Source organism: Pistacia vera, unplaced genomic scaffold (genome assembly GCF_008641045.1).
Source record: "Pistacia vera cultivar Batoury unplaced genomic scaffold, PisVer_v2 Contig136, whole genome shotgun sequence".
In the NCBI taxonomy this organism is placed as follows: Eukaryota; Viridiplantae; Streptophyta; class Magnoliopsida; order Sapindales; family Anacardiaceae; genus Pistacia; species Pistacia vera.
Window position 1 is genome coordinate 214,286 of NW_022195423.1, and position 142,075 is coordinate 356,360.

Consider the following 142,075-nt stretch of genomic DNA (forward strand, 5'->3'; position numbering starts at 1 on the left):
ATTTTTTCACATGTAAAATATCTTATAATTCTAGCTTACAAAATAATAATAAGGTTTTGTTTACATGCACATAAAATATATCAGAACGTCCTACAAATATCATCTGGGGAAGGCAACATCTTGCATCTTTAACCTAAAATTAAAGTACATTACTTTGAGAAGCTTCTTGTCACCATTACCAAGTCCTTTAACTCTTTTGGACAAAGCCAAAAGGAAGAGGCCAGAAATTATTTTTGTATTTAATTAAATATAAGTACAGGTTTCAGCTTCTGTGGGTACATAATTGTTAATTCAAAAGCAGAAAAAGAGAGTGTTTAGAAACTTAATGGAAAAGAAAGCGATGGAAAGTTTTGTACTACAACCCAGCCATCTTATATATTTATTAAGGTTTTGTTTTCTTTAGGAGGCGGCCACATTATAAGAGTCAATTTCTATCAGTTTTCGTTAACGACTAAGAGTCTAGATTAATAGACTAACTCTCTCAAAATTTACTTCTTGTGTTTTGGGTAAAAACCACATTGGATAGTTCAAATGGTAAAACGAACGTTAAGATGAATAGTTAAGATGTATAATTAAGACATATAATCTTAAGTTTGAATCCTCCTAACTCTCAAGATTTAAATAGGGAATTATAACAATGAGTTGTTGCACTAGTCTCCCCAGAGGTTTTCTAGAAACAAATCGTGCTAACTTACCCAAAAAAAAAAAAAAAAAAATCCACTCAGTTAAATCTAGACTGTTAAAATTTTGATTTTGATTTAATAATTGTATGACAGGAGTTTTACACCCACTGCCGTGGCCTCCTAGGTAACTCATGAGCAATTATATTACCTTTGTGTCCAATAAAGAATCGAATCTGGGACTATAGGTTGAACCATTTACAACCCCCTTGGTTACCGCTGGCTACCTTTTACAGGTAAAGCAAGATCCATGTTTAAAATTAAATAAATAAACCGACCATCCACGAAAGATACAAGCTGAAAAGTAGATAGGTCTCCATGTTTTTTTTTTTTTAATAATTGTATAAATTTATGCTTTTGAAAGTGCTGTGTCTCCATCTCATGCAAATCCAAAACCTTCCTAAATCCCCACCATGATTAAAAATTTGATGAGAAAAAGTGAAAGAAAAAGTAGGTCAAAAATCAACAAGAACACGTGCAGTGACAAAAATGGACAGTACATAAAATCTAATAAATTAAAGTGCTTGAACAAGAAAGTATCGAAGGTACAAGCTTATTTATCAGTACCGTATTTGTTTTCTATATTAGATCCATATGTACTAATATTTATCAAAACAACAAAAAAGAGTCCATCAAGAGAACCATTCCTTAATATAGCACATAGGCTTTCAGAATTCAATGGTAAGTTTAAGTGCAGGTGTTTTCAAGTTTTTTACACAGAGACTAAATGTCAGCGGACTAGTTGTTACTGGTTGCTAATCTTTGGTCCGCATGTAAAAAACTTTTAACACGTCTGCACCAGAGAGTTTTCGTCTATATGTATTGTGGAAATATATACATGGACGTTTAGAAATGTGGAGTGCTTAATAATAGTGTCTAACCTTGTTTGTCTATCTAATATGTTTGTTCCAGTCTTATTTCTAGTGTTAGATGATTTCAGTTTAAGCTTTCAGGTGAAATGGTTACTTTACAGTTTTCTATGGTGAACTGAACTTTGCAAAACAAGGGATAACAATCAACGAATAATAGGTGCATGGATGAAATAGATTAGCAACAACAAAAATTGTCATACATGAAAGTGTAAGGCAAATTAAACTATATATATATATATATAAAGGAATTCTGGTTCATATCCTACATGCTCAAAGCAATCCAATGGCCTAGAAAGAGCGAAAAATGGCACTGTTTCATGTTCATATATATGACGTGAAAACAAAAAAGAAAAAGGAACAAGAACACCTAGATGTACATGAAAGACTAAATGGGTAGTGAAATTTCATATATTAAAGGTGTTTGAAACTTGCATTAGTGAAATTTCATATATTAAAGGTGTTTGAAACTTGCATTAGGAAGTTGAAACAAGTAGACGCAACAAAAGCAGGGATGCCAGCAAGTTTAACAAACAATACCGGGATGAAATGAGTTCAGATGGGGCAGTTGACGGTTTTGAGGGTGATGCTCTTCCTGCCAGAGCTGGAGCAGCTGCAGCCCCACCGGGTGTTGTTTGCTGTTCATTTGTAGGCAAAGGATTAGAGGGTGCACCATTTGGTGTCAGGGGCAAGTTCTTACTATCGCTGAGATCTTGACCTGAACATGAACAGTATAAGATTGAGAACTAAAATTGTTGATCACCAAAGACAAGCTAAAAATTTTACAAGCCACTCACAATCAGAATGCGACCAACCAAACTTCAAATTTTCCCGATCAAACACTACTCGGTAACCTGTCATGAAGTTCTCTGCAGAAATTTGTTTCCAGGATGAGTTACATGGAGAGTACAAGAGTAGAAATGAACAGCAGGATTGATACTTACGTCCAATTGTCCCAATATCTCCATCCGTTGGCTGAATGGCTAAACAAAATCCAATAGGTCCCTGCAATAAAAGATTCCACCATGTTTAGTTTTCATATAAACCAGTAATAAGGTTAACTCTGGGCACGATGAAAATGGCAAATTAAACTAATTTCAAAACCAGTACTTCAAAAATTCTATAAATGTTAGAAGACTACCCACCTGAATGCCATAGATCATGAAAACAGGATTATGGACCACAAAGCTGTTGTTCTGTGGAAATCTGAGTTTAACCAAAGGAACCTTGGGTGGCTCCTGCAAACTGTTTCACAGAAGGAAAATGAAAGTGCGTATTAGCACAAAACCGAGAGAAGCAGTTAAAATTTGTAAGTTCATGCCAACTACCTGGACTTGTAGCAATATTTCCAAGGATAACCTTCAAAGCTAGAGATTGTAGCATTTATTTGTCTGTCAAACTATCAAAAATGACATTTACATTAGACAGATAAACAATAAAACCATTATTATGTATGAAGTTAAATCTCAATGGGGGTACCTCCTGGGCAACTCTTTCAAAAACTTCATTAGGAAGAAATGTAAATGATGACCCACTATCAAGAAGAGCTGTGAAGCTTGTCTGCTTGAGACAAGAACTTTCAATACAGCAGTCCTCAACTCCAACGGTGTAGGTAATGCTGAATCAGATTTTAACATCTATAAGGTACAAAACTCTTGAAGAAGGGAACATTAACTGAGACAGAAACAGTAATTTTATCAAACTGCATAGATGATACATACTATTTTCCATTTGTGGACAGGAATGCGGTAGATTGTTGGGTTGCTGGTCCTTGATCCCCAAAAAAGATTCTTCCAGAATCATCCTCATCAAAGCACATTGAAAAGGAGTTTCGAATCAATCCTGCTTTTGCAAGCAGACTCGGAACTGAAACTTCCCCAAGCCCCAACCCCATCAGACCATCAGGGGCAACCCCATCCAAGTAACCGCCACTCTGCTTCATACCACAACTGTACTTAGAGAACAGGCAACAACGAAATTTTAGTCAGAAAAAACTATAGATACTTGTTCATGCAACAAATAAATATATTTAGTATTCCAGGGAATGATCAGTAATGCACACCCTATTATGACAGAAGCCTGCACAGATTTGTTTACTAAATTGTCACCGCCAGATGCAAGATGTAACAAGTCCTCAACAAGCAATCCAGAACTTGAGGTATTTTCTGTGTAGTAGTTGATAGTGTAAGGGCATGGCTGCTCAGGATTTTTGCAGTTTGGTCCCAGGTCACATAACTGGTGGCTGCAGGATAGGTTCTTGCTTGTGCTTGAACCAGAAAGACTGTACTCACTTAGATCTCTATCCTGCATAATAGATGCCCCCAAACAGGAAGGAGCACCTACCAATCAATCATCTAAAAATAAGTGCTAAAAATGTTAATTAAAAGCATCTGACATTCTCCATTCATACAATAAGGTCATTAGATGCATCTGAAAGGCTCATTTGTTCCTCCATCCCCACCCTCCAGTGTGGTGAGTGGGACTCTGTTAAAAAAGGTGATTTTGACTAGCTAATTTTTATCATGAAACAAATTATGAAATTGTTAATATATCAGCATCAAGCACTTATTCAAAACTGAGAAAAAAACCGCAAGCATATAAGTTACAACGCCTTTTGTGTCACTTCTTAAGGACTGAAATTCAATGCTATTGAAACTTAAATCGCAACAAGGCACAACAAAAAAATTGAAGCTCAAGTGGCACAACTTAGAAGCCTAGGTCACCCAAGGAATAGTCGTTTCTGTGTTCACTCAAGAAGCTTATAATTGCTGCATTTAAGCTTGACTTATGTTAAGAATGATCACCAAATGAAGGCCATTTCACATTTTCAATGGAAAACTAATATAATGTTCCTAATCTACCACTCTTAAGAGCAAGTTAGTAGATGTCCCCAATAATTATTACATTTCACATCATCAGTTGTAGTTGACGACTAGATCTTTATACTTCTATGCTCCAATTTAGTTGAACTGGCTCAATGTAAAGAGTACCATGAATAGACAATACAGGAAAAAAAAAGGACTTCTTTTTACCCATAAGTTCTTAACATCACCCCATAAAAATTAAGCTTGGTTTTACAGGTATCCTTGTTTTCTGACCAATCAACTCCCCTCATCATGTTTTTTATAATCCAAAGGAATTTGCTCTCACAGAAAGCTTAAACCACAGTAATTAATCAATTTCATATTGTCTTCCACATGGCTCATTCATTATCATTTCAATAATTGAGTTCCATTTCATAAACTCAGTCGCAAACTACAAACGGACACACACAAACTCTTTTCCTTCTTATAAAAACTTTACTTAAACCCATTTTTTATCCCATAAAGAAAAGGAATATATGACTTTTACATTATAAAATTCCAATTTCCCATTTGATTTCAAAAGGGGGGGCCAAATGTTCCCAAAAGGAGAACCATTAACAACTGATAGGCAGAAAAGCAAATATCTTTCAAACAAAACAATTATTAAAGAAGCAAAAACATTGTTTGAAAACACAAGCAAAGAAAGGTGGCTGAGGTTGGCCTACCAGACTATTATAGTAACTTGCAGACAGAGGAGCGCATTGTACGCAATCACAGGGAACCCAAAGTAGATCACTCCCCGCATCCAATGCAACTAGAAACGAAACATTCGGTGTCCCTATATCAATCCAAGCATAATGTAACCTACAACAGTTCACCCATCATCAATCAACAGTATACACAGTCCCACTACAAATGCATCCGGTAAGGGCAACATATCAATAACATTACCAAAACCAAAACGAGCTATAAACATTAATTAATCATCACATTTACGTCATGCAATGAATACCTGTGAAATGTTAATTGCTAAATGTTATGAGTATCTGGTAATGTTACAGGAACTGCTACAACCCCTGTAAATTAACAAAGGATATAGCTAAACTTGCTAGGGTAACGCTATACCAGCCATTGTATCATGGTACAAGGGTTGACTATGAACCCTTGGACCATGATCCAAAGGCAGGTATGGTAGTTAAGCCCCTAAAAAAGCCCTTTCATATCAGTGATAATGGCTCTCTTGCTGGCCCAGTAACCCAGTACCGTATCAGTAACCCATATTAGGAATAACATTACAGGATTGCAACTCCAAGAGACTCTCAATAACAATACTGGACCAGGATCATAGCATTACCGACAATAATGTTACCCACCGTGATCTTCGGATTGCCACCCTAAATTCTAAGGTGAAAATTCAAGACTCATAACAAAGTAACATTACCTCAGTCCCACAGTCTAACCCTACAAAAATATACATCACGGTAATCCGGTTGAATGCCAGTAACATTACCGGTAACATAGTTATTTTCAGAGACAAACTATTAAAAAATAATTAAAATTTATCTTACCGGCTCTAATAACAATACCAGGAGTTCGATAACGTTACTGATTCTCTTTATAAATTGATTAAAAAGATTCAGCACGTTACCGGTAATACAGTTAGTCTTCAGCACAGAATTAAAAAAAATATATACAAAAAAGAAAAAGTGCATTGCTAAGCACGATAAACGTTACTGGTTAAGAAAAAATGAACTTTGGTAACCTTACCGGCAACACATAGAGAATTTTCAAAACTTAGAAGGAAAAAGAAAAGAGCATACCAGCCGAAGTCATTTCCAAGCGACATCGTTTTGCTGCCTTGAGAAGGAAAAAGATGCTGAAACTTCGGAACGAGCTTCATCTTCTGCTTCTGGAAATCACTACTGAGGAGCAACTGGTAGTACTCAAAGCTCCTCTTCACCGGCCACGTCGTCACATTTCCATTTCTAGCCTTAACTTCCTCCGAGAATCTGTGAATCAGTCGAGTCGAATACGTCGTCGTTTTCGCGACTCCGCTACCGACCAAAGAAGCCACTATCACGTAGTATATCAGCAGAGATCCGCTCTTCATGGCTGAAAGGCAGCGAGGCGGTGTCGTTTTGGAGGTGCAAGTGATGGTGGAACTTGGAAGAAGAGAGAAGCGAGTGAAGGTGAAGAAGGTGCAGGTGGAGGTGGAGGTGCGAAATGAAAACTTTTAATTGTTTAGTATTTATCTGATTTGAGTTTAAGGGATAATATTTTTAAGGTCCCTCAACTTTACTTTAAATTTTAAAGTGCGTAAAAAAATAGAGGTGGTATTGTGGGAAAACATAAAGTATGATATGAAATATGAGTTATCAGTACCAATATAATTCGAATGTTTAGATTATATGTAAAATACATTTTATTTACACAATTAATTATGTATGTTACGTTGAATATCAATCACTTGAAATATATTAATTCAACAATTTAAAATTTATGTAAAAAGAGTTGGTCTGACAATAAAAGAGACTTACTCGTTTCTTTGGGTTTTTATGTTCAAATTTTAGGGTCACTTATCACAATAATATTATAGTTTATCTAATCATTTATCTTGTAGGGTATCTAATAGATCTCAAAATTAGTTGAGGTACGTATAAGCTAGTCCGAACACGTAGGTTACAAAAAAAAAAAAATTCCATCAACTTTGAATAGTGATACATAATTCACATATCTAAGCGTGACAAAATTTTATACCAAATTCGATTTAGAACTAATTTTAAACTCATAATAAGAGATGCTTCGTGTCTACTTAAAACAAACCCAAACCCTCGACAGCTAAGTAGTCTAATAAGGGTAAATTTACTTCTATACCCTTGAGATCCTCCCTTTTAGGCTACCTTTCGAGGGGCAATGTTATATTTCAACTAATAGTTAAAAATATTAGGAGCTTTTGTGATGGCTTTTAAATCTATAAGGACTGCTTTAGAGTCTTACAAACATTAGAGATTTAAGTGAAATTATCTGAAAATTTAATTATGAGGTTCGTTGAAACTTTGCCACGTAGTGGTCCCGGTTACTTTACGTATCAGAGAAAACAAAGTGCTTTGATTGGCGAAGGATGTCTTGTCTGAAAGTGGGCCCATGTCGAACTTTTGAAATTACAGTAAAGGGTCTGTAGTACTTACTAATGACCAACATATCATTTATATTGATGGAAAATATTTTTATTTGAAAGTGCTTATTATAAATTAAACTCATAAATGAATATTCCATTAAAAAAAATTAAATATATTTTGAATATTTGAGACTGTTTTTTGGGTGGTTTTTTTCTAAAAGAATGGAAATACTTTAAAAAATATTTTATATGTGTTTTCTGAAATATTTAAATGACGAATTTATGGAAACAACAAAAACATGTGGCCAAAGACAACATGTTTTTTCCCCTCTTATCAAAAGGAAGTAAACGATATATTAGTCACCAAAATATGATAACTAAGCCTTTACGAGAAAGGAAATTTTATTGAGTTCATGAAGTAAGAAATTTCAATCGATGATAAAAACCCTTTTATAATTGATAAAAACCCTTTTATTTGAAAAAAGAATATGCTATGTCTCTTAAATAGATAATCAAAATAAATAATTTGAGTGATACCCTTGTTAACAAATAAGGTGAACAAAATAAAATTGAGATTTGGAAAGTATAGGGTCCATTTGTTTTATTATTTTGGATATGATTTTGGGAATAAATTTAGAGGTGTTCAAAAGAACCGGTTGGAATCGAAACCGGTGGATACCTTGGGTTTCATTCCGGCTCCTACCCAGAACCAGTCGTCAATGGGTAGGTTCCGGTTTCAAATTTTTTGAACCGTTATTATGCGGTTTCGATTCCGGTTCCTATAGTTAGGAACCAGAACCAGAACCAGTAACCAGGAACCAGGAACCGAGACTAATATAAAATAAAATTAAAGATTAGGGGGGTTAATAAAAACTTTTGTAGAAAAAATAATGTGAATACATTATATTTATATTTCATAACATTTAAAGTACGTTGGTTTGACTTTTGAGAATCTATCTTCACAAAGTAATGGAGTTTGTAATTTTGAATTTTGAATTTTGAATTTATAATTTGTAATTTTATTTTTGTTAACAAGTGCCAAGTGGGGGGGTATTTGTAAGTTTTTAAGGTTTTTTTACTATTTTAAAAACTTTTGGGGGGCATGTAATTATACAAGGTACCCAGAACTGGAACCGAAACCGTTGTTACAGGTTCTGGTTCTGGGTACCTAGGAACCGGAACCGTCGGTTCCGGTTCTGGTTCTAAATTTCAAGGAACCGTCGGTTCCAATTCCTTAAAAAAGTGCAGGGTACCCAGAACTGAACACCCCTAGGAATAATATTGGGTAGTTGAATATGGAAGTATTACGAGGTAAAATTTAAAAATTTACAAAAAAAAACTCTCTAGGTTTGCTAATTTAACTAAACACCCCAATATATAAATTTTTTGTAAAATGACAAGAACACCCCCACCCACCCACAGTGCCAGATTCCGACCACTATCGTTGGAATCTGGCCGAAAAATGGCGTTACAACGCAGACTGATCGGATCTGGCGGGTAGGGCATCGATATGGCCTTTTCCAGCCAGATCCACCATGGATCTGATCGAAAAAGACCAGATCTACAACCAGATATGGCCGTTGACGGGCGAAAAAGTCCAGATCGGTGAATTACCGACCAGTTCTGGTCGTTTATAGGCTTTTGTGATGGATTCCAGCTACCCCCGATAGTGGTTGTCAGAATCTGACAAGTATGGGTGGGTGAGGGTATTTTTGTTAATTTTTAAACTTTTTTCTAAGGGTATTTATGAAATTAATAAATTTAAGGGGTCTAAAAGTAATTAAAAAATATAATATTTCTCAAATAACAAAACAAACAATATTTTTGGAATATGATTGGAAATATAGGTAAAAATAATGTGCCAAATGTAGCCAAATATTAGATTTATGAACAATGTATGACAGAAAGACAAACATTACATTATCAATAATAAATCGAAATAATAAAATAAGAATTGAAATTTAAACTTTTATAAATTCTATGACATGTATTTATTTTCATTTTTCTATACCCAAGATTATTTTCTTTATAACATATTATTAATAATTAATCAATTTTTGTAGGTAATAAAAGTTCAGATAAGGAAAAAATCCGATAAAACGACGGAGGGTAAATTGGGAATTGTGGGGTTTGGTCCAAAGAAAAAGTGAAAGATACCCATGTGATGTGGCCGAATGGTCAAACAAGAGCCGCCCGTTTAGTGGCCCGAGACGGCCTACTGGGCCAGCAATGGGCCCGCCCAAGTCAGGACAAACCAGATAATCTATAAAAGGGAATTGCAATAATGGACCAAAAGATATTGTGCTATATGGAAAAGGCCACACATAAAAGAGCTGAAAGTGCTTTTCTTAAAGTGTTTTTACTTGAAAATATCTTTACCAAATTTGGAAAATAGATAGAAATTCATTTAAATAGACCCTTTTTTTTTTTTTTTTTTTTTTTTTTGGTGACCAGGTGTCCGGGCCAAAATGTGTGTACCTTAACTAATTTTCGAGATATATTTAACACCTTAAAAGCTTAATAGACAGGTAAATCACAAATGTAATAAGTAGTTACCTAGTAAGACTCGAATACAAGACTTCTGAATAACCTAAAGTCTTACCATCCGACCACAAGCGGCAAGCCAAGTGGTTAAATTTATTAGAATTTTTTCGCTATAAGTCCTTGCTATTTTTGCAAACCAAGACTATTTAAAATTTAACCAAACCTCAGAGTAAAAAAAATAAATGAGAATTTTCATCTTTAAAAAGGGTTATTACCATAATTAAAATTGAATTTAAATATTATTGAATATCGATACTATATTTTAGTTTTATATACAAATGTTTTAATAGTTGTAAAATAATAAATGGTTTATTAAAATATTTTATTTGACAATTAGTATTTTAAGAAAACTATTTTAGATTTTTTAAAAAGTATCTTTTACCCCCAAAATCCTTAGTTTATTTTCACAAGATTTGGGTCATTATTTCTCGTTTTCAAGAGATTGTAAGGTTCGATGAGACTCCAATTCGAACTTTCACAATGCAAGATCAAGGATTTTTGGATTATCAATAAAAAAATGTTTCAAACATTTAAACAAAAACTACAAAATAAGTAATTAAAAAAAAAAAAAAACATTTTTTCACTACTTGAAAATACTTCCAAATGTACAATAAATATAAAATACTTAACACAAGAAACAAAATATTGCAACTTCTCAAATTAGTCAACAATCTTTTCAAACTTGCAATTTACTACCACAAAAACAAAACCAGAAGCGGTATCCTTATTTTTACTTTCACATTGACCAGCACACAAATTCAGTGCAAATATTACTAAGAAACCTCAAATATTCTTCTTGTTCATCAAATGTAAGAACATCAAGTTACAAAAAGAATACAATAGAAATGGCTATTTTCAAGACTAATAACAAAAATTAAAATCTCTGCAATGCTATATACACTAATAAATAAGTGAAATGTTGGATCAAACAAGCAACGAAAAAGTTTAAAAGAATTCTCTACTTGACCATATTTTTCACCTACAAGATTAAATTTGCAGCGACGATAATTACTTCTGTATTGGGTTATTACTTATTGGACCATTGGAATTCTATTTCCAGATTCCGGGATGGGCCGCTCTTGCTTTCCGGCAATAGTGTGTATTCGCCGGCAACGGCTCCGAGCATCACTACTCGGTCGATTTGGATGGTTACTTTACCAAAAGAACTCTGTTGTCAAAATCAAAAGTAAGGTTGAGTTTAGTAAAATATGAATAAGAATGTGGAGAACTGAATTTTTAGTTTTAGTCTTTCCGGTTCAATTACCTTTCCCATTTTACTCTTGTTCTTGCAAGAGATGTGAAGTTTCTGGCCTTTCGGAGGACTCTCAAAGGACCATGCAAAGCTCTCATCCCACTCAGGATTAGGACCAGTTGACACAATCTGGCAAGTTCATGAAACAGCAAGATCATAAAGATTAGGACCCGAAAATGAAAGAAGCAATAAGATGTAACGTGTGTTCAAATGATTTTTAACGTGACAACCACTTGACCGCCATAAAGTCTTGTTCATTTGGTTCAGTATGCAACTGGGGTGGTAGTCTGAAAGTGAAAGTGTATTTTTGGATATATTGAGCATTACAGAAAGGTAAATGGAAGCATATAATAACTTACCTTGGTTTGCCTAGGTGGAGTATTGCCAAGGGTAAGCTTGCAGAATACGCTGGGGTTTCCGACTGACTGCTTCATATTGTTGCCACGCTTGATTATAACAACTAATGTTCCTGGCAAACACTGAAGCAGAAATTCGGCCTTCTCCTGGAATCTAGGTGGACCAGACTGGATTAAGTATTGAAGCAAGGGGATTGCATCAGCAGCAGCAACTGATTGAGCTTTTGAAACTTCAGCGGGGCATGCTGACCAAGCTTGTCTGAGAAGAAAAAGTGCATCCAAGGCAGCTTCTTGAGTTGCCTCTGAACCAGTCTTGAGTGCGGTAACCAAATGGGTTATACTCAATGTCGCCGGTTCAGTGGCTCTCAGACGTGGAAAGTTGCTGAATAAAGAATTTAGAGCTTTTAGATACTCCTCATTCACAGTTCCGGTTGCCCATAATTCCTTTTCAATAGCAGCTGTATTGTACGATAAAAAAAAGTATAAAAAAATTTTCAAAAGAGGAACTTCTAAAACTTTATGACAGTGAAGACTACCACACATGCTGAAATGACAATGAACCAAAAGTAGGCTGGTAAAATAGAATTTGAGAAACCAAGTGTCGGGTATCTGTAGACTCTTGAGAGTTAAGAGATCGTACCGGTTATAGCTCTGACTGTTTCACTGGAAGCATATTCCTGAATGGTATGATTCGAAAAGAGAAGCTTTACGAACATTGCAGCCTGAACAGATGTATCTGGATCACTTGAACCGATCAAATCCAATACAACCTGAACACCTCCAGCCTCTGCCACTGCTCTCTTATTGGATCGGCTGTACATGACAAGGTTTTGCAAAGCACATATAGCCACCACTTTCATTTCTTCTGTAGGTTGCTCTTCAAGAACGTTGACTAGTGCACGGCAAGCTGAAACTGCATCAGCACTTCGAGCAAGGCTCTCGTTTTGAAATAGATCACCAAGAGCCAAGGTCGCCAATAACCTTGCTTGCTGAGCTTGAGTTTGTGGATCCAAGAGGTATTGGGATAGTGGTAAAATTGCAGATTTTGTAGCTTTTGATTCTCTGATCTTCACATTGTTAAGTAATACTTCCAGCAGCCTTGCAGATGTTTCCTCACACTGATGAGATCGGAGAAGTTCTAGCAAAGCTTCTATGGCACCACTTTCAGCCATTGCTTCGGCACTGGTTCCATCATCACTTTCCAACACTAGAAGAGCATTCAATGAACCGAAAACTGTGCCCTCTGAGCCAGAACGGAGCAGCCTTACCAACACCGCAATAGGCACTTCCAAGTAATATTCAGAACTAAATTGCAAAATACTGGATAAAACAGAAGCAGCAGATTCCCACAAGGCGTGAGGAAGTGATGGATCAGCTTGCAATATTATTTTGGACAGCTCATTGACACCACCCTCTTTTGCAATTTCATTCGGCCATGTTAGTGCAATACTTACAAGAGCCTTTACCGCTCTCTGCTGCAAAATGTGTATGCCAGAACCAAGAACCCGAATGAGAGGACCAATTACTTGCTGTGTTACTGGATCCTTCTGAAGATGTTCTTCCAACAGTAGATGTGACAGAAGCTCAGCAGCCAACTGCTGCACTGCTGGAGCTGGAGAATCAAGCAAGGGGATAAGAGGCTCAATAGCTTGGTGAGAGGTCAGTGAATAATCAGCCCGACACTGCGGATGTTCCAGAATATTAACAAGAACCTGCAATGCACTGTGCTGTCCATCAGGCCCAAATTCTGGTCTAGTAAGCAACAAGAAAAGAGGCTCAACCACTTTTGCAGCAGATGGTCCCTTAGCAATGCCTGCATTATTGGTTAATATTCGGAGCAATTCGGAAAATGCAGCACAGAGGAAATCTGGAGCTTCGTGAAGGATATCAAGTACACTTTCAATTACACCAGCTTTCACCATTTCCATTTTACAACCAGGTCTATCCTTCCCTAGCTTCACAAGAGCTCTAGAAATGGCCTCATGAAGCATGTAGTTTTTACCATAGAGAAGGCCAACAAGAGGAATAACAGCTCCATGTGCAGCAACTAATTCTGCGAGTTGCTCATCGTCCACAAGTTTATCTAGTGCACGGACAACTGAATGCTGAGCAGGACTGAACTCAGTTACAAGAAGAGAGACAAGAGGCTCAACACATCGTGCTGCAGCCAATGTTGACCTAATTCTTGTATTTCCAAAAAGAACACCACATAGCTCAGCAGCATCCCCCTTCAGCTCCATTGAACAATTAGATGAAAGGATCCGGCAAAGGACATCAACTGCGTTCATTTCAACATCTGCAACTGCAAGGGCCCTTGATGGGTTTTCACTCAGTAACCTGACCAATGCAGCAATAGCAGCATGCTGCTCTTTCTCCAAACCAGTATTAAGAATCTCAACCAAGGGTTGAACAGCTTGCCGTGCAGTTTCTGCATTCCTGATATGGTCAGCAGAAAATAGACTTTCCAATGCTTTGGCAGCACTATATCTTGCAGCTCTTCCACCCAAACGTAAAACAGCCACAAGTTGACTGACTGCACCAAATGCAGATTCATGTCTCCTAATTTCAGCACTGCTGAATAGGAGCCCTAACAGATCCGTAGCAGCTTCCTCGGTTGCATCTTGAGGGCCAAGTGAAAGATACTTTGTAAGTGCTTCCAGAGCCCCAGATTCTACCATTACAATCTTATTTGATGGACAGTCTTTAGCAAGTTGAGTAAGAAGGCCAAGTGCCAGCAAAGGTGCTCCAGGACGATCTGGAATTGGTTTGAGTAGATCAACAAGGGCAGGTATTGCTTTTCGAGAAGTAGCACCAACCCTAATATCTTCAACTCTAAACAGCCTCTCAAGAGCAACTTGATCTGGATATTGCACCAAAGCAAACTCCTCTGACAATTCCAGAAGGTCTTGTATATCAGCATCGGCACAGCCAAGTAAGGCAATAAGCCCACCTGCTGCCCCAGAATTTGCAACAGATAGAAGAGTTCCCCTGCTACCATTACAAACTAGGCTGCAAATTGCTTGTGCAGCAAAATATCTGTTTGCAAATTCCTCCGACTTCAACAAATTTGCAAGTGCTGGAATGGCTTTCATGGTTGCATTTGCTCGTATGATATCTCTATCTTGAAGCAAAATGGCGAGCAGTAAAGCACAAATCCAAATGCTGCTATCTTCTTTATAATCAATCTGCATACATTACCAAAATAAGAGCACACCCTGATTTTAGTCACAATAAGCAGGTACATAAATTTCACCATAGCATTAACATGATAATGCCAACAGTGCATTCATGCAAATCTTTTTCTTTCCAACTGAGCGTGCTTTAAATAATTAGTATGCAAGAAGAAAGTGGGGTACCTGACTATACTGTGAAAACAAATGTGAGACCCTGTCAGTAAGAACTTCCACTGCTCCGGCCTCCATTATCGTTGTTTTGCTTTTTTCGTCATGGCAAGCAATAACAGATAGCAGCCAAATTGCTAAGTTTGCACCATAAATAACTGCTGTGCCTGTCCCAGATTCCTCATTCCTGGCTTCCTCTGAAGTATTCCTGCAGATGCTGATGGCGTCTTCTTCATCAATACCCTCACCTCTTGAAGCCTCAACAATGCTGAGCATTGCAACGAGTGATTGAATAAGATGAAGACATGAGTTTGATTGATTAAGATCCTCCACCATTCTCTGGTGATTAACTTTTGCCGCACATATAAGAAGTGCAGCTCCCCCAATTTTGACCTTTGAGTTTGTGGAACTGATCACTCTTTTAGTAATTGACGAGATACACCCAGAGGCATCGATAACTTTTTCTCCTAAAACTACAGGTTGATCTCGGCAAAGTCGTGACAATATTTCAATGGCTTTATCCTGCAACAAGGGTCTTGCCTCAGCAATGGAAGAAACTATTGGAGTAATGCTTTTCGGAAACTCAGCTAAAACTGCCCAGGCAGGTTTCACATGCCCACTAGCACCTGCTGACCTTGACAGAATAGCAAGTGCATCAAGAGCCTCTGATGTGGTAACAGATCCACCATTGGCAGACTCAAGAAAAGAGACCAACGCAAGAACAGTTCCAGCACGATTTACACAATCAGTTATGGTGGAATCAATTTGGCGCGAATGTAGCAGACGGGAAATTGCAGCAGCTGCATGTGTTTTTCCAGAAACAGTGCCTTCACGCAAAACCCTGGTAGCCGGCAAAATGATTTCCTCAGCTACAGCTTTCTCTGAAACTTCATTATCTAAAATAAGATTTGCCAGAGCACATGTTGCCTGCTCTGCAACTTCCAGAACTGAAGAATTAGCAAGCACAACAAGGGGAGACAATGTATCTCGAGCAATACCAGCTACTTCCCGGTTCTCCTTGACTGAAAGAAAAATTGCAGAAAGGCAATGAGCAGCCTCTGCTAAGACACTTTCAGACTCAAAGCTTAGTAGCTTCATGACAGAATAAAGAGTTCTCACAGCAATGCTACTTTCACGCAAGTCCTTCCGAGTTTCAAAAATCCCAGCAAAAGCTGAAGCCGACTTAGCCTGAGTCTCTTCTTTAGTAGAGCTCAGTATTTTAATCATTGTGTCAACTGCATCATTTGAAGCACTGCCTTCACGCAATATATCATTGAAGGGAACCACAGACAACATACTTCTAAGAGCATCTAAAACATAAACTTTGGATTCCGGTTGATCACTTGTTAATAATGCAGTGAGCTGGCTGATAGTTGCTGTATCAGATTTATGGATTAGGTGGTTTAAAGTCTTTGCAGCGATTTCTTTCCCATTGGAACTCCCATTTTTCAGTAGCCATAACAATGCAGGAACAGCATCAGCACTTTCAACACAAGCACGTATATCTTCACTGTGATTGCATAGATTCCTAAGAATGGTTGCAGAGTCTTCCTTGGCTTTTGCAGAACCTGACTCCAGAATTTGAACAAGTGGAGGTATGCCACCAGCAGCAGTAATGGCCCATTTACTTTCATCATTCTCGTTAGATAAGAGGCAAAGCAGTGCAACTGAACATTCTTGCTGCTGTTCTGATGAAAGTCCAAGAAGGGATATCAACAGCTGAATCCCTTCACGGCCTTGGAGAGCACGCCATAGACTACCTTCATTATTGCAAAGTTTGAGAAGAGCTTTTACAAGCTCATCCTGAGCTTCATTGGTTGCCATTGTGATCAAACCAACAAGTAACCGTTTTGCTTCAGAATTTGTAAGTTTAACTGAGAGTAAGGCATTCCCATACAAACTGGCTAGAGCTTCTATGGTGCGCTCCTGTACAAGAAATGGTAATTTCGGCTTGAACTGGTTGACCAAAGTCTGCTCAACAATTGAAGGATCTGATGCTTTAGTCGATTCAGCCATGCTGTCATATATCATAAGAGCTGAAGCCAAAGCCCCTAATGTGTCCTCAACCTGAGCAGGTGAAGAGCATGATTCAAGGCTTTGGCCAAGACTTGAGATGACATTCGACAAGCCACCAGAAATGTTTGCCAGAGCACACATTGCATTCTCCTGCAAGGCTTGGGCATGTTCACCTTGCATGAATTCTTTAGAAGGAGCTATTGTGGCATTTATTAGAGCAGGAATACCATTTGAACCAGCTATTTCACGCCTCGCCTCTTTACACTTGGCAGAGAGAGACTTAAGAGCGCCTGCAGCTTCTGCTCTAACAGGGGGTTCATTACCAGGTCCTAACAGCTTGAGGAGCTGTTTTGTAGCCTCTGCAGCTAAGACCCTGGAGCAAACAGATTCATCCTCCATCATCATACATGCAAGAAGAAAGCAAACGTGAGCTTGAGTGCCTGGCTGTCCTGATGTGAGTAACTTAACAAGTATATCCACTCCGCCAGCTTGTATTGTTGCAGCCCAAAATCCCTCAGTGCTGCTAGAGAGATTCTTTAATGCTCCTGTTAGTAAGCTATCAACCACATTTCCAGTCTTGAGCCCCTTTTTAAGCTGCTCCCATAACACCGGCACTACTCCTTCAGTTGAAAAAATTTTGGATCCAACATGATCCTTTGCCCCACCCTGAGAAACAGCATAAATTGTCTTTGCTGCAGCAATTTGACCTTCTGCTGAGCTGGATTTGAGGAGACCAAGCAATGGAGGAATGCATCCCCCAAGTAAGACTTTTACCCTCAATTCATTCTCCTTACAGAGAGAGCCTAAGACATTAGCAGCCTGTATCTTCACTCCGAGTGATCCTGATCGAAGAAGGGATACAAGTACTGGAACTGCTTGAGAGTGAGATCCGACAGCACTAAAAGCATTCTCACGTGTATCAATGAGTTCTAGCAACTGCTTCAAGTTATATTCCTTCTCTTGTACAGCCGAAGAACTCTGCCGCAACTGCTCAATGCATTGTGCAACACTCGCTAATGTTCCATCCGGATCCTCCATGCTGCTACTGCGATCTCTGCAAAGGATTAAGAATGCAAGAGACTTCAGTTAAAATTACATCTGCAAACCACTGCAAGCTACCCTCATTATTGACCTCATTTTCGGAGAAGGAAATACAAATAAGAGTATTGGATCAAGCCATGATAAACCAGTGTCGATCCACTAAAGACAAGAAAGTAGATGACCACGAGTAATAAGGGGATGAAATAAGTTAAAGTGACAAAAAAAGCAATGGAAAGAGGCCAGCAAACATATTGGTTGACATTGACATATACAAGATATGATATATCATTTATAACTCAGCATAGCCATAATCAGGGTGATAACATTATAGAAGAATTGCTGCTCACTCCAATTAGCTCCTATCATGTATAGAGCTTCTAGAAACACCATCTCTGGGATAGATACACACATAAAATCTACCCACAGTGTGAAGATAATTTTCTCAAAACAAAGGCACCTAAGGGTTATTGTCAATCCTACTGCAAGCAAAAATGTTTTCCCAAAGTACATTTTCTTCTCTTTTTCTTTTTAGCAAGGAGAACTATATGTACCCACTACAGAAATTACAAACACTGCTTAGTGGTTACAGGTCATGAACATAATACTTATCCCACCAGGATAATTCTGCATGAAAAAAAATAAATAAATAAATAAAAAGAGAGAAAGAGAGAGAGAGAGAGAGAGAGAGAGAGACTGACCTCAGACTCATCTTTATAACTGAATGTGGAGTTGGGGGCTCTGAATCTTGAAGTCTGGCATCTACATTTTTATCCTGCAATTATGAGTGCAACAGAACACCAAAAAGAAAAAGGGAGTCACATAATTGATCATAGCTGAACACAAAATTCAAATTATGTAAAATATTAAGTTTCAAGCCAGCCCATTCCAATATTTTCTTCATCTGAATTAGGCATGAAGTAAAGGTAACATAGCATGATTTGACGGAGCAGGTTAACTAGCACAACACAGTGACGTAAAACAAAATATTTGAAATTTCAATTCCATTCTAATTTGGTCAAACATGATACATTCCCCACAATAAGGCTGACAAAACTTGAACTTTGAGACAAGAAAGAAAACAGGTAAGAGTTAATGCAAAAAAAAAAAAAACCCAAGTCGTCGAAAAGACTTCTGTGAAAGTTTATCCATTTGTTTATAGAAGATGCATCTGACGAAAGCTCAGAAAACAAAAGGGTATCAGATTAGTTTTTTTACTCCTAGTTTGATGTTTTTACTTTGTTAAACCCGACAACCATCAACAACTTCTATTTAAAATTGTCAGTCAGAAAAAATGTAAGTGAATTATATACCCAAATTAGAACGTTAGCCAAAATTGTAGTATACACAAACAACTGAATTAACCAGCAAAGAACAAGAATTCCAACTACCACCGATGCCAAAATGAGATCTATAACATGCCGCAGTTAGTTAGTTCCACATGAAGTTCACATGTGGCATGTGAATTCCAATATATCACCACTAAGCACTTACAACTGAGACAAACTGACAAACTATCAAGATTCTAATTGCAATAAGCATTAAGCAGAAGAGTACCGCATCATTGGCAGCATGGCCATTGCCATTGCTGCCAGTGAACCTCCAAGCTAGTGTGGTCGCCAGCTTTACTTTACTTCAAGATACCCAGATAGAAATTCAATCCAAAACAACACCCCTCTCCAGATCCAAGTTCAAGCACAAACGCGGGCGGTCAAAACATCAAAACCTCCTGTGAAACAACAGTACATAAGCCGAACTGAAGATCCCAACATCAAGCAAAAGTAGATCAAATGAATATAAACCCACTTCAAAACATGAAAAACCAAATTCGATTCATAGAAATAATTGCAAATTGATCATAACCAAAGCAGTAATCTCAATTAACTAAAACTCACTACAATGTAGATCAATCATCCGCTGCCTTAAGCACATCCATTAGCAACAAAATCTAACACTTATCAACTCAACAGAAACGTGACACAACTTTCTTATCAAATTCGTCTACTTTCCTCCATTTTTTCCACTACCCAAACAGAACCAAATGAAGAGCAAAGCAACTAAAAACGTCAGATTTGACTGAACTCCACACAATTAAGACACAAAACACTAGATCAAACCTGAATGAACAAAAATCTCTAATCTCAATGACCAAATCTCAGCACCATTATAAGAAATAAAGATCAAATATTGACCCCAGATTTCCCAAAACAAAGACAACCCATCAACGCAAATGAGCTAAACTTTGACGTAGTGACACAGATTCAGCATCCATTAAAACAAATAAAGATCAAAATTTGATATCAGATTTCCCAGAAACAAAAACAACCCATCATTCCAAATGAGCTAAATTGCAATACCCATCAACGCAAAGAGCAAAATTTTGACGTAGTGACGCTAAAAAGAATCAGAATTTGGCCTCAGATTTCCAAAAACAAGCACAACCCACCAATGCAATTGAGCTAACCTTTGATATAGTAAAGCCAGATTGAGCTCACCTTCAATGGAGAGAGAGAGAGAGAGAGATGGAGTGTAGAGTTAGTGCATCTATGAATTTCGTAAAGAAGAAGATAATAAAAGGCAAGTGAATGAATGAATGAATGAATCAATAAGTGAGTACTAGAGAGAGAAAAAGAGAGAGTTTTTTATATATTTTTAATGATTTTTTGTATCGTTAAAATGCTTTTTCCATAGATACTACGGAAGAAAGAGAGAGAGAAGCTTGAGGTCACAGCTTCACATACACTGACAGGACCACCGACAGTTCAGAGCTTCGACTTTGACACTCCTACGTTTCTTGGCTTGGCTTGAGCTTAGTTTTGGCTTCAATTTGGAAACTTTTTTAATATCCTAATATCATGTATTATTAGAATATTGATTGATAATATCATCGATATTATTATTAATGAATTAAAATTTTAGCTATATTATAGATCTCGAATCCCCCGATACTGTGTTTAGTTGGACTCGGGTTTGTCTTAATTCGTATGTCAGATTTTCTTACATTTTACCTATGGGATTTTTTCAACTAAAAAAACACATTTTTTAGCAAAAGATATTTACTTAGAATCTAGAAAATATATTTTTGTGAAATCGATACTTATATAAGGCGTTAAACAAACAAGATCTAATTATTTGAGTTTAAACGTTGCAACAAAATTATCTTTTTAGGTTATTATTGCCTTGTTGATGGAAGGGAGTTGAGAATTAATACTTTTTGTAAAATGTCTCAAGAAATATCACATCTCTATTTAACACAAAATTGGTGGATGAAATTGCCCCTAATGACAAATGTCTAACCATTAATTCAAAACTCATGCTTTCACTATAAAATCTCGAATGAAGACTGATAATCCGAGAATTATATTGTTTTTATTAGGCTTTTTGGTTGGATTTTAAATACTTTTTAATTCATTTTTGCCTGAATTGATTCTTAATTCTTTACATTTTGTGTTTCAGGCCAAAATAGATATTTTGAGTAAATAATGAGCGAATTGGAGTTTTTGGACCCAAAAGTAAGCAGATCTCGGAATTTGGAAAAGTTTTGAAGTAGATGGAAGCACTATGAAGCTTGTTCTCATAGGAAAGCATTGGAAATTGAAGATTCAAGCAAAGAAACAAGTTGAGGGCAATTCTATAAATTCAGAATTTTTCATAAAGGTTCGTCGCGACGAAGGAAGTTAACAACGGGATTCCAACTTACTTCGTCGCCGCGGTGAAGTCTGCGAATTTCAGATTTCTTCAAAATGCACAGTTTCATTTAAGGAAGATTTTAGGTTTTTAGGGTGACGTATAAAAGAAACACTTTGCCATTTTTGTATGGGGAGGCGTTTTTGCTTTGTTTTAGAGTTTTCTTTGAACATTACTTGGATTTATGTTGAGAAATAGAGAAGATTGGAGATTTTAACCTTGGAGATTCTTCAACTAGGGGAGATATCTTTTCTTTCTCTTTATTTCAATATGCTTACTGTTTTCTTTGCTGTTTATGTTAAATTAGTTATGAACTAACCCTTTTTGGGTTAGGGTTTTGATGAACTTTGGATTTTTATGAATTAATGAATTGATTACTGTTATTTCCATCCTCTATTGCATAGATTGTGTGGTTATTCTGTTTTTATGAAATTTATTTGATGAACGTGATGAGATTGAGAAATGAATCATGTTGAGCTTTTTGGGTAACCATCGTTATAGTATTAAATGTTAGAGATAGATTTAAGAACCAATGATATCAACCTAGGGTTCTATTAGCTTAATGAACTTGATTCTATTATTCTTTAATTTGTTGGGTGCGGAAGTGTAATAGAGAAAAGTAGGAATTCATAGCCTGAGAATGTATGTTTGACAATTTAGAGAATTCAATTTACAATCTGTGCATGTGAGTGTGAAATTAGCATAATCCATTGAATCCATCCATAGAGTCCGAATAAAGTCAAAACCCTAACCGTTTGTTAAATTGATATTATCCTTGCTTTTAATTCTTTCTTTCAATATTCAGTTTTTAATATTTAGAGGTTTTGTTTTTAGTTTAATTTTAATTCTTCCCATTAATCCAAACAATTGCAATTGCTCCAACTTGAGAAACACTTAGGAAAGTTAGTGCTTAACAAATCAATCCTTGTAGGAACGATACTCACTCATCACTTTATTATTTTGTGCAACTAGTACACTTACTATTTATGCATGTTATAGTAAATACGCATCAAATACCCGAATTTGTGATCTTGAGAAACACCTTTTTAATGGATTTCTTGATATATTATTTTTGGAATGAAAATTTTGTTATTTGAAATATAAAATTTTGAGTATTTTGCATATATGTTTAGGAAACATGTTAAATAAATTATTTTTGAAAAGATTTGTTGTTGTTATAATTGATTAAGCTTATATTTAAATGGATATGTTGAAAATGGGTGGTTTAGGTGTAATCTGAGTATGAGTTTCGATCAATCTCAAAGGATTCAAAAGGACATTTGGCTAGAGGTTGAAGACGAGTTTTGACCGAAACCCACATGTCGGACGCATTCAGCCAATTCTACTTTTTGATACTAGGGTGGCTGAAACCCTGTCATTCGATCGATTCAATCATTTGGACAAAACTTGTCTTGGCCAAATTCAATCGAATTTGGCCAAATCTAAGGTATTCGCCCAAAAATCGACTTCATCTTCTCTAGCAAAACCTACGTTTTTTGGTCGAGTCTAGTTAAAACCCCTTGATTGCTCAAGTGGCACAACTTAGAAGCCTAGGTCACCCAAGGAATAGTCGTTTTCGTGTTCACTCAAGAAGCTTATAATTTGTTGCATTTAAGCTTGACTTATGTTAAGAAGAGTCACCAATGAAGGCCATTTCACATTTTCAATGGAAAACTAATATAATGTTCCTACTACCACTCTTAAGACAAGTTGTAGATGTCCCCAATAATTATTACATTTCACATCATCATGTTGTAGTTACGACTAGATCTTTATACTTCTATGCTCCATTAGTTGAACGGCTCAATGTAAAGAGTACCATGAATAACATCCAGGAAAAAAAAAGGACTTCTTTTTACCCATAAGTTCTTAACATCACCCCTAAAAATTAAGCTGGTTTTACAGGTATCCTTGTTTCTGACCAATCACCTCCCCTATCATGTTTTTTATAATCCAAGGAATTTGCTCTCACAGAAAGCTTAAACCACAGTAATTATCAATTTCATATTGTCTTCCACATGGCTCATTCATTATCATTTCAATAATTGAGTTCCCTTTCATAAACTAGTCGCAACTACAAACGGACACACATAAACTCTTTCCTCTTATAAAAACTTTACTTAAACCCCATTTTTTATCCATAAAGAAAAGGAATATATGACTTTTACATTATAAAATTCCAATTTCCCATTGTGTTTCAAAAGGGGGGCCAAATGTTCCCAAAGGAGAACCATTAACAACTGATAGGCAGAAAAGCAATATCTTTCAAACAAAACATATTAAGAAGCCAAAACATGTTTTGAAACACAAGACAAGAAAGTGTGCTGAGGTGGCCTACCAGACTATATATAGTAACTTGCAGACAGAGGAGCGCATTGTACGCAATCACAGGGAACCCAAAGTAGATCACTCCCCGCATCCATGCACTAGAAACGAAACATCCGGTGTCCTATATCAATCAACGCATAATGTAACCTACAACAGTTCACCCATCATCAATCAACAGTATACACAGTCCCACTACAATGCATCCGGTAAGGCAACATATCAATAACATTACCAAAACCAAAACGAGCCATAACATTAATTAATCATCACATTTACTCATGCAATGAACCTGTGAAATGTTAATTGCTAAATGTTATGAGTATCGGGTAATGTTACAGGAACTGCTACACCCCTGTAAATTACCAAAGGATATAGCTAACTTGCTAGGTAACGCTATACCAGCCATTGTATCATGGTACAGGGTTGACTATGAACCCTTGGACCATGATCCAAAGGCAGGTATGGTAGTTACGCCCCTAAAAAAGCCCTTTCATATCAGTGTAATGGCTCTCTTTGCTGCCCAGTAACCCAGTACCGTATCAGTAACCTATTTAGGAATAACATTACAGATTGCAACTCCAAGAGACTCTCAATAACAATACTGGACCAGGATCATAGCATTACCGACAATAATTTTACCCACCGTGATCTTCGGATTGCCACCCTCATTCTAAGTGAAATTCAAGAGCCATAACAAGTAACATTACCCCATTCCCACAGTCTAACCCTACAAAATATACATCACGTAATCCGGTTGAATGCCAGTAACATTACCGGTAACATAGTTATTTTCAAGACAAACTATTAAAAAATAATTAAAATTATCTTACCGGCTCTAATAACAATACCAGGAGTTCGATAACGTTACTGATTCTCTTTATAATTGATTAAAAAGATTCCACGTTACCGGTAATACAGTTATCTTCAGCACAGAATTAAAAAATATATACAAAAAAGAAAAAGTGCATTGCTAAGCACGATAAACGTTACTGGTTAAAAAAATGAACTTTGGTAACCTACCGCCAACACATAGAGAATTTTCAAACTTAGAGGAAAAAGAAAAGAGCATACCAGCCGAAGTCATTTCCAACGACATCGTTTTGCTGCCTTGAGAAGGAAAAGATGCGAAACTTCGGAACAGCTTCATCTTCTGCTTCTGGAAATCACTACTGAGGAGCAACTGTATACTCAAAGCTCCTCTTCACCGGCCACGTCGTCACTTTCCATTTCTAGCCTTACTTCCTCCGAGAATCGTGAATCAGTCGATCGAATACGTCGTCGTTTTCGCGACTCCGCTACCGACCAAGAAGCCACTATCACGTAGTATATCAGCAGAGATCCGCCTTCATGACTGAAAGGCAGCGAGGTCGTTTTGGAGGTGCAAGTGATGGTGGAACTTGGAAGAAGAGAGAAGCGAGTGAGGTGAGAAGTGCAGGTGGAGGTGGAGGTGCGAAATGAAAACTTTTAATTGTTTAGTATTTATCTGATTTGAGTTTAAGGGATAAGATTTTTAAGGCCCCTCAACTTTACTTTAAATTCAATAAGGTGCGTAAAAAAGAAGAGGTGGTATTGTGGGAAAACTAAACTACAATATGAAATTTGAGTTATCCTTCTAATATTTGAGATTATTGGTAAAATACATTTTATTTACACAATTAATTATGTTGTTATATTGAATCAATCACTTGAAATATATTAATTCGCAGTTTAAATTCATGTAAAAATAGTTGTGTTGACAATCATATTTTCATCAACTTTAAAAAGTTGGTCTGATGGTCAAGGGGTTTGTTCGTTTCTTAAGTTTTTTGGTTCAAATCTTAGGGTTACTTATTACAATAATACTTTGTTTACCTAATTCTGTGCCTTTGTAGGTGTCTAATAGATTCGGAATTAGTTGATACGTGTAAACTGGTTCAGAACGTAGGTTATAAAAAAAAAAAAAATCCATCAACTTTGAATAGTGATACATATTCACATATCTAAGCGTGACAAATTTTATACCAAATTCGATTTAGAACTAATTTTAAACTTATAATAGGATTGCTTCGTGTCAACTTAAAACAAACCCAAACGTCGATAGCTAAATAGTCTAATAAGGGGAAATTTACATCTATACCCTTGAATCCTCCCCTTTAGGCTCCCTTTCGGGGGCAATGTCATATTTCAACTAATAGTTAAAAATTTAGGAGCTTTTGTGATGGCTTTTAAAACTATAAGGACTGCTTTAGAGTCTTACAAACATTAGAGATTTAAGTGAAATTATCTGAAAATTTAATTAGGAGGTTCGTTGAAACTTGCCACGTAGTGGTCCCGGTTACTTTACGTATCAGAGAAAACAAAGTGCTTCGATTGGCGAGGGATGTCTGTCTAAAGTGGGCCCATGTCGAACTTTTGAAATTACAGTAAAGGGTCTGTAGCACTTACTAATGACCAACATACCATTATATTGATAGAAAATTTTTTTATTTGAAGTGCTTATTAAAATTAAACTCATGATGAATATTCCATTAAAAAAATTAAAATATATTTTGAATATTTGACTGTTTTTTGGTGGTTTTTTTTCTAAAAGAATGGAATACTCTAAAAATATTTATAGGTGTTTTTTTGAAATATTTAAATGACCATTTATGGAAACAACAAAACATGTTACCAAAGATAACTTATCAAAGGGAAGTAAACGATTATTAGTCACTAATATGATCACTTAGTCTTAACAAAAATGAAATTTTACTGAGTAATGAAGTAAGAAATTTCGATCGATGATAAAACCCTCTATTTGAAAAAAATATGCTACGTCTCTTAAATAGATAATCAAATAAATAATTTGAATGATACGCTTGTTAACAAAGGTGAACAAAAAAAATGAGATTAGAAAAGTATAAATATTAGATTTATGAACGATGTACACAGATAGACAAACATATATATTACATTATCAATAATTTTATTAATGGTAAATCGAATAATAAAATAAGAATCAAATTTAGATTTTTATAAATTTTGTGACATGTATTTATTTATTTTTCTATCCTCAAGATTATTTTCTTTATAATATATTTTATATTAATCAATTTTCGTAGTAATAAAGTTCAGATAAAGAAAAAATCCGATAAAAAGATGGAGGGTAAATTGGAATTGTGGGTTTTGGTCCAAATAAAAGTGAAAGATACCCATGTGATGTGGCCGAATGTCAAACAAGAGCCGCCCATTTATGGCCCGAGACGGCCCACTGCGCCCGCCCAAGTCAAGACAACGAATAATCTAGAACAGGTGATTGCAATAATGGCACCAGAAGATATTGTGTTTATGGAAAAGGCCATAACATAATAGGGTTGAAGGCATGGTTGTCAAATCAAAACTTATTTTTTTAATCATATATCGCATATCAATCATATCGTATCATAAAATATATATTTTTAAAAAAAATTAATAAAATAATTAAAATTTTCTAAAAATTAATATCATCCCTAATTAATTAAAAATTTTATGGTGTTTATTAGCTTTAAATTATGGTATTACATAATTAAATTAAGAATTTTTATTTTCTCATAACCATTCATATTATTTTTAAGATCTATGTCAATATCTATATCTCCACTTATATTATTATATCATGTAAAATGGGTAATACTATTCCTCTTTATTTCTCCATACAAAATGGGTAAATTTGATAGGTTTTTAGTGAATCGGGTTGGGTGACCTGGTTTCGACCCGAAATTTTTTTCGGGCCTTCAACCCAAATTAATAAAGTCGTATCGATATTTTTAAGGATACGAACAAATACGTATCGTATCGTAAGATACATATCAACGTATTGAAGGTTTATGATACGCTCTCTTGATACGTTCCATTGGCATCCTGTATCGAATCGTATCGTAGATACATATCGGTATCGTAGGATTCTAACAACCATGACTAAAAGTGCTTTTCTTAAAGTGTTTTTACTTGAAAATATCTTTACCAAATTTGAAAATAGATAGAAATTCATTTAAATTTACCTTATTTTTTTTTTATTTTTGGGTGATCAGGTGTTCGGCCAAATTATACCTTAATTAATCTTTGAATATTTTAACACCTTACAAGCCTAATAGACAGGTAAATCACAAATATAATAAGTAGTATATTATTTAATCGTGCGACTCGAATACAAGATTTCTGGATAACCTGAGTCTACCATCCGACCACAAGTCAAGTGGTTAATTTATCAGAATTTATCGCTATAAGTCCTTGCTATTTTTGCAAACCAGACTATTTAAATTTACCAAACCTCACAGTAAAAAAAAAATGAGAATTTTCATCTTTAAAAGGTTTATTACCATAATAAAATTGATTTAAATATATCGAATATCGACAATATTTTAATTTATATACAATATGTTAATAGTTGTAAAATACTAAATGTTTATAAAAATATTTTATTGAAAATATTATCAAAAATTTTAGATTTTTTTTTTTTTTAAAGTATCTTTATACCAATCCTATTTTATTTCACAAGATTTGGGTATTATTTCTCGTTTTTAAGAGATCGGAAGGTTCGATGAGACTCCAATTCCGAACTGTTCACAATGCAAGATCAAGGATTTTTGGATTATCAATAAAAAAATGTTTCAAACATTAAAAACAAAAACTACAAAATAAGTAATTAAAAAAAAAAAAAAAAAAACATTTTTCACTACTTGAAATTACTTCCAATGTACAATAAATATTAAATACGTAACACAAGAAACAAATATTGGCAACTTCTCAATTAGTCAACAATCTTTTCAAACTTGCAATTACTACCCACAAAAAAAAAAAAAAAAAACTAGAACGATAGGATTTGGAGAATAATATTGATAGTTGAATAGGGAGTATTATGAGTAAAATTTAAAAATTACAAAAAAAAAAACCCATAGGTTTGCTAATTTACTAAACACTCCAATATATAAATTTTTATAAAATGACAAAAACACCCCCACCCACCTACGTGCCAGATTTCGGCCACCACCGCTGGAATCTGGCTGAAAAATGGCTACGATGCAGACATATCGAATTGTGGATAGAGCATCGATATGACATTTTCGCGCCAGATCCACCACGAATCTAACTGAAAAGCTAGATCTAAAGACCAAATCTAACCGTCAACGGCCGCAAAAGTCCAGATCTAGCCATCACGACAGCCAAAGATATGACCGTCAACAACGACCATTTCTTTCGCCGTTGTTGACTGTGGATCTGACCCAAAATACCAAATCGGTGAATTATCAACCAATTCCGTTCGTTTGTAAGCCGTTGTGACAGATTCCGCTACCACCGATGAGGATTGCTGGAATCTGACTGTATGGGTGGATGGAGCATTTTTTATAATTTTTAAACTTTTTTTTTGGGCATTTAATGAATTAATAAACTTAAAGGGTCTAAAAGTAATTAAAAAAATATCCTATATTTCTCAAATAATAAACCAACAAGTATTTGTGAATAAGATTGAAAATATGGATAAAAATATAGCCCAACGGGCCCTTATTTTTGCTTTCACATTGACCAGCACACACTTCAGTGCAAATATTACTAAGAAACCTCAATATTCTTGTTCATCAAATGTAAGAACATCAAGTTACAAAAGAATACAATAGAAATGGCTATTTTCAAGACTACTAACAAAAATTAAATCTCTGCAATGCTATATACACTAATAAATATTGAAATGTTGGATCAAACAAGCAACGAAAAAGTTTAAAAGAATTCTCTACTTGACCATATTTTTCACCTACAAATTAAATTTGCAGCGACGATAATTACTTCTGTATTGGTTATTACTTATTGGACCATTGGAATTCTATTTCCAGATTCCGGGATGGGCCGCTCTTTGCTTTCCGGCAATAGTGTGTTTTCGCCGGCAACGGCTCCGACATCACTACTCGGTCGATTTGGATGGTTACTTTACCAAAAGAACTCTGTTGTCAAATCAAAAGTAAGGTAGATTTATGTCAAATATGAATAGAATGTGGAGAACTGAATTTTCAGTTTTTTTTTTTTCCCGTTCAATTACCTTTCCATTTTACTCTTGTTCTTGCAGAGATGTGAAGTTTCTGGCCTTTCGGAGGACTCTCAAAGGACCATGCAAAGCTCTCATCCCACTCAGGATTAGGACCAGTTGACACAATCTGGCAAGTTCATGAAACAGCAGATCATAAAGATAGGACCCAAAATGAAGAGCAATAAGATGTAACGTGTGTTCAAATGATTTTTAACGTGACAACCACTTGACCGCCATAAAGTCTTGTTCATTTGGTTCAGTATGCAACTGGGGTGGTAGTCTGAAAGTGAAAGTGTATTTTTGGATATTTTGAGCATGTAATGGAAACTAATAATAACTTACCTTGGTTTGCCTAGGTGGGTATTGCCAAGTAAGCTTGCAGAATACGCTGGGGTTCCGACTGACGCTTCTATTGTTGCCACGCTTGATTATAACACTAATGTTCCTGCAAACACTGAAAGCAGAAATTCGGCCTTCTCCTGGAATCTAGGTGGACCAGACTGGATTAAGTATTGAAGCAGGGGATTGCATCAGCAGCAGCAACTGATTGAGCTTTTGAAACTTCAGCGGGGCATGCTGACCAAGCTTGTCTGAGAAGAAAAGTGCATCCAAGGCAGCTTCTTGAGTTGCCTCTGAACCAGTCTTGAGTGCGGTAACCAATGGGTATACTCAATGTCGCCGGTTCAGTGGCTCTCAGACGTGGAAAGTTGCTGAATAAAGAATTTAGAGCTTTTGATACTCCTCATTCACAGTTCCGGTTGCCCATAATTCCTTTTCAATAGCACTGTATTGTACGATAAAAATAAGTATAAAAAAATTTTCAAAAGAGGAACTTCTAAAACTTATGACAGTGAAGACATGACACATGCTGAAATGACAATGAACCAAAATGGCTGGTAAAATAAATTGAAAACCAGGGGTCGGTATCTGTAGACTCTTAGATTTAAAGATCGTACGGTTATAGCTCTGACTGTTTCACTGGAAGCATATTCCTGAATGGTATGATTCGAAAAGAGAAGCTTTACGAACATTGCAGCCTGAACAGATGTATCTGGATCACTTGAACCGATCAAATCCAATACAACCTGAACACCTCCAGCCTCTGCCACTGCTCTCTTATTGGATCGGCTGTACATGACAAGGTTTTGGCAAAGCACATATAGCCACCACTTTCATTTCTTCTGTAGGTTGCTCTTCAAGAACGTTACTAGTGCACGGCAAGCTGAACTGCATCAGCACTTCGAGCAAGGCTCTCGTTGAAATAGATCACCAAGCCAGGTCGCCAATAACCTTGCTTGCTGAGCTTGAGTTTGTGGATCCAAGAGGTATTGGTAGTGGTAAATTGCAGATTTTGTAGCTTTTGATTCTCTGATCTTCACATTGTTAAGTAATACTCCAGCAGCCTTGCAGATGTTTCCTCACACTGATGAGATCGGGAAGTTCTAGCAAAGCTTCTATGGCACCACTTTCAGCCATTGCTTCGCACTGGTTCCATCATCACTTTCCACACTAGAAGAGCATTCATGAACCGCACAACTGTGCCCTCTGACCAGAACGAGCAGCCTTACCAACACGCAATAGGCACTCCAAGTATATTCAGAACTAAATTGCAAATACTGGATAAAACAGAGCAGCAGATTCCCACAAGGCTTGAGGAAGTGATGGATCACTTGCAATATATTTTGGACAGCTCATTGACACCACCCCTTTTGCAATTTCATTCGGCCATGTTATGCAATACTTACAAGAGCCTTTACCGCTCTCTGCTGCAAAATGTGTATGCCAGACCCAAGAACCCGAATGAGAGGACCAATTACTTGCTGTGTTACTGGATCCTTCTGAGAGTTTTCTTCCAAGTAGATGTGACAGAAGCTCAGCAGCCAACTGCTGCACTGCTGGCTGGAGAATCAAGCAAGGGATAGACTCATACTTGGTGAGAGGTCAGTGAATAATCAGCCCGACCTGCGGATGTTCCAGAATATTAACAAAACCTGCAATGCACTATGCTGTCATCAGGCCCAAATTCGGTCTAGTAAGCAACAAGAAAAGAGGCTCAACCACTTTTGCAGCAGATGGTCCCTTAGCAATGCCTGCATTATTGGTTATTCGGAGCAATTCGGAAAATGCAGCGCAGAGGAAATCTGGAGCTTCGTGAAGGATATCAAGTACACTTTCATTACACCAGCTTTCACCATTTCCATTTACACACAGGTCTATCCTTCCCTAGCTTCACAAGAGCTCTAGAAATGGCCTCATGAGCATGTAGTTTTTACCATAGAAAGGCCAACAGAGGAATAACAGCTCCATGTGCAGCAACTAATTCTGCGATTTGCTCATCGTCCCACAAGTTTATCTAGTGCACGGACAACTGAATGCTGAGCAGACTGAACTCATTTACAAGAAGAGAGACAAGAGGCTCAACACATCGTGCTGCACCAATGTTGACCTAATTCTGTATTTCCAAAAAGAACACCACATAGCTCAGCAGCATCCCCCTTCACTCCATTGAACAATTAGATGAAAGGATCCGGCAAAGAACATCAACTGCATTCATTTCAACATCTGCAACTGCAAGGGCCCTTGATGGGTTTTCACTCAGTAACCTGACCAATGCAGCAATAGCAGCATGCTGCTCTTTCTCCAAACCAGTATTAAGAATCTCGACCAGGTTGAACAGCTTGCCGTGCAGTTTCTGCATTCCTGATATGGTCAGCAGAAAATAGACTTTCCAATGCTTTGGCAGCACTATATCTTGCAGCTCTTCCACCCAAACGTAAAACAGCCACAAGTTGACTGATGCACCAAATGCAGATTCATGTCTCCTAATTTCACACTGCTGAATAGGAGCCCTAACAGATCCGTAGCAGCTTCCTCGGTTGCATCTTGAGGGCCAAGTGAAAGATACTTTGTAAGTGCTTCCAGAGCCCCAGATTCTACCATTACAATCTATTTGATGGACAATCTTTAGCAAGTTGAGTAGAAGGCCAAGTGCCAGAAAAGTGCTCCAGGACGATCTGGAATTGGTTTGAGTAGATCAACAAGGCAGGTATTGCTTTCGAGAAGTAGCACCAACCCTAATATCTTCAACTCTAAACAGCCTCTCAAGAGCAACTTGATCTGGATTTGCACCAAAGCAAACTCCTCTGACAATTCCAGAAGGTCTTGTATATCAGCACATCGGCACAGCCAAGTAGGCAATAAGCCCACCTGCTGGCCCAGAATTTGCAACAGATAGAAGAGTTCCCCTGCTACCATTACAGACTAGGCTGCAAATTGCTTGTGCAGCAAATATTGTTTGCAAATTCCTCCGACTTCACAAATTTGCAAGTGCTGGAATAGCTTTCATGGTTGGCGTTTGCTCGTTGATATCTCTATCTTGAACAAAATGGCGAGCAGTAAAGCACAAATCCAAATGCTGCTATCTCTTTATAATCAATCTGCATACATCCACCAAAAAGAGGACACCCTGATTTTAGTCACAATAAGCGGTCACATAATTCTCACCATAGCATTAACATGATAATGCCAACAGTGCATTCATGCAAATCTTTTTTCTTCCAACTGAGCGTGCTTTAAATAATTAGTATGCAAGAAGAAATGGGGTACCTGACTATACTGTGAAAACAAATGTGAGACTCTGTCAGTAAGAACTTCCACTGCTACCGGCTCGCCTCCATTATCGTTTTTTTTGCTTTTTCGTCATGGCAAGCAATAACAGATAGCACCAAATTGCTAAGTTTGCACCATATAACTGCTGTGCCTGTCCCAGATTCCTCATTCCTGGCTTCCTCTGAAGTATTCCTGCAGATCTGATGGCGTCTTCTTCATCAATACCCTCACCTCTTGAACCTCAACAATGCTGAGCTTGCAACGATGATTGAATAAGATGAAGACATAATTTTGATTGATTAAGATCCTCCACCTTCTCTGGTATTAACTTTTGCCGCACATATAAGAAGTGCAGCTCCCCCATTTTGACCTTTGAGTTTGTGGAACTGATCACTCTTTTAGTAATTGACGAGATACACCCAGAGGCATCGATAACTTTTTCTCCTAAACTACAGGTTGATCTCGGCAAAGTCGTGACAATATTTCAATGCTTTATCCTGCAACAAGGGTGTTGCATCAGCAATGGAAGAAACTATTGGAGTAATGCTTTTCGGGAACTCAGCTAAAACTGCCCAGGCAGGTTTCACATCCCACTAGCACCTGCTGACCTGACAGAATAGCAAGTGCATCAAGAGCCTCTGATGTGGTAACAGATCCACCATTAGCAGATTCAAGAAAAGAGACCAACGCAAGAACAGTTCCAGCACGATTTACACAATCAGTTATGGTGGAATCAATTTGCGCGAATGTAGCAGACGGGAAATTGCAGCAGCTGCATGTGTTTTTCCAGAAACAGTGCCTTCACGAAACCCTGGTAGCAGGCAAAATGATTTCCTCAGCTACAGCTTTCTCCTGAAACTTCATTATCTAAATAAATTTGCCAGAGCACATGTTGCCTGCTCTGCAACTTCCAGACTGAAGAATTAGAAAGCACAACAAGGGGAGACAATGTATCTCGAGCAATACCAGCTACTTCCCGGTTCTCCTTGACTGAAAGAAAAATTGCAGAAAGGCAATGAGCAGCCTCTGCTAGACACTTTCAGACTCAAAGCTTAGTAGCTTCATGACAGAATAAGAGTTCTCACAGCAATGCTACTTTCACACGCATCCTTCCGAGTTTCAAAATCCAGCAAGAGCTGAAGCTGACTTAGCCTGAGTCTCTTCTTTAGTAGAGCTCAGTATTTAAATCATTTGTCAACTGCATCATTTGAAGCACTGCCTTCACGCAATATATCATTGAAGGGAACCACAGACAACATACTTCTAAAGCATCTAAAACATAACTTTGGATTCCGGTTGATCACTTGTTAATAATGCAGTGAGCTGGCTGATAGTTGCTGTATCAGATTTATGGATTAGGTGGTTTAAAGTCTTTGCAGCGATTTCTTTCCCATTGGAACTCCCATTTTTCAGTAGCCATAACAATGCAGGAACAGCATCAGCACTTTCAACACAAGCACGTATATCTTCACTGTGATTGCATAGATTCCTAAGAATGGTTGCAGAGTCTTCCTTGGCTTTTGCAGAACCTGACTCCAGAATTTGACAAGTGGAGGTATGCCACCAGCACAGTAATGGCCCATTTACTTTCTTCATCATTCTCGTTAGATAAGAGCAAAGCGTGCAACTGAACATTCTTGCTGCTGTTCTGATGAAGTCCGAGAAGGGATATCAACAGCTGAATCCCTTCACGGCCTTGGAGAGCACGCCATAGACTACCTTCATTATTGCAAAGTTTGAGAAGAGCTTTTTACAGCTCATCCTAGCTTCATTGGTTGCCATTGTGATCAAACCAACAAGTAACCGTTTTTGCTTCAGTTTGTAAGTTTAACTGAGAGTAAGGCATTCCCATACAAACTGGCTAGAGCTTCTATGTGCGCTCCTGTACAAGAAATGGTAATTTCGCTTGAACTGGTTGACCAAGTCTGCTCAACAATTGAAGGATCTGATGCTTTAGTCGATTCAGCCATGCTGTCATATATCATAAGAGCTGAAGCCAAAGCCCCTAATGTGTCCTCAACCTGGCAGGTGAAGAGCATGTTCAGGCTTTGGCCAAGACTTGAGATGACATTCGACAAGCCACCAGAAATGTTTGCCAGAGCACACATTGCATTCTCCTGCAAGGCTTGGGCATGTTCACCTTGCATGAATTCTTTAGAAGGAGCTATTGTAGCATTTATTAGAGCAGGAATACCATTTGAACCAGCTATTTCACGCCTCGCCTCTTTACACTTGGCAGAGAGAGACTTAAGAGCGCCTGCAGCTTCTGCTCTAACAGGGGGTTCATTACCAGGTCCTAACAGCTTGAGGAGCTGTTTTGTAGCCTCTGCAGCTAAGACCCTGGAGCAAACAGATTCATCCTCCATCATCATACATGCAAGAAGAAAGCAAACGTGAGCTTGAGTGCCTGGCTGTCCTGAGGTGAGTAACTTAACAAGTATATCCACTCCGCCGCTTGTATGTTGCAGCCCAAAATCCCTCATGCTGCTAGAGAGATTCTTTAATGCTCCTGTTAGTAAGCTATCAACCACATTTCCAGTCTTGAGCCCCTTTTTAAGCTGCTCCCATAACACCGGCACTACCTCCTTCAGTTGAAAAAATTTTGGATCCAATGATCCTTTGCCCCACCCTGAGAAACAGCATAAATTGTCTTTGCTGCAGCAATTTGACCTTCTGCTGAGCTGGATTTGAGAGACCAAGCAATGGAGGAATGCATCCCCCAAGTAAGACTTTTACCCTCAATTCATTCTCCTTACAGAGAGAGCCTAAGACATTGCAGCCTGTATCTTCACTCGAGTGATCCTGATCGAAGAAGGATACAATACTGGAACTGCTTGAGAGTGAGATCCGACAGCACTAAAAGCATTCTCACGTGTATCAATGAGTTCTAGCAACTGCTTCAAGTTATATTCCTTCTCTTGTACGCCGAAGAACTCTGCCGCAACTGCTCAATGCATTGTGCAACACTCGCTAATGTTCCATCCGGATCCTCCATGCTGCTACTGCGATCTCTGCAAGGATTAAGAATGCAAGAACTTCAGTTAAAATTACATCTGCAAACCACTGCAAGCTACCCTCATTATGACCTCATTTTCGGAGAAGGAAATACAAATAAGAGTATTGGATCAAGCCATGAAAACCAGTGTTGATCCCTAAAGACAAGAAAGTAGATGACCACGAGTAATAACGGATAAATAATTTTAAGTGACAAAAAAAGCAATGGAAAGAGGCCACAACATATTGGTGACATTGACATATACAGATATGATATATCATTTATAACTCAGCATAGCCATAATCAGGTGATAACATTATAGAAGAATTGCTGCTCACTCCAATTAGCTCCTATCATGTATAGAGCTTCTAGAAACACCATCTCTGGGATAGATACACATAAAATCTACCCACAGTGTGAAGATAATTTTCTCAAAACAAAGGCACCTAAGGGTTATTGTCAATCCTACCGCAAGCAAAATGTTTTCCCAAAGTACATTTTCTTCTCTTTTCTTTTTAGCAAGGAAACTATATGTACCCACTACAGAAATTACAAACACTGCTTAGTTGTTACAGGTCATGAACATAATACTTATCCCACCAGGATAATTCTGCATGATAAAAAAAAATAAAAAATGAAAAGAGAAGAGAAGAGAGAGACTGACCTCAGACTCATCTTTATAACTGAATGTGGAGTTGGGGCTCTGAATCTTAAGTCTGGCATCTACATTTTTATCCTGCAATTATGAGTGCAACAGAACACCAAAAAGAAAAGGGAGTCACATAATTGATCATAGCTGAACACAAATTCAAATTATGTAAAATATTAAGTTTCAAGCCACCCATTCCAATATTTTCTTCATCTGAATTAGGCATGAAGTAAAGTAACATAATGATTTGACGGAGCAGGTTAACTAGCACAACACAGTGACGTAAAACAAATATTTGAAATTTCAATTCCTTCTAATTTGGTCAAACATGATACATTCCCCACAATAAGGCTGACAAAACTTAACTTTGAGACAGAAAGAAAACAGGTAAGTTAATGCAAAAAAAAAAAACCCAAGTCGTCGAAAAGACTTCTGTGAAGTTTATCCATTTGTTTAGAAGATCATCTGACGAAAGCTCAGAAAACAAAAGGGTATCAGATTAGTTTTTTACTCCTAGTTTGATGTTTTTACTTTGTTAAACCCGACACCATCAACAACTTCTATTTAAAATTGTCAGTCAAAAAAATGTAAGTGAATTATATACCCAAATTAGAACGTTGCCAAAATTGTAGTATAAAACACACAACTGAATTAACCAGCAAGAACAAGAATTCCAACTACCACCGATGCAAAATGAGATCTATAACATGCCGCAGTTAGTTGTTCCACATGAAGTTCACATGTGGCATGTGAATTCCAATATATCACCACTAAGCCACTTACAACGAGACAAACTGACAAACTATCAAGATTCTAATTGCAATAAGCATTAAGCAAAGAGTACCGCATCATTGGCAGCATGGCCATTGCCATTGCTGCCAGTGAACCTCCAAGCTAGTGTGGTCGCCAGCTTTACTTTACTTCAGATACCCAGATAGAAATTCAATCCAAACAACACCCCTCCCCAGATCCAAGTTCAAGCACAAACGCGGGGCGGTCAAACATCACCCTCCTGTGAAACACAGTACATAAGCCGAACTGAAGATCCCAACATCAAGCAAAAGTAGATCAATGATATAAACCCACTTCAAACATGAAAAACCAAATTCGATTCATAGAATAATTGCAAATTGATCATAACCAAAGCAGTAATCTCAATTAACTAAAACTCACTACATGTAATCAATCATCCGCTGCCTTAAGCACATCCATTAGCAACAAAATCTAACACTTACAACTCAACAGAACGTGACACAACTTTCTTATCAATTCGTCTACTTTCCTCCATTTTTTCCACTACCAAACAGAACCAAATGAAGAGCAAAGCACTAAAAACGTCAGATTTGACTGAACTCCACACAATTAAGACACAAACACTAGATCAAACCTGAATGAACAAAAATCTCTAATCTCAATGACCAAATCTCAGCCCACATTATAGAAATAAAGATCAAATATTGACCCCAGATTTCCCAAAACAAAGACAACCCATCACGCAAATGAGCTAACTTTGACGTAGTGACACAGATTCGCATCCATTAAAACAATAAGATCAAAATTTGATATCAGATTTCCCAGAAACAAAAACACCCATCATTCCAAATGAGCTAAATTGCAATACCCATCACAGCAAAGCAAAATTTTGACGTAGTGACGCTAAAAGAATCAGAATTTGGCCTCAGATTTCCAAAAACAAGCACACCCACCAATGCAATTGAGCTAACCTTTGTATAGTAAGCCAGATTGAGCTCACCTTCAATGGAGAGAGAGAGAGAGAGATGGAGTGTAGAGTTAGTGCATCTATGAATTTCGTAAGAAGAAGATAATAAAGGCAAGTGAATGAATGAATGAATGAATCAATAAGTAGTACTAGAGAGAGAAAAGAGAGAGTTTTTTATATATTTTTAATGATTTTTTGTATCGTTAAAATGCTTTTTCCATAGATACTACGGAAGAAAGAGAGAGAGAAGCTTGAGGGGATTCTGGTTCATATCCTACATGCTCAAAGCAATCCAATGGCCTAGAAAGAGCGAAAAATGGCACTGTTTCATGTTTATATATATGACGTGAAAACAAAAAAGAAAAAGGAACAAAAACACGTGGATGTACATGAAAGACTAAATGGGTAGTGAAATTTCATATATTAAAGGTGTCTGAAACTTGCATTAGTGAAATTTCATATATTAAAGGTGTTTGAAACTTGCATTAGGAAGTTGAAACAAGTAGACGCAACAAAAGCAGGGATGCCAGCAAGTTTAACAAACAATACCGGGATGAAATGAGTTCAGGTGGGGCGGTTGACGGTTTTGAGGGTGATGCTCTTCCTGCCAGAGCTGGAGCAGCTGCAGCCCCACCGGGTGTTGTTTGCTGTTCATTTGTAGGCAAAGGATTAGAGGGTGCACCATTTGGTGTCAGGGGCAAGTTCTTACTATCGCTGAGATCTTGACCTGAACATGAACAGTATAAGATTGAGAACTAAAATTGTTGATCACCAAAGACAAGCTAAAAATTTTACAAGCCACTCACAATCAGAATGCGACCAACCAAACTTCAAATTTTCCCGATCAAACACTACTCGGTAACCTGTCATGAAGTTCTCTGCAGAAATTTGTTTCCAGGATGAGTTACATGGAGAGTACAAGAGTAGAAATGAACAGCAGGATTGATACTTACGTCCAATTGTCCCAATATCTCCATCCGTTGGCTGAATGGCTAAACAAAATCCAATAGGTCCCTGCAATAAAAGATTCCACCATGTTTAGTTTTCATATAAACCAGTAATAAGGTTAACTCTGGGCACGATGAAAATGGCAAATTAAACTAATTTCAAAACCAGTACTTCAAAAATTCTATAAATGTTAGAAGACTACCCACCTGAATGCCATAGATCATGAAAACAGGATTATGGACCACAAAGCTGTTGTTCTGTGGAAATCTGAGTTTAACCAAAGGAACCTTGGGTGGCTCCTGCAAACTGTTTCACAGAAGGAAAATGAAAGTGCGTATTAGCACAAAACCGAGAGAAGCAGTTAAAATTTGTAAGTTCATGCCAACTACCTGGACTTGTAGCAATATTTCCAAGGATAACCTTCAAAGCTAGAGATTGTAGCATTTATTTGTCTGTCAAACTATCAAAAATGACATTTACATTAGACAGATAAACAATAAAACCATTATTATGTATGAAGTTAAATCTCAATGGGGGTACCTCCTGGGCAACTCTTTCAAAAACTTCATTAGGAAGAAATGTAAATGATGACCCACTATCAAGAAGAGCTGTGAAGCTTGTCTGCTTGAGACAAGAACTTTCAATACAGCAGTCCTCAACTCCAACGGTGTAGGTAATGCTGAATCAGATTTTAACATCTATAAGGTACAAAACTCTTGAAGAAGGGAACATTAACTGAGACAGAAACAGTAATTTTATCAAACTGCATAGATGATACATACTATTTTCCATTTGTGGACAGGAATGCGGTAGATTGTTGGGTTGCTGGTCCTTGATCCCCAAAAAAGATTCTTCCAGAATCATCCTCATCAAAGCACATTGAAAAGGAGTTTCGAATCAATCCTGCTTTTGCAAGCAGACTCGGAACTGAAACTTCCCCAAGCCCCAACCCCATCAGACCATCAGGGGCAACCCCATCCAAGTAACCGCCACTCTGCTTCATACCACAACTGTACTTAGAGAACAGGCAACAACGAAATTTTAGTCAGAAAAAACTATAGATACTTGTTCATGCAACAAATAAATATATTTAGTATTCCAGGGAATGATCAGTAATGCACACCCTATTATGACAGAAGCCTGCACAGATTTGTTTACTAAATTGTCACCGCCAGATGCAAGATGTAACAAGTCCTCAACAAGCAATCCAGAACTTGAGGTATTTTCTGTGTAGTAGTTGATAGTGTAAGGGCATGGCTGCTCAGGATTTTTGCAGTTTGGTCCCAGGTCACATAACTGGTGGCTGCAGGATAGGTTCTTGCTTGTGCTTGAACCAGAAAGACTGTACTCACTTAGATCTCTATCCTGCATAATAGATGCCCCCAAACAGGAAGGAGCACCTACCAATCAATCATCTAAAAATAAGTGCTAAAAATGTTAATTAAAAGCATCTGACATTCTCCATTCATACAATAAGGTCATTAGATGCATCTGAAAGGCTCATTTGTTCCTCCATCCCCACCCTCCAGTGTGGTGAGTGGGACTCTGTTAAAAAAGGTGATTTTGACTAGCTAATTTTTATCATGAAACAAATTATGAAATTGTTAATATATCAGCATCAAGCACTTATTCAAAACTGAGAAAAAAACCGCAAGCATATAAGTTACAACGCCTTTTGTGTCACTTCTTAAGGACTGAAATTCAATGCTATTGAAACTTAAATCGCAACAAGGCACAACAAAAAAATTGAAGCTCAAGTGGCACAACTTAGAAGCCTAGGTCACCCAAGGAATAGTCGTTTCTGTGTTCACTCAAGAAGCTTATAATTGCTGCATTTAAGCTTGACTTATGTTAAGAATGATCACCAAATGAAGGCCATTTCACATTTTCAATGGAAAACTAATATAATGTTCCTAATCTACCACTCTTAAGAGCAAGTTAGTAGATGTCCCCAATAATTATTACATTTCACATCATCAGTTGTAGTTGACGACTAGATCTTTATACTTCTATGCTCCAATTTAGTTGAACTGGCTCAATGTAAAGAGTACCATGAATAGACAATACAGGAAAAAAAAAGGACTTCTTTTTACCCATAAGTTCTTAACATCACCCCATAAAAATTAAGCTTGGTTTTACAGGTATCCTTGTTTTCTGACCAATCAACTCCCCTCATCATGTTTTTTATAATCCAAAGGAATTTGCTCTCACAGAAAGCTTAAACCACAGTAATTAATCAATTTCATATTGTCTTCCACATGGCTCATTCATTATCATTTCAATAATTGAGTTCCATTTCATAAACTCAGTCGCAAACTACAAACGGACACACACAAACTCTTTTCCTTCTTATAAAAACTTTACTTAAACCCATTTTTTATCCCATAAAGAAAAGGAATATATGACTTTTACATTATAAAATTCCAATTTCCCATTTGATTTCAAAAGGGGGGGCCAAATGTTCCCAAAAGGAGAACCATTAACAACTGATAGGCAGAAAAGCAAATATCTTTCAAACAAAACAATTATTAAAGAAGCAAAAACATTGTTTGAAAACACAAGCAAAGAAAGGTGGCTGAGGTTGGCCTACCAGACTATTATAGTAACTTGCAGACAGAGGAGCGCATTGTACGCAATCACAGGGAACCCAAAGTAGATCACTCCCCGCATCCAATGCAACTAGAAACGAAACATTCGGTGTCCCTATATCAATCCAAGCATAATGTAACCTACAACAGTTCACCCATCATCAATCAACAGTATACACAGTCCCACTACAAATGCATCCGGTAAGGGCAACATATCAATAACATTACCAAAACCAAAACGAGCTATAAACATTAATTAATCATCACATTTACGTCATGCAATGAATACCTGTGAAATGTTAATTGCTAAATGTTATGAGTATCTGGTAATGTTACAGGAACTGCTACAACCCCTGTAAATTAACAAAGGATATAGCTAAACTTGCTAGGGTAACGCTATACCAGCCATTGTATCATGGTACAAGGGTTGACTATGAACCCTTGGACCATGATCCAAAGGCAGGTATGGTAGTTAAGCCCCTAAAAAAGCCCTTTCATATCAGTGATAATGGCTCTCTTGCTGGCCCAGTAACCCAGTACCGTATCAGTAACCCATATTAGGAATAACATTACAGGATTGCAACTCCAAGAGACTCTCAATAACAATACTGGACCAGGATCATAGCATTACCGACAATAATGTTACCCACCGTGATCTTCGGATTGCCACCCTAAATTCTAAGGTGAAAATTCAAGACTCATAACAAAGTAACATTACCTCAGTCCCACAGTCTAACCCTACAAAAATATACATCACGGTAATCCGGTTGAATGCCAGTAACATTACCGGTAACATAGTTATTTTCAGAGACAAACTATTAAAAAATAATTAAAATTTATCTTACCGGCTCTAATAACAATACCAGGAGTTCGATAACGTTACTGATTCTCTTTATAAATTGATTAAAAAGATTCAGCACGTTACCGGTAATACAGTTAGTCTTCAGCACAGAATTAAAAAAAATATATACAAAAAAGAAAAAGTGCATTGCTAAGCACGATAAACGTTACTGGTTAAGAAAAAATGAACTTTGGTAACCTTACCGGCAACACATAGAGAATTTTCAAAACTTAGAAGGAAAAAGAAAAGAGCATACCAGCCGAAGTCATTTCCAAGCGACATCGTTTTGCTGCCTTGAGAAGGAAAAAGATGCTGAAACTTCGGAACGAGCTTCATCTTCTGCTTCTGGAAATCACTACTGAGGAGCAACTGGTAGTACTCAAAGCTCCTCTTCACCGGCCACGTCGTCACATTTCCATTTCTAGCCTTAACTTCCTCCGAGAATCTGTGAATCAGTCGAGTCGAATACGTCGTCGTTTTCGCGACTCCGCTACCGACCAAAGAAGCCACTATCACGTAGTATATCAGCAGAGATCCGCTCTTCATGACTGAAAGGCAGCGAGGCGGTGTCGTTTTGGAGGTGCAAGTGATGGTGGAACTTGGAAGAAGAGAGAAGCGAGTGAAGGTGAAGAAGGTGCAGGTGGAGGTGGAGGTGCGAAATGAAAACTTTTAATTGTTTAGTATTTATCTGATTTGAGTTTAAGGGATAAGATTTTTAAGGTCCCTCAACTTTACTTTAAATTCAATAAAGTGCGTAAAAAAGAAGAGGTGGTATTGTGGGAAAACATAAACTACAATATGAAATTTGAGTTATCCTTCTAATATTTGAGATTATATGTAAAATACATTTTATTTACACAATTAATTATGTATGTTATATTGAATATCAATCACTTGAAATATATTAATTCAGCAGTTTAAAATTCATGTAAAAAATAGTTGTGTGTACAATCAATATTTTCATCAACTTTTAAAAAGTTGGTCTGATGGTCAAGGGGGTTTGTTCGTTTCTTTAAGTTTTTTGGTTCAAATCTTAGGGTTACTTATTACAATAATACTGTTGTTTACCTAATTCTGTGCCTTTGTAGGGTGTCTAATAGATTCCGGAATTAGTTGAAGTACGTGTAAACTGGTTCAGACACGTAGGTTATAAAAAAAAAAAAAAAAATCCATCAACTTTGAATAGTGATACATAATTCACATATCTAAGCGTGACAAAATTTTATACCAAATTCGATTTAGAACTAATTTTAAACTTATAATAGGAGATGCTTCGTGTCTACTTAAAACAAACCCAAAACGTCGATAGCTAAATAGTCTAATAAGGGTAAATTTACATCTATACCCTTGAGATCCTCCCCTTTAGGCTACCTTTCGAGGGGCAATGTCATATTTCAACTAATAGTTAAAAATATTAGGAGCTTTTGTGATGGCTTTTAAAACTATAAGGACTGCTTTAGAGTCTTACAAACATTAGAGATTTAAGTGAAATTATCTGAAAATTTAATTATGAGGTTCGTTGAAACTTTGCCACGTAGTGGTCCCGGTTACTTTACGTATCAGAGAAAACAAAGTGCTTCGATTGGCGAGGGATGTCTTGTCTGAAAGTGGGCCCATGTCGAACTTTTGAAATTACAGTAAAGGGTCTGTAGCACTTACTAATGACCAACATATCATTTATATTGATAGAAAATATTTTTATTTGAAAGTGCTTATTATAAATTAAACTCATGAATGAATATTCCATTAAAAAAAATTAAATATATTTTGAATATTTGAGACTGTTTTTTGGGTGGTTTTTTTCTAAAAGAATGGAAATACTCTAAAAAATATTTTATATGTGTTTTTTGAAATATTTAAATGACCAATTTATGGAAACAACAAAAACATGTTACCAAAGATAACTTATCAAAGGGAAGTAAACGATATATTAGTCACTAAAATATGATCACTTAGTCTTTACAAGAAATGAAATTTTACTGAGTTAATGAAGTAAGAAATTTCGATCGATGATAAAAACCCTTCTATTTGAAAAAAAATATGCTACGTCTCTTAAATAGATAATCAAAATAAATAATTTGAATGATACGCTTGTTAACAAATAAGGTGAACAAAATAAAATTGAGATTAGAAAAGTATAAATATTAGATTTATGAACGATGTACACAGATAGACAAACAAATATATATTACATTATCAATAATTTTATTAATGGTAAATCGGAATAATAAAATAAGAATCAAAATTTAGATTTTTATAAATTTTGTGACATGTATTTATTTTTATTTTTCTATACTCAAGATTATTTTCTTTATAATATATTATTAATAATTAATCAATTTTCGTAGGTAATAAAAGTTCAGATAAAGAAAAAATCCGATAAAAAGATGGAGGGTAAATTGGGAATTGTGGGTTTTGGTCCAAATAAAAAGTGAAAGATACCCATGTGATGTGGCCGAATGTCAAACAAGAGCCGCCCATTTAGTGGCCCGAGACGGCCCACTGCGCCCGCCCAAGTCAAGACAAACGAGATAATCTAGAACAGGTGATTGCAATAATGGACCAGAAGATATTGTGTTATATAGAAAAGGCCATAACATAATAGGGTTGAAAGCATGGTTGTCAAATCAAAAACTTAATTTTTTTAATCATATATCGCATATCATATCATATCGTATCATAAAATATATATTTTTAAAAAAAATTAATAAAATAATTAAAATTTTCTAAAAATTAATATCATCCCTAATATTAATTAAAAAATTTTATGGTGTTATTAGCTTTAAATTATGGTATTACATAATTAAAATTAAGAATTTATTATTTTCTCATAACCATTCATATTATTTTTAAGATCTATGTCAATATCTATATCTCCACTTATATTATTATTATCATGTAAAATGGGTAATACATATTCCTCTTTATATTCTCCATACAAAATGGGTAAATTTGGATAGGTTTTAGTGAATCGGGTTGGGTGACCTGGTTTCGACCCGAAATTTTTTTCGGGCCTTCTACCCAAATTAATAAAGTCGTATCGATATTTTTAAGGATACGAACAAATACGTATCGTATCGTAAGATACATATCAACGTATTGAAAGGTTTATGATACGCTCTCTGATACGTATCATTGGCATCCTGTATCGAATCGTATCGTATGATACATATCGGGTATCGTAGGATTCTAACAACCATGACTAAAAGTGCTTTTCTTAAAGTGTTTTTACTTGAAAATATCTTTACCAAATTTGGAAAATAGATAGAAATTCATTTAAATTTACCTTATTTTTTTTATTTTTTTTGGTGATCAGGTGTTCGGGCCAAAATATGTATACCTTAATTAATCTTTGAGATATATTTAACACCTTACAAGCCTAATAGACAGGTAAATCACAAATATAATAAGTAGTTATTCGTGAGACTCGAATACAAGATTTCTGGATAACCTGAAGTCTTACCATCCGACCACAAGTCAAGTGGTTAAATTTATCAGAATTTATTCGCTATAAGTCCTTGCTATTTTTGCAAACCAAGACTATTTAAAATTTAACCAAACCTCACAGTAAAAAAAAAAAATGAGAATTTTCATCTTTAAAAAGGGTTATTACCATAATTAAAATTGAATTTAAATATTATCGAATATCGATACAATATTTTAATTTTATATACAAATATTTTAATAGTTGTAAAATACTAAATGGTTTATTAAAATATTTTACTTGAAAATAAATATTTTAAGAAAACCATTTTAGATTTTTTTTTTTTTTTAAAGTATCTTTTATACCCAAAATCCTTAGTTTATTTTCACAAGATTTGGGTCATTATTTCTCGTTTTTAAGAGATCGGAAGGTTCGATGAGACTCCAATTCCGAACTGTTCACAATGCAAGATCAAGGATTTTTGGATTATCAATAAAAAAATGTTTCAAACATTTAAACAAAAACTACAAAATAAGTAATTAAAAAAAAAAAAAAACATTTTTTCACTACTTGAAATTACTTCCAAATGTACAATAAATATTAAATACGTAACACAAGAAACAAAATATTGCAACTTCTCAAATTAGTCAACAATCTTTTCAAACTTGCAATTTACTACCACAAAAACAAAACCAGAAGCGGTATCCTTATTTTTACTTTCACATTGACCAGCACACAAATTCAGTGCAAATATTACTAAGAAACCTCAAATATTCTTCTTGTTCATCAAATGTAAGAACATCAAGTTACAAAAAGAATACAATAGAAATGGCTATTTTCAAGACTAATAACAAAAATTAAAATCTCTGCAATGCTATATACACTAATAAATAAGTGAAATGTTGGCTCAAACAAGCAACGAAAAAGTTTAAAAGAATTCTGTACTTGACCATATTTTTCACCTACAAGATTAAATTTGCAGCAACGATAATTACTTCTGTATTGGGTTATTACTTATTGGACCATTGGAATTCTATTTCCAGATTCCGGGATGGGCCACTCTTGCTTTCTGGCAATAGTGTGTATTCGCCGGCAACAGCTCCGAGNAAAAAAAAAAAAAACATTTTTTCACTACTTGAAAATACTTCCAAATGTACAATAAATATAAAATACTTAACACAAGAAACAAAATATTGCAACTTCTCAAATTAGTCCACAATCTTTCCAAACTTGCAATTTACTACCACAAAAACAAAACCAGAAGCGGTATCCTTATTTTTACTTTCACATTGACCAGCACACAAATTCAGTGCAAATATTACTAAGAAACCTCAAATATTCTTCTTGTTCATCAAATGTAAGAACATCAAGTTACAAAAAGAATACAATAGAAATGGCTATTTTCAAGACTAATAACAAAAATTAAAATCTCTGCAATGCTATATACACTAATAAATAAGTGAAATGTTGGATCAAACAAGCAACGAAAAAGTTTAAAAGAATTCTCTACTTGACCATATTTTTCACCTACAAGATTAAATTTGCAGCGACGATAATTACTTCTGTATTGGGTTATTACTTATTGGACCATTGGAATTCTATTTCCAGATTCCGGGATGGGCCGCTCTTGCTTTCCGGCAATAGTGTGTATTCGCCGGCAACGGCTCCGAGCATCACTACTCGGTCGATTTGGATGGTTACTTTACCAAAAGAACTCTGTTGTCAAAATCAAAAGTAAGGTTGAGTTTAGTAAAATATGAATAAGAATGTGGAGAACTGAATTTTTAGTTTTAGTCTTTCCGGTTCAATTACCTTTCCCATTTTACTCTTGTTCTTGCAAGAGATGTGAAGTTTCTGGCCTTTCGGAGGACTCTCAAAGGACCATGCAAAGCTCTCATCCCACTCAGGATTAGGACCAGTTGACACAATCTGGCAAGTTCATGAAACAGCAAGATCATAAAGATTAGGACCCGAAAATGAAAGAAGCAATAAGATGTAACGTGTGTTCAAATGATTTTTAACGTGACAACCACTTGACCGCCATAAAGTCTTGTTCATTTGGTTCAGTATGCAACTGGGGTGGTAGTCTGAAAGTGAAAGTGTATTTTTGGATATATTGAGCATTACAGAAAGGTAAATGGAAGCATATAATAACTTACCTTGGTTTGCCTAGGTGGAGTATTGCCAAGGGTAAGCTTGCAGAATACGCTGGGGTTTCCGACTGACTGCTTCATATTGTTGCCACGCTTGATTATAACAACTAATGTTCCTGGCAAACACTGAAGCAGAAATTCGGCCTTCTCCTGGAATCTAGGTGGACCAGACTGGATTAAGTATTGAAGCAAGGGGATTGCATCAGCAGCAGCAACTGATTGAGCTTTTGAAACTTCAGCGGGGCATGCTGACCAAGCTTGTCTGAGAAGAAAAAGTGCATCCAAGGCAGCTTCTTGAGTTGCCTCTGAACCAGTCTTGAGTGCGGTAACCAAATGGGTTATACTCAATGTCGCCGGTTCAGTGGCTCTCAGACGTGGAAAGTTGCTGAATAAAGAATTTAGAGCTTTTAGATACTCCTCATTCACAGTTCCGGTTGCCCATAATTCCTTTTCAATAGCAGCTGTATTGTACGATAAAAAAAAGTATAAAAAAATTTTCAAAAGAGGAACTTCTAAAACTTTATGACAGTGAAGACTACCACACATGCTGAAATGACAATGAACCAAAAGTAGGCTGGTAAAATAGAATTTGAGAAACCAAGTGTCGGGTATCTGTAGACTCTTGAGAGTTAAGAGATCGTACCGGTTATAGCTCTGACTGTTTCACTGGAAGCATATTCCTGAATGGTATGATTCGAAAAGAGAAGCTTTACGAACATTGCAGCCTGAACAGATGTATCTGGATCACTTGAACCGATCAAATCCAATACAACCTGAACACCTCCAGCCTCTGCCACTGCTCTCTTATTGGATCGGCTGTACATGACAAGGTTTTGCAAAGCACATATAGCCACCACTTTCATTTCTTCTGTAGGTTGCTCTTCAAGAACGTTGACTAGTGCACGGCAAGCTGAAACTGCATCAGCACTTCGAGCAAGGCTCTCGTTTTGAAATAGATCACCAAGAGCCAAGGTCGCCAATAACCTTGCTTGCTGAGCTTGAGTTTGTGGATCCAAGAGGTATTGGGATAGTGGTAAAATTGCAGATTTTGTAGCTTTTGATTCTCTGATCTTCACATTGTTAAGTAATACTTCCAGCAGCCTTGCAGATGTTTCCTCACACTGATGAGATCGGAGAAGTTCTAGCAAAGCTTCTATGGCACCACTTTCAGCCATTGCTTCGGCACTGGTTCCATCATCACTTTCCAACACTAGAAGAGCATTCAATGAACCGAAAACTGTGCCCTCTGAGCCAGAACGGAGCAGCCTTACCAACACCGCAATAGGCACTTCCAAGTAATATTCAGAACTAAATTGCAAAATACTGGATAAAACAGAAGCAGCAGATTCCCACAAGGCGTGAGGAAGTGATGGATCAGCTTGCAATATTATTTTGGACAGCTCATTGACACCACCCTCTTTTGCAATTTCATTCGGCCATGTTAGTGCAATACTTACAAGAGCCTTTACCGCTCTCTGCTGCAAAATGTGTATGCCAGAACCAAGAACCCGAATGAGAGGACCAATTACTTGCTGTGTTACTGGATCCTTCTGAAGATGTTCTTCCAACAGTAGATGTGACAGAAGCTCAGCAGCCAACTGCTGCACTGCTGGAGCTGGAGAATCAAGCAAGGGGATAAGAGGCTCAATAGCTTGGTGAGAGGTCAGTGAATAATCAGCCCGACACTGCGGATGTTCCAGAATATTAACAAGAACCTGCAATGCACTGTGCTGTCCATCAGGCCCAAATTCTGGTCTAGTAAGCAACAAGAAAAGAGGCTCAACCACTTTTGCAGCAGATGGTCCCTTAGCAATGCCTGCATTATTGGTTAATATTCGGAGCAATTCGGAAAATGCAGCACAGAGGAAATCTGGAGCTTCGTGAAGGATATCAAGTACACTTTCAATTACACCAGCTTTCACCATTTCCATTTTACAACCAGGTCTATCCTTCCCTAGCTTCACAAGAGCTCTAGAAATGGCCTCATGAAGCATGTAGTTTTTACCATAGAGAAGGCCAACAAGAGGAATAACAGCTCCATGTGCAGCAACTAATTCTGCGAGTTGCTCATCGTCCACAAGTTTATCTAGTGCACGGACAACTGAATGCTGAGCAGGACTGAACTCAGTTACAAGAAGAGAGACAAGAGGCTCAACACATCGTGCTGCAGCCAATGTTGACCTAATTCTTGTATTTCCAAAAAGAACACCACATAGCTCAGCAGCATCCCCCTTCAGCTCCATTGAACAATTAGATGAAAGGATCCGGCAAAGGACATCAACTGCGTTCATTTCAACATCTGCAACTGCAAGGGCCCTTGATGGGTTTTCACTCAGTAACCTGACCAATGCAGCAATAGCAGCATGCTGCTCTTTCTCCAAACCAGTATTAAGAATCTCAACCAAGGGTTGAACAGCTTGCCGTGCAGTTTCTGCATTCCTGATATGGTCAGCAGAAAATAGACTTTCCAATGCTTTGGCAGCACTATATCTTGCAGCTCTTCCACCCAAACGTAAAACAGCCACAAGTTGACTGACTGCACCAAATGCAGATTCATGTCTCCTAATTTCAGCACTGCTGAATAGGAGCCCTAACAGATCCGTAGCAGCTTCCTCGGTTGCATCTTGAGGGCCAAGTGAAAGATACTTTGTAAGTGCTTCCAGAGCCCCAGATTCTACCATTACAATCTTATTTGATGGACAGTCTTTAGCAAGTTGAGTAAGAAGGCCAAGTGCCAGCAAAGGTGCTCCAGGACGATCTGGAATTGGTTTGAGTAGATCAACAAGGGCAGGTATTGCTTTTCGAGAAGTAGCACCAACCCTAATATCTTCAACTCTAAACAGCCTCTCAAGAGCAACTTGATCTGGATATTGCACCAAAGCAAACTCCTCTGACAATTCCAGAAGGTCTTGTATATCAGCATCGGCACAGCCAAGTAAGGCAATAAGCCCACCTGCTGCCCCAGAATTTGCAACAGATAGAAGAGTTCCCCTGCTACCATTACAAACTAGGCTGCAAATTGCTTGTGCAGCAAAATATCTGTTTGCAAATTCCTCCGACTTCAACAAATTTGCAAGTGCTGGAATGGCTTTCATGGTTGCATTTGCTCGTATGATATCTCTATCTTGAAGCAAAATGGCGAGCAGTAAAGCACAAATCCAAATGCTGCTATCTTCTTTATAATCAATCTGCATACATTACCAAAATAAGAGCACACCCTGATTTTAGTCACAATAAGCAGGTACATAAATTTCACCATAGCATTAACATGATAATGCCAACAGTGCATTCATGCAAATCTTTTTCTTTCCAACTGAGCGTGCTTTAAATAATTAGTATGCAAGAAGAAAGTGGGGTACCTGACTATACTGTGAAAACAAATGTGAGACCCTGTCAGTAAGAACTTCCACTGCTCCGGCCTCCATTATCGTTGTTTTGCTTTTTTCGTCATGGCAAGCAATAACAGATAGCAGCCAAATTGCTAAGTTTGCACCATAAATAACTGCTGTGCCTGTCCCAGATTCCTCATTCCTGGCTTCCTCTGAAGTATTCCTGCAGATGCTGATGGCGTCTTCTTCATCAATACCCTCACCTCTTGAAGCCTCAACAATGCTGAGCATTGCAACGAGTGATTGAATAAGATGAAGACATGAGTTTGATTGATTAAGATCCTCCACCATTCTCTGGTGATTAACTTTTGCCGCACATATAAGAAGTGCAGCTCCCCCAATTTTGACCTTTGAGTTTGTGGAACTGATCACTCTTTTAGTAATTGACGAGATACACCCAGAGGCATCGATAACTTTTTCTCCTAAAACTACAGGTTGATCTCGGCAAAGTCGTGACAATATTTCAATGGCTTTATCCTGCAACAAGGGTCTTGCCTCAGCAATGGAAGAAACTATTGGAGTAATGCTTTTCGGAAACTCAGCTAAAACTGCCCAGGCAGGTTTCACATGCCCACTAGCACCTGCTGACCTTGACAGAATAGCAAGTGCATCAAGAGCCTCTGATGTGGTAACAGATCCACCATTGGCAGACTCAAGAAAAGAGACCAACGCAAGAACAGTTCCAGCACGATTTACACAATCAGTTATGGTGGAATCAATTTGGCGCGAATGTAGCAGACGGGAAATTGCAGCAGCTGCATGTGTTTTTCCAGAAACAGTGCCTTCACGCAAAACCCTGGTAGCCGGCAAAATGATTTCCTCAGCTACAGCTTTCTCTGAAACTTCATTATCTAAAATAAGATTTGCCAGAGCACATGTTGCCTGCTCTGCAACTTCCAGAACTGAAGAATTAGCAAGCACAACAAGGGGAGACAATGTATCTCGAGCAATACCAGCTACTTCCCGGTTCTCCTTGACTGAAAGAAAAATTGCAGAAAGGCAATGAGCAGCCTCTGCTAAGACACTTTCAGACTCAAAGCTTAGTAGCTTCATGACAGAATAAAGAGTTCTCACAGCAATGCTACTTTCACGCAAGTCCTTCCGAGTTTCAAAAATCCCAGCAAAAGCTGAAGCCGACTTAGCCTGAGTCTCTTCTTTAGTAGAGCTCAGTATTTTAATCATTGTGTCAACTGCATCATTTGAAGCACTGCCTTCACGCAATATATCATTGAAGGGAACCACAGACAACATACTTCTAAGAGCATCTAAAACATAAACTTTGGATTCCGGTTGATCACTTGTTAATAATGCAGTGAGCTGGCTGATAGTTGCTGTATCAGATTTATGGATTAGGTGGTTTAAAGTCTTTGCAGCGATTTCTTTCCCATTGGAACTCCCATTTTTCAGTAGCCATAACAATGCAGGAACAGCATCAGCACTTTCAACACAAGCACGTATATCTTCACTGTGATTGCATAGATTCCTAAGAATGGTTGCAGAGTCTTCCTTGGCTTTTGCAGAACCTGACTCCAGAATTTGAACAAGTGGAGGTATGCCACCAGCAGCAGTAATGGCCCATTTACTTTCATCATTCTCGTTAGATAAGAGGCAAAGCAGTGCAACTGAACATTCTTGCTGCTGTTCTGATGAAAGTCCGAGAAGGGATATCAACAGCTGAATCCCTTCACGGCCTTGGAGAGCACGCCATAGACTACCTTCATTATTGCAAAGTTTGAGAAGAGCTTTTACAAGCTCATCCTGAGCTTCATTGGTTGCCATTGTGATCAAACCAACAAGTAACCGTTTTGCTTCAGAATTTGTAAGTTTAACTGAGAGTAAGGCATTCCCATACAAACTGGCTAGAGCTTCTATGGTGCGCTCCTGTACAAGAAATGGTAATTTCGGCTTGAACTGGTTGACCAAAGTCTGCTCAACAATTGAAGGATCTGATGCTTTAGTCGATTCAGCCATGCTGTCATATATCATAAGAGCTGAAGCCAAAGCCCCTAATGTGTCCTCAACCTGAGCAGGTGAAGAGCATGATTCAAGGCTTTGGCCAAGACTTGAGATGACATTCGACAAGCCACCAGAAATGTTTGCCAGAGCACACATTGCATTCTCCTGCAAGGCTTGGGCATGTTCACCTTGCATGAATTCTTTAGAAGGAGCTATTGTGGCATTTATTAGAGCAGGAATACCATTTGAACCAGCTATTTCACGCCTCGCCTCTTTACACTTGGCAGAGAGAGACTTAAGAGCGCCTGCAGCTTCTGCTCTAACAGGGGGTTCATTACCAGGTCCTAACAGCTTGAGGAGCTGTTTTGTAGCCTCTGCAGCTAAGACCCTGGAGCAAACAGATTCATCCTCCATCATCATACATGCAAGAAGAAAGCAAACGTGAGCTTGAGTGCCTGGCTGTCCTGATGTGAGTAACTTAACAAGTATATCCACTCCGCCAGCTTGTATTGTTGCAGCCCAAAATCCCTCAGTGCTGCTAGAGAGATTCTTTAATGCTCCTGTTAGTAAGCTATCAACCACATTTCCAGTCTTGAGCCCCTTTTTAAGCTGCTCCCATAACACCGGCACTACTCCTTCAGTTGAAAAAATTTTGGATCCAACATGATCCTTTGCCCCACCCTGAGAAACAGCATAAATTGTCTTTGCTGCAGCAATTTGACCTTCTGCTGAGCTGGATTTGAGGAGACCAAGCAATGGAGGAATGCATCCCCCAAGTAAGACTTTTACCCTCAATTCATTCTCCTTACAGAGAGAGCCTAAGACATTAGCAGCCTGTATCTTCACTCCGAGTGATCCTGATCGAAGAAGGGATACAAGTACTGGAACTGCTTGAGAGTGAGATCCGACAGCACTAAAAGCATTCTCACGTGTATCAATGAGTTCTAGCAACTGCTTCAAGTTATATTCCTTCTCTTGTACAGCCGAAGAACTCTGCCGCAACTGCTCAATGCATTGTGCAACACTCGCTAATGTTCCATCCGGATCCTCCATGCTGCTACTGCGATCTCTGCAAAGGATTAAGAATGCAAGAGACTTCAGTTAAAATTACATCTGCAAACCACTGCAAGCTACCCTCATTATTGACCTCATTTTCGGAGAAGGAAATACAAATAAGAGTATTGGATCAAGCCATGATAAACCAGTGTTGATCCACTAAAGACAAGAAAGTAGATGACCACGAGTAATAACGGGATGAAATAATTTTAAGTGACAAAAAAAGCAATGGAAAGAGGCCAGCAAACATATTGGTTGACATTGACATATACAAGATATGATATATCATTTATAACTCAGCATAGCCATAATCAGGGTGATAACATTATAGAAGAATTGCTGCTCACTCCAATTAGCTCCTATCATGTATAGAGCTTCTAGAAACACCATCTCTGGGATAGATACACACATAAAATCTACCCACAGTGTGAAGATAATTTTCTCAAAACAAAGGCACCTAAGGGTTATTGTCAATCCTACTGCAAGCAAAAATGTTTTCCCAAAGTACATTTTCTTCTCTTTTTCTTTTTAGCAAGGAGAACTATATGTACCCACTACAGAAATTACAAACACTGCTTAGTGGTTACAGGTCATGAACATAATACTTATCCCACCAGGATAATTCTGCATGAAAAAAAATAAATAAATAAATAAAAAGAGAGAAAGAGAGAGAGAGAGAGAGAGAGAGACTGACCTCAGACTCATCTTTATAACTGAATGTGGAGTTGGGGGCTCTGAATCTTGAAGTCTGGCATCTATATTTTTATCCTGCAATTATGAGTGCAACAGAACACCAAAAAGAAAAAGGGAGTCACATAATTGATCATAGCTGAACATAAAATTCAAATTATGTAAAATATTAAGTTTCAAGCCAGCCCACTCCAATATTTTCTTTATCAGAACTAGGCATGAAGTAAAGGTAACACAGCATGATTTGACGGAGCAGGTTAACTAGCACAACACAGTGACGTAAAACAAAATATTTGAAATTTCATTTCCATTCTAATTTGGTCAAACATGATACATTCCCCACAATGAGGCTGACAAAACTTGAACTTTGAGACAAGAAAGAAAACAGGTAAGAGTTAATGCAAAACAAAAAAAAAACCCAAGTCGTTGAAAAGACTTCTGTGAAAGTTTATCCATTTGTTTATAGAAGATGCGTCTGACAAAAGCTCAGAAAACAAAAGGGCATCAGATTAGTTTTTTTACTCCTAGTTTGAGGTTTTTACTTTGTTAAACCCGACAACCATCAACAACTTCTATTTAAAATTGTCAGTCAGAAAAAATGTAAGTGAATTGTATACCTAAATTACAACGTTAGCCAAAATTGTAGTATACACAAACAACTGAATTAACCAGCAAAGAACAAGAATTCCAACTACCACCGATGCCAAAATGAGATCTATAACATGCCGCAGTTAGTTAGTTCCACATGAAGTTCACATGTGGCATGTGAATTCCAATAAATCACCAGTAAGCACTCACAACTGAGACAAACTGACAAACTATCAAGATTCTAATTGAAATAAGCATTAAGCAGAAGACTACCGCATCATTGGCAGCATGGCCATTGCCATTGCTGCCAGTGAACCTCCAAGCTAGTGTGGTCGCCAGCTTTACTTTACTTCAAGATACCCAGATAGAAATTCAATCCAAAACAACACCCCTCTCCAGATCCAAGTTCAAGCACAAACGCGGGCGGTCAAAACATCAAAACCTCCTGTGAAACAACAGTACATAAGCCGAACTGAAGATCCCAACATCAAGCAAAAGTAGATCAAATGAATATAAACCCACTTCAAAACATGAAAAACCAAATTCAATTCATAGAAATAATTGCAAATTGATCATAACCAAAGCAGTAATCTCAATTAACTAAAACTCACTACAATGTAGATCAATCATCCGCTGCCTTAAGCACATCCATTAGCAAAAAAATCTAACACTTACCAACTCAACAGAAACGTGACACAACTTTCTTATCAAATTCGTCTACTTTCCTCCATTTTTCCCACTACCCAAACAGAACCAAATGAAGAGCAAAGCAACTAAAAATGTCAGATTTGACTGAACTCCACACAATTAAGACACAGAACACTAGATCAAAACTGAATGAACAAAAATCTCTCATCTCAATGACCAAATCTCAGTACCATTTTAAGAAATAAAGATCAAATATTGACCCCAGATTTCCCAAAACAAAAACAACCCATCAACGCAAATAAGCTAAACTTTGACGTAGTGACACAGATTCAGCATCCATTAAAACAAATAAAGATCAAAATTTGATATCAGATTTCCCAGAAACAAAAACAACCCATCAATCCAAATGAGCTAAATTGCAATACCCATCAACGCAAAGAGCAAAATTTTGACGTAGTGACACTAAAAAGAATCAGAATTTGGCCTCAGATTTCCAAAAACAAGCACAACCCACCAATGCAATTGAGCTAACCTTTGATATAGTAAAGCCAGATTGAGCTCACCTTCAATGGAGAGAGAGAGAGAGAGATGGAGTGCAGAGTTAGTGCATCTATGAATTTCGTAAAGAAGAAGATAATAAAAAGGCAAGTGAATGAATGAATGAATCAATGAGTGAGTAGTAGAGAGAGAAAAAGAGAGGTTTTTTTATACATTTTTAATGATTTTTTGTATCGTTAAAATGCTTTTTCCATAGATACTGCGGAAGAAAGAGAGAGAGAAGCTTGAGGTCACAGCTTCACATACACTGACAGGACCACCGACAGTTCAGAGCTTCGACTTTGACACTCCTACGTTCCTTGGCTTGGCTTGAGCTTAGTTTTGGCTTCGATTTGGAAACTTTTTTAATATCCTAATATCATGTATTATTAGAATATTGATTGGTAATATCATATCAATATTATTATTAATGAATTAAAATTTTAGCTATATTATAAATCTCGAATCCCTCGATACTGTGTTTAGGTGGAGGGTGTTTTTATACAATCTAACGATAAATTAAATTTAGTTGGACTCAGGTTTATCTTATTTCATATCTCAGATTTTCTTATATTTTATCGATCGGATTTTTTCAATTAAAAAATCACATTTTTTTAACGAAAGATATTTACTTAGAATCTATAAAATATATTTTTTGTGAAACTAAATAACTAATACTTATATAAGGTGTTAAACAAACAAAATCTAATTATTTGAGTTTAAACCGTTACAATAAAATTATTTTTTTAGGTTATTATTGCCTTTTTGATGGGAGGGAGTTGAGAATTAACACTTTTTTGTAAAATGTCTCGAGAAATATCACATTTCTATTTAACACAAAATTGGTGGATGAAATTGCCCCTAATGACAAATGTCTAACCATTAATTCAAAACTCATGCTTTCACTCTAAAATCTCGAGTGAAGACCCAAATTTGTGATCTTGAGAAACACTTTTTTAATGGATTTCTTGATATATTATTTTTGGAATGAAAATTTTGTTATTTGAAATCTAAAATTTTGAGTATGTTGCATATATGTTTAGGAAACATGTTAAATAAATTATTTTTGAAAAGATTTTTTGCTGTTATAATTAATTAAGCTTTTATTTAAATGGATATGTTGAAAATGGGTGGTTTAGGCGTAATCTGGGTATGAGTTTCGGTCAATCTCAAAGGATTCAAAAGAAAATTTGGCTGGAGGTTGAAGACGAGTTTTGACCAAAACCCACATGTCAGCTGTATTCAGCTAATTCTACTTTTTGATACTAAGGTGGCCGAAACCATGCCATTCGATCGATTCGGTTATTTGGACAAAACTTGTCTTGGCCAAATCCAAGGTATTCGCCCAAAAATCGACTTCATCTTCTTTAGTAGAACCTACGTTTTTTGGTCGAGTCTAGTTAAAACCCCTTGATTCGGCCCAAAAACTTAGATTTCAACCACCATTTCACCACTATACAACCTAATTATCCAACCATTTTCGCACCATTCTCAACAACACTTAACATATCTCCTATTCTTAACCCTAAAAATCCCACCCAAAACCCTAAATCCAAAATCAGTATTTTCACTCAAATTTTACTCGATTTTGGCACAAATAAAAGGCAGATATCGGTTTAGGGGTTAAAAGTTTGAATTTTGGGAATGGAGAAAGGGGTAGGTTAGGGTTGCAGAAAGTGATTGAATAGTATAAGTTTTATTTACATATAAATACAGTTTCATAATTAGGATTGTACTATTTTGTAAGACACTTTCTAAAAAGTGTTACTTTGAATTTAAGGCTCCAAATATTGACGTTTAATATAACTTATCCTTTATTATCTGGTCGACATCAATTTATTATGAAAAATATAATTTTTTTTTAAAGGTTTTAATTAGGAAAGTAGCTTGGGGTTAAGCCAAGCCAAGCCAAGAAGAAAACAAAATAAAGAAACTCTCTCTTTCTTAGTTGGCAAAAAATGTGTATTTGATTTATTTATTTATTTAAATAAATTATTTAATTTAATGGTAGAATTGAATTAGTGGAGTTATGAGGACAGTATGATACACCTAATAAGGATAATTTTATCAATTATTTATAATTAATTAATTGTCAAATAATCCCTGTTAATGTTTAAGTGCTAACTAACACGAGATTTTAATTAATTTCGACCAAAATTGCTTAATTAAATGACAATTATAGTCATTAATTTCTCATCTTATTACCAATTTAGTTAATATTTTTATTTTTTCTTGGATTAAAATAGTAAATTCATCTCAAATAATCAACAAAAAGATAATTTTATAATTGGAATATATATTGGTTATTTAGATTTAATTTGAAATAATAGTAATAATATTTCCTTATTGTTTACAACTAGAACTGTTTGATAAATGGGGTCAGCCAGTATAATATGATTAAGACTTAACACCAGCTATTAAAAGAACATTTAATTAAAAAAATTTGGGCCCCTTAACCCCCTGTGGTTTTAATTAAATACATGAAATTTTCCTGTCATATAGGGAGCAGATGTGATCTAGCCGTAACTGGACTCCCAATGAGCGAACTTTACCTAGGTTTAAATCTCATTAGAAACAACTTGTGGTTAGAGGGATTTACTCAGCCCGATTGAGATTAGTCCATACCTTTGAGTGTAGCATCTCGAGGCTTTCACCCAAAAAAAAATTTATCATGACGAGTTGATTGATATATATATGAAATTACTCGTTTGATATATATGAAATTGCTCGTATGTCATTTATTTTAATGTCGAAAACTTAACGACATGAGGATTTCTGTTATCATTTCGTCTGTAGGGGAATTTTTGTTATAAACCCTTAAAAAAATAATAATAATAAAAAATCAATTAGTTGATTTGAAGCTTCTCCTCTTAATGGGTCCATTTCATGATAAAATTAATTAGCTTTACTATCAATTTTTTTAAATAATATTTTTCCAGGAAAGTTGATTTCTCACCTGCCTTTGATTAAGACACTAATTAAACTCATTATAAACTAGAAAATGAAAAATTGATTTAGATTGTTAATCATTTCATTTAATTGTTAGTTAATTAATTAAATTAATTAATTTGGGGTTTGCAATTAGTGGGTCATGCTTGCTGGTGTGCAATCTATGGTCAATTTGATGAAATTGACATTTCAATTGTTTTTCCACTCAAATTAATAATTAATCAAATTGGAAATTATTTATAATTTAATTAATTTTAATTCTATGTTATAAATTAGTTAAATATGATGGTTTTATAGATAAATAAATAAATATATTCTGTGTTACAAGTTTTACGTCTCTTATACTAAATATTACTAATTTAGTATTTAGTTCACTATTTTTTGTGTTATTAGATTTAGATTTATATTCAATGTTACGAGTCTTATTTCTACGTTATAAATCTTGCATTCGACAATACTCTTCTTGGGTTAGGTTTAAACCGTCTTGTATGTTTTACACAATTTTGAACCCGTATCAAATTATCGAGATCATATATAACCTTATATCATTTTTAAAATACACTAATTACGCAAGCTGTATTAATAAAATTGAACATAACTCATCTAACGTGTGCTATAGATACGTTTAGATCATTAGAAGACAAAAAATTTACCGTTAGAAATATTACGTGTCCTGGACATGTATTAGGGCACGTTAAAATAACCCACTAAATAAATAGTGAACCCACCCATTTATTAGAAAAATAATTATTTCTTGAATAAGAAGCTTAAAAAAGACAGCCAAGTTATGGTTGGCTGCCTTCAATTAGGTGGTGAAAGAGAGGTAGGCATGGCCCTCAAGAGGGGCCAAATTTTGATGGTTGGATTTGGCCATTAATGTTAAAACAAATATATCCAAAACAACAAGAACAAGCACCCCACAAATCTTATACTAAAAGAGAAACACATTTTGGAAGCAAGACAAGATCATGTTTTTGTTTTTGGAAAACATTTTCTTTATATTTTGACAACATTTTGGCACATGGGCTAAGGTGGCATTTATGAGGTGACCAACCCAATTCTGAATGTGTTTGTCCCAATAATATGATAATTTTTTTATGAAGTTTGAGTGGTGCATTTTAATAGTATTGTATAAATAATCAAGGCTTTTAATAATTAAACACATGGGTTGTTGCTTGTTATGAATATACCCACCCCTTTAAACCCAAGGGTTGCTCCCTTAATTGATTTTTTAAGTTCGAACTATCTTGAAGCCACCTACTGCATTTATAGCTTATTTAGGAACATTAAACTTGTAAGATGTTTAATAGATTTCGAGGATTAGTTGAGGTAAGAACAAACTGGTCTGGGCACCCCAGTCATATATATATATAAACTACTTCCTCTTGATCTATAAATCTAATATAGAAATCAGTAAGGCTAGCTACTTTGAAAGAGTAATCCATAAAAGCACACTCTAGAACAACACTTTAGACAAGAATCCACCACTCAAGCTTAAAGAAAAGTCAGAGATTAGTGATGAAAGAAACAAAATTTTTATTCAGATGATTGGATATTCTACAGAGTTTCAGGAAAAGGGCAGTGAAAATTCTTACAGATCTCTCGTGAAATAAGTTCCGGAAAGATATGGTTATTCTTTGTTGTCTCGTAAGTGATTATGGAAAACCCATAAAAATTTTCTGTAGGCTTAACCACAAAATCAATGAATTTAGTATCACACTGAGCTATACTCCAAACAAAAAGCAGGTGTCCAGTTTAATTTCTCAAAACTTTAAGCAAGGCTAAGGCAAGTAGCGTAGGATTTAAGGAAAATTAGACCTTGTTCCGTGATTGCTCTATTCCTCGCTCGCCTTACCCAATCAACTACTATCTCCTCTGCTTGGCTACCTCGAACCCCTTGTTCAAGAGCATCTGCTGCTTCGGCAAGTTTTCCATCCCGTAAATAACTCTCAACTCTACTAATCACAGATTCAATCCCGTCTCCAGAGTTGCCAGCTTCTTTTACCTGTATGGCAGTTAGAAAGAATATGATTTAAGGAGTTAAACGAGCTAGTGTGGTGAGTAGACCTTGTATTTGCGTACCTTTAACCAGGATGCAACATGTGCTAAAGAATGTGTTAAGATACCACCACCACCTGATGGGATCAGGCTAAAATGTCGTAGTGTCCCTTTCAACGTGTCAAACTGAAATAAAAAACGGATGTCAGATGTAACCTGAAAAATGGTATTATTCCCCTTAAAATAACCCCCTTAATCACCAGTTTGCAGCTTTGCTTGTAAAGAGACACAACTTTTGCTTAGGTGATTCATCACAAAGTTCACATTCAATAACAAGAAAATGTGCTTTCCTCAAACTAATAGAAACTAAAGAAAATCAGCATCTTTTACCTGTTTGCACTTGCACCCAAAAGCAAGGCCTAACTAAATCAGAGCACCATTAGGGAAGGGAAAGAAAATGAAGACTTTATGGATGTGTGCATAATCCTTATATACCTAAAGAATGAACAAGGTGACTTTTATCCAATCCTTCACCAAAAATAAAAAATAAAAAAAACCACGAATTTGGTCTTATTAAGTCGTATTATATTATCATTTGATTGGGCAATGGCCATGCAGATCTTGCCATCAAATGAGAATTGAATGAGTAATCATATGAACATTTAGCTCGATAAAAAAGAAGCACACAGGCTCGTCATTTTTTATGTTAGTTCTTCATGCTTTCACATCTTATTGCATGGAGATCTTTTGCATTTCTAACCTAACCCGATAACAACATTTTAATTTGTTAAACAGTAAATCTTCATATCACTAATTTACCTTCTGATTCAATTGCAATGGTGTTTCTGTGCCACGGTATCTTGTTTCTTCTGGAATGGATGCTAAAACCAAATCCAAGATAGAGTCTTTTTCGATGCCATCAAGATAGGTGTACAAAGCATCTATTTCTTTCTGAATTGGTGATCCTTTGGAAAGTGCATCTTCTAGAGCAAGTGCACCCTATAATAATTTAAATGAGTCAAATTTTAAAAACCAGATATAACCACTATGAGGCCACAACTACATAACATGAGTCTACATAAAACAGAAAAGGAGTTTTTACCAAAGCAAGCTTGTGAGCAAAGTAACTCTTACGAGCCTCTTCCGATCGTGCATAAAATGCCATGCACAGTGCATTTATCTATTAAAAAAAAAAAAAATCAAATTTTGTTAATTTTCATTTCCAAACAAAATCATAATATTTACTGGCTAAAGAGAGATATAGACAAGATAAAACAGTACCAACAAATTTGTAGACAATGCATAATGAATCTTGTTTTAAGAATAACTGGGCATGCATATATTCATATAAAGAACACCTCCATAGTATGTATGATCATAATGGTCAGCTATGAAGTCTAGCAATCTGTTATTTATTCAGCATTCTATATTTCCTTTCTTAAAATGCTGAAAACCTAAAGAAAAACTAAATGATTCAATAAGTGTTTAACTTAATCTTTGGACTAAGTTGTTGGTTACAATAGAGAAATAATTCATATTGGAAATCGAAATAGTTAACGGATTCAATTTTGAATGTCATTTTGTTGTACACACAATACGTACCATAGCAAGAGTGATATATTCTACATTCTCAGATTTTTGGAGAGCTCTTCAAAATAAAATTCCGATTTTTATGAGACATCCTTTATCAAGCATTCAGTTTCATGTGTGTGTGTGTGGGATGTCTTCATAACTTATTATATGATTTGTGCAAAATTCTTACATGAAGATTTGCTTCTGCCATTTTCTCAATCTGTGCTGCCTTCTCACGTGCTATTGCTGCAGCTAGTTCTGCTTTACCTAATTCTTGTGCTTGTTTCAACTTCAACTCTGCTTCACTTTCCTGCAATTGTTAAAGACAGGCTTAAGTTTACAGTTTCCTAAATGCTTCTGTACAAAACAATGTTTATTTAAAGACAAAAACTATATAGCAACCTTCTGTTCAAGTTCCAGCCTTAGTTTCTCTTCCATCCTCTCTTGAAGTGACTTGATAGCAGCTGCCGCTTTTGTTCTTTCTCTCTTCAATTCCTGCAAATGGAAAAAATAAAGATACTTAGGATCTGATTTAGAGTACTCAAGCAGATGCCACAAAGGATTCCCTCTCTCTCTTCCTTCTGGAGGGTTGGCATAAACAGGCAGGACATAATGCAGGTGAAAAGATGTGATCTTTATAAATACTTGTCACCTGGCTAGGCAACTTCTGCGGATTGTTTAACCCCAAAAATTCAGTACCCATATTAAAAAAATACTTTCAATTGTTACATTGAATTAGATGGTGCACAACCCAATCAGACACAAGACACTTTCTTCCAAGAAAAATAAAGAGTAAGAAGATGTAAAGATTTATACCTTCTCTAGGATTGCAGCCTCTTCTGTACTCATCAGTTCCCTAGCCCTTGAGTCCCTCAATTCTTTTTCATACTTCTCCTGAAAAGCAGCCAAAATATTTGAACTAGATGTGTGTAACCACAAACTGGAGAAGTCAATTTTGTTCGATAAGATACAATTTTTTTTTTTTTTTTAATTTATTAATTTATGGAGCTGGAAAGTTAATAAAACGTCAATCTGGAAATTGAATGATTCATGTGAGGAATTATTGACAATTCAAACCTTCAGTACTCTCTTTTCCTCGGCAAACATACGAGCATCCAGTTCAGCTTGCCTTTGTTCAGCAGCATGAATTGCTTGTAAAAAATCAAACACCAATTTCCCATCCTTGGATAGATAATCATTATTCAGCTCCTCAATAGCATTAATATAATCCTAACAATTTGAGAAACAAAGTTCAATTAAACATTCTTTTACAGCATAATAACAAAACATATGCATAATATAAACATAAAGAAAGTCTATAATAAACCTCTGTTGCTTTGGTTGTAGCACCTTCATCAGTGTCATCTTTAAGATGATACGCCTCAAGGAGAGAAGCTGGTGCTTCTGCCCCTTTGCCTAAAGCATCCTGCGATAAAAGCACATATAAGCTACTTTTGAGCCCATTCAACATACATATAATAGACATTAAAATGGAAATTCCACAATTGATAAAACAAAATAATTCACCACCACTATTATCATATTTATATGAATAATACAAAAGCATTGTTGAAAAAGACTAAAGGACAGAGTAAGAAAAATGTGTACCTCGGATTTGTCTTCTGTGATAATATGCTGATGTGGCATTGTTTTCTGCTCGTGTTTTTTGGTCTCCTCATCTTTATCAGGAACTACACTCACCTGGGTAGATATTGAAGTAGCTTGAACTTCCTTGGGTTCCTTGATAGTTTTTGATTCTGGGCTTTCCCTCTGAACACTTTCTTCAGATGATATTGGAGAGCTTGAACTTTGAATATCAGATTCTATGCTTTTGTTAAAACTTTCTGCCAAGTGTTTCTCCACTGGTTTTGTACCATCTTCAGGTGCCAAATCTGCTTTATCTTGCAAATGAGACTGGTTTTCAACTGGTATTTCATTCAATGTTCCAGGCTGAGGAAGATCTTTGTCATTCTGAACATTCTGCAAAGCTTGCTCCACAGCAGTTTTAGGCCCTTCGTCACTATGGGAAGACACTATCGGCTCCACCGCATGTTGAGCATCCTTCAAAGTGTTCTTACCATCATTAAACTTAGGCAAATCAACAGACTTGCGTTTGTCATTCTCTTTACCAATATATTGATCCAAATACCCACTCTGATATGCTAAAAGGGCAGCACCGGCAATGACAGTAGTTCCAACAACAAGAGTTGACAAATTACCCTTAGATTCAGGTCGCTTGCCTGTGGGACTAGGTTTGTTGGATGAATTAAGCTGGGGTGCAGTTGAAAATTCATTTCTTGAAGAAATAATCAAGGGAACCCGCTGCAATTATCCATGCATAAACAAATCAAGGAGCATAATATATCTGTTAGCATCAATAAAACGATCCTTAGGAAATCAACAAACTTGTGAGCATGTGAAACAAACACAAAGGAGTGAAGTGACCATTTAACCCAAAAACATAAGCTGAAGGATAAAGGCCTACTGTTGGTAATATAATTACAGCAGTAACGATGGACATCAAGAAAGCTTAAGAAAACACAGTTTCCTAACCATCAATAGAGAAACCTGGATACTTGCATGACCAAGAGTTATAATGAGAATGAAAATTCAACAAACAAAATCTAAAAATTACCAATACTCATGAAGGCATGTTTGGGAGTGTGCAACTGAAATAATTAAAAGTACCCTATGAGATCAGTGAAGCGCCTATCTCTTGCAGCTCTGAGAACACTACCAAGCAACTGCACTTTTAACAGAACTCCCAATATCCATAATAAAGGTGCATCTGGGAATGCTACTGTAGAAAGCACTTTTGCTTTTAAGTACAAGCACTTAAAAACATCTTTTAAGGGAGCACCTATGAAAATTTATTTTCCTAAAACTACTTCAGCCCAAGTCCTTTTATCATCTCAAAATCCCTATACCTAAACATCACAAAATTAACACAATAATGCTTTTAACCATTCAAAAACACTCTCAATTGTATCAAAACAGCTCCCAAACGCAAAATTAATCAAATTGACCGAGCGTCGTATTGTCAATGAAGAACAAAATGTAATAGAAAATAAATACTCAACAAATGAAATGACACCAGATTATAATATATATACTACGAACACAACACCAAGTCTAATAACGGTCCATTTGCGAACGATTCTCTAGAAAACACTTTTGAGTGCTTCTTAGTAAATGCATTTCCTACAAAAGCACTTAAAAACATTTTATAACACAACGCCTATGAAATGTTTCTCCAAAAAAAGTCCTTCAACTCAAGAGCTTTTATCGTCTCAAACATTACAAAGCCAACACAAAAGTGCTTCTAACCATTAAAAAAACACTCAATTGAATCAAACCAGCTCCCAAACGCACAAAACCGAAAGTACCCACCCAAGAACCCGCAATCTAGCAGTTAACAACTAAACGGAAACGCATCATCAAAATCCATAACACAGACAAAACACTTGCCTGGGTCCTCAGAATCCTCCGACGCGACGATAATTCCAAAATTGACCTGAAAAACAGCACCATTGAGACGAAATTTAACAACTCGAGCACATAAAAACCCTAAATTTTGATTTAAATTAATGGGTTACCTCCGTAACATTGTAACGGTGTATCTAAGGGAGATCAAATTTAAGCGCGGTCAAGGTGTTCGAGAAAATGGCTGAGCCGAGAGAAGTAGAAAACGTTTTGTTGTAAGCTCAGTGATGATGTAAAACGGTGCGTTCTGTCGGTTGTAAAGAGAGTGAGAATACTTTATAAAAAGTTAGTGTATCTTACTGGTACAGCAAGGTTAACGGGTTAATATTTTAATTAAAAAATAATAATTATGTAAAAATGATGCTCTAATTATCTCTATACTATGAAAATAAAATTAAACGAGCTAAATAATTATAAAGTATTGAGGTAACATTACTTATGTCTCTTATATGGTCTAAAGACCTTCGGATTGGTCAAGGAAGAGATGGACGAATGCTAGAAATATGACAATCAATCCAATCAAAATATCGACACAATAACATTATTAAATTAATATCAAAATATGTTATAATTTTGAAATGAGAATTTTGTAATATATAATAAATTCTTTGTGTTGATTTTACGAGTTACTACAAAGTTGTATCATATTATTAATTTGATAATGTTACTCAACGAATTCGATAACATTATAATGAAAGGTTCTCGCAATTTTGATGTCATGGCCAAACCCTAAGATGGTAAGTTGGCATCAAATCGATAAATGTAAAAGTATGTATACATTACTTTTTCCATTCGTCAATTTGAATAATCAATATGATGGTGACTTCAAAATGGTTATCGATACAATAAAAAATTTATTGGTTTAGTATATGAATAATGTGGTATGCTCAACGAAGAATGTCCCTAATTTATCCTTATTTTTAGTAATAAAATAAAACACACATTTGTTCAGAAATTATTATTGACTTTTTGGTGTATATTGACTTAGGGGTGGTTATGAATAATCTGAAAAATCCATAGGGGAGATTAGGATAATTCTCAAACTGTTTGAGGCTCCATACGATTGAACATTGGTGGAGGCAAAAAAAATTAGCCATGTTTTGAAAAGTCTCACTCAAGTCCTAAAGCATACATATATAAAGCTAAAACGAACAGTATAATTCATCTTCAACCTTCAACAGACACTGAAGTTATCAAGTTTTAAAGTTTTAATTCTCAGTCTCTGATCACAAAAATGGGCAACAACAAGCCCCGGCGCTCCAAAACCCACCACTCTCATCGGGCTCAATCCAGCCGAACCCATCAGTTTCAAAGGTTCTTTCTTTATTTATTTCACTACTTTACCAATTTTCAATATATTTGTTGTCTAACACTTGTTATATACTTTACCCATTTCAGAGAAGACGAGTCTCTGCCATCTGAACAAGGTTTGATGTTAACGGTGCTGCTTATTCGTTTGGTCTTCTAAGCACACCATGTGTTTGATAAATTGCCGCTGTGGAGTGGGGTTTTTTTGTCACTAATTTTGCTAAGTGCACACATTATCAAAAATTTTGAAATATTTTCTTTTTTATCAACTTCTTCAACAAAATTTTGGGTTTTTGTGTGTGTGTGTGTGTTTTCTTTAAATTTACCATTGATTTATGGTGTTAAGTTTGGAAAATATATGAAGTAGAAATCCATGACTGTGCTTAGAAAATACTGGACCTTGAGAGTAGATATTTGGGTGCACTTAGTCTCACCCTTATGATTTTAGGCAGCTAATGAATTTCTTATGCTTATAGAGCCTGAGGATGAGCCACAAGTTCCGAAAATTCAGCTGGCCATGTGGGTATGGATGGATATGTAAATCCATGATAAAATTTTAAAATTGCGAGCTAATTTTTGCATTATGGGGATCGAATTAATTTTTTTTTTTTTTTTTTTTTTTTTTAAGGATTTTGGACAATGTGATGCAAAGAGATGTACTGGACGCAAACTTTCGAGATTTGGCATGTTGAAAGAAAGTATCTGCTATATAATATTCTTTCTCTCAATTATGGTTTGGTTATTAATATTCATTGATGTAGTTGTTGGTGACTTTTACTTGGTATTATATAAGTCCATATCTCAGTTGACTTTATTATTTATGTTAGTGTTGATATTATTTGAAGGATTTACTATGAAACGGGTTTGATTGATATTCAGTGAATTACAATGATAGCTTCTTTTCTATCATGTATTAACTTAGTACAGTCTAATTGAGTTATTTTTGGCATTTATCCCTTAAGAATGAAACATAGACATTTTCAAATGTCTTTAATTTGGACTATTCAATATTTAATGCAGGAGCTACGGGTGAGTAGTGGGTTCCGAGGCATTGCATTAAGGTACTTGAAGCAGTCATTTTCTGTTTACCTTATTTAGTGTCTGGTATAATTGTTCCTCTATGTTATCTCTTGTATATTAACCTAATATGTTATTTCTTCAGTTTGATGTCCTAAAAGATTTTAAGTGAGTAAAGAACAAAGAACTTTGCTGCTTTTGAATAGGTTCTAATCTTGTCTTTGTTGTGGCTATCATCCATCATTATTGTCCACAATGTGATCTTGGATCCAGACTCGAATCTTGCTTTCACTCAAATTGTCTTTTTGAGTTAAAAAAGATGTATCTGAACAACGATACAAACCATATGGGTTGATTTCTGGACCTTGGAAAGAGGCCAAGTTGATTGAGCTGCCAAATTATTGGTTGTGTGATGGGCATATGGGAGCAAATAGGGCAAACTGTTGGAGCATCTATAATTCTGTATACCAAACAGCTTCTTTATGGGTCATATGGGAGTTATTTTTGTGTCAATGCTTGTTTTTGCACATCTATTGTGTACTCATCTTACTATGTGTTGTGTATCTCTGTTGGCAGCCCTGTTGGGAGTCAGTGCATCTCAAAAGAAGATTACAGCTTGATAAAGGGGAAAGGCTTAGCTGTTGTTGATTGCTCTTGGGCACGCTTGGGGGATGTACCATTTGTGAAGCTGCGTTGTACTGCTCCTCGCCTGTGTATGAACTTCCTCTCTGTGAAAATTACCCTGATTGAAGTATCATAATTATTATGGTTCACAAACGAGCATTTCATTTTATCGCAATACATTTTATCTAATATGGAGATCTATGGTGTAGGTAATAAGTCCATGACACGCACTTTACATCATCTTAATCTGTTGTATGTAGTACTAATAACCAATTTGACTTAACATTGGATCTCCAAATAATAATCGGAGCCTTGAATAGTTTTTTTTTTTTTTTTTTAATCAATTTATTTTGAGGTTTTGCAGTTCTCATATGTGGAATTTGGTACTTTTATGTCATTGGTCAATTTGGATGTGATTTTCTTTATTCAAGTTGAAAATATTTAAACAAGTCTACATTATAGTAATTGATGGATTTAATATAAGTGTCGTAATGATTTCCTCTTATTAAAATTGTATATATTGTTTCCATAATTTGGACTTCATATTGAAACTACAGTACCATGGCTGGTAGCAGCAAATCCTGTAAATTATGGTCGACCTTGTCAGCTGTCTTGTGTGGAGGCATTAGCTGCAGCTTTAATAATATGGTAACAATATCTTCTTCCCTTATTTTCATTGGAAACAGTTTTGTTTATGTGCTAATGTTGTAATACCTGACAGTTCTTCTATGGATAGCCTTATGCTATTTTAACATTTTTGTTCTCATATGATGCTGTTACAGCTTATACTAGTGATAATTTTCTTATGGGTTTGTCATGCTTTCAAGTAGTGAGTCATAACCATCTAAGTTCTCATTGTCTGCAGAAGCATGTAACTTATTTTTTTTCAGACAACCAATCTCAGTTTATTTTCCTTGATTCTTTTCTAGGAATTTGTTTCTCAATTTTTATCATGTACGGATATACACATTGCACTTTGGAAGCATTTTTGTTTTATTCACCAAAAAATATCATTCGGAGGTCATTGTTCTAGCATTCTGGTACTATAGTGCAATCAGCTTGTTTGTTATGAACTTACTGTCATGATTATTTGCTAAGAATTGGGTGTTCTTTCATTTTGTTATTTATGTTTAACAGTGGGGAACGGGAAACAGCGGATTTGTTACTAGGCAAGTTCAAATGGGGTCATTCATTTCTGTCTCTCAACAGGTAATTTATATTTACCCTTTTTCTTGGTTGCAGTCGTAATTCTTCAGTTGACTTGCCATAAACCCAGACCATAAACTCCTGCAATCGTCATTCTTCTTCTTTCGTGGCAAGATAATTTTACACATGCTACGGAAAATTGAAACTGCAGGAGTTTCTGTATCTGGGTTTATGATACTTCAGTTGACTTTCTTGAGGTGCATCTTCAAACTCATAAAACAAAGAAAAGTATAACTATTGAAGTCTTTGTGTACTTTTTTTTTTTTTTTTTTTTTTTTTCTTTTGTGCGTAATGAGCTTATGTCATTATTCAATCAATGCAGGGAACTGCTGAAGGCATACTCCGAATGTGAAAACAGTGCTGCTATAATTTTGGTCCAAAATTCTTGGCTTTCCCAGCAAAGTCAGGTTCCAAAAGTTCCTCCAGAAGTAGAAGGTACTCTTTTTCCATGCTTTGAAGAAAATTTAAGAGCAGACTATATCTATAAATTGTCTCTAAAAAAAAATGCTTGCTTTCTGCTGTCTCAGAGGCAGACGCCAATAAAGACGAAGCCTCTTCTAATGACTCCGAAGATGGGCTTCCTCCGCTTGAAAAGAACATGAATCATGTGAACTTTCAGGAAAGTGACGATGACTCTGAAGATGGACTTCCTCCACTCGAAAAGAACATGAACCATTTGCATATACAGGAAAGTGACGAAGAAAGTGAGTAAAGAAGAATACACACACAGTGACATAGGAAGATGAAGATAAAGGAGCCTATAAATCCCAATGCCTAGGAATGCACAGGGAGGATATGTTTCTTGAATTCATTTATCGACATATTTATGTGGTCTGTAGCTTTGTTTCTTATCGTGTATTTATATCTATAAGCAATATGATTATTTTTTTCCGGGCATCCCCTTTGTTTCTGCAAGTATGAAGATTTGATTAAAGAGTTTCTTGTTGATTAGTTTAAGAGTATGAAATTTCAATTTTGTTTTCAAGTGAATAGGTTAAAGAGTATGAACTATGGTAGGGGAATTTATTCCCATGTTAAACTTCTTTATAATTTAGTCAAATTTTGAGGAAGTCCCATTAAGTTAGGGAAATTACATAGAGTTCCATGAATTTGGGCAACACTATATTTACAACCCAATCTCACAAACTTTCTCTTACAATCCCGACTTGGCAACTCGTAATTAGTCAACCTATAAATGAGTCTCGCTTGTTTTTTATGGGTTTCGTCTGTCCAATTGCGAACTGTCACGTTGAGATTGTGAGAGAAAGTTTGTAAGATTGGGTCGTGAGCAATTTTTATCCTAGTGAATTTTGATGAATGGTCAAGAAGGTTGACTAAATTTTGAAGACCTTCACATACATCTCTTATTTCTCATAATTTGCAACAAACACTAAGGGTGAGCAAACTCGGGTTCGAGTTAGGTTTGATCAAACTCAACTTGACTCATTTCTCATAATTTGCAACAAACACTAAGGGTGAGCAAACTCGAGTTTGAGTTACGTTTGATCAAACTCAATTTGACATGACATGAAATTCGATTTGAAAATTCACTCGATGTTGTTGTGAGACTCATGACTTTAACTCGACCATTTCAAACGTTAGTATAGACACATCTTTGATAAAAAAAAAACCAGCATTTAGCTTTCATCTTTATTTTTATTTGTGAAAATGAATGATGGTAATATAATATACAACCTATCAACTCTCAACTATGGGGGTAAGTGTTCATACGAGTAAATTTATCATCGTAATGTTATTTTATCAAACTTAGGGACCCAAAATTAAATATATACAGTATTACTTTTAAAATCTTAAAATATCAAAATAATTATGTAATAAAGCGTGTAATTTACAATTTTGTCCTTATCGTCACAAAACAATTACATATAACTTAAAGGTATTTAAAAAAAAAAAATTATGATTTCATTTCATACCCAAATTTCTAAGTAAATTGCAAATAAACCACTCATAAAAATTGATTCACACTTTTACCCTCAGAATGTCTCTAAAATTTCCACTAACCCTTTTCTATCAAAAGAAAAACGGTAAGGGTATTTTGGGTATTTAAAAACAAATAAAATCATATATATTTTCAGATTTTTGTCCACTCATCTCTTATTTTTAAGTTAACACAACATTAGCTCAGAAGAAAAGCCAAACAAAAAATAAAAACCCTAAATTTGTTATCCCAAATTAAGACCCTATTTTTCATTTTCGTTTTTATTATTTTCTGTTTTGATTCTCTTGTTTTCTCTGTTTTCGACTCTCTCTGTTTTGTTTTCAGGAAGAGAAAAAAAAATTAATTTCCGAAACGACGCCGTCTTGAAGCAGAATTCTGGGGCCTCGAGTGTCGTTTTAGCTAGCGAAGCTGTGAATAGTTGTTTCATTTAGGAGTGTTTTTATCTGGGTTAGAGTAGATTAAGGTTTTGTTGTTGATGTGCTGTTTTGTTTTGAGTTCTCTAATGGTTGGTTTTGTGTTGTGAAAATTAGGGTTTCACATCTCTCTTTTTTCGTCATTTCAGGCTGCGAAGTAATCTCTTATTTCTGTGAGTTTTCGTTCTCTTTCTGTTGTTTCTTTTATGGGTTTTTTCTTAATTTTTGTGGGTTTTTAATTGCATTGTGAAATTAGGGTTTTTTGGTTTGCCCAGCATTGTTAAATTTTAGGGTTTTGCTGTAGTGAGGACTCTTTTGAAGTTATGTTTGTGAACTTAGCAAGCGGAGATTGTAATTTTGTGGGTTTGTGTTTATGCATTGTAAAGTTAGGGTTTTGTTTTGTTTTTCCCAGCATTGTTGAATTTGGGGTTTTGTTGGTTTCATTAAGTCTGCTATAGTGAGGCTTATTTTGAAATTAATTTAAAGAATTAGTGTAATTTGTTGAATGTTAGTGCATTAACAAAATGTTTCCGGTAGCAACCAGATTAGGGGTTTAGTTTTAAGAGGTGAGACATTTTCGGGTAGGTTTCTAGTCCTCAAGGCCACTTACCTGGCGAAATGCCATGATTTTAGTGGTTGTAGCAGGCACTTCTTTCGAACTTGAGTTTGCTGAGTGTGATTTCAGATCATGAAATGTTTGCATATGTTTTCAGTAACAAGCTGGTTTATGGTTTTCTATATTTGCTTATTATATGTTTGGATATATTTTAGCATTCTCTGTGGGGTAGTTAAGAGCTTTTGTTGTGAGTTGCTGACTTTATCTCCATACCTTTGTTATAAGTTTCTCTGCTTCATCTTTGTATTTTCCTTTCCTTTTCTTTTGTTATGTGTTGTATATTTCTGTTTTGAAATAATATCTTTCAGTGGCTGATTGCTTGTGCAATGTAATGTGTTAATCAGAGTTGAGAAGGTGATTTTTAGTTGGAAAAGATGTCGTCTCCATATCCAATTCTTGACAATAAACCAATTGACCAGTGGAAGGTTACAGAATTGAAAGAAGAGCTAAAGAGGCGGAAGTTGAAATCAAGTGGTAAGAAGGAGGAGTTGATACGAATGTTGGATAATGCCATTCGCATTGAACGGGAAAAGGCTGCAAAGGAAGCAGAAGCCGATAATGGTGTTAATAGTGTTACCCAACCAGTTGTTGGTGTAAAAGATGCAGAGAAAGTGCCTGTTGATACTGGAATCGCTAAAGATGTTGTGATTGTTGGTAGTAAAGAAAATGAAAAGGTGGATAATGTCGTGGTTCAGCTTGACATGAACAGTAGTGCTGCTGCATTGGGTCAAGGAGAGGTTGAAAACATAGAATTAGCGGGTAATAGTAACAAAAATGATGCTGCCTTAGGTCAAGAGAAAATCCAAGAAAGTGACATAACAGGTGATACCAACCCTCCTAGAGTGGAGGAGGAGCTGGTTATCCGTAAAACTACTGTGGAGACCAGCACTACAGTTACTAAGAGTTTGGTTACTGAATTAGCTTTTAGTGGGCAAGAGTTGCATAACTCTGGAACACCGGGAGAGAGTTTGAATTCAAATGTTCAGCTGGAGATTGAGGATCCAAAGCCCCAGCTGGAGAATGAGGGTTTAAAGCCTCTGCACAAGGATGACATTCTTGACACCGCTGCTCCGGATAATCAGGTATCTGAGGTCAGCGCTAATTTAGGGTCTCAAGTAAAATCTGATTCTATTTCTACTGATTCTGTGTCAATTAATGAAAAGATTGAACTAAAGGATAATATAATTGCTGATAATGTCAAATTAGAACAAGATGTTATTAAGCAGGAGATGGTGGAACCATCATCTAGCAATATTGTTCCAGTTGGTGGTGAATCACATCCAATGGATGTTGAAGAGCCACTTGAGAGGAAGGCATCTATTGAGGAGAGAGATGACAGCAATGCTACAATTGCAGACATGGGCAAGAAAAATGATAGTGCAGATGTGGGTTATTCAGAAAAGTTAAATTTAGATCGAAGCTCTGGTGACGACTCTATGGAGGAGGATGTCCTGGAGAGTAAACAAATTGATTCAAAGGATAGTTTTGATGAAGTGAGGGACAGAAGTGAGAAAGATGAAGTGTCTGTTGTGAAAGAGGATAGTCCTGTTGATGTTGTCGGAGATGGTTTGTCTGATGACAAAAAGGATGTTCAAGTTGAGAATAAGAGTCGTCCAGTTGTGGCTGCTGAGAAAAGAAAAATTAATGGTATGCTTTGCCCTCTGGGTTTTATATTATTCTATAAAGTTGTTTGTTGCAAATATTACCTTTGTGTGGTTTTCATTTTTCCCCATTACGTGAGTTTGCAATTTTTGTTGCCAATTTAATTTGACAGAGATCTGCATCAAGCTTGTAATGAGAAAGTACAATGAATTTTTTTTTTTTTTAAAATTTTTCATTTTAGATGACTGCGTGCCCTGAAAATACACCCCCCTCCCCCCTCTCTCTCCCTCCCTCTCTTTCATTCAGAAACATCAGCGTGTTTCTAGTTTCTGGATAAGGCAGAAGCAGTAGTTGCAACCAAAGGTGATTAGATAAAATTAGCTTTCTTCAGGGAAATACCTCTAGGAAACATTTAACATATTCAAATGGAAGGTCTACTTTAATTGGCAAGATGTGGTCCTTGCCATAAATTTTTTTTTTGGAAAATGTGGTTTTTAAGCATGCAGCCGTACTCATCTTTAGAAAGTTGCCTCTGAAAATTCATTGTGTAATTTGTTTTATCGATTTTTTGGTCATTGCATATGCCTAGACAATGGCACTCTGGTGATTTGAGTTTCTCTGTCCTTTCTACTGGAAAAAAATTTGAATGTTAATTTGATTCCTTAATGTTTCTTATACATAAAAACTTAAATGTCTTCTAATTTTGTGTGACAAACTGCTTCACAGATCAAGAAACAGTGGGAAGCAATGAGCCTTTGAAGAGGCAACGCAGATGGAACTCTGAAAGCCTCAAGCTTCCAGAACAGCAGAGTTCTAATCTTACACCTACCACCACGCCGAGGGACACATTTCAATCTAGTGCTTCGAAACGGAACCTCTCTAGATCCGATTCGGCAGTCAGTGATGATACACCCAAGGAACGTGTGGGTGAGTTATTGTTCTCTTAATTTGATTATAAGATTTTTACCTTGTTCATTTAACATCTAAACAACTTCAATCTCAACTTTTTTGGTTGGCAGTTCCACCTTCACCTAAACCTCCAACTAATTCCCTCAGGATTGATCATTTTGTGCGTCCTTTTACTCTAAAAGCTGTGCATGAGCTTCTGGGCAAAACTGGAACTTTCACCAGTTTCTGGATGGACCATATCAAGACCCATTGCTATGTTACTGTAAGATTTTTAATTCTCTCGCAGTACAAGATATGAATCCTCTCTTTTATGTACATTTTTCTCTGTGGGTTCAGATGGATTTAATAAATCTTTTCAACTATTTGGAAAACTTCTTTGATGATGCAGTATACATCAGTTGATGAAGCCATGGAGACACGTAAGGCTTTGTATAACATACAATGGCCTCCAAATAATGGTGGACGCCTGCTGGTGGCTGAGTTTGTGGATCCCCAGGAAGTGAAAATGCGAGCAGAAGCTCCTCCTCAGTCGCCAGCTGCACCCACCCCTCCCGCTCCAGCTCCACCTGCCTCGCAGCCCCAGCCCTCACCCCGTCAACCAGCTCCCAGACAGCAGCTCCCACCACCGCCAACTCTTCCACCACCACCACCACCCGTATCCAACCCAGCCCCAGCTAGAGAACGCTTCACTCTTCCACCCCCTCCCCCACTCCCAGAAAAAATTGACCCACCAATCGTGACTCTGGATGACCTATTTCGCAAAACCAAAGCGACTCCTCGCATCTACTACTTGCCTCTATCAGAAGAACAAGTTGCGGCAAAAGTTCAATCGCGGAGTAAAAACACCAAGCAGTAGGGATCAAGCTATAATTTACCCCTGGCTGTTCCCGTATGTTAGATAATGGTAAGAAAGTATCACATAATATCGTCTTTGCAGGTCTGCAGGTGTTACTACTACATGTAGGAAGGAATTGTTCCAGCCAAGCTTGGGGATCTTGTTCGTTGATGGATTTCGATTTGGGTTTTCCGAAGGCTGTGCCTGCCTGAGGCTTATGTTTTATTTAGTGTTAGAAACCTCCTCCCCCTACAAAGCTGAGAGCTTCTGTGGTGTCGTGTGTCTTGTTTTTCTGTTGAACCAGAATTCCAAGTTTTATGAACTTCTTGTGATGTTGTTAGATCATATTTCTAACTTTTGGATGATATTTTCTTTCCCCTTTAAGTTTGGTCTTCATTGTAGATTCTGCAACAACTTTGATTAACCAGTGTACTAGCTTTTTGAACTGCTATTGAAAATTTGCCAAATCTTCTGCTTAATTTCTAGTTCATTGAATTTTCATTGTTTCGATTCATAACACCATTTCAAGTCAGGAATATTTGCGGCAGTTCTTCATCCAAATGCCAAAGTTTTCTTTTGATTACTGAGGCCTCTATTAACAGTTACTTGGTATCGGATCATATTCATCAGAATATCGTTTAGATTTTCTTTTAATTATTGTTTTTATGATTTAGAAATTTCGACTTTCCTTTGTAAACTTGAATTAGAACTTGTCCTTTTCGGAAGCGGAAAATAACGGACTATGATCTTAAAGGTACTCGTGAGAGAATTACAGGGTCGTTTTTGTTTTATTATTTCAAACCCTATTTCTTATCCTATTTTCAAAATTCTTGCTTGTTTAATTATTTGGAAAATACTATTCTATTTTTTTAATTATTTTTAGACCTCTTAAGTTTATTGACTTAATTAAACACCCTTAAAAAAAAAAAAGTTTAAAAATTAACAAAAACAATATCACCCATCTATAATTGCCAGATTCCGGCAATCACTGTCAGTGGTGGTCAGAATCTGTCACAACGGCTTAAAAACGATCGGAATTTGTCGTTTATTCACCGTTCTAAACTTTTCGGTTAGATCCATGGTGGATTAGGTCGGAAAAGATTAGATCGTTGACCATATCTTGGGCCGTCTTCGACGGCTAAATCTAGCCTTTTGCGGCCGTCGATGGCCAGATCTGGCAGTAGATCTGATCGGAAAATGCCAGATTGACACACCACCGGTTAGATCTGACTGGTTTGTGTCGTAACAGCAGATTCCCACGGTGGTGATCAGAATCTGGCACTGTGGTGAGTAGGGGTGTTTTTGTCATTTTTATATATTTGGGTGTTTAGTTAAATTAGCAAACCTAATGGGTTTTTTTGTTAATTTTTAAATTTTACCTCGTAATACTCACCCAATTCAACTACCAAATATTATTTCCAAAATCCTATCCAAAATAACAAAACAAACGCACCCATAGGTATTTATGAGAACTCAAATCCTGAACGAATTAGTATAATTAATAAAACTTACTTGAAGCACAAAGTGCTCACGAGAGATCCTGAACCCTAGAAGAACCTTGAATCCTTACCACTTGGTTTGTGGTTGGAAGGTAAGACCTTAGATTATTTAAAAGTTTTGTGTTTAAATCCTATGAAGTGGTCATTTATCACAATGACTTATCTGATCCATTTAACTTGTAGGGTGGCTTATCTGACCTATTTGGCTTGTAGAGTGTTTAGAGATTAGTTGAGGTGTACGAAAATTGGTTTAGACACTTTGGTTTAAAAAAAAAAAAAAAAAAAACTCTTAACCTGATGTATTGGGTACATAACTCAAATCTTAAATATTGTGGGAAGGTTATATAGAAGTCTTGTGTTTAAGTCCTATCAAGTGGTCATTTATCACAATGACTTATCTTACCCATTGGACTTGAAAAAAAAAAAAAAAATACTCTTAACCCTGTGGGGCATTTGGTTGGGGGTTATATAGGATTACTGAGGTTATATCATCTTATATTACTTGATTACCACGTTTGATTGTCAAATAATATACAATTCTGATAATTTTCCAATACCAATAGTAGTTATTATTGGTAATATTAGACGTAATCTAATAATCTATATTTTCTTAGGTATTATAAGATTACTTAGTTATCTTATTTTTGTTACAATTTTATCTCTTATTAATAAATTTTTTGGATAATAATGTCCTCGTTTTAAAATCAATTTACATGAATATGGCTTTGACAATTTTACCCCAATTAATTAACTTTTTGAACAAAATTACCCTTGAACTCAAAACAAATTGCAGCACACCCAAGCCACCACCCCCACCCACTTGCTGCTGCCAACCGTCGTTGCCAGAACGGCGCACGGAAGGTTGAAAATGGCCTCTATGCACCGATATGGCCATTTCTGGCTAGATCTCTAGCAAAAAATGGCCATATCGGCGCACGGAGTCCATTTCTGGCCTTCCGTGCGCCATTAGGTTGCTAGCTACTGGCGACCGATGGTGCTTGCCAGCAACCAGCAGTGGCTGGGTTTATGCGGTGCATTATTGATTTTTCAAACTTTTATTATGGGGTTGTTTTTGCTCAGTTTTTAAATTTAGGAGGGTTATACTATGTAATAATCTAAATAATAATAATATGTAATTAGAAAATAATTTAGTAATTTAAATAATATACTTAACAATTTGTTTCTCTCAACCAAACATATTAATATAACATACTTATCAATTCATTCCAACAAACTAAATATATTTCTCTAAATATTTCTAATAATATTAAAGCTATATTTTTTTTTATTAATATAACATTTTTAATAATATAATATTTCTTATTAACGGCATGCTAAATAATGTGTGAACCTGGAGCAAAAGTAATTTTTATCATAAATAATAATATTTATTCATATAATAAATAATACAAAGGAAACGTGAATAGCACGTGCACCGGAAAAACCTATAAAACGCTCTGCCTCTTCAAAAACCCTAAATTCCGTAAAGATAATTTTTTTTGTCGACAAACAAATAAAGCAATCTAAACCCATCTCTACAACAACTTTCCCTCTCATTTTCCAGGAAACAATCAGACCAAAAAAAAAAAAAAAAATGGTGTCCGGCAAGAAAACAGTAAGAGCAATACTTAGATTTCTTTCTATGTAATCCCCAAATCAGCTCTTTAACCATCAATTTTTCCTCTGGTTTTCGTTGTTTTTGCAGAAGAAGACTCATGAGAGCATCAACAACAGGCTCGCTCTTGTTATGAAGAGTGGGAAGTACACGCTTGGCTACAAAACGGTTCTTAGATCTCTTAGAAGCTCAAAAGGTTTGATTTTTGTTGTGCTTTATAGTTTCTGGAAGTAAAAGTTTTGATTCTTTTGTCATGAGATTTGAATTTTTGATGTGGGATTTTTCGTTTTGTAAATTTTGGTGCAGGGAAATTGATTATTTTGTCTAATAATTGCCCTCCTCTGAGAAAATCTGAGATTGAGTACTATGCCATGCTTGCCAAAGTTGGTGTCCACCATTACAATGGAAGTGAGTATTTTTGTTGTTTTTGTTTTGTTAAATTTTGAATTGGATGTGAATTTTGAACAAAAAATAAAAAATTATGAATTATTGCTCTGAACTCTGACTCAATAATTTGTAGGTGAAGGTTATTTTATTCTTAAGTCATATTGAGATTTCTGGTGGCATGATATATGTATATATGTGTACACGAATGCGGTTGTTGCTACGGCAATTTCTTCTTTTTTTTGCTGTTTGTGTGTGAGGAGAAGTTTTGAGGGGAGATGTATAAGAACATGATGATCCCTTGTTGGCGTCCATCTTTGCGGTTTCAGACTTCATTTCCTATACTTAGTGTATATGAGAGTTTGTGACTTTTATATATTTAGCTTACCGACCATGGTAGGAAGGATCTGTTATTGGACTTACAGTTCAGTTGAATTTCATGGTCATGGTATGGGTCGATGATTCGATTGTGGTAGCTTTTTTGTTGGTTGTCGTGTTATCGGCATTTTTTTACCAGAAATTTGTCTGCCCCCATTTTTGACTTGAAAATGTTTGGTTGATATTAGATTTCCCACTTAACAGTTTTAATTAACCCCATGCTTGCTGATGATTTCACCAGACAATGTTGACTTGGGAACAGCTTGTGGCAAGTACTTCCGAGTGTCTTGCTTGAGCATTGTCGATCCAGGTATCATCTATATAACACAAACACAATTCGTTACATATCTTTTGTTGTAGTATGCACCCAAAGAAATTTAACGCACCCCACTTAATCTTTCTCTGCAGGTGATTCTGATATCATCAAGACTCTACCGGGTGATCACTAAGCAGATTTCTCTTCAGTGCATATGGCATTTGATACCGAACGCCATTTATTTCCTCTTTTTCACTTCAGTGCATATGGCGTTTTATAGCAGGATGACGTTTGTTTCCTATATTTCGATTATATTTTTCCCTTTTGAATGTCGTATAGGCATTTTGGATGTTCATGCTGAATGTTATCTGCTTATATAATCTAAAATTTTGTTTAGCAAATCTGCTTCTGAAGCTCAGGTTTTGTTATGCAAAACAAAAATTATAGGCAACACATATTTCACTGTCATTACAGTAATACTCCTATGGCTTAAGGGCGATTTGGCATTGATATCAGTAACTAATGATGTTACTCTGTTTAACGTTAATCTCGGATATGAGATTTGGGGGTGGCAGTGTTAGTTTTATCGAAGTCTTCGATCGTAAATTTTTTAAATTTATGTCAAGTATCTCACGGTTTCAGAAACTAAGTAAACCTTTCTTTAACAATGTTCGATTTATCGAAGTCTTATATCATAAAACATTGTATTGATTAGCTCACGAGGGATTAATAAAGTAGCAAATTTACCCCTTAGAAATAGGGATGGGCATAATACTCGTCCCTGCATGGACTCGTCCCGACCTGCCTCAAACAGGGCAAAATTTTCCCTAATCGTTCGAGATTTGGGTTGGGCCTGAGTTGAAAATTCGTCTCCGAATTTGAGGACGGGATTGGTCTTGTCCAGACTCGTCCCCACATATATATAGTAAAATATTTCTATAATTATAAAGTTAGAACCAATTAAATTTATTACTATGAGGAGGTTATAATTTAATAGACGTGTAGTTACAAGAATTATTATTTTGATCTTTGATTTTATAATTCATGTTTTAGTAGTATTAGGATTTCAATTCATTGTTTTAGTAACATTAGGATAGTACGGAAATAGATATAAAAAAGTCACTGTAAAATTGAGCGATTGGATTTAACAACTTCGTTACACTAATCAAGTAGATATTAATGTCTTCTTCAATAATCCAAATGAGTAACAAGTCGTGTATGTTTTAACTGAAAAAAAATCATTACTGGAATTAGACAAGAAGAGGAAGGGGATAATTTTAAGGATGATAGTACAAAAATACCAAAAATTTCATGTCAAGAAGCTTTAAACATGCTTAAAAGTTAGAAATATTTTGGCTTTAACAAGAAGGTGTCCATGCTGGTGGTTTATTACGTACTTGTAAGATAAAAGATGTGGTAGTAACTCTAAAACATAAATCATTGTCTTAAATTAACTTCAAATAAATATTTTATTTCATTTTAAACCTTTAATGTAACATAACATATATTTTTGCAATATGCATATAATTATTACTCTATAGAGGCAAGTTCCTTAAGACGAGACCTAGAAAAATTACAACTTATTACAATGTGAAATTTACTCTAAAGCATAAATCATTGTCTCAAACAACTTTAAATAAATATTTTATTTCATCTTAAACCTTTAATGTAATATAACATATATTTTTTGTAATATCTATATAATTATTACTATGTTGAGGTAAGTTCCTTAAAATAGGACCTAGAAAAATTATAACTTATTACAATGTGAAATTTATTCTTATTTATAACTGGCATAAGTTGGGACCGGAAGTTTTTATGACTACATGGAGGTTATTCATATATAGAATATTACTATAGAAAGAATCAACTGTATATATATATAATTTTAACCATTTAATAGTTGAAAATCAATCAATGAAGCTATAAATTATACAATAATAAATTATAATTGTTTGAATATTTTATGAAACTATATACAAACAGGTAATAAATAAAACTATATTAAATATAATAAATCATTATAAATATTTGTGATACATAATAAATATATTATATATGTATAATGTATCATTTGATATACATAATATATATGTTATTTATGTATAATGTATCATTTGATATTTTGATTCATTATAATAAATCAATAAACCATTATAATTTTTTTTTTTGTCCCTCATTGAATCATTATTTCAATTCCATTACCTAATCGCCCTTGTTATATCGTGGAAGTTATTTATTTAGAATTGATTATAATATATATGTATAATATATCATATGTAATACATTATATATAATGTTATTTATTATTTAGAATATTAATGAGACATTGTAATATAAATGGTATAATTTATTATAATATATTATATATTATACATTATATATAATATGATATAAAATAAAAATTATACATTATACATGATACGATATTATCCATAATCATAATATTATATATTCATTGTTAATACTTATTACTTAATACAGTAATACATAATATTATACCATTAATATATAATATATTTACATACATGTATAATGTATCATAATTATAATTTTAATATTTTGATTCGTTATAATTTTTTTAAATCATTAAATTTTTTTAAAAATCATAATGCAAAACCCCAAATAGGGATTTCGGGGATTCCCTAAATTCCCTATTTGGGGATCGGACCTAATTCAAGATTCTTCGTTCGGGCTACGGGCTAGGGAATAGCCTTGGGCTTTTGGGCCAAGGCTAGAGAGAGGGGTCCCCAGCCTTGGACTGACCCGTGCCCATCCCTACTTAGAAATGGTTATTTAACTTTAATATTGGACTTTGAATACAAGGGTGACATTGTTAGTTTATCAGAATTTTGGATCACATATGATATCAACCAAATTTTGTATTGTAGACATTTGTTATCATTTATTATAATTACGCAATAATACTAAGTTATCTAATAACAAAAAAATAAAATTACAAAGAAGCCCCACTATTTATCTTTCATGATTTTGAAGCCCATTTGTTTTCACATATGCAATGTAGGAATAGAAATAAATTGAGGGACAAATATAATTATTTTTTTATGTTTAGATTATTAATTATGAAATTGGAGACAACTAAAATTATAAGCTAAACGAAGATGAACAAATGAGAGTATCCCCGAAGATGAGTAAAAATTTGAGTTCAATGATAACAAGTGAGAGTATCTTCGATATCTTTTTCTTTGAATAAAACATCAATTCCAGCAACGATTTTATTAGATATCTTATAATTAGAATTCCTCATTTTCCAAGCCAGTTCCTTTGCCATTGCGAATCCTAGTTAGATTCATGCATGATACACTTTTTATTTATTGGGAAAACCTAAATACTCTATTTCAAATCCAGTAAAAAGCTTTTAGAGATCTTTTTTCCTTTTAGAAGATACAAGAGCGAAATAATCATAATATTGATATTGGAATACCCAAAAGATTTTTGCAATGTATCATTTCTAGGTCCAATGGAATTCATAGGTATAGGAAGGAGCCCAATCAAATAGAGATGTTTTCTTTCCGCCATATTTCAATTGTGAATACGATATATAAGAATCACTACTACAAACAATATTACACCCTTGATCGTGAAATATCGATTGAGCTCAATGAATAATAGTAAAAATCTAAGCTCGGTAATAACCAATGATAATATAATATTTAAGCTCAACAGATAATAATAACGAACAGGAGTATTTAGATGGGAGTAAAACCCTGAGTTCAACGAACAATAATAAATTTAGCTATAAATAAAATCATTTTTTTTTTTATGTTTAGATTATTGATTATGATATTGGAGGCCACTAAAAACTGTATCTTAAAATAATATATTTATTTATATTGGTTATATGATTGATTATAATCACTATACATTTTGTTGTTGTTATATATATATATATATATAAAATTTATATGTAAAAAGAAATTTTGCAGTGAAAAGGCATTTCAGCCTTTTCACTGTCAAAATCAATCTACTATTAGTCTATTACGTCTGCCAAACGGGTCAATGATGAAACGCAGCGTTTCGTATCCCGAACACGTAACTTAACCGGGTCGCAAAAACATTCTCCGCACCGATTAGTTTCACGTAGATCAACCAATAAAAATTGGCCGCGTGGGACATCAACGGTTTTATTTATATTATCGTTTTTTTTTTTAATTTCTTTCTTNTTTTTTTGGGTTTCTGGAGATTTTTTCAAGGGCAGTTTGATTTGTAATGGTATTTATGTATGCAGTTATTGCTTGATGTATAATAATTCCTTAAATTGGATTTATAGCAGTATCTTTATGAAAAAATTTAGGATGCTTTATTAATGCTATTGACTTGAAGAATGCACATGCTATTGGTCATTTCTATTTTCTTTTTGGGTTTCTGGAGATTTTTTCAAGGGCAGTTTGATTTGTAATGGTATTTATGTATGCAGTTATTGCTTGATGTATAATAATTCCTTAAATTGGATTTATAGCAGTATCTTTATGAAAAAATTTAGGATGCTTTATTAATGCTATTGACTTGAAGAATGCACATGCTATTGGTCATTTCTATTTTCTTTTTGGGTTTCTGGAGATTTTTTCAAGGGCAGTTTGATTTGTAATGGTATTTATGTATGCAGTTATTGCTTGATGTATAATAATTCCTTAAATTGGATTTATAGCAGTATCTTTATGAAAAAATTTAGGATGCTTTATTAATGCTATTGACTTGAAGAATGCACATGCTATTGGTCATTTCTATTTTCTTTTTGGGTTTCTGGAGATTTTTTCAAGGGCAGTTTGATTTGTAATGGTATTTATGTGTGCAGTTATTGCTTGATGTATAATAATTCCTTAAATGGGATTTATAGCAGTATCTTTATGAAAAATTTTAGGATGCTTTATTAATATTAAGGTGTTGAAAATTCTCGGATGCCAACCACCCACTGATGGCCAAATTGATAGAGGGGCGTATGGTTGAAAAATGAAAACGCCAGCCCAGTCTTGAGTTCAAGTTGTATCAAAGTAGCCAATTATCCTAATAAAAAAAAAAAAAAAAAATAATCGGATGTAGACCTAGACTTGACTTTCGTTTACAGGGGTCAACTCTTTGTTAGAAAAAGAGTTTATCGGTACATCTACTGGGATTAATATCATTTAAGAAAATAATTATACCCAGCATAAGTTGTACATATAGAATAGTGTATGGATTATGAAATTTTATTAAACCTGACCATTTCTAAAGAGGTTTATGAAACTGTGACTTTGATTTCTTCGCTTGCCAAGCCAACCAATTTTCTTATGTTTGTATTAAGTTCTTTTTTTTTGGTCTAATTACATGCAAATTTATTTTGATCCATAAAAGCCCTACATAGTATATAGTTTAAAAATCTTGATTCCAATGTTAAATAGGTAAGCAAAGAATCTCTCTAAAAAAAAATAATAGAGAAATTTTTTAATATATTCCAAAAAAAGTAAAAATCCAATACTAATTTAGTCCAAATATTGAAATTAATAATATTCCCCTTCCCCTCTCTCCCCCCCGGGGAAAAAAAACAACAACAAAAAAGAAAAGAAAAAAAATCCTTATTTGAAAGTTTTCACTATAAAATTCCTTTATTTTCCTGGTGCACACTGTTCTCCTGGCGCCCTTTGGACAAATGTCCTCTTTCTCTCGTAATTTGCGCCAAATGCCCAAAACTGGAAACTCTCATTCTCTGAGCTGGACTTCGAAGTTCGGAGCTTATCTCTATCTCCCAATTCAAGAAAACGCTGTCGTTTTATTCTGATTATTCATTATTTTGCTGTTTTGGACCTATTAGGGTTTTCTGTTCAGGTGAGAGTTTTAAATTAGGATCCATAAGAGAGTCTATTGGTCTGTAATTTGACATTTCTGTTTTTTCAAGAATATCTAGTGCATACTTTCTTTGAGAGATAATAATACCAGATTTGGACTGAGCAACTTCTATACCAAGGAAGTATTTAAGAAGTCCTAAATCTTTGGTCTGAAAGTGTCTGAATAAATGCATCTTCAATTGTTTAATACTATCTTGATCACTCCCTGTAATGACAATATCATCAACATAAACAACCAGATAAATACATTGTCCTGGTGATGTATGTCTATAAAAGATAGAACACCGAATCATACCAAACTCTTGGATAAAAGTACTGAATCGTCCAAACCAGACACGAGGAGACTATTTCAACCCATATAGAGAACGACGAAGTTTGCATACCAAGGAAGACTCCCCCTGAGCAACAAACTTAGGAGGTTGCTCTATATAAATATATTCTTGAAGTTCACCATGAAGAAATGCATTTTTAATATTCAATTGATGCAGAGGCCAATGTTGAATAGTAGCCATTGCTAAGAATAAGCGGACAGAAGACATCTAGCAACCAGGGAAAAAGTATCAAAATAGTCCATCCCATGTATCTGAGTGTAACCCTTGGAAACTAATCGGGCTTTTAAGCGATCAACCTGACCATCCGGACCAACTTTGACTGTACCCAACAGTTGAATGTCCTAAAGGTAATGGAACTAGCTCCTATGTGTGATTATGATGCAAAGCAGTCATCTCATCAACCATTGCTTGACGTCATTCAAGATCAGAGAGTGCCTCATGAACATTTGAAGGGACAGAATCAGAAGAAATTGTAGACAAAAATGCATAATATGATGAAGATAAACGATGATAACTTAAAAAATTATAGATCGGATGAAGGTTGTGAGTAGACGGCACACATAGACTTGACTTTCATTGGCAGGAGTTAACTCTTGTTAGAGAGAGAGAGTTTACAGTACATATACTGGGATTAATATCATTTAAGACAATAATTATACCTATCATAAGTTGTGCATATAGAATAGAATATGGATTATGAAATTTCATTAAACTTGACCATTTCTAAAGAGGTTTATGAAACTGTGACTTTGATTTCTTCACTTGCCTGCCTAGCCAACCAATTTTCTCATGTTTGTATTAAGTTTTTTTTTTTTTTTTTTTTTNGCGGGTTACTTTTCCAACATTAGGAAGGAGAATAATAGAGCAATAGTCCTATGGGATTGGGCAGTGCTGACTAGAACAAGTAAGTTACATATAGCTTTATTTGGTTACAAATGTGTTTTACCACATTGCATTAGTCTATATTGACATAAGTTCAGGAAAATGAAGATAGAGATAAAAAATAAATAAATGCAATATATTAAAAGATAATGTTTTATTTCATTTTTATCAGCAATTATATGTTGGGTTTCGTATACTGGTTCAGTATTAATAAGGCATGCATAAATAAACAGACTTGAGCTAAGATTTCAATTTACACAAACAAGAGCATTTCTAAAATAATTGTATACAAATGGTTACCATCATTTTCATATTCTATCATAACTGGAAGTAGGCTCCAACCGTTAACTCAAGGTCCGGTACCAGCCAATACTTGTGAAAAACATTTTTCAGAGAAGAACTAAACCAAAGGTTGAACAATACAACAATTACAGTTCACCCTACCAGATCCAACATAACTTTTGAAATTTATATGTTATGTGCAAAATCAGAGAGAACTAATAGTGTGTTTACATTTCTTGTGTTATGATCATAAAATAATACATCAATATATATGAAAATAAAGAACTAATCTAGGAAACAAATAATCTAATCTAGGAAATGAATAATTTAATTTCCTATTTTACAAATTTTGTTCTTAATATATATTGATTACAATCTTAATATCTTAATATAGAATTATACACTTCAACACTCTCCCTCAAGCTAGAGCATATAAGTCATATATAAGTCATATGTGTCAAGCTTGCTACAGATAAAATCAACACGCGAACCCCTGAGAGATTTAGTGAGGATGTCTACTAACTAGTAGTTGGAACTGACTTGACTAGTGGTAATACATCCAGATAGAACTTTTTTCCGAATAAAATGACAATTAATTTCTATGTGTTTAGTCCTCTCATGAAATACTAGATTAGAGACAATATGGAAAGCAGCTTGATTATCAAAGAGTAACTTCATTTGTGACACTTCTTCAAATTTCAACTTTTTGATAAGTTGTTTTAACCAAATGAGCTCACAAGTACCTAAGGCCATTGCATAGTATTTAGCTTCTGAGCTTGATCGAGCAACAACAGTTTGCTTCTTAGTTTTCCAAGACACTAGGTTTCCTCCAATAAGAACACAAAAACCAAAAATAGAACGTTTATCAGATGGAGACCCTGCCCAATCAGCATTAGAATATCCAATAATATGTGAATTACCCCTATTCTCATATAACAAGCCTTTGTCTGGTGCACCCTTTATATACCTTAAAATCTGAACAACTGCATGGAGACTGTAGGAACTGACTTACAACACTAACAGAAAAGGAAATATCAAGTCGTGCGATAGTGAGATAATTAAGTTTACAACCAGTCTTTAGTATCTTCCAAGATCAGTCAGCGACTCCCCTTGTCCAGGTGAGAGTTTTAAATTAGGATCTATAAGAGAGTCTATTGGTCTGCAATTGGACATTCATGTTTCTTCAAGAATATCTAGTGCATACTCTCTCTGAGAGATAACCATACCAGATTTGGACTGAGCAACTTCTATTCCAAGGAAGTATTTAAGAAGTCCTAAATCTTTGGTCTAAAAGTGTCTGAATAAATGCTTCTTCAATTGTTCAATATCATCTTGATCACTCCCTGTAATGACACAATATCATCAACATAAACAACTAGATAGATACATTGTCTTAGTGATGTATGTCTATAAAAGACAGAATGATCAAACTCGCACCGAATCATACCAAACTCTTGGACAACAGTACTGAATCATCCAAACCAGGCACGAGGAGACTGTTTCAAACCATACAAAGAACGACGAAGTTTGCATATCAAGGCATACTCCCCCTAAGCAACAAACCCAAGAGGTTGCTCCATATAAATGTCTTCCTGAAGTTCACCATGAAGAAAGACATTCTTAATATCCAATTGATGCAGAGGCCAATGTTGAATAGCAGTCATTGCTAAGAATAAGCGGACATAAGACATCTTAGCAACCGAGGAAAAAGTATCAAAATAATTCATCCCATATATGAGTGTAGCCCTTGGCAACTAATCGGGACTTTAAGCGATCAACCTGACCATCAAGACCAACTTTGACCGTATAAATCTAGTGACACCCAACAGTCGAATGTCCTAGAGATAATGGAACGAACTCCCATGTGTGATTATAAAGCAAAGCAGTCATCTCATCAATCATTGCCTGACGTCATCCGGGATCAGAGAGTGCCTCATGAACATTTGAAGGGACAGAAACAGAAGAAAGTGTGGGACACAAATGCATAATATAAACGCTGATAACTTAAAAAATTATAGATCAAATGAGGGTTGCGAGTAGACCGCATACCTTTACGAATGGCAATGGGAAACTGATCATCAGGAGAGAACTGTGGCATTGGAGGAATTAGGAGCAGGACTGCCATCGATAGGAGCCTCAAGGGCACTAGCCAGATCAAGAATAGTGCCTGTAAATGGAACAAGACTATGATTTGTAATGGGAGACTCGGTAGTAGAAGATTGGGGGACTATGACAGACTTTGGAAGATTGGTTATGTACGATATGGGAAGGATTGTGGTAATTGAATCACAATCTATGGTAGAAGAAGAAAAGAATGGAGACAACTCAAAAAACGTAACATCAACAGAGAGAGAATAGTGATGTGTTAATGGAGAATAACACTTATATCCTTTCTGAAGACGTGAATACCCTAAGAAAATACACTTAGTAGATTTAGCTGCCAGTTTGTCCTAATCAGGAAGGAAAACATGGACAAAGCATGTGCACCCAAAGACACAAGGAGGGATAGAATACAACGATTGATCAGGAAATAAAATGGAATGAGGTACCTTGTCGTTGAGGACAAAAAAAAGCATCCGATTATTAAGAAACAGGTGGTCAAAACAACATTTGCCCAAAAACGAAAAGGGACTTTATTATGTAAAAGTAAGGTACAAGCAGTTTCAATGAGATGTCTGTTTTTATGCTCAATAACCCCATTTTGTTGTAGGGTATAAGCATAAGAGGACTAATGAAGGATTCCCTAAGAAGACATGAATTTAGTAAACAGATCAGAGATATACTCGCGAGTACGTAATACTCTAATAACAGAATTAAATTGAGTCTTAATTTCCGCACAAAAAGATTCAAAGATGGAAAATAACACGGAACGAGTTTTCATTAGGAATAACCAAGTACAACATGAGTAATCATCAATAAAGGTAACAAAGTACTGAAAACCTAAAATAAATGACGCACGACAAGGTCCCCACACATCTGAATGAACTAACTCAAAAAGGGACGCATCCCGTTTATTAACACGCTTTGGAAAGGTGCTACGAGAATGTTTTCCAAGCTGAGATGACTCACAATTTAAAGACGATAAATTAAATAGACCAAGATGCATCTTTTTAAGCTTTACTAAACTGGGATGACCCAAACGATTATGAAGGAGTGTTGGAGATTCAATGACAGTGCATGCTATAGATGATAGATGGAGATGATAGAGGCCTTGTGACTCATGTCCTGTGCTAATCATCTATCCCGCGCCTCGATCCTGTATAACAACAGAGTCCATATCAAAAGATATAGAACAATTTAAAAAGCGGGTAAGTTTACTGACAAAGACAAGATTAAATAGACAATTAGGAATATAGAAAACAAAGTCTAATTCTAAAGATGGAAGTGGTTTGGCATGACCTACAGTTTTAACAACAGCTTTAGAGCCATTGGCTAAAGTAACGGATGGTAAAGATGCAACATTAGTTAAATGAGAAAGTAATTGAGGGTTACCAGAAATGTGATCAGCGGCACCCGAGTCAAGAACCCAAGGTCCAAGAGAAGAAGATTGAGTAAGGCATGCAACTGAATTACCCGATTGAGCGATAGAGGCAATAGATGAAGAAGACTGCTTATTTGCCTGGAATTAGAGGTACTCTTCATAATCAGCCTCAATGAGAGTTAATGATGACTGAATGTGTCCTTCAAAAGAGTTAGAACAAAGGTCAGCCTAAGCAACATTAGCGGTCTGAAAAGGGCAACCATGTAATTTGTAACATTTTTCTCTAGTATGCCCTGAACGATGACAATAACTACAGTTCGGTCGTCCGCTTCAACCATGATCTCCCTACTTTCCTTTATAAGTAGTTTGAGACTGAGAAGCCAGAGTAAAAGAGTCAACAGCGGTAGAACTGGGGATAGTACTTGGGGATGAAACCCGAAGTAACCTAGCAAATACTGCATCAAGAGACGGCACAGTAGCGCTAGCTAAAATCTGATCTCGAACAGGAGTGAAATCAGGACTAATAGCAGCAAGGGTTAAAACCATGAAGAATTTATCTCATTGTGCTAGATCTTCTACAATAGATTTACCAGCGGGTAAGAGAAGATTGTCCTTTGCCTTAAGGGAGACCATCTTACCAAGAAAATTTGACACTCATATCCTATTGTTTTAGATGAATGAGATTGGACACAACAGAATACAAGCGTTGAATATCATTGGTATATAGTAGTTTAGCCTAACTCCATATCTCACAACATGTGCAGTATGTTTTGTAAATGGGATGCAAATTAGTGTCAATTGATTGCCATAATAGATTACACAATAAAGCATCAGTTTTGATCCAGGAAGACTTATCTGATGTGATGTCAATAGCCTTTGTGGTCAAGTGATCCTCTAGACCTTGACCCGTACACCATAACTCGACAAAGGCAACCCAAGAAGAATAATTCGCACTCCCAATCAACTTATCAGTGGTGATTAGTTAGAGAGACAAGAAAGAAAAACCAACGGAAGTGGAGTTTGAGCTAGAAGTACCCATGATAACCAGCAAATTTGACCGGAAACCAGAACCAAAGGTAACACGGATCAAACAAACAGATCGGAGCAGAAGATCCGGCGAGGATAGCGGCAAAATCTGGTGAAGCTGTCGAAGTTTGACATCAAAGGCAATAGAACCTTAGTGAGTTTTGCTCGTCGTCATTTTCTGAGCAAGCTGGTGCCGACGGTGAGAACTGATTCTCGCCGAAAAAGGAGATCGGAGTTGGATCTGCTGGAAAGAAACACTGTGTGTGCGGCGGCCAATGACGTCGATCTTTGTGAGGTTCTACCGGCAAAATGGAGACGATGAGACGTGTATGGTTAGATGGAGGTTCTGAACACCAGAGAGAAACGCATAATTGTCACCGAAAAGCTTCGCTAGAAAAAAAAATTTAAAATTTCTGACAACCTAGCTCTGATACCATGTGAAAAATCAAAGAGAACTAATAGTGTGTTTATATTTCGTGTTATGATCAGAAAATAATACATCAATATATAGGAAAATAAAGAACTAATTTAGGAAACAAATAATCTAATCTAGGAAATAAATAATATAACTTCCTATTTTACAGCTTTTGTTCTTAATATATATTTTGATTATAATCCTAATATCCTAATATAGAATTATACACTTCAACATATTCAAATTCAAAGCTGTAAGGTTTACTCCTCAATAAGATGACAATGATTGTTGTACTGACATCACCGTGTTTCTAGCTCTTGAAAAGAGGACTCTTAAATATTAGTCAAGCACAGCCAATTCAAAATATGTTGAATCCCTACTAGCTTTGAACCCAAATTTTCATTTATTCATTCAGCAAGAAGCAATTGTTTTGAGTAGTATTATAACACATCTACTAGCAATAAAAAACAAGAGTGTCCAAAAATGAGAACAAGAAGATCTGCACATAGGCAAGATGCAGTCAATGGGTGTTAAGAGATAAAGAAGAAAGTGACATGAGTAGTAAGAAATAATAATATGTGAGAGAAGAGAGCACGCAAATTTTAGAAAATTACAAACACAAAACCACAAATCAAAAGACCACTCACATTACAACACTGCTTACACAATTCCACCCTTCAATAGGCTCAGTCTCTTAGGATTGTGGCCAATTGTTCAATCATCGACTGCCTGCCAAGTTAATAGATATTAGAAAACTAGAAGCTTTAGCTATTTACAAGAGTATATTGGAGTTTAACTAGAGCAATAGGTGAGTGAAGCTTTAACAGAAAAAAGAAAATCAAAACCATAATCTGAGTTCTCAAAGATTTTAGCACATTAAAACTTAAAAATAAATAAATCCATGGCCGAATGAACCAAACATCTTTTCATTAGGAGATGAGAGTAATAGAGAAGACAATATAAAAATCTTTATTCCTTTTGGATTGCCATGACAAAAAATCAACCCACCTCTTTGCAGCAGAAAAAATGCTACCATAACAAACAAGTACTAGTTATTTAACATAATCTGATGCTTCGATGCCATATACTAAGTATCTACAAATATAGGTAATTGACAAATTAAAATTTTAAAATGCATGTATGATATCCACATAAAAAGCTCACCTTGTCCTCAGTTCCATATATAGATCCATCAAGACCACATTTACTGAGTTGCTCTTTTCTGCAAACATAAGAAACACACATCTTAAAGAGATGGAAAAAAATACAAGATAAGAACAGAACTTATCAACATTTTGTTTATTTATATTATCGCGTGCCAAAAATACACAAAGACACAACAACACCAATCTCCAGCATTTACAAGCTAGTAACTTTGCATGGACCATGAAATATCAGAATTTAAGCCATGCAGAATAACAAAAGGATTTTGTTGCAAAATTCTAAGTTTCAGTAACTTATGTTTATCACTTTTTGGGTTTTCAAACAATATCTTAGATGCAAGATTTACATGATTTTGACGACTGGATCACCAGTAGTATATCGTTTAATCAGTTTTTGCTTCATGAAGTTAAACATGAGTTTTCCTATCACTTATGCAATGACCGAATTGTAATTTCAACAATTTCAGCACATTAGAATATTCTCACAATTCAATCAAGTTTAACTTGAGTAATTAGGTCTTTTTTCATTTGAATTTAATTCTGAAACTCCTGGATTTCAGGAATCCTGGTAATTATAAAAAAAAAAAAAAAAATGATTTTGGACAGGCAGAAGGAAAGAAAAGGAGAGGACAGAAAATTAGGAAAAGATCGAATAGGAAGTAGAATGAGAGCAGAATCAGAGGGGTTAAATAATATATTAATGATGATTAAATAGACTGAAACAGGTTTTCAGAATTTTAGATTGAAACAGAATTGGTTAAGTAGGGGGTGGTTTTTCAAAATAGCTGGCTTTTAATCATTGTTATATTGTATGAATCTATCCAATGCATAACCATGTGGTGAGAAGAGTATAATGTTCTTTAGATTTCTTTAACTTCTCAAGGGAATTTGTACTACTTGTAAGATTGTATTTTATGAAAAATCCAGATGAAGAAGCACGGATACGTGATAAAGAAAACAACTATGAAGATAAATGGTAACTCAAATAATAACAAAAGGAAAAAAAGAAGCTGTGAGTTACCTGCATTCCTCATAATGCTCCATGTTGTGGATTGTCAACACTATTCTCGGTTTCTGCAAAGTACATAAATATTATCAACATTATATGCAAAAAAAGACTGATTTACAATATTTCTTTATTCTAGTAAGAAACTTAAAGAAATGAACTCTGTACAGATAGCGATAACAGAAAACCAAGTAAAATACCTTGAGCGAAAGAAGGTGATACATATCCCAGTAAAGCAGGGGCAAAGCACCTGTCTGCCACTCATGGACATGAATGATATCAGGATGAACTCCAGTCACCTGCTATGTAGTACTATCTTGTTAGATTTCAGAAGAACACAATAACTCAACCAATGATACTAAGCTCCAAAAAAACTTTGAAAAAAAGTAAGCAAGAAGTATATCATTTGAGATGTCACTAGCTTGATCACTTGCTACCACCCAACCTCTTGGATAAGTGAATGCAGGTGAAATTTTTTTACCTGTACACTGTCAATTAAGACAAGACATACACTTCATGCAAAAAATTTCAGTGTTTTAGTAGTTTACACTTTACACACCAGAAAAAACTTAAATCTTCAATACATAATCTTCTATTTGTTTAATAATTCAAAGACCAGCTTGATCTGTTTCAAAATAGTGTAGTCTAGATAATAATTTACAGAACTAAAGATAATACCCAATGCCAATTCACAGACCTGCATCCATTCTAGGCAAGCACGACTGAAAAATACATATGCCTCCAGCTCATTGTATGAACCCCCATAGAAATATTGCCCCTTGAAGAACTGATTTGATGATTCAATAAAAATCACCGAGATTCCTGAGACTAACCCACGATAGGCTTTTACCACCAATCACCATCATGATAAGAGTTATATGTATTGATCAATTCCAAATCATTGATCTCCTGTATCTGAATGCACTCATAGAAAGGGAGCATTACATCTATTGCATGGCCGCGTGACAAACATGGACAGGCCAATCCACTTACAACATCACCAAGACCACCAACTTTTGCTATAGGTGCCATTTCAGCTGTAATATGAATAATGTGCAAGAGATTGGAGTCCTTCTCTATGTCAGCTGAAACTTCTGGGCTCACATTTGTTGAGGGAAATTTGTTCATCCAAAATGGGATTTCATCCCCAGGAGAAGGCCAAACCCATTCTCCAAGACCAAAACCAGCTGGACTTCCCTGTTTTTCAGTAGCTACCTGCAAAATTGAGGTGGTGGCACATATGGTCACAAAGAAAGACATGACACAGAGAAGTTTCACAACCGAATATCGCCGAACATTCTGCCATAAACAAAATCAATATAATTTAAATCACAAAGCACACAAAATTATATCAACAAATTTTAATTAACAACAATTCTTATCCGAAACAAAAAAATTCTAGCAAAATCAATACACATGATCTCCAGTTCTTCCAAGAGCCTTAGAAATTTCAGGTATTAATTCCGTTTCGTCCCAGACTAGAATCAATGACACATTATAGCCTTCACTGAGGAAAAACCAAACTTTCCATTGTCTACAATTCATTTGTTCTTTTCACACAGGAAGTAATACCTAACTATACATAACTTCCTCCATAAAATAAATAAATGATATTTGTACTCAGTCATCAAACAAAGTAAAAATATAGACTTTCAGCAAATCAACGAACTATGAGAATGAGACCTGCAAAGAAGGATTATGATTTGCTTAAGAAAGCACTGATGTAATCTTGAATTTAGAGGCGTAAAACTTGCTGTGAGTTCTCATTTCCATTCTTCTCTTAATCTTAAGCCTCCTAGAATTCACCAACAATGTATACAGAACTTGCCCACAAATGCACACTCCATTTTCAGGGAAATGATATTTTATTAATATTAATCTACACTTCATACAATATCTGCAACAAATAATAGTTGAAAGTGTGACATTTACTGAGTAGAAAGAAAATTTTGAAGACCCTCTTGCTTGATTACTGAGAAAATGAAATGAAATGAAATGGACAACCTACGAAGGAGGATGCCCAACTATTTCAAAGAGAAATGTACACCACAAGGGCACTACAAAGAGACAAAAACAAAATCTTCTGTTTGATTAAAGCGCTGATATCAAATCTTCTGTTTAATGCAGAATTTAAATCACAATCAGAGGGGTGAATTAAACAAGAAATATAAATTAAACGATTAAATAAAACATAACAAATAAAGTAGAGAGAGAGTGGAATTGATTGAAAAAGAAAGCAAGCAAGAGAGCATAGGCATAAATTTCAAAACACACGTAATCGAAAATCAAAACCAAAATCAAGAATTAATCAAACTGATTTTTGTTCAACATTTCATGATGTATATTGAAGAGAGAGATTAGTGTAAGAAAAAAAATACACAACCAAAGATTCAAAACACAATCGCCGTACATATGCATAACAAAACCCAGATGCAGAAGATCGAAATTACATGAAACTAAGCCCACCCACAAACGTAAATACACCAATAAAGTAGAGAGAGAGTGGAATTGACTGACAAAGAAAGCCTGTAATTTGTGGCTTATCTTGTTCATCTGGACCTTCACATATCTTCCAAACATAAACTCGCCCCTCCACACTCACAGTAGCCAAAAGGTACACATCATCCGCGAAAAACGCCATATCCGTGACTCTCTGAATCCCAACAAAGAACACAAAATCTCTGTAATTGAAAGCCAAAACTAGCGAGAAATGAAACTGGTTCACAAGCAACAAAAAAGCGTAACTTATACAAAGAAGAAAGTAGTGGGTCGTAGAGCCGTTGTTGATTTTTAAGATTTTCAAAAATTAAATGTTATTCATCCTTGGCTGGGTTATACCGTTATACAAAAGTAAAAGTTGGTTTTCCTTCATGCCAACAACATAGCTGATAGGCACGCTTGGCCAGCGAGGCTGGCTTGAGGGAAAGCCAACGTCTTTTCATTTTATTTTTATTTTTTTCATTTATTTATTAATTTTTTAATTTATAAATAAAAATTGTTGTCAATTTTTATCATGCAAACTTTTTTTGCCTTTTTTAAAGATTTTAAAACGGGATTTTTCTTTTTATTTTATTAATTTTAATATTTGAACTTTGAAATCAAACAAACTTTTTAAATATTTATCTAAAACCAAATAAATAAGTAGGGTCTTTTTGGTGTTTTTTGTTAAAGTTAACAATAAGCTCCCTAAATTAAACATGCTATTATTTAGTATCCCTAAGTTGAACAAATTGAAATTAGTGTATGTTTTGTCCCTAAATTGAATAGAGTTACTATTTAGTGTCCGTAAATTGAACAAATTGAAATTTGTGTCCCGTTTTTAGCAATTTGTAAAAAACAGTTGTAACTAAATTGATAATATCCTAGATACTATTATAGTAAAAATAACTAATGAAATAATTAATTAAAATCTAATTATAATTGCAAAAAAACAAGGAAAATGTAACTATAATATCAATATATGATTCATGTTCATGTTCATGTATACTTTTCTACAAATCCGTTTGACGAATAAACACTTCAAAGCTACATAGTTTTATAAAACATAACAATTTCGTACATATGAAAATCAGTTTCTTCATGAGAATTCCCATTTTCAAATAATAAAGCATATGCATGTAAAAATACATATATTACGTATGATTATACTTACCTCAATCCATAACAACCTACCTTTCTCCTTTTCGTTTTCTCAATTCTTTCCCCTTTTCTCTACATATTTCTCTGCTCTATATAATCAGTTCTCTCAAACGCTCGAATGAAGGCAACATTTATATGTTTTCTTCTTATACAAAATCAATCAAGTTACAAAACAATCCTAATATAGTAATACTGCCCTTACCTTAATTCTAAATAAACCCAAACGATTGAAACATTGCATAAACAACCCCAATCAACTCATATAATCTCATCAGTGTACTGGGTGACCCCTTGAACTTGTACAAATCTCATCAACCCTCTTCTTTCATAATCCTTTCAAAAGCCCCTTATCCAAACTTCAAAAGCAAAATATTCATCCAATCTAAAAATTAAAGAAGAAATTGAATTTTTACTTTTGAAAATTTCAGGTGTTCATAAGGTCCACTAAACTCTCCCCTAAAAAAGTTTTTAAGTATAGGCCACATAGTAAACGCCTTTACCTTTGTCCTCATCGACATTAATCCCTTCGGCAAACATTATGCAACATAGGAATACGAATCATATGTACAATAAAGAACACTATTTAAGGATGGCATAATTTTTTCTATCCAAAAGGTAAGAAAAACTTGTCTAAGATGCTCTATATGTTCATTTGCTTGAACTACTNTTTAGCAATTTGTAAAAAACAGTTGTAACTAAATTGATAATATCCTAGATACTATTATAGTAAAAATAACTAATGAAATAATTAATTAAAATCTAATTATAATTGCAAAAAAACAAGGAAAATGTAACTATAATATCAATATATGATTCATGTTCATGTTCATGTATACTTTTCTACAAATCCGTTTGACGAATAAACACTTCAAAGCTACATAGTTTTATAAAACATAACAATTTCGTACATATGAAAATCAGTTTCTTCATGAGAATTCCCATTTTCAAATAATAAAGCATATGCATGTAAAAATACATATATTACGTATGATTATACTTACCTCAATCCATAACAACCTACCTTTCTCCTTTTCGTTTTCTCAATTCTTTCCCCTTTTCTCTACATATTTCTCTGCTCTATATAATCAGTTCTCTCAAACGCTCGAATGAAGGCAACATTTAATATGTTTTCTTCTTATACAAAATCAATCAAGTTACAAAACAATCCTAATATAGTAATACTGCCCTTACCTCAATTCTAAATAAACCCAAACGATTGAAACATTGCATAAACAACCCCAATCAACTCATATAATCTCATCAGTGTACTGGGTGACCCCTTGAACTTGTACAAATCTCATCAACCCTCTTCTTTCATAATCCTTTCAAAAGCCCCTTATCCAAACTTCAAAAGCAAAATATTCATCCAATCTAAAAATTAAAGAAGAAATTGAATTTTTACTTTTGAAAATTTCAGGTGTTCATAAGGTCCACTAAACTCTCCCTTAAAAAAGTTTATAAGTATAGGCCACATGGTAAACGCCTTTACCTTTGTCCTCATCGACATTAATCCCTTCGGCAAACATTATGCAACATAGGAATATGAATCATATGTACAATAAAGAACACTATTTAAGGATGGCATAATTTTTTCTATCCAAAAGGTAAGAAAAACTTGTCTAAGATGCTCTATATGTTCATTTGCTTGAACTACTATACATAGTGGCAGAGCCGAAAATTCAAGTGATAAATTTTTTTTATAATGATAAATATTGAAAGTTCCAATATTTATTGATAATAGTTTTTATCAATACGTTATAATTTCTTGAAAAATGATAAAGAAAATAATGGAAAACATACTAAAATAAGGAAACCTATAATAGTAGAATGTGATTTCTTAGGTATAAAGAATTTGTCCTATATCAAAATGTTAATTTATTAAGTTTGTATAAAATGTGTTTTATTTATTTATAATCTAAAGTTTCATTTAGTTTGTTTTTGGGCTTGATTATTGGATTGGATTATTGAATTTTCTATACGATGGGCCTTATTTATAATCTAAAATCTAATCTAGTTTGTTTTTTTAATATTGAATTTGGTAAAATTTCATTTTACATGTTTTTGTAAGGAATTTGAGGGGGTAATAAATTATAAAAAGATTCAGGGGATAATAAATTATAAAAAGATTCAGGGCCTAAGTGTAAGAACTTGCAACTTTTTTTTAAACCTCAGGGATGGCACGGGCCCACCCTAGGCCTTAATTGCTTCGTGATGCTATATAAAATAAAATTAGATATACTTAATACGAAAATTAATCACTTACATCCAACCATTATTGCTCAAGTGTTAGAGAAATGCTTATACTAAGATGATTTTGAGAGAAATTTAGAGAGCTATCTTCTATCCTATGCCAATTGGAAAACCATAAAAAACAATCTTTAATGAAGAAGATGTTTTATTATGGCTAGAGTAGGGACTCAGAATGATGGAGGACCACATCATGGATTTTGATTTAAATTCAATTTATTATTAGTTGGACAGTTTTACTAATTCTTAATTGTTTAGGAATCTCAATTTCTTATTAGTTGGAGAGTTTTACTAATTCTTAATTGTTTAGAAATATCAGTTAGTCTATAATTAGGAGTTTAAGCCTATAAAAAGGCCAGTTTCTCATGAAAGTCGATGTCCATTAATAAAAAAAAATTCTGAATATTCTTCATTGTTCCTATGATAGCCTTGAGGCTATCAAGTTGTATCAATTTTCTTCATTCGTTGAGCAATAGTCAAGAATTTGCGTCTATGTGAACGATATCACAACCCCATTCTATGCTTGTGCTGCGTCAGGTGGTATCAGAGCCCTGTCTTGAGATAGTTGGGCAAGAAGAAGAAGGATCCCGAAGGTTAGAGACTACCATTGAAGCCTTGACCAGACAGATATCAGAATTCACAACCGAGATACATGAACTACGTACCAGGATGGATAACTATGAGGTAAGGCTCAACCAATTTGAAAATCCTAACCTTAACCCTGAATCACAAACCACTTAAAACCATCCTCAATCTACCCCTGTCAGAAACCCACCACCCCTCAACCAACCTCGCCTTAACAGATTTCCCCAAAACCAAACACCACACATCCGAAACTCACACACCAACCCATTATTTGGCCAAAACTATACAGAACCAAACACTCCTATAAACAACCAACTTCTACACCTATCCAATGATGACATCAATTCCATGCCCGAGTTGGAAGAAAATTATGGAGGAGGTTACTATCCAGGACCACAACCAAGGAGACAACAGATCAATCATAACACATACAAGATTAAGGTCGCACTGCCTACGTTTAATAGAGTAACGGACATAGAACAGTTCTTGGATTGGTTATACGGAATAGAACGATTCCTTGAAGTTATGCAGATCGACCCCAAACAGAAAGTGAGATTGGTGGCATATAAACTAAAAGGAGGACCAGGAGCATGGTGGCAGAGGCACCAAGAAAAGCAGAGGATGAGAGGGTTACCTGTCGTGAGAGCCTGTGAACAAATGAAAGCCTTATTGAAGGCAAGGTTTCTTCCGATAGATTATGAGCAGACCCTATTTCAGCAACTCCAAAACTGTTATCAAGGGGCGAGGACAGTAGCTACCTATACAGAGGAGTTCTTAAGACTACAAACTCGTTGTGACGTGAATGAGATGGAAGATCAGCAAGTGGCGAGATATGTCAATGGATTGTCTTATTCTATCCAAGACCAGATAGCAATGCATAGCATTTGGTCTATGGATCAATCACATAACCTTGTTACGAGGGCTGAAAGGCTTTTAATGAGGAGGGGTTACAAAGGAGTAACCAATCAAAGAAGCAAGAAGATTCAAAGACTATTATTCCTAAGTTCGAGAATTTGAACCGTGGAAAAACAGTAGAGGCCAAGAAAATTGAACCAAAGGGAAAGGAGAAAGTGGACGTGAACAGAGGAATCAAGTGCTTCAAATGCAACGAGTATGGGCATCGATCCAACGATTGCCCAAGAAGAAAATTCACCAACTACACATAACCTAAGAAGGATGAGGATGAGGAGGAAGAAGTGGTATTTGATGGAGGGGAAGATGAAGAGATTGTTGACGAGCAAGGAGATGAGATTGTTTTAATAGTAAAGAGGATCTTGTATTCACCTACAAAGCCTGAAGAAACTCCACGCAAGAAGATCTTTGAAAGGAAATGTGTAGTGAATTCCAACATTTTCAAGCTTGTTATTGATGGATGTAGCAGTGAAAACTTGGTTTCAAAAGCATTAGTGGAGCATTTGAAACTGAAGACAGACCCAAATCTCTATACAATTGGGTGGATTAAGAAGGGACCAAGTGTGCGAGTAAAGAGACAGTGTAGATTGCCTTTAGCTTTGGGAAAAAACGTACAAGTCTGAGGTCCTTTGTGACATGGTGATGGATGCATGCCATGTACTTCTTGGACGACCATGGCAGTATGATGTGGATGCTACACACCGAGGCAGAGATAACATATACTCTTTCATATGGCACCAAAAGAAGATCACTATCATGCCTGAGAGAGATTAGAGTAATGTGTCACAAGATGAGAAAACCATGGTATCAATCACAATTGAAAAATCTGATCAATTTCTGGGGTCTTTTGAAGAGTCGCAGACTAGAGTAGCGTTAATTGTCAAAGGGGAAGAACAACAGAGGCAAACTATCGCAATTAAGGTGGGGTCTTTACTGACTGAGCATGAAGAGGTGATGACTGAGCCCACCAGATTGCCACCCTTGCGTGACATTCAATATCAGATTGACTTAATACTTGGAGCCAGCCTGGCAAATTCATCTCACTATCGCATGAGTCCAAAAGAGAACCAAGTTTTGCGAATGCAGGTGGAAGATTTGTTGGCCAAAGGGTATATACAAGAAAGCATCAGCCTATGTGCACTACCTGCTCTATTGACACCTAAAAAGGATGGAAGCTAGAGAATGTGTGTAAACAATTGGGCCATCAATAAGATCATAGTCATGTATTAGTTCCCAATTCTAAGGCTTGACGATTTGCTTGATCAAATGCATGAAGCCAAGGTGTTCTCAAAGATTGATTTGAAGAGTGGCTACCATCAGATACGCATTAAACCCAGAGATGAATGGAAAACAACTTTCAAGACGAAAGATGGCTTGTACGAGTGGTTAGTAATGCCATTCGAACTATCCAACGCACCAAGCACCTTTATGAGGTTAATGAACCAGGTATTGAGACCCTTCTTATCCAATTTTGTAGTCGTCTACTTTGACGATATTTTAATCTACAACAAAAGTAAAGAGGAGCATCTCACACATCTCAAACAAGTCTTGATCGTACTCAAAGAGAACAAGCTTTATATCAACTTGAAGAAGTGCATGTTTTTATTGTACAAACTTATATTTATGGGGTTTGTGATAAGCAATGAAGGAGTCCAAGTAGACGAAAAGAAAGTAAAGGCCATCCGAGATTGGAAGACGCCAAGAATTGTTATTGAAGTCCGAAGTTTCCATGGGCTCACAACTTTTTATCAGAGGGTTATCCGAAACTTTAGTGGAATTGTGGCCCCAATCACTAACTGCCTGAAGAAAGGGAGATTTGAATGGGGAGAAAATGCCAAAAAGAGTTTTGAGTTGATTAAAGAGAAACTAATAACAGCCCCAATACTCGCCTTGCCAAACTTTGAGAAGGTATTTGAACTAGAATGCGATGCTAGTAGCATAGGCATTAGAGGAGTTCTATCATAAGAGAAGTGGCCCATAGTATTCTTTAGTGAGAAAATAAGTGAAGCACGACAGAAGTGGTCCACTTACCAACAAGAGCTGTATGCGGTTTTCCGGTGTTTGAAGACATGGGAAGCATATTTATTACCAAGGGAGTTTATTATTTACTCAGACCATCAAGCTCTTAAACATTTTAGAACTCAAAAGCACGTGGATCGCATGCTAGCAAGATGGGTTGCCTACTTAGAGAAGTTTAATTTTGTGATTGTTCATAAGTCCGGAGCAACCAACCGAGTAGCTGATGCATTAAGTCGACGAGCTACATTATTGACACAAGTAGTGCCTGAGGTAATTGGCTTTGATCAACTTAAGGACTTGTATGAGAATGATGAAGATTTTGGGGATAGTTGGAGAAAGCATGTGTTGAACTTACCCAAAGGAGACTTCGTAGCTCAAGAGGGTTACTTGTTCAAAGGAAACTGATTATGTATTCTAAGAAGCTCATTGAGAGACAAGTTGATTCGAGAGTTGCATACTAGTAATTTGAGTGGACATATGGGTAGAGATAAGACTATCGCAAGACTAGAAGGGAGGTACTACTAGCCACAATTAAAGAAAGGTAGGAGCAAATTTGTGCAAAGGTGTTTGACATGTCAAGTAAGTAAAGGGCATCAACAAAACACTAGGTTATACATTCCTTTATCTATGCCACAAGCACCATGGGATGATGTATCAATGGACTGGATTACCAAGAACGCAAAGAGGGCACGACTCTGTATTTGTGGTGGTAGATAGGTTTTCAAAAATGTCACATTTAGCAAAGCTATTCTTTCAAGAGGTTGTCCAATTGCATGGAATTCCTTTATCAACCGTGTCAGACAAAGACAGTAAGTTTCTTGCAGCCTTCTAGTTAACTTTGTGGAAGCGATTTGGCACTGAGTTAAAGTTTAGTAGCACCGCTCACCCACAAACTAATGGGCAGACAGAGGTTGTCAACCGATCGTTAGGAAACTTGATTAGATGCCTTTGTGGAGATAAAAAGGGGCAATGGGATTTCTCTTTAGCATAAGCCGAGTTTGCTTATAATAGCTCGGTGAGTAGATCAACTGGAAAAAGTCCGTTCACTATTGTCTACACAAAAATTCTAAGACATGTGGTTGACTTGGCGAGAATTCCATTAAACAAGGACAAGAGTAGGGGAGCTTTGGCTATGGCTAATAACTACACGAAATTCTTCGACGAAGTGAAGCAAGCTTTGGAGGAGAGCAATTTGACTTATAAATATTCATCTGATAAACATCGAAGAGCTCAAGTGTTCAACGAAGGCGATGAAGTCATGGTCTACCTCCGGAAAGAAAGACTAGTTGTGGGATATCAAGGAAAGTTAAGGCAACGTAGGTATGGTCCTTATAAGATTCTGAAAAAGATCAACAATAATGCTTATGTGGTGGATTTACCGGCTGACATGGGTATTTCTAAGACTTTCAACGTCATGGATCTCACTTTGTTCTATCCTATTGAAGATTTAGACAACAATAACTCGAGGTCGAGTTCTTTTCTAGTGGGGAAGAATGATGGAGGACCACAACATGGATTTTGATTTAAATTCAATTTCTTATTAGTTGGACAATTTTACTAATTCTTAATTGTTTAGGAATTTCAGTTTCTTATTAGTTGGAGAGTTTTACTCATTCTTAATTGTTTAGGAATTTCAGTTAGTCTATAATTAGGAGTTTAAGCCTATAAAAAGGCTAGTTTCTCATGAAAGTCGATGCCCAATAATAAAAAAAATTCTGAATATTCTTCATTGTTCCTGTGTTAGCCTTGAGGCTATCAAGTTGTATCAATTTTCTTCCTTCGTTGAGCAATAGTCAACAATTTGTGTCTACGTGAACGATATCACGATCCCATTCTACGCTTGTGTTGAGTCAAAGAAACACCTAGTAACCACCCATCACTCCTTCCATTAAGGAGTACACAACATGATGGGTAGGCAGTTGAGCCAGGCTCAAGTACCCCATTTAGGTGTCGAGCTTGAGCTCAAGCTCAAGCTCAAGCTCAACAAATAAAGCTCATCCAGACTCGAGCTCGGAGTTGAACTCGAAACTATAAAAGTCAAGTCGAGCTCGAGTAGACAGATACTTGATCAGCTCAGCTCGTATACATTCCTAATCACAACACTTGACCATCCACTTATCCACCCAAAACATCTCCACACCAAATTAATTATCATCCCAAACATCAACACCATTATATATTTCTAAATCATCATTAACAACACCAATAAAGGAGAGAAAACGAGACAAGTGAAAAAATAACTTCTTCAAATTCTTAGATTCGAAACAAAAATTATGTAACAATTGTTAATATTACAATGCGGTAAAGGGTTGTGTGTTTCAAGAGTGAATTGGAAAAGTGGGTTAGAATAAATTAGGTTTATACAGTAGGGGTATTTTGATCATTTTAAAATGTGGAAATTGAGGTTAAGCTATTTTTTAAAAGACTTTTAAGAATGGGTCAGTTTTCAATTAGGACCCCAAATTTTGGCTATTTTAATAATTTCTCAAAAACAATTGATCCTATCTAAATCCAATTTAAGTATACACCTCATTAAACTATTTTTCAAAGTTTGACTTTTTAATAATGGGAGAATAACATTTTCCCACCCAAGGTTTTCCGAAACGGCATTTTCCCACCTGTAAGTTTCAAAATGACACTTTCCCACCCCCCGTTGTGTTTTGTTAAGAAAATCCGTTACTGTTGACTATAAAGACGAAAATATCCTTTACTATTTAACTTAATTTTTCTTATTATTTGTCATATCAACAAAATCAATCACCAATATACCCTTCTTTAAATATGAAATTACTGATATGCCTACCAATTTGTCCTTCTTGTTTTTTATTAAAAATAATGTTTTAAATCACCTTAGATTTTTAAAATTTAAAACTTTTAAAATTACCAATATGTCCCTATAGCTCTGTTTTAAAAGCCGGACCGGTCTGACCGAGACCCGGCAGCTTCTCCAGTTCGGTTCAAGTCTTAGGGGGATTTTTGTAATATTTCAAAATTATAAGGGTTACTTTATAATTTATAGGGATGTTTTGGAGATATGTCAAAACTTTAGAGATTAATTGGTAATTTTTGGGGCATTTTTTAAATAAATAAAAAAATTTGGGACTAATTTGAACTTTTTAGGGGAATTTTTTATAATATATTAAAATTTAAGGGATTAATATGTAATTTTTTAAAAATAAAATTGTCGTTGACGTCATCGATCTAACCGGTTGGACCAGTTGACCCGTGACCCGGGTAGCAAAACAGGTTGCCCTCCAAACCGGGATTTAAAACAATGCCCTATAGTTGTTGCAACCCTAATTATTTTTAAATTTTGTCAATTTAAACCCAAATAAAACTAAACATTAGCATTACCAATTTGCATAAATAAGAATCTAGATTGTAAAATTACCATGCATATATATATATATATATATAAGAAATTTTATCAATTCAAACCCAATAAAAATAGGGAATTCAATACAACAAAAGTAGCTTTTCCAGTTTTTCATTCATTTCTTAAAATCCAAAAAGTTGGGCTTTCACCCTCGCACTTTCTAGCTCCTTGAAGCTTGCTTTTCCTTTGCTTTCTGGATATTCAAAACCTTCTTCACAATCTTTTGCTCTTCCACCGAAAACACTCGCATTTCATGTATTATTTTCAGTCGAAGTTACCACCTTTAGTACCTTTGCAACTTCCTTAGGAGGGTATTCTCCATTTAATTTAGCATATTGCTTCACCTTATCTTCACTGAGTTTTGGAGTTGCCTTAAACAATCCAGAATTGCATAAAAAACAGCTTGAATGAAGCTACACATGAATTTGCTAGCTATCAGTACAGAGAATAACAAAATAAAAAAAATATGTTTGTTCCAAATCGAGTTAGAGGTAGAAAAGAACAAAGATGAAGTTCATACCCATGTCACAAGGCTCTGTTGTCCACGCTGCAGTGATAGGAGAGATGAAATCATTGTCAGGGCAGTATTGAAGATGCTGCAAATGGCATAATAATTAGCACATTAAGAATGAGGGTAACTTTTTTATTTTGAGAATTGAATATCATCTTCTATTCATCTCTCAAATTTGTTTGACACTAGGCTTCCACAACCATCAATTACAAAACTTAAAACCAATTATGATATGCAAAGAATACCAGAATTTTTAAATATAAATGATCACCCCTCAGCTAGAAACACCTTTCATGATTTATAAAGTCAATCCACATAATGATCTTTATTGGTATGGTAGCTAAGAGTTGAAAACATAGAAATAATATGACACCACTTAACCATGAAGAATGTCATCAAGAAATCCTTTAGAAGTATGTTAGTAGACAAGGACATGTAGAGGGCCATCAATGCAATAACCAACAAGCTCAACAATATTTTCTTGTTTAAGTCTTGATACCATGGAAACCTGTAAAATCATGTGTGAACTATTAAATTCGACAAAATATTTATTGCAAAACAATAGAAGAATTGAAGATAATGCTCAATAATAAGCCAAACCTGTGCTAGAAATTCCAGGTCTGGTTGCTTACTAGAATCTAATTTCTTGATGGCTGCAGACTGCCCACTTCTCATAACACCGAAATACACTCTTCCATATGAGCCCTCACCAATTAATGAGTCAATTGTCTGAGATATCTCCTCCACTCTCGCCAATTGCAATTAACCCCTTGACAATAAGGGGAGCAAACTAGAAAAGGATGTATACCTCCATTGCCACACATAAATTTAAACCCAATATCAACAAGACTACAATATGAAAAGGCATAAATCCATCTATTGGTGCTACAGCTGCATCTCTGTTCCAACTCAAGAAAATCTACAACCTCTTTTGCTAGGTACAAATTGAAACACCAAATTTTGCCGTCAGAAATAACACAGTTTCTTGGTGAGTTCTGCAGCCACCTGATATATACTATCAAAGTAGAATTGATTACATAAAAGCAGCGTCACAATTTAGAAATATCAATTTTGGACTTTGGTGTTGATTACAATTAATAACATAACAATTTTTAAAGTTGCAAAGCATATTCGTGATAGAATATAAGATCACCAGTGGAATATCCAAAGTTTTTATCTCAATTTTACAACTCCAAGTTCTTGAGAGTCTCTAACCCTCCAAATATATTATTGATAAAATCACTAATTTTCTAGCGATAAATATGCCTTTGAGCAATAAACAAAGAAATTATCAAAAAGGATTAAAATTTCATTCAGAATAACTTCATATTTTCATTTCCAAAGCAGTAGAATTCAACCAAAACAAGCTATGTGATTATATCATCCTAAATTAACCAAAATTTCAACTTAGCTCAAGTACTAACAACCCACAAAAATACCCAATTTTAAAAACTCCCAAATTCAATCCCTTCACCATAATTTTCCCACGAACCAAAAAGCAAAACAAACACTTACGCAAGAATCCATTTGCCATTAAGCAAGGTTAACGCCTCACTCAGTGCAGGAGTCGGATTCTTAGCTCCAAGCTGTGTAATAAGCTCAACAATTTCCGCTCTCGTTTCGCTAGTTGTCGTCAACCCACGATCAGTCTCATAGAACGAATCTACTAATGTCTTCCTTCTAGTTATCAATTTGTGTCAATTCTTTGGACTTCTCCTCCTCTACCACGGCCACAGCGCCACCTTTTTCGTCTTTTCGGACCCCACTCGTCATCATCCACGGCCCCAGTCGCTAGTCGCCAACCCTAACTGTTTAAAGCTTCAATTACAGAGAAAGGCAAATGTCTTTTAGTTCTCCCCTTTTTTTTTCCTTTTAAGTCAATTTAGTGGAAAACCTGGCAACCATTCAGGCGAAGTTACACCGATCGAGATTTCAATTTTTGAATTTTGATTTTTGCGCTTCAGATAAGTTGACCATCTTGCCCTTTCTCATAACGGATTTTTTCTAATGGAAGGTAATTTTGAGTGAGAAAATGTCGTTACGAAACTCTACGTGTTATTTCGTCAAACCGTAAGTGGAAAAATATATCTTCTCCCTTTAATTTATTATATAATTTGGACATTAAACAACTATTATATTATTTAAACATAGGGAAATATCAAACCAAAAATTTTAAACAAATAATTATGTTATAAGAAGACATAAGTTAGTAGTCTTCACTAAAGTTTTTATCCGATCGGTAGTTTTAGAGTTCCAAAATATTTAATTGAGGTATGCATAAACTACCGGGTCATACAAAAAAAAAAAAAAATTAACAATCCATTATAAAAATAATATAACAAAAGCAAACAAACCCAATAAAAAGAAATCTATCAAGCAGTAAAACTAAAAAATTCATTGTTACATAATAACAAATAATAAAATAGACTAAAATTTGTAAGCTAAAAGGCAATAATTTGATTGGATTAGTTTTGTATTGGATTTACTTAGGAAATCTAATAACCAATTCAATCCAGTTGGATTGTAAAAATTGAGATGCAATCAAATCATCGAAGCTGATCAAAATTAGATCAATTTGGATTGGATTAGTTGGTTTAAGCAGTTCGGATTTTGAACAGCCCTAATGAAGGTAGTTTCTTAAGCATAGAAAACCGTTTTCACTGTCAAATTCATTCATATTCTCGGACCCAAGAGTCTCTTTAGTCTTTTTGAAATTCCCCACTTTCGTATTTGGAGCATAGCATTTTCCGAAAACTTGGAACAGATTTCTGTCATCCCTATTTAAGCTGTAGCAGGACATGCACCTGAAATCTTGGGTTTATGAATGAAAATGATGACGAGAATCAATACAATAACCATGAATTGACTTCTTGGTGGGTACTTGGTCAAAACTCCTAGTCTCCACTGTCCCTTGCTCCATGCCAGACACCACGTCAGTCCCGAAATCTGCCACATCATATTTCATAGCGTCTTCACCGCCAGAGAGACGACCTGTAAGGTAATGCATGCATGAAAACAGTGTCGATGATCATGTGAGTTTGCAGTGGTAGATGAAAGTTTATCTCAATGCAAAAGTGTATCATTTACACAAGCAAGCATCTTGTACATGTAACATAAAACACTGCAATTGCATTTCTGTAACAATGCATTTTGTTGTATTTCTTTATTTCTTTTCCTCCCAAAATTGGGTAAGTTTACAAATCCTTGCATTAACCAAAAGCCCTCAGAAAACTGGAAAAATAAAACTCTAAAGATTACATCCAATAAGGCATCAGGCATATAGTATACACAAGCAACTCCCACACGGATTCATCCGACTACTTGACATTGCTCAACACCATCTTCAACCTAGATCATATTCAAACAATAATGCACAAGGTCAGATATCAGACTCTCTTCCTGCCTGAGCTGACCTCGATCAATTTTCAACTGCAATGAACAATTGACCAAAAATAACAAAAACAAAAGAAAAAAATCACTGTCAGATTGTAGCTTGACTCCTCAAATGCCCGATATACCTCCTCAATGTTGTCAGTAAACAAAAAAATTATAGAATCACCAACAGAACTAGGAGTTTGTTGGGTTACAGCAAGTATGCCAAAGATGGATGCCTGTAACAACTATAAATAACTGCTCCTAGCGTCAACATAATTTCAGTGTTATCAATGGGCTCAATTCTGATGCTCACCACCTGTTTCAGCTGCAGATCTTTCTTTGTTACTATTTTCTGACTGTATGGCTACAGAGAAGCTATCAGAAGTTTGGTTTAAGGGATCACTAGCTAGCAAAACTGAAACATCTGTTCTTGAGATAACACCTGCATGATTTAGTGATTCCTTAGGGATGTCTTCCAACTGGAGGGCCTGATCAAAACTATCTGAAATCTGCTTTACAGAATTTTCAGCAACTGAGTCTGGAATATCTTTTGTCAAGGGAGGTTGTTGTCTAGCCCTCCTTTCCTTCAAAGTCCTCTCCCGCTCATCATAAAAGTCAAAATCATCTAGTATACATGTACGCGCATCATGCTCCTTGAAAATTTTCAACATCTCAATACCCTGTTCTAATTTCACCTGATTATATATATCAGCATCAAAAAAGAATGTTAGGTACATTGAACCTTAAAATTAATAAGAGCCAGAACTTAACATGTAATCACAGGAAAGTGGGGAAAAAACAACATATAGATACCAACGAATATATGCATCAATACCATGTTTTCATTTCACCTGAATATACATCAGCATCCAAAAAGAATGTTAGGTATATGTATCCTCAAAATTAGTAACAGTCAGAGCTTAATAGGCCATCAGAGGAAGGTGTGAAAGAAAAAGAAAAAAAAAAAAAAGATCAATAACGAATAGGTGCATCTTTTGTAGAGAATAGCATATTGGGACAGAGGTTTAATGCCAGTTCTAAATTTCAAGAGAATAAAAAGGGTCTGGGCTAGAGGACAAAGTCTAGCAAAAAACCAAAGTCAAAGCTAGAAAAAGATTCAGCTATGAGTTACCAGAGGTCAGATTAAACAATACATTTTGGTAAATCAAGAAAAAGTAGACAGCACCTTTTCTTTCTCCTCTAATAGATCTATCTAAAACTTAAAAAATTCACCAATTTATCTACCTAATCCAATGGTTTAAAGTTGATGAGTTGTCAACATTAAATGTAAATTATTGACTTTTGATTTTAACCATTGGCTCAATTAAAATGAATTGAGGAAACATCAAGGCAAGCATTTAAGTTAAATTATATATATCCTAGAGAGCTTCTTATATAGCCAAAGCTAACTGGTCATCAGATTCTTGTAGCATCAAACAGACATTAATCAATCTAAACAAAAAAATTCTCCAATACTTAAGTTATACTGCATACTAGGGTCTAAAATAAATCAATATATGAAGTCTGAGATTATAAATGATCATAAATTTTTAACCACAACCTTAGAACTAGAAACTTTTGCCATAAACAAGTTATCGAGAATGCTTGAAAATGATACTAGATTCTGAACAATTGACAATATGCAGAAATAACTTGTAAAAGAAAAGGTGTGAGAAAATAAATAAATATATACTTAATAAACAGCTACCTCCTGCGAATCTCGACTGTGAGTCACAGGCTTATTATCATTGTTTTCAAGTAAAAGGTGACGAAATCGGTTGTTAGGAACATCTTTGATGATATGCCATTTGACTGGAAATTGCCCACTCCACCTATCTTGCTGCCAGTAATCAGCATCTTTCTCAAAATCTACAGGTCCTACCATCTCAGCCACCCCGCAGAACTGTCCACTGGCATTCACCTACACAAAGTTATAGTTATACAATTCAGGACTACTAATAGGCTAAACAGATGCAATTCCCACCCGAGCAAAATTCAGTTTAGAAAAATTGGCAGGAAAAAAGGTTTCCATGGGAAACCTAATGATTCTAAAAATATGAGGTGAAATACCCTGCTTACACTCGGTGTTTACATAGTTATTAATGATGTTTCAGCAAGGAAAAGTAAACCAACAGCAGCAGGAAAAATTCCCAGGAAATTAAGTATCAAACAATCATGTTTAATATTAACCAAAAATATAAGTAATACAGAAAACTTTGAAATATACCCTTGGCAGAGTCATACTAAACCATGTTAAGCAAAAAAAAAAGGAACTAATTATCACCAGAGAACAACAGCAGCATTTAAGGAAGGGGCAGCCACAGACAAGATAAGTACTAATGTTATGAGGAACAAATACAGGATATGAGTCAACATCCTTTTTCCTCAACAAGCATTGGCAAACTCTTTAAGTAAGAGGATATCTTAAGCTTAATGAATAGAAAAAGAAATTTAAAATAGCTCGCTTAAGCAGAAAACAATGAAGACACTTCAACATAAATGACACCTGTTTATACCACTGACTTCTATTATGGCAAATAACATTGAATAAAATGTTAAAAGCTATGACCGCTCAACGGAACTAGCAATCACCAGAAATGTCTATCATATACCATCATCAATAATCCCTTATTTTTAGTACTTTTTTAATATGGTACTGCTTCTTTTACTCAATCTATATTTGCTTCAGCCACCAATTACCTAAGTTGCTCCAATATATTTGGTATATTAGTCATCTTAGGTCAAACTCACGTACCGAAAACAGAAGGAAGACTGGAAAGCTGCCACTTGTATTGTTTGCTTCATGATAAGCTGCATCTAATTTTTTATTTCCATGAGGTGTGCTGGCCCAAACATTGTACTTGATACTTTTGTGAACATTGTCCTCACTAAAGGACTTGATGACGAAGAACTTGGCATTCTCATATTCAGTGACAAAGTCTGGCCGGTTGTATAGCTCAAGATTAATTTGTAAGCCTGTTACGTTGTTTTTGCTATTACTAGATGAAGAGCTCTGTTCAGAGGTACCCTTTCCCTTCACTTTTGAAGCCCTTGGTCCTCGATTGCGATCAATACCATGTGAATCATTAGAAACGCTATTTGAATCCTGGTCCCTCTCTCGTCTTCTGCCCTTGTCAAGAGCAGGTCGCAACCGGTCATTACTCCCAAAATATGAGCTCTGATAAGGGCCACCAGGAGGGTAACCTCCAGGGGAGGAACTCGACATTAATCCAAATCCATTAAATGCTCCTTGTTGAGAAATCTGCAACTATATGGTGTTAGTGCCAAGGAGAAAGTTCATACATAAAATGTCATAGAATCAGGAAAGCACTAATTGTTTAACACCATAATAAAGTATACGAAGCATTCATCTACCCTGCAATCACTCAGTCAAATATTCTCTAAAAGAATCATTCAGCCATAAAGAACCATGATAAATTTTCCAGTGCATCTAGAGTCAATTATTGATTTTTCAAGCATAAGTCGATTACATGGCATTACATAACTTATTACCAACAGAACATGATGTCTAGTAACATTAATCAATATTCTCTTGAAATATTTTAGCTAGCAAAATAGCAGAAAGTTTGTGTGATTCAGCTTCTGGATCCTTTTTGGCATATTTAAATTAACAAATAACTCCTAAAGCACTTTCCGTCAAACTTAAATGAATTTCTAGACACTTAATGTATATCCAGTTGTTAGTCATTGAATCCACACCATGATGGTAAGTAGGCATATAATATGACTGCAATATGTTCTTGAAACGAGGTTTTTAAGCTAGCAAAAATGCAGTACTTAACAGCACAGAGCTTCTTAATATATTGTGACACACTAAAATTTTGAATAACTTCTAAAGCTCTATTAATTGAATTGTAAAATATTTGTAAGGATACATGAAACTGGCCCGATGTGCTAATTTTACTTAACTAATTGTCACTTTCAAAACCAAAAGTAACAAGCAACGACAGGAGGTAAGGTAAATAAATCCTTTTTAAGAAGGTAGGATCTCAAACGATGTGTGTTCCATAATTTACCAGAGCCTCGCTTAAGCTATGATGATCTTACGGTACATAGCTAGTCAACATGAATTAGATCAATATATTAGAGTTTTACCTTTTAGGAATACTACCTCAAACATGATAATAATGTAAATCAAATTAAGAACATACCTGCCCAACATTCTGCTCATATGACCCAAGTATGCCCATTGGTTGAGGATAAGCTGCTGGAGAAGTTAAAGGACTAGAACCATGATTTCCAGATACATTCCCTCCACCAAATGATCCACCAAAGTGTACAAAATAACCTGATCCTGGTCCAAAAAGCAAGTTGTCAGCACTACTTTCTGATGTCATCAGCTCAGATGGTGATACTGGAACCGGTGGCACATTTGGCAGACCAGCCTGCGGGTAATAAGTTGGAGAGAAAGGGATTTGCTGTGGTGAGTACAGCTGGCCTTCCACCATTATAGAAGGCAATGGTGTAGCAACTGGAGAGTATTGTCCATAAGCCATTTCAGGATTGAAGCCATAACCAGAATGGAACATTAGGGATGTATTGTCATTGTAGATAACCTGAATCAGCTTAACATTAGAATGTGTTTACAAATATAATCAGCGAAATGGATTTTAAAGATGCCATAGTGAGAGACTCATCCTTACCGGAGATACATGCAAGCCATCAGCATTAGCATATTGAGAATATCTATCCGATGTAGTAGTGTTATTTCCATAACCTGAAACAGAATTTAAGAATTAATCCCCATAATTTTCTACATAATTACAAGAAACGATAGCAGAAGAAATTGCAAGCTGCATCCTTGAAGTTCCAAAAAAGAAAATCAAAAAGTCAAAACTTATTGTAATATATCTGGCTTCAAATCTGCTACTGGAAGCAAACAAGCTAGTTCGAATTCCAAAATGGATCAAATTGAAAACAAAGTATTAATATAGTATAAATTTCACATTGTTGTTAGAGATGGGACGTCTGCCAACAGTGATATTAAGGCTTCATATTTCTAAAAAAGTTATAGCAGCAAGGATCCAGAAACTAACCACCATATGGTAGATTTTGTTCATGGAAAGCATAAGTATTTAGTGTGTGGACAGTGCCAAGCTCTCCACTATCAGCAGATTCTGGATTTTCTTTGGCATCCTTTGGAAGCCCTATGACGGCTGCATCCGGAGAAGGATTTGCTGAAACAATCCTTTCATCTTTTGTTGAAACTAGCTGCTAATAGATTACAAAATGAAGAGCTAGTCGAACAACCTAATCTTGCATAATATGTAAACAAATATACTGAAAAGACGGTTACTAAGAAATTCTCAACCAAATACCTGCTCTGTTAAATTACTTGGCTTGACAGGCCTCTCTCCTGCACCCATAATTGAATATTCAGTAACTTAATAGAGCAGAAAAAACATAGGAAATCACAACGGAGTTCTCATGGAAGCTCAACACAGTAGGCTTAGAAATAACCAATCTGACACACACAGACAGACAGCTCTTAACCAAAACAGAATGCAAAAAGAATGAAACGCACTAAGTTTCTCAAGAACCACAGAAATTGCAAACTGGTCACATAAGCTAAACTTAAGTAGGCAAACACAAAGGTCAAAACCATGCCCAATATAAGCATCAACACACAAACATATTATAGTAAAGAATACCCTGTGCAGTCAAGGTCTCTGTTCACGGAACAGAAATATATATCTAGCGGACCCGGTGTCATTAAACAACAATTCCAGCAAACAGCAAGCATCAAATTCTCTACTCAGCATAGAAGCATAGCATCTACTAAGCTCAGAACATGGTTAGATGCATTTCTTGCATTTCTTCACGATAAATTAAACTGAAATTTTACAAACATGCTCTCTTGAAGAGAAACTAAATCACAAACCAACTACCCCCACAAATTCCTAAACCCTAGAAACAGAAAACATCATTCAACCCAAAAGAATAACTAAAAACCCATACGGAAACCAAGAAATTAACCACGTCAATACGAATTCAAAACCCAATAAAACCCAGATAGCAGCCCCGAAAGTAAAAGACAAAATGAAAGACAATGCAGTTAAGAAAATTGTGCAAAAATTAAAGAAAAGAGAAAGAAAGAAAGAAAGAAGAGGGAATCGAAGTAGAAAGAGTGGGGGGGTGTAAACTACCAGTGGAGACGATTCGATCCTGATCGTGAAGAGGGGTGTCCATGAGAAGAGAGATCTGAAAGAAGGAATTGAAAAGAAAGAAAACCCTAAGTGGAATTGAGAGGGAAAAGGGGTTTTGGTTTGGAGAATTTGAGAGATTTGATTTTTATGAAGTATTTAGAATAGTATTAGTAGGAGTGTATTTAGTAAGTAAAATGTTTGTGATTGATGCTTACTAAGATGTGGTTTTGTTTTAAATTTGACTTCATTTCAATACCAATGTAATTTGATTCCACCTTGGTAACGTTGCCTCCACTTAATTTTTTTTAATTATTTTAAATTATAAAATAATTAAAATTTAAAATCAAATATAGCACAATTTCTACCTTTGGTGGCTGGTGTTCACAAGGGGACAATGAACGCACCTTTGACCATAATCCAAGGGTGAGAACTACAAGGCAACAATCTAACGGTATAGAACAAAATTGTACGTAATTACACCAATATATATATATATATACATTAGAGAGAAAAAAAATATTTCTCCTAAGGTTTTCAGTTAGCTGGTTCTGCCCCAAAATTTTTAGAAACTAGCAAAGACATCCACTAATCTAATCACAGTTTAGAGAAATCAATTAATTTACACACTATTCATATGTAAGAAGAAAAAATACCCTTGTACAATCCACCAGTTATTAAAATATTGTGATAATATAAAAAACTATTTAAATAAAAGGTTATTATCATTTGGAGGACACTCACTGATTAGAAGAAAAATAATGTAAGTTTCATTTGTATCAATAAACAAACACTTTTTATCACTCAAATAATACTTTTAAGGGGCGTTTGGTTCCCATAACATTTTATTACCAAAAAGATGAGATAGATAACATTGAAAATTAATGAATATAAATTATTTTTGTGTTTGGTTCATGTGAGTTTTATAAATAATTAATGCGTTTGGTTGGCAGTAATTACAAAATACTAAGATATTATTTTACTAAAATGCCCTTTACAAGATTAGTGAGTATAAATTAATACTTGGTTAGGGTTTCTAAACGCAAAGAGGAGCACAGGTCTCTCGACTGGCGAACTGTGAATGACCAAGAGATGGCGATAAGGGGGTTTTGTGAAGGGGACATCGGAGGTTACAATGGTAGTAACCAATTGAATTTTTGTTGCCAAAATTAGGCAAAGAACAACCAAACCTTAATGCAATCAGTGTCGACTAATGGTGAGTGATCAGTTGAAGGGGGTTGAAGGGTTTTAAAGAGCAGATGCCGGTGGTTGAAATGGTGGCAGCCGATTAGATTTTGCTGCCTAAAATGACCTAAATCCTATGAAGAACAACAAAAACCTAATTCGATCAGTCCCGGTGAATGGTGAATGATCAATTGAAGTGGGCTAGTGGTTTTAAAGAGTGGATGTAGTTGGTTGAAATGGCGGCATCCGATTGGATTTTCACTATCGAATCTGGTAAAGAACAATGAATTACTAAGTCAATTAGTGTCTGCAAATGGTGAGTGACCAGTTGAAAGAGGTTGGGGAGTTTTAAAGAGTGGATGTCGGTGGTTAAAATGGTGGCAGCCGATTGGGCTTTTGTTGCCAAAAACGGCTGCAGTTTGGCAAAGAATAGCGAAACCTTAAGTCGATCGGTGTTAGTGAATGGTGAGTGATTAGTTGAAAGGGGTTAGGGGGTTTTAAAGAGTAGATGTCGGTGGTTATAATGGTGGCAACAGATTGGATTTTTGATGTTGAAAATGGCAGAAATCTAGCGAAAAATAGCGAAACCCTAAGTCGATCGGTGCCCACGAATGGTTAGTGCAAATGGTTGAGGAGAATAAGGGTTTTGATGTATGGAGGATGGGGAAGATGATTGTTGTGAAAGGGCAGGTCAATTCTGTCGGAAACGGCCTAGATCGGGCAAGTATCGAGCGACTGCGCAGTCATTAGGAGACGCCATGAATGGCCAAAAAGGGCCAAAAAAATGTATGGCCAGGCTAGGGGAAAAACTAAAGTGGAGAAGGCAATGCTTCCTGTCAATTGGATGAGAAATCTGATAGAAATAGCTCAAAACCGCTGGCAACAACGCCAACAATGGCTGTGGGCTTGCTAAATGAGCCTTCATATATGAGTGGTTTTGAGTTAAATGAGGGGTACTGACGTCTAAACTATTAATTTGATGATGGCAAAGAAGTCATTTTACACCGTTGGTTTAGTCTATTATTTGTTGACAATAGGAGGGCATTTGTGTCTATAAATTTTATTAAGTGAGGGTAATATTGTAACAAAAATCGGATTATTCGGTAATATTAAAATACCACCTCTTGAATCGGTAATCACATAACCCCTTATATAACCTTTCAAATTACCTGAGGAAGGAAAGATTATTGAAATCTTTTATTATCATGTGAATTAAATAAGGTAATAACCAGATTAAAAGATAAATTATCGAAGTAATCCTCTTACCCCCTTAACCAAACACAGCCTTAATACGTCTCTAAAAAAGTGTTAGTTTATTAATAAAAGTGTAAAAAAAAATGTTTATTTATTGGTAAAAAAAAAAGTCTCTTGATTGATAAAGGTGTCGTTTATTGATACAAATGAAACTTGTGTCATTTTTTATCTATGTTTTAAAATAAGTGTCCTTTAATAATAATAACCTTTTAAACATATGTAAAAAAGATATTCGGTTCAATATTTTTCATTTCTTTTAAGTGTGAAAATATAATGTGGAAAATTATAATAATATTTAAATTAGTATTTTCATTATTTAAAACTATTTAATGAAAATTTAAATGCTTAACTATATTTTTCTTTTAATACAATTGAGTTTTTAACTTTTAAAAAAATATTAAGTTTTTATCTAATACACTATTTTTTTTTTTTAACCAATTATATAATGTGAAATGAAGTTAAATTTCTTTTTTAATTAAACCTGTAGATAAATTGATTGTATGACCCATCTTTATTGACTATTCATTTAATTGTAGTTAGATTATTGGATGTGTTTGGTAGTTTTCGAAAGTTTTGGGCAGAGTGTAATTCACAATGATTCCTTCCAAAACATCAAAAGAGGACAATTGAACAAAAGTAATATCAACAATTATAAATTTTTTAATATTTATCATTATGTTAAAAATTATAAATTATATCACTCTCTGAATTTCACTTGTCCTCACTTGAATTTCTAACTCCGCCACCGAGTATGGAGATCCTAATAGGTCATGTCCCTCAAAAGACATAATATCATAATATCATATCAAGAATGTTATCATGATGGATGATACAGTCATAGAAGGAAAATACTAAGAATCGTTGTTTTGAGTGGTATGCTTGGATGGAAATAATCATATAGATCTACTTGCATTTGGTGTTGGAGATTCTAAAAGTGAAGATTTGATCATAACATAGTAGCAAGGCAAAAGCATTGAAAAAATCATTCACAATGTATTTTATTGTGCTTTATATGGGTTTGCCATTTGACATCGAGTATGAATGTGTTCAATCGACAAAGGAAAAAAGGAAATTAAGTACTAGTAAGTTGTGAAACATTATTATTTTTTTTTTTTTTGGGTAATTAAGTTTTCATTATAAAAGAAAAAAATAATATATAAAAGACCTATAAAAGTCAATTAGCCTGCCTAAGGACAATACCTTCAAGTTTGATGGATAAGTGCAAATGTCAAATCAATATAATATGTTGGATTTTGACATATTTGTTATGTTGCTTATGCTAAATGGGCACTGTCACACTTTCCTACACGTCTATATAACATCCTGATGTCTAATTTTGAAAAATCTATGAATAATCTGGTTATTGATGTGTGATTTTGATACTAATGACTCACACATACAAAGTGCTAAGCTGTTCTTAGAAATTACATATGAACGATTATAATAAGATACAAAGACTGAATAATAAATCAGAGATATGATTTTTAAAGTGGTTCAGATGCTTAAAGTGAATCCTACGTCCACTGTTTCTTTTATATATGAGAGACTACAAGAGGTCGCATATAGCTAACAGCAAACAGCAAACAGAGGTACAATAACTGAGTATTCAAAGAGAATATCAAATCAGTCTCTTTCTCGTAGGTTATTTTTACTTTGAAAATAAAGATTACAATCAGAATGAGGGTTCAGTATCAGAATCCCGAAAATGAGAGGGGGAATCCTCTAATTATAGTAGAGGAATTCAAGATAATGATTACAAATCTACAAGTGGGTAGGTGTTGTGCAAGTCCTTCATTGCCTCCCATTGGCTGATAACTTAGGAAATATCCTCAAATTATCTAAGGCTTAGACAGGTGTGCAGTCCTCAGTCACTCATAGGCAAAACCTGAATCTGCTAAGTTGGTGACAACCATATTCTTTCTGTCATGGAGCAACGTGGCAACTCCTGGACGGCGCAAAGCCCTCATAAACTCTAATTGGTGCTTGTTGACATAAGCTAACGTTAACCCTGATTTTTTAGGCATAACAGAAGCTCCTCAATTCTTAAGGTTAAAAGATTGAATCTTGAGAACTTCACGATTATGTCGCGACCTCACTTGTTTTTAGGAGTGTTTGCCCAAACTAGCATTTGAGAACAACCACATTGTTGCAAACGACATGAGGTTGATAGTTTGACCCGACCAGCGAACTGAGTGTAAATCATAACATGGCTCTCAAGAACTACATAAGTGACTTGACGTGATCATTCACAAAGGTCTAGCGACTTGAGCCAGATCATGATCAGTGCTATGAAAAAGTGTTTCATACTGTACCTGTCATTCACAACCTGAAAACACTTAGAACATTTTGCTGTCGACAATTGAGAATCATGTTGCTCGATATTTGAATTTGACATATGGAAAAATGTCTTATTTGAACGACCTCCTCAGATGTTATCCGTTGCGTTTGACAATTGTCTTGGTCAACAAAATAAGCTTTATCTGACAGACATGTCTTTGTACAATAGGTGCCAACCATGAGCATTAAATGCAAGTCATACTAAAACGACATTTCCTTTTGAAGCATTAAATGCGAATGAGGGCGCATTTAATATGGAGGAGATATTCACGTCGACATTTGGCAATTTCAGTAAAGAGAAATGCTGATTGATCTTCACAAAGCGTGAAGGTTAGTCTTCGCATAGATCAGTGACACGTGGTCACAATCAATGGCTAGAAACGCGCTCCTACCCAAACGTCACTAATAAAAGAAACCAAGGGTCGTCTTCCACCTTATAAAACCCAAAGCCCATTCCAAGTTTTTTCACAGAACTCAAACTTTCAGAGATAAAAACGGCGTTTTTTGCACTCAAAAGATTAGTTCATCCTCTTCCCGGTTGATGCTCACTCAACGCTACGACAGATCATTCGTTCCCAGCAATAAGAGGTAAAGAAAATTCTTCTCTTTTTCTCTTTTTCATTCCTATCAAAAAACTTAGTTTTTACAGTAATGGTGGGTGTGAACGTCTAGTAGGCTTAGATGATGAACATTCTTGGGTAGTGTTTGAAAAGAAAAACTTTTTTTAAGAGTAAAAACTTAGAGCATAGATCTTTAGAAAATTGTTCTTAAGAATTTTTAGGGTTTGGGGCGTCTATGGAAGATGAACCTGGGTTATTTTACTCTTCTGAGTTGTTGTACGAGGTAACTTATGCAGAGTTTGAGTCATATCAATATGTCGCCCCTTTACAAACTCTAAGAGCAATGGACATCCCTGAGGCGAGAATAGCCGGAGAGGGAAGCTTGCAACCACTGGGCACCTCGGCAGGTCCCGAAAGCTCGCAGCCATCGAGCACCTTGACAGGTCCCAGAAAGGTGATACAATCAACAATTTCGAAAGAAGAAATCCAACGAGTAATAGACCAGTACGCAATCAATGTAAACGTGTTCCAACACATGTCGTACACTACTTGGGAACCTCTTAAGGGATTGGCCACAATCTCGAAAGCGATCTTTAAATTTGGAGTGAGGATACCCTTTTATCCCTACATTAGGTCAATTCTCGACCACTTCCAGATTACGCCATTCCAGTTGACGCCAAATGCATATATGATAATGGTCGCTATGTATATTGCATTTGACGAACACAACCTCAGTAAGCCAACAGCAGAAGAACTTGGTTGCGCTTATTACTTAAAGAAGAGTAAAGATAAAGATTCGTACTACCTCTCCAAGTGATCAACAATCAAGGGAGGAATATTTGGTTATCCCAACAACGTTGGGGCTTATGAAACTAAGTATTTTTTCTTCGAGTATGATGGAGTCTGTATGTAAATTTAAGGAGCCGAGTAGGTTTTCCTTCTAATTTCCAGATCGCTTATCTTTTAACTTTAACCTTTCCTTAATATATTAGGCTAACGAATCTTTTGCTTTCTTACAAAAAACAAAACGACTAGATTGTCGGCGTTAGTTGATCATAGGTACATCGAAGCATTTGGTCGATTGCCCAACCAGAGTCGCGACTCAAGGCTGCTTGTGACTACTGCCAACCTTCGAAAGTACGGGTTTTTCAGTCCCGATGCATCTTTGGATGGTTCAGCTCGTAAGTATTTTTTACACAAAAAAACTTTAGGTCTTTATTAAAAAAAAAAAAAACTTTCTTTGTTGACATATCTTTATGCCATGCAGTAACTATGCCATCGAAGGTCGCAAAGACGACGAAGAAGCCTAGGGGGTTCACATTCCCCAAGACTAATCCAACTAAACCAGTTCGAGCGACCTCCAGCAATATCCCTACAAGGGGGATACAAATTGGTGCTGAAAAGCAGCAACTCACAAAGCGACACGAAGATGCTCCCCGGCCTGTCGCTACTCACCCGCTGAGGAAGAAAACCACGGGCTAGAAGTTAAAGAAGAAAAAGACAATATCCATTGAAGAGGAAATCGAATTTGAGCCAGAAGGTTTTGAGATATTGCCAGATAGGCTACAACCCTATGAACTCTTTTCTGCGAGGACGACCTCAAAGGATGCTCTCAGACCCTCGACTATCCCTGGGAGCTTGCAAGGGAAAGAGGGAGTGACTACGACCGTTCAAAGGGAAGCAGGCAAGCAACACACATGTGAGCAACAGGTTAAAGGGGTCCCTGCCACAACGAGACTTGACTCGTCTGTGTTGGATCTTCTAGGGTAACTACCAAACCACATATGGTCGATGGTATACACCCTTTTAGAATGCCAAATCGCCACAACCTTTGATAGGTACGTGGCCTCTCGACCTACCTACCTGGTGGCTATTGCACTTCAAATGCAAAGTCAAGTAAAATGACTTGTTTACTTTGAGAATTTTTTTCTTATGAGTCGATCTTTTAGCTTTTTAAGAAAAAACTAACTTTTTATTCATTTCCATGCAACCTTTGCTCACCCTGAATGTGGCCCACAATAAGATGAAGATCAACTCTGCTAGCAAACTCCACGAGATAAAGGAGGAAATTGCCAAACTGAAGCAAGATCTTGTGGCTTCAAATGCAGGGGCAAAGGTTGCCCACATTCATGCAAATGTATAGATGACTGAAAGGAATTCTACTCTATGAGCAGCAGACTTCCAGAAGATTGAGCTCGAGAAGAAAGATAGCGACAATAAGGAGCTCCAATGAACAATAACGAGGCTCACTAAAAAGTTGGGCCAAAAGAAAAGGAGCTGCAAGCGAGCTCAGAGCGTAAAAAAGCAGTAGAAAAGACTCGAGCTGAGTTATGGGAAAACTCAAAGAAAGAGAAGAGATTGCTACAGACAAATCTTGAACTGGCTCACAGGCGAATCACTTCGCTAATTGAGCAAATGAAGCAACAGAACCTCAAAATAGAGAGGAAGGATGCTCATTAGGCACTGCAAGCTATTTATAGCTTGTGGCTGAACAATCCTAACATGGATATCTCTGACCTCCCCGAGGAATACCAAGTTGCTATTGCTTCTATTGTCGAGGCTGGTCAGTTGGAAGAACAATAGTCTGCCTCAAATGATGATCAGCAAGAAGCAGAAGTCCCTAAAGATCAAGCGATTGACCTGGAGGTCGGAGATTAGCCAGACAACCCAAAGGTCAAAGTGGCTAAAGTCAAGGATCTTGGTGATCAAGACCAGTGATCATTCTTTCCTCTACTCGAATAGAGTCTTTTGTGCTTATTCTTTTTTTTCTAATATAGCTCTTGGTCATCCCTTGTAAATACTTTTCAAATATATGAAAAGAACTTTTGACTACTTGTGATATCACTTTTATAACTTAAGTACTCCATAAAACAAATATACATAACTGATCATAGAACTTGTAAAACGTTATAAATAACAAGATTATTAAAAGCTTGAGATTACGACACAAGTAATTCTTTGAGAAGAATTGGAATAATCTTATTCATAATATTTACAACAATAAAAACTTTACAAATAAAAAATGATCAAGTTGGTTAATACATGAATGGTGTGGGCATGGAAGTAAGGTCATAGCTTCTTGGAAGCAATCAGTAGGGCATACACTAATCGTTTCATCTTTGGATACCAAGTCTCGGCGTCTAGCAGTCATTTGCTCGTGTAATACATTGGCTACTAAATTTTGCCCTCTATCCATATGAGAGCTATGCTGATCGCATCTTGAGAAACAGATAGGTAGAGAAATAACATTTCCTTGGGAAGGGGCTTGAACAGAAGAGGTGGCTTTCCGAGATGCTCTTTTATGCTCTGGAAGGCTCACTCACACTTTGGAGTCCACTCAAATCTCTTGTTAGCCCTAAATATATTGAAGAACAGCAAACAACGATCTATTGCTCTTGATATGAAGCGACTGAGAGTCGTTATTCTCTCATTCAAGCTCTAAACTTGCTTTCGATTAGCGGGACTTTTCATATCTAGGAGAGCTTGGATTTTCTTGGAGTTGACTTCAATTCCCCATGTTAACCATGCACCCCATGAATTTTGCTAAGGATACTCCAAATGAACACTTAAGAGGATTAAGTTTCATTCTATACCTTCGAAGTATATCGAACATTTCCGTGAGGTTAGCTATGTGATCTAAAACGACATGCGACTTAACCAACATGTCATCAACATAGACCTCCACTAATTTCTTGATCTACTCGGAAAATGTATGGTTAACTAGACATTGGTAGGTCAACCCAGCATTTTTTAGAGCATAACTTTATAGTAGTACAATCATCAATCTATAATAAACAAGGTATGCTCCTCGGCAGACGTGTACATCGGGATCTGATTATACCCTGAGTAGGCATCCATGAAGCTTACTAGCTAGTGCCTAGAAGTGGCATCAACGAGCTGATCAATTTTGGGTAAAGGGAAACTGTCCTTCGGACAAGCTTTGTTGAGATCCGTGAAATTAATACAAGTTTGCCATTTTTCGTTGGGTTTCTTCATCAAAACAAGATTGGCGACCTAACTCGGGTAATGAGCCTCCCGAATGAACCCGATGGAGAGGAGTTTATCCACCTTAACTATAAGAGCAGCATAATGCTCTAGGTCCATGACTATTCTTTTCTGGTGAACTGGTTTGACCTCACTGTCGATGTTGAGTGCATGACATATTACATTCGGGCTGATCCCGATCATATCAGCATGAGTCCATGCAAAAACATCTATATTTTGTTTGAGGAAGCTCATTAGATCGGTAGCGAGCAGAGGGCTGAGATTGCTTCCGATTCTCAACACACAAGTTGGCTCATTCTGGTCGACTGATAATAGAGATCGAGGTGCTAACCAAGTTGATGTTCCTAAATATTCTCAAGATCCTTTGCAAGGAATTGGCGGTCCAATGACTAGGGCAAAGACAAAAAGGATGAAAGAGGCTTTGCAAGGCTTGATCATGAAAGTGCAATACAAAGAGTTTGTACTAGAAGACTGTGAGACTAAATTCGAAGATTTCAAAGCTTCACCGAGGATGGCCTATTATCTTTTTATGCAAAGGGTAGATTCGGAAGATCAAGTTGGATGGAAGGATTAATTTAGGAATTAATCTTCGTTTATTTAATCTTGGGCTTTTTTTTTTATGTTTTAATTATCATTAGATTTTTTAGTCTTTTATTTATTTAAGGTTTAATTAAGCTCAATTCGCTTGTACTTAGGCCGAATGAGCTAGGGTTTTCTTTTAGGGTTTGTTGCTTATAAAAAGGAGCAACCATGTTATTTTTGGGGATAGATTATTATCACTTGAAGTTTATTTCAGAAAGGTATTTGCTTTGCCTTCTTGTGTTCTTGATTGAATGCTTGAATCTCGACTTATCAAAGGGAGTGATCAACCTTTGTGGCGTCTCAAGATTAGGGTTTTAAGGACTTAGTTTCCTTAGGGTTCTAATTCGATCATCCTCAACACGTTCCTAGCAAAACAACTTGTTCCTATTCTATCATTTGGTATTAGAGCTTTGGTTGCTAGAAACAGGTTATTTATCTCCAACACTCTTTGTTTGCGTTCTTGATTCAAAAAAAAAAAAAAATTGAATTTGTCTTTTCATAGTTATTCTGCGTAAAAAAAGAAGAGGCAAAAAAAAAAAAAAAAAGAACAAAGTGTCAATTTCGAGTTAAGTTTCCCATTCTTGTTCTCTTTGCTAAGTACCTTATTTTTGTTCAATTAAGTTTCCAATTCTTGTTTTTCTTGCTTGAGTTTCTTATTCTTGTTGAATTAGCTTTCTTTATTCTGTTCTAGTTGTTAAGTTTCCCATTCTTGGTCTTTCTTTCTGTTCACCATTTGCCTCAACTAAGTTTTAAAGTTCTAATTTTTGAGACTGTCACCATCTAACCGGTTGTTTCTTGAGATTTGTTGAATTCTTTGATTCTGTTAAGAACATAAAGGGGGTTGGCTTGGCTTTGAGTGGTAAAAGGCAAGAGAGATCATCATCAAGAAAAAGCCAGCATAGTGTGAAACACAAGTGATAACAATCTGATTTGAGTGCAAACACGTGAGGGATTGTGTGAGGAACAACAACTTTTATATTATTTTATTTTATAGGTTGAAACCATGAGTAAGGAAAGAGGAGAACCACAAGAGGTCGACATGAAATTCTTCATCAAGGCTGTTAATGACCAATTTAAATTGCTGAATACGAGATTGAATGACTTGGAGTCCTCTTCCGGTTCTAAATCACATAGAAGACGTGAGTTCGACGAAGAAAATGAAGTTGATTCCGAAAAGGAGAGAACAAGTTATAAACGGACCAAGAAGGTTGACTCCAAAGGAGATAAAAATATAGGCAGTATAAAGATGGCAATTCCGACTTTTCAAGGAAAGAATGATCTTGAGCTATACTTGGAGTGGGAAAGAAAGGTTGAGCATGTATTTGATTGTCATAATTACTCTGACGAGAAGAAAGTAAAGCTAGCAGGCGTGGAGTTTACAGATTATGCAAGTATATGGTGGGATTAATTGGGGATCAATAGGCACAGAAATGGCGAGAGGTTTATTCGGTCATGAGAAGAGATGAAGTTGGTGATGTGCAAGAGATTTATACCTAACCATTACTATAGAGATTTGTATAGGAAGTTGCAAGGGCTGGTTCAAGGTTCCATAAGTGTAGAGGATTATTACAAGGAGATGAAAATCGCCATGATTAGAGCAAACATAGAGAAAGACGGAGAAGCAACAATGGCTAGATTCATTGCTGGATTGAACAAGGAGATTGTTGACGTGGTTGAGTTGCAACATTATGTAGAGATGGAGGAGCTACTGCTACAAAGCCGTTAAAGTGGAGAAGCAATTCAAGTCCAAGAGGTTCAGATCTGGTTCGTCCTTTAGCTCTCCATAGAGATCAAATTGGAAAAACAACAAAGATGCCTTCAGAATAAAAGAAGAAGCCAAGTCGAAGAATTTGATTATTGTTCCTAAAGGTAAACCTGAAACTAAAACTCTTACTAAGTCACGTGATATTAAGTGTTTTAGGTGTCAAGGATTCGGACATATTGCTTCCGAATGCCCAAACAAAAAGGTTATATTTGTACGGGCAAATGGAGAAGTCGAAAGTGCTAGCTCAAGTGACGATGAGAGGCCACCATTAGAGGATTGTTCTGATGTTGAAGTGGAAGAACCTGTGCGTGGTGATTTACTTGTTACAAGGAGAGCCCTGAGTATACAACCTAATGATGAAGGAGATGAGGAGCAACGTGAGCATATTTTTCACACAAGATGCCACGTTAAGGATAAGGTATGTACGTTGATTATTGATAGTGGGAGTTGTACTAATGTTGCTAGTACTTTGTTGGTAGAAAAGTTGAATTTGAAGTGGAAGAAGCATCTTAAACCGTACAAGCTACAATGGCTGAATGATTGTGGAGAAGTGAAGGTAAATAATTAAGTTTGGGTTCCTTTTTCAATTGGCAAGTATGAGGATGAGGTTCTTTGTGATGTGGCTCCGATGTATTTTGGTCATATATTGCTTGGCCGACTGTGGCAGTTTGATAAGAGGGTGTCGCATGATGGATATAAAAATCGTTATTCTTTTGTAATGAACAACCGAAAAGTTGTATTAGCCCCTCTCAAACCTTTGCAAGCCTATGAAGACCAGATTAGGATAGCAAGAGAGTGCAAAATGAGAGAGAAACAACAGTGTGAGCAAGAGGAAAATAGAAAGAGAGCAAGTGAGGTCGAGAGGAAAAATGGAGAGAAAAGTGAGCAACATGGAGAGAAAAATAAAAGAATGAGTGAACTTTCTGAAAAACATGAGGTTAAGAGTGTAGTGATGGCGAGGCAACAAGTACTTGTACTTATGTACAAGGATGTTTATTTTTCTACTAATGACCTTAAATCATCTTTGCCTAGTGTTTTCGTGTCTTTATTGCAGGAATTTGAGGACCTATTTCTTGAGGAGATTCCCCATAGATTACCTCCTTTAAGAGAAATTGAGCATCAAATAGACTTCATACCTAGTTCCGCCATACCAAATTGACGTGCTTATAGAGCTAATCCCGAGGAAACGAAGGAGATACAAAGGCAAGGGGATGAGCTGTTGCAAAAAGGATTTGCAAGGGAGAGTCTCAGCCCATGTTCAGTTTCTGTCCTCTTAGTCCCAAAGAAAGATGGAACATGGCGCATGTGTGTGGATTGCCAAGCTATTAACAAGATAACGGTAAAGTATAGACATCCTATCCCCAAATTAGATGATATGCTTGATGAATTGCATGGCTCTCAATTGTTTTCTAAAATTGATTTAAAGAATGGCTATTATAAGATTCGCATGAAAGGGGGAGATGAATGGAAAACTGCATTTAAAACTAAATATGGATTGTATGAGTGGTTAGTAATGCCTTTCGGTTTAACTGATGCACCTAGTACATTCATGAGGTTAATGAACCATGTCTTGCGTGCTTTCATGGGAAAATTTGTGGTAGTTTTCTTTGATGATATTTTAGTTTATAGCAAAAATTTGGATGAACATGTGAAACACTTGCATGCTGTGTTTAGTGTGTTGAGGGAGCACCAATTGTATGCTAATCTTAAGAAGTGCACGTTTTTCATGGAATCTGTTGTGTTTCTTGGATTTGTTGTTAGTTCGCAGGGTATTAGTGTTGATGAAGAAAAGGTAAGGGCAATAAAGGACTGGCCTACACCTAAGAACGCGAACGAGGTGAGAAGTTTCCACGGTTTAGCAAGTTTTTATCGAAGGTTTGTTAAAGATTTTAGTTCTATTGCTACACCTTTGAATGAACTTGTTAAAAATAATGTTGTTTTTAAGTGGGATGATGTGCATGACCGGGCTGTCAAAACTTTGAAAGATAAGCTAACTAATGCACTTTTGTTGTGTTTGCCTAGCTTTGATAAAGCTTTTGAGATAGAATATGATGCATCCGGGATTAGACTAGGAGCTGTTTTGATGTAGGATTCCAAACCAATTGATTATTTTAGTGAAAAGCTAAGTAGGGCAACATTGAATTATTTTACTTATGACAAGGAGCTTTATGCATTAGTGAGAACTCTTCAAACATGGCAACATTACTTGTGGCCGAGCGAATTCATCATTCATTCTGATCATGAGAGCTTGAAGTTCTTGAAGACCCAAGGTAAGCTTAATAAAAGACATGCTAAGTGGTTAGAGTTCATAGAAACATTTCCTTATGTAATCAAATACAAGCATGGGAAGGAAAACGTTGTGGCTGATGCATTGTCTAGGAGGTATGTATTACTTACTTCATTGCAAACTAAATTACTTGGTTTTGAATTGCTTAAGGATTTGTATACCAATGATTCTAATTTCAGCCAAGTATGGAATGCATGTGATAAGTGTGCATTTGGTGACTTTTATAGGCATGAAGGATTTCTATTCAAGAAAGATAAATTATGTGTGCCTATTTGTTATGTTCGTGAGTTGCTTGTTAAGGAAAGTCATGGGGGAGGTTTGATGGGTCACTTTGGTGCTCTAAAGACTTTAGATATATTATGTGAGCATTTTTATTGGCCTAATATGAAGCATGATATGCAATCTGTTTGTGATAAGTGCATTACATGAAGGCAAGCAAAATCTAAAGTTAGACCGCATGGCTTGGATACCCTTTTACCTGTACCTAATCAACCTTGGATTGATATATCTATGGATTTTGTTTTAGGATTACCAAGGACTCAAAGTGGTAAGGATAGCATATTTGTTGCTGTTGATAGGTTTAGTAAAATGACTCATTTTATTGCATGTTCTAAAACAAACGACGCAACACATATTGTTGATTTGTTCTTTAAAGAAGTGGTTTGTTTGCATGGGTTGCCTCAGACAATTGTTAGTGATAGAGATGTTAAGTTCTTAAGTCATTTTTGGCGCACTTTATGGAATAAATTAGGAACCAAACTGTTATTTTCTACTGTTGCACATCCTCAAACGGATGGTCAAACTGAAGTAGTTAATAGGACATACACTACTTTGTTGCGTGCTATCATTCAAAAGAACTTAAGGCAGTGGGAGAAGTGTTTGCCATATATTGAGTTTGCATATAATAGGACTATTCATTCTACTTCTTCATTTTCTCCTTTTGAAATTGTTTATGGCTTTAATCCTTTAACACTTTTGGATATTTTACCTTTGCCTACTAATGAGCATGCTAATCTTGATGGTAAGAAAAAGGCAGATTTTGTGAAGGATTTACATGCCAGAGTTCGGGTCAACATTGAAAGGAAGAATGAGCAATATACTAAGCAAGCCAATAAAGGGCGTTTGAAGGTTGTCTTCCAACCTGGAGATTGGGTTTGGGTGCACATGCATAAGGAGAGGCTTCCCACACAAAGGAAATCAAAATTGCAACCTCGAGGAGATAGACCTTTTCAAGTCTTGGAGCAGATCAATGATAATGCCTACAAGTTAGATTTGCCAAGCGACTATGGTAATGTTAGTGCAACTTTTAATGTTGCTGATTTATCTTTATTTGATGTAGGAGATTTGAGAAAGAATCCTTTCGAAGAGGAGGGGAATAATGGAGATCGAGGTGCTAACCAAGTTAATGTTCCCAAATATTCTTAAGATCCTTTGCAAAGAATTGGCGGTCTTATGACTAAGGCAAAGACAAAGAGGATGAAAGAGGTTTTGCAAGGCTTGATCATGGAAGTGCAATACAAAGAGGTTGTACTAGAAGACTGTGAGACTAAATTCGAAGATTTCAAAGCTTCATCGCGGATGGCCTATTATCTTTTTATGCAAGGGGTAGATTCGGAAGATCAAGTTGGATGCAAGGATTAATTTAGGAATTAATTTTTGTTTATTTAATCTTGGGTTTTTTTTTTTTATGTTTTAATTATCATTAGATTCTTTAGTCTTTTATTTATTTAAGGTTTAATTAGGCCCAATTCGCTTGTACTTAGGCCCAACCTGTTTTTCAATTAGCTAGGGTTTTCTTTTAGGGTTTGTTGCTTATAAAAATGAGCAGCCATTTTATTTTTTGGGACAAATTATTATCAATTGAAGTTTATTTCAGAAAGCTATTTACTTTGCCTTCTTGTGTTCTTGATTGAATGCTTGAATCTCGACTTATCAAAGGGAATGATCAATCTTTGTGGCGTCTCAAGATTAGGGTTTTAAGGACTTAGTTTCCCTAGGGCTCTAATTCGATCATCCTCAACACGTTCCTAGCAAAACAACTTGTTCCTATTCTATCAACTGATACTTCAGATAGAGTCTTAACAAGCCCACTATGGGAATAATCCTCTTGAACACGAGGATCTATGTTGTCTTCCACTAGACTTGGCTGTGCTTCGATCCTGTTGATCATCATAGCTTGCTCAGGAACGCCCACTAGCTTCCCTTTCCCTTTGTATGCCATCTGCACTACTCTTACATAGCAGTCATGAGATTCATGTTGAGACCCTTTAACCTCCCCGCACCCTATTGGCATTCGTCAGTATGGTGCCCATTGTCCCGATGATAACAACAGTATTTCTTGCCGTTTCTTATTGAAAGGGGATTTTTCATGGGTTTTGGCTCTCCAAGCAATTAGCTTCTTCTAATTTATCCAGAATAGTTAATACTGATCCGTTCAATGGAGTATATTGATTATTGTCGCCATCGCAACAAAAGACTTGGGCATAAGATTTCTTAGGCTTGAACTGTTGTTTCTTTCCCTTTCTCTGATCGTCAGTAGCCCATTTGTGATCAGGCCTTCTACTACTCTCTCCCCGATTTTCCTCCCTCCGATTGAGAGCGCTAGTCGAAGGACCGGGGTCATGGTGATTTAAAGCAGCCACTAAATTTTCAATTCTGAGATATTTCTCAATGAGATTGTAGAAGCGGGCGAGGGAAATATTGTCCTCAGATTGTAGTTTCTTCCACATGTCAGTTTGCAGGCAAACTCCCACAATCATAAGAGTTTGAACTTAATCTTCGGGTGTATTAGCCACCTTATTCAGCTCCTTGTGGAACCTATCGATATAGGACTGGAGGGATTCATTCCTCTCCTGTTGTATGTTGCTCAGATAGCTCAACGACCTTGAGAACTTCCTATTAGCCTGGACGTGTCTCAAAATTAACTAACTCATCTGCTGCCATGAGTTGATAGATCCTGGCGGAAGCGATCTAAACTAGCGCTTAGCATGGGCAATTAGAGTCACTGCTAAGCAGCTACATTTCGCCAAGTTGGAGATTTGGTGAAGCTCCATGAGGTCGTTAAACTTAAAGAGATGATCCTACGGATCAGAATTCCCATCGATTACTCATATATCAGGCATTCTAAATCTTGATGGGAGAGGAGCAATCAAAACTTTTGGAGAAAAAGGAGACGCCTTAGCGACCTGCCCTCCCTCATTCTGCTAAGCTTTGAGCTGATTCAGAGCTTTCTATAACTCCTTAATCTGAGGAAGTGGAGTCATTTGAGGATCACTTTCTGCAATGTGGGTTCGCTCCCCACGATTACGATTGAGGAAAGACCGCATATCGGACTCTTCCTCGCCTCGGTCGGAGCCTTCGGCATACCTTGACACATACTGGCTAGAGCCATGTAAAGACATTGAATGGTTTGGGGAGTTATCTCGACCTCCACGATGGTCAAAATCGACTAGCGTTCGGTGGGTATTTCCCTCGCAATGACGGTCAAAACCATTATTTCGACGATAGTGGGAATCTCTATGTCGTGCACTCTTGTAGGGGTGCCCATGCGATGTGGCGTGAGATGGCTCATGATGTGACATACCGCTAAGTCGCAAAGCCATATATATTCTACCTGCCTCACGATTGGTATTCATTGGCCCCTTAGAGCCTTTTGGCCCATTGTCAGGCACCTGTTTTCCCTCATTTTTACTTGCTGCAGTGCACGTGGTATGAGTTTTCGTCTGTTTCCACGCTTTAGTATGACATACATGCGTTTTTGGAGGTGGTATCGCCCTGTCAGAATTGGGTGGTATGATCTGATCTAAATGATCTAACCTTCGGTTAACCGTTTAGAGAGTATTGTTGAACCTCTCCAGGTAATTCATCACAGCTAGATTGAGCTAAGAGGTTGAGGGAATGTTTGTTGTGGTACCTTGGGGAATTGGAGGCACTTTAGGAGAAGCAACATCTTGTACCCGGGGAATTCCTCGTTGTTGGTGCTAGTTCGCTCGGTTTCAAGACCATAAGCCATTTGTTCACAAGTAGAATTGATTTATCAGAAATTCTGAATGAAGAGCAGATATAAAACCAGCCCTCCTTCTAGCGCCAAACTGTTGATGCAAGATTTTGACACCAACGACTCGCACATGCAAAGTGCTAAGCTGTTCTTAGAAATTACACGTGAACGATTATAATCAGATACAAAAACTGAATAATAAATGAGAGATATGATTTTTAAAGTGGTTCAGATGCTTAAAGCGAATCCTACGTCCACTGTTTCTTTTATATATAAGAGATTACAAGAGGTCGTGTATAGCGAATAGCGAACAGAGGTACAATAACTGAGTATTCATAGAGAATATCAAGTTAGTTTCTTTCCCGTAGGTTATCTTTGCTCTGAAAATAAAGATTACAATTAGAATGAGGGTTCAGTATTAGAATCCTAAAAAGGAGAGGGGGAGTCCTCTAATTATAGTAGATGAATTCAAGGTAATGATTACAAATCTGCAAGTGGGTAACTTGCCTCTCATTGGTTGATAACTTAGAATATATCCTCAAATTATCTGGGGCTTGGACAGGTGTGTGGTCCTCAGTCACTCATTGACAAAACTTGAATCTGCTAAATTAGTGACAATCATATTCTTTCTATCATGGAGCAACGTGACAACTATTGGACGACGCAAAACCTTCCTAAACTCTGATTAGTGCTCACTGACGTAAGCTAACGTCAGTCTGATTTTTTAGGCATAACACTTATAAAGATGACTTATTGTCTGCCAATAATCATTATAGATAAAATTTTAAGAATATCTTAACAAAATGGTTCTACAATTGAAGTATTGTGGCATTGAGTGGAACACTCACTTAACACACTAAACATACGTGAATGTGAATAAAAAAGAATATATATATTTTTTTTTTTGGACTACTTTTTTCATCGATGGAATACAATTTAGGTATGGAATAAAAAATAGATGGTCATGTAACTTGAAAGACCACATTCACTTGTAAGAAATGATATATAGATAGGTAAATTATCATGTTATCACCTTTTGGTGGTTTGTAGACATTTAAGATTGAATGATTTTCACTACTAAAGTCACAATGTGTACATATTCAAAATAAAATACCCCATAAGAAATCTGGTAAGACACCTATGAATTGTTGAAAGGTTATATAACATAATTTTTTATATTTCAAAGTATGTGGTGTCTTGCAAAGGTCATTGTACCTCAGCCTAAAAGAAGTAAGCTAGGACCTAAAACGGTTAGTTTTTTCTTTTTGGTAATTAAGTGTATATTAAGAAAGAAAGAAAGGATATACAGAGCCTAAAAAAAAAAAACCAGCCAACCTACCACAGAACTAGGTTGGGGTAAAAAATAAACAATATTCTATATAAGACTATACAACTCACCTCTCTTGTTACCTAAATCAATTGATTGCATGTTTATAGGGTATGCCCATAACATGTAGCATATAGATCCTTAGCTTGGAAAACTATGGATAATTTTTGTGTAGCTAACTGTGAATCTAAGAATGTTGATTTCTTTGAGTCTATTTTTCTTAAAAAGTTAATTGTTGATCTATATTTACCCTAGATAAAATTTTAACAAAATCCTTCTAGGTTTAGATGTGGAACCTAGAAAAAGTAAAAAGATGAGATAAACTACTAGTTTGAATAATACTATACTTACAACTGAGTTGTATAATTAGACAATAAACAAATGACAGAGTAATCGTTTTACATGAATTTTTTGCTTTTTTTTTCTAGTTGTATGATTCAGTTGTAAACAAACATTATTATACTAGTTTTGAGATGATTATATCTTTCTTACTCGCTCACATCCTCACTCTTATGAAGAAACTATGACTTAATTTATCCATGTAACATAATCTATGTAAGTATAATTAATTTTTTATTCTAACTGTATTTATAATATCTATATTACATGGATTACGTTTGTTATTTAATTATATAGATAAGTAAATAATAAACAGTCACTGACAAGTTCAAACTTCTAAGATTATATATATATATATATTATAATAGTAAGTTTTAATATTGTTTTAAAATTATAATAACATAATTGATGTGTGTTAAATGAAAAATATGTTACATATTTAAAAATAATATATTTATGATATTAGTTAAGACAGGATAAATTTTATTTTATATTATTAAAATCAACTAATTAATACATAATTCTATTTAAAAGAAAAAAATATCTTAATTATCTCACAAATAATAGTATCAATGTTATATTATACTAATTCTAATAAAGATTATCTATAATATTAATAATATGTAATTTATAATGTGTGTATATAAAAATTAAATTATCTATATTAATAGTTAAAAATATTCATATAATTAAATAATTCTGATAAACCTCTATTTAAAACATATTATTATTCAAACACATAATCTAAATTTTAATCGTCAGCATTAAAAAACAAAATTTTAGTCACACGTTCTTGTATTAAAAACTACAAATTTTTATATTTAAGAGTTTATCAACCCCGATCAAGAGGGCGTTACATCTCATAAGATGTTGTACCATGGCTTTAATAATCGTAGGGGCAATTTAATTTTTCAAAATTGCTAGTTTAACTGCTATAATTTGGAGAGGTGAAACTACAAATATTATTCTCAAATTTTTTATAACACCTAGTTTTGTTGTTAGAAGTCAATTTATTTGACTGGTATGTAACAAGCAGTCAGACTGGTTAGGAGCTTTAGGAATGGGAACCTGCAACTCCTGTAAGTTATTGTTGCTGCTACTGCTGGGAAAATTCAATGAATGCACCTGCGGCTCAGGGTCAGGTTGCGAGGGTGAAAACGGCCAGTTTGGCAGGTCTGCATGTGTCACTGGCTGGACCATGCTGGTTGAGTTTACATGTGCCAACTGATCCATAGAAGTGCGTTCAGGCTCATTCAAACCCCAGGAAGTGGTTGACAGAAGAGAGAGAGCACGCTGAAGATCTGGGTGACCATCAATGTCAGAACTGGATGCAGATGCCTCTAAACCTTCACAATATTGTAACAAATGATACAACTTCTCTAGATAAGAATAAAATCAGTAGAACCAACAAATGCACAATACATGATCCAGACAAACTATCCCCGGTCATGAAGCTCAAAACGTAGATCTAGGCAACTTTAAATGGTTGCACTAATAAGAGTAAATTAAACTTTATATCTCTCAGACGAATCCTATGTTTTACTCAGAAAATTTTCAATTTTCAACAATTAATTGCAATCAACAATAGAGTTGTGAACCCAGATTTCTATACCTATACATAGAGAAGCAATAGCTGGCCTTAAGCCTTGAGATAAACCTCTTGTTTGGAAAGTTATACAAGACGACTAGCATAACTATATAGTTCAGAGTTTGACTAGGTAGATGATTAACAATGTTTAGCTAAGAAACTGCTTGATTAAATTATAAATAGAGCGTTTCTGAACGTACAGAAGATAACAGGAAGGAACACAAAAGTATGCCTGAATATCAAGGTTGTATGGTCAAGTAGTAATCCTCATTCTAAAACTTGGTGAACTTGTTCTAAAGGTCAATGATTTCAGGTATAGAAGAAAAAAGTTCATTTCTACCTGGAGATGTGATGTAGGTTTGCATGTTAAGAAAAAAAATACCTTGACTTGAGGCCCGAGGTGTACTGCACCCAAAAGACAAGAACTTATTCGAGTCTATTTCTTGCAAAGAAGAGGCATCTGGCAGTTCAGTTGAGAACAAATTGCGATGCCTATGAGTGCCTCCAGCTTTGAAGGGCCTAACCACAGAATCTCTGATTTGCATGACCTTAAAATCAGATGCATTTTGCCACACTGGATTTGCAGCATGGAATGGCACCCTATTAAACGCAACATTCAGCTGCCGTCTTCCATCTGCACAAACCCAAACAACAGGGTCAAATGACATGCAAAAGTTCAAGACAAAACCAACTTTGCCTATGTAATTCATAAATAAGTTCTGGAAAAACTTAAACTTAGAAAACATATATTGAAATAGCATATCCTTCAGTGGAAACTAGCAAAAAGACCTAAGATAATCACAAATTATTAATCCAATAAAAAATAATAACTATTGCAAGTCCACAGAACTAAAAAGACCATAATGAACTATCCAATTTTAGGACAAAAAAATAACAATTAGCCAGGAACAAACAGAGAAACTTGTATAGGAGAACAAAAATGAAAAAGAAGAAAGCAGATACATAAATGTTCATATGAAGAGTAGATTCAATATATTCTAAATCAACTAGGGAAACAGGGAGAGGGACGCTAGAGTCAGAATTAGAACCATAAAATGGAGACACCCTCCCAGGATTGAATTGGACGACATCTGGCTGTGGCCTACGGCGTCGTGCGTTGTGATCAG

At 35.8% G+C, this 142,075-nt stretch overlaps 12 protein-coding genes, 1 long non-coding RNA gene and 1 pseudogene across 27 annotated transcripts in view; 4 read left to right on the forward strand and 10 right to left on the reverse strand.

Moving 5' to 3' along the window:
- Window positions 1–1,769: 1,769 nt before the first annotated feature.
- On the reverse strand, window positions 1,770–6,509 carry LOC116122652 (aspartic proteinase-like protein 1). 3 transcript variants are annotated; one of them, XM_031408479.1, is made up of 11 exons: window positions 6,174–6,509; window positions 5,079–5,217; window positions 3,612–3,853; window positions 3,271–3,498; window positions 3,029–3,167; window positions 2,878–2,948; window positions 2,695–2,794; window positions 2,494–2,554; window positions 2,347–2,418; window positions 1,996–2,267; window positions 1,770–1,955 (listed from the first exon to the last, which is right to left on the reverse strand). In XM_031408479.1, the coding sequence occupies exons 1-10, from the start codon at window positions 6,461–6,463 to the stop codon at window positions 2,026–2,028; spliced, it is 1,584 nt and encodes a 527-aa protein (XP_031264339.1). In that variant the 5' UTR covers window positions 6,464–6,509; the 3' UTR covers window positions 1,770–1,955; window positions 1,996–2,025. The 3 variants fall into 3 exon arrangements, with proteins under 3 accessions (XP_031264339.1, XP_031264338.1, XP_031264340.1); XM_031408478.1 differs by having other exon boundaries at window positions 1,770–2,267; XM_031408480.1 differs by lacking the exon at window positions 5,079–5,217 and having other exon boundaries at window positions 1,770–2,267; window positions 3,612–3,888; window positions 6,174–6,318.
- Window positions 6,510–10,703: 4,194 nt separating this feature from the next.
- Window positions 10,704–19,747, reverse strand: LOC116122593 (protein CELLULOSE SYNTHASE INTERACTIVE 1-like). Its single transcript, XM_031408425.1, has 7 exons — window positions 19,576–19,747; window positions 18,720–18,793; window positions 14,980–18,034; window positions 12,264–14,808; window positions 11,627–12,081; window positions 11,280–11,396; window positions 10,704–11,183 (listed from the first exon to the last, which is right to left on the reverse strand). The coding sequence occupies exons 2-7, from the start codon at window positions 18,728–18,730 to the stop codon at window positions 11,043–11,045; spliced, it is 6,324 nt and encodes a 2,107-aa protein (XP_031264285.1). The 5' UTR covers window positions 18,731–18,793; window positions 19,576–19,747; the 3' UTR covers window positions 10,704–11,042.
- A 10,078-nt stretch (window positions 19,748–29,825) lies between these two features.
- LOC116122666 lies at window positions 29,826–37,348 on the reverse strand (annotated as a pseudogene).
- Window positions 37,349–39,412: 2,064 nt separating this feature from the next.
- Window positions 39,413–43,945, reverse strand: LOC116122613 (aspartic proteinase-like protein 1). Its single transcript, XM_031408443.1, has 10 exons — window positions 43,656–43,945; window positions 42,561–42,699; window positions 41,094–41,335; window positions 40,753–40,980; window positions 40,511–40,649; window positions 40,360–40,430; window positions 40,177–40,276; window positions 39,976–40,036; window positions 39,829–39,900; window positions 39,413–39,749 (listed from the first exon to the last, which is right to left on the reverse strand). Exons 1-10 carry the CDS (start codon window positions 43,943–43,945, stop codon window positions 39,508–39,510), a joined length of 1,584 nt encoding a protein of 527 aa, XP_031264303.1. The 3' UTR covers window positions 39,413–39,507.
- A 4,114-nt stretch (window positions 43,946–48,059) lies between these two features.
- On the reverse strand, window positions 48,060–58,014 carry LOC116122592 (protein CELLULOSE SYNTHASE INTERACTIVE 1-like). 2 transcript variants are annotated; one of them, XM_031408423.1, is made up of 8 exons: window positions 57,836–58,014; window positions 56,929–57,100; window positions 56,072–56,145; window positions 52,336–55,390; window positions 49,620–52,164; window positions 48,983–49,437; window positions 48,636–48,752; window positions 48,060–48,539 (listed from the first exon to the last, which is right to left on the reverse strand). In XM_031408423.1, exons 3-8 carry the CDS (start codon window positions 56,080–56,082, stop codon window positions 48,399–48,401), a joined length of 6,324 nt encoding a protein of 2,107 aa, XP_031264283.1. In that variant the 5' UTR covers window positions 56,083–56,145; window positions 56,929–57,100; window positions 57,836–58,014; the 3' UTR covers window positions 48,060–48,398. The 2 variants fall into 2 exon arrangements, with proteins under 2 accessions (XP_031264283.1, XP_031264284.1); XM_031408424.1 differs by having other exon boundaries at window positions 57,867–57,994.
- Window positions 58,015–62,301: 4,287 nt separating this feature from the next.
- Window positions 62,302–68,109, reverse strand: LOC116122585 (MICOS complex subunit MIC60). The gene is made up of 12 exons (XM_031408417.1): window positions 67,956–68,109; window positions 67,828–67,873; window positions 65,968–66,681; window positions 65,687–65,785; window positions 65,437–65,589; window positions 65,176–65,253; window positions 64,762–64,854; window positions 64,550–64,669; window positions 63,890–63,967; window positions 63,607–63,786; window positions 62,872–62,973; window positions 62,302–62,794 (listed from the first exon to the last, which is right to left on the reverse strand). Exons 1-12 carry the CDS (start codon window positions 67,964–67,966, stop codon window positions 62,561–62,563), a joined length of 1,908 nt encoding a protein of 635 aa, XP_031264277.1. The 5' UTR covers window positions 67,967–68,109; the 3' UTR covers window positions 62,302–62,560.
- Window positions 68,110–68,947: 838 nt separating this feature from the next.
- LOC116122659 (ribosome biogenesis protein TSR3 homolog) lies at window positions 68,948–73,030 on the forward strand. Of its 2 annotated transcripts, XM_031408489.1 has the most exons (8): window positions 68,948–69,156; window positions 69,241–69,269; window positions 69,627–69,673; window positions 69,779–69,842; window positions 70,169–70,211; window positions 70,744–70,880; window positions 71,349–71,439; window positions 71,929–72,004. In XM_031408489.1, the coding sequence occupies exons 1-8, from the start codon at window positions 69,077–69,079 to the stop codon at window positions 72,002–72,004; spliced, it is 567 nt and encodes a 188-aa protein (XP_031264349.1). In that variant the 5' UTR covers window positions 68,948–69,076. The 2 variants fall into 2 exon arrangements, with proteins under 2 accessions (XP_031264349.1, XP_031264348.1); XM_031408488.1 differs by lacking the exons at window positions 68,948–69,156; window positions 69,241–69,269; window positions 69,627–69,673 and adding exons at window positions 72,320–72,432; window positions 72,525–73,030 and having other exon boundaries at window positions 69,807–70,211; window positions 71,929–72,000.
- Window positions 73,031–74,127: 1,097 nt separating this feature from the next.
- On the forward strand, window positions 74,128–78,782 carry LOC116122646 (apoptotic chromatin condensation inducer in the nucleus). Its single transcript, XM_031408469.1, has 6 exons — window positions 74,128–74,543; window positions 75,331–76,633; window positions 77,315–77,515; window positions 77,608–77,759; window positions 77,886–78,349; window positions 78,435–78,782. The coding sequence occupies exons 2-6, from the start codon at window positions 75,361–75,363 to the stop codon at window positions 78,754–78,756; spliced, it is 2,412 nt and encodes an 803-aa protein (XP_031264329.1). The 5' UTR covers window positions 74,128–74,543; window positions 75,331–75,360; the 3' UTR covers window positions 78,757–78,782.
- Window positions 78,783–81,395: 2,613 nt separating this feature from the next.
- LOC116122675 (60S ribosomal protein L30-like) lies at window positions 81,396–83,052 on the forward strand. The gene is made up of 5 exons (XM_031408505.1): window positions 81,396–81,446; window positions 81,537–81,642; window positions 81,753–81,854; window positions 82,450–82,518; window positions 82,617–83,052. Exons 1-5 carry the CDS (start codon window positions 81,426–81,428, stop codon window positions 82,655–82,657), a joined length of 339 nt encoding a protein of 112 aa, XP_031264365.1. The 5' UTR covers window positions 81,396–81,425; the 3' UTR covers window positions 82,658–83,052.
- Window positions 83,053–90,141: 7,089 nt separating this feature from the next.
- On the reverse strand, window positions 90,142–99,773 carry LOC116122586 (glycogen synthase-like). Of its 5 annotated transcripts, XR_004126927.1 has the most exons (9): window positions 98,578–99,773; window positions 97,592–98,109; window positions 97,095–97,193; window positions 96,910–96,962; window positions 95,890–95,947; window positions 95,373–95,454; window positions 93,296–94,656; window positions 91,251–93,059; window positions 90,142–91,146 (listed from the first exon to the last, which is right to left on the reverse strand). XR_004126927.1 is itself a non-coding variant. In XM_031408418.1 (6 exons), exons 2-6 carry the CDS (start codon window positions 97,595–97,597, stop codon window positions 95,440–95,442), a joined length of 231 nt encoding a protein of 76 aa, XP_031264278.1. In that variant the 5' UTR covers window positions 97,598–98,109; window positions 98,578–99,773; the 3' UTR covers window positions 95,124–95,439. The 5 variants fall into 5 exon arrangements, 1 of the variants encoding a protein (XP_031264278.1); XR_004126928.1 differs by having other exon boundaries at window positions 90,142–93,059; window positions 99,412–99,773; XR_004126926.1 differs by having other exon boundaries at window positions 90,142–93,059.
- A 5,305-nt stretch (window positions 99,774–105,078) lies between these two features.
- LOC116122614 lies at window positions 105,079–106,701 on the forward strand. The gene is made up of 4 exons (XM_031408444.1): window positions 105,079–105,386; window positions 105,522–105,662; window positions 105,918–106,185; window positions 106,345–106,701. Exons 1-4 carry the CDS (start codon window positions 105,079–105,081, stop codon window positions 106,699–106,701), a joined length of 1,074 nt encoding a protein of 357 aa, XP_031264304.1.
- Window positions 106,702–110,013: 3,312 nt separating this feature from the next.
- Window positions 110,014–112,181, reverse strand: LOC116122671. Of its 3 annotated transcripts, none has more exons than XR_004126935.1 (4): window positions 111,699–112,181; window positions 110,784–111,188; window positions 110,193–110,691; window positions 110,014–110,085 (listed from the first exon to the last, which is right to left on the reverse strand). It is a non-coding gene; the product is annotated as an uncharacterized LOC116122671 (long non-coding RNA). The 3 variants fall into 3 exon arrangements; XR_004126934.1 differs by having other exon boundaries at window positions 110,784–111,198; XR_004126933.1 differs by having other exon boundaries at window positions 110,784–112,181.
- Window positions 112,182–113,311: 1,130 nt separating this feature from the next.
- LOC116122664 (YTH domain-containing protein ECT4-like) lies at window positions 113,312–119,913 on the reverse strand. The gene is made up of 7 exons (XM_031408495.1): window positions 119,726–119,913; window positions 118,616–118,935; window positions 118,223–118,296; window positions 117,731–118,135; window positions 116,314–116,820; window positions 115,267–115,479; window positions 113,312–114,253 (listed from the first exon to the last, which is right to left on the reverse strand). Exons 4-7 carry the CDS (start codon window positions 118,106–118,108, stop codon window positions 113,855–113,857), a joined length of 1,497 nt encoding a protein of 498 aa, XP_031264355.1. The 5' UTR covers window positions 118,109–118,135; window positions 118,223–118,296; window positions 118,616–118,935; window positions 119,726–119,913; the 3' UTR covers window positions 113,312–113,854.
- Window positions 119,914–140,216: 20,303 nt separating this feature from the next.
- The window catches only part of LOC116122679 (squamosa promoter-binding-like protein 2), a 5,151-nt gene continuing 3,292 nt past the window's right edge, over window positions 140,217–142,075 (reverse strand). For 3 of the 5 annotated variants that reach the window (XM_031408512.1, XM_031408511.1, XM_031408510.1), the window contains 3 exons: window positions 141,998–142,075; window positions 141,331–141,582; window positions 140,217–140,706 (listed from right to left, as the gene is read on the reverse strand). The exon at window positions 141,998–142,075 is cut by the window's right edge and continues 56 nt beyond it. In XM_031408512.1, coding sequence (XP_031264372.1) covers window positions 140,366–140,706; window positions 141,331–141,582; window positions 141,998–142,075 — 671 coding nt within the window. In that variant the 3' untranslated portion in view covers window positions 140,217–140,365. The remainder of the gene's footprint in view (window positions 140,707–141,330; window positions 141,583–141,997) is intronic. The other 2 variants (XM_031408514.1, XM_031408513.1) reach the window with 2 other exon arrangements.

What these genes read in the sequence shown, in the direction of transcription:
- LOC116122646 (XM_031408469.1), top strand. Translation starts at nt 75,361, where the DNA reads ATGTCGTCTCCATATCCAATTCTTGACAATAAACCAATTGACCAGTGG. An exon ending in TGAGAAAAGAAAAATTAATG is followed by an intron (nt 76,634 to 77,314) that starts GTATGCTTTGCC and finishes ACTGCTTCACAG; the next exon opens with ATCAAGAAACAGTGGGAAGC. An exon ending in TACACCCAAGGAACGTGTGG is followed by an intron (nt 77,516 to 77,607) that starts GTGAGTTATTGT and finishes TTTGGTTGGCAG; the next exon opens with TTCCACCTTCACCTAAACCT.
- LOC116122593 (XM_031408425.1), bottom strand. An exon ending in CTCCACCTAGGCAAACCAAG is followed by an intron (nt 11,397 to 11,626) that starts GTAAGTTATTAT and finishes TGAACTTGCCAG; the next exon opens with ATTGTGTCAACTGGTCCTAA. An exon ending in ACAAGAGTAAAATGGGAAAG is followed by an intron (nt 11,184 to 11,279) that starts GTAATTGAACCG and finishes TTTTGACAACAG; the next exon opens with AGTTCTTTTGGTAAAGTAAC.
- LOC116122592 (XM_031408423.1), bottom strand. An exon ending in TGTTTTCACAGTATAGTCAG is followed by an intron (nt 52,165 to 52,335) that starts GTACCCCACTTT and finishes TAATGTATGCAG; the next exon opens with ATTGATTATAAAGAAGATAG. An exon ending in CTCCACCTAGGCAAACCAAG is followed by an intron (nt 48,753 to 48,982) that starts GTAAGTTATTAT and finishes TGAACTTGCCAG; the next exon opens with ATTGTGTCAACTGGTCCTAA.
- LOC116122613 (XM_031408443.1), bottom strand. Translation starts at nt 43,945, where the DNA reads ATGAAGAGCGGATCTCTGCTGATATACTACGTGATAGTGGCTTCTTTG. An exon ending in TCATGATCTATGGCATTCAG is followed by an intron (nt 40,037 to 40,176) that starts GTGGGTAGTCTT and finishes CTTTTATTGCAG; the next exon opens with GGACCTATTGGATTTTGTTT. An exon ending in TGGTTGGTCGCATTCTGATT is followed by an intron (nt 39,750 to 39,828) that starts GTGAGTGGCTTG and finishes GTTCATGTTCAG; the next exon opens with GTCAAGATCTCAGCGATAGT.
- LOC116122659 (XM_031408488.1), top strand. Translation starts at nt 70,114, where the DNA reads ATGAAACATAGACATTTTCAAATGTCTTTAATTTGGACTATTCAATAT. An exon ending in TCATTTCTGTCTCTCAACAG is followed by an intron (nt 72,001 to 72,319) that starts GTAATTTATATT and finishes CAATCAATGCAG; the next exon opens with GGAACTGCTGAAGGCATACT. An exon ending in AGTTCCTCCAGAAGTAGAAG is followed by an intron (nt 72,433 to 72,524) that starts GTACTCTTTTTC and finishes CTGCTGTCTCAG; the next exon opens with AGGCAGACGCCAATAAAGAC.
- LOC116122664 (XM_031408495.1), bottom strand. Translation starts at nt 118,108, where the DNA reads ATGTTCCATTCTGGTTATGGCTTCAATCCTGAAATGGCTTATGGACAA. An exon ending in ATGAGCAGAATGTTGGGCAG is followed by an intron (nt 116,821 to 117,730) that starts GTATGTTCTTAA and finishes ATATAGTTGCAG; the next exon opens with ATTTCTCAACAAGGAGCATT. An exon ending in ACAGTCGAGATTCGCAGGAG is followed by an intron (nt 114,254 to 115,266) that starts GTAGCTGTTTAT and finishes ATATATAATCAG; the next exon opens with GTGAAATTAGAACAGGGTAT.
- LOC116122586 (XM_031408418.1), bottom strand. An exon ending in ATCACCTTCTTTCGCTCAAG is followed by an intron (nt 96,963 to 97,094) that starts GTATTTTACTTG and finishes TGTACTTTGCAG; the next exon opens with AAACCGAGAATAGTGTTGAC. An exon ending in GAGCATTATGAGGAATGCAG is followed by an intron (nt 95,948 to 96,909) that starts GTAACTCACAGC and finishes TTATGTTTGCAG; the next exon opens with AAAAGAGCAACTCAGTAAAT.
- LOC116122675 (XM_031408505.1), top strand. Translation starts at nt 81,426, where the DNA reads ATGGTGTCCGGCAAGAAAACA. An exon ending in ATCTCTTAGAAGCTCAAAAG is followed by an intron (nt 81,643 to 81,752) that starts GTTTGATTTTTG and finishes ATTTTGGTGCAG; the next exon opens with GGAAATTGATTATTTTGTCT. An exon ending in CTTGAGCATTGTCGATCCAG is followed by an intron (nt 82,519 to 82,616) that starts GTATCATCTATA and finishes CTTTCTCTGCAG; the next exon opens with GTGATTCTGATATCATCAAG.
- LOC116122614 (XM_031408444.1), top strand. Translation starts at nt 105,079, where the DNA reads ATGGTATCAATCACAATTGAAAAATCTGATCAATTTCTGGGGTCTTTT. An exon ending in GAAGATTTGTTGGCCAAAGG is followed by an intron (nt 105,387 to 105,521) that starts GTATATACAAGA and finishes CCCAATTCTAAG; the next exon opens with GCTTGACGATTTGCTTGATC. An exon ending in AAAGATGGCTTGTACGAGTG is followed by an intron (nt 105,663 to 105,917) that starts GTTAGTAATGCC and finishes GTTTGTGATAAG; the next exon opens with CAATGAAGGAGTCCAAGTAG.
- LOC116122585 (XM_031408417.1), bottom strand. An exon ending in AGGCTGCAATCCTAGAGAAG is followed by an intron (nt 64,855 to 65,175) that starts GTATAAATCTTT and finishes TTCCATTTGCAG; the next exon opens with GAATTGAAGAGAGAAAGAAC. An exon ending in ATGTTGCATCCTGGTTAAAG is followed by an intron (nt 62,795 to 62,871) that starts GTACGCAAATAC and finishes ACTGCCATACAG; the next exon opens with GTAAAAGAAGCTGGCAACTC.
- LOC116122652 (XM_031408479.1), bottom strand. Translation starts at nt 6,463, where the DNA reads ATGAAGAGCGGATCTCTGCTGATATACTACGTGATAGTGGCTTCTTTG. An exon ending in TCATGATCTATGGCATTCAG is followed by an intron (nt 2,555 to 2,694) that starts GTGGGTAGTCTT and finishes CTTTTATTGCAG; the next exon opens with GGACCTATTGGATTTTGTTT. An exon ending in TGGTTGGTCGCATTCTGATT is followed by an intron (nt 2,268 to 2,346) that starts GTGAGTGGCTTG and finishes GTTCATGTTCAG; the next exon opens with GTCAAGATCTCAGCGATAGT.